Source organism: Ceratotherium simum, chromosome 6 (genome assembly GCF_057802395.1).
Source record: "Ceratotherium simum simum isolate JZ-2026a chromosome 6, ASM5780239v1, whole genome shotgun sequence".
Classification (NCBI taxonomy): domain Eukaryota; kingdom Metazoa; phylum Chordata; class Mammalia; order Perissodactyla; family Rhinocerotidae; genus Ceratotherium; species Ceratotherium simum.
In genome coordinates, this window is record NC_141905.1 from 31,342,935 (window position 1) to 31,484,818 (window position 141,884).

The following is a 141,884-nucleotide window of genomic DNA, read 5'->3' on the forward strand; positions in this document are numbered from 1 at the left end:
AAGGTACTGCCATATATGAAGTTAGCAATAGCACAACATCTATAAAATGGGTCTGTAAGATTTAAACATTTCTGAAATTATCTGAAGGCTGTGAGAAGGGAGAGAAACTCTGTTCCATTATCAAGCTGATCATGGAAATAAAATACTGTGTATCTAAAAATTGTACACCAAATGTACCAAATAACAAGGAGAGAAAACTTAAATGAAAGTATAAAGGTAACAAATACATAAAGTCCCATTGCTCCAACAAACAGGCTGGAAAGATCAGCCTGAGATTGCTGTGGAAGTTTGCAATGTCCAGGTGGGCAAAAAAGAAGTGTTGGGAATAGGGGAATGAGGCATCTCGCCCTTAGTATTGTTTTCCTGGTAAAATGGCATTTTTACTGAATCAGTGAAATAGGATATGAGATTCTATAATCTTTCTTATAAAGGAAGCTCTCAGACTTATGGAGTAATTAAAATTCTTTGGAGCCCTTTTTTAGGTCATTAATGGAAGAGGCCACAGTGCTCGGTGGAATCTGGAGTAACAGACAGGTTGCTGGAGAAAAGCTGTGGTCTGAGACTCAGGGATTTTGCCCAGAAGGGGTCCCTTTGGTCAGCAGTGGGAGGCCAAAGTGGAGGCTAGGGCCTTGGGAGCCCCACAAAGGCCATCATGCTCTTGGATCACCACCATCCAGTGGAATGCCTTTCTGAGGCTGGTAGCAGAAGCCCAAGAGACCTCAGGTCTCCAGACACCCCAGAAAGGCTTCTTCCTCCCATGGCCAGCAGTCTGGTGTGGATGTGCTGAGAGCTGTGCACACTGATGTTCAGAACCACATCAGCTTTGAAGAACCCGATGTGAGTGCCTCAGGACCTGGTGAGGGACGCTCGCACGAGTGGCTATTTTAGAAAAGAAAACTCTAAGGGAAGAAACCAGACTTCCTTCAGGGCCACCTTCCAAGTGAGCACATCTTCACTTTATGATTAGGTTAATGTTTGGACAGGCGGCCTGGAGGCTATGCCCCAACATAGAACCAGCCAGTTCCTCTGAGTTTGGGCGCCAGGTAACAGCGTATTTCTTGGCCAGTTGGTATCGTGGAATGTCGCCCTGTTCTGCCTCTACTCCTGCTGGGCAAAGGCTCATACGACACGTGTTCTTACGGGTCCATGCATAATAGTCTTTTCAGAGACGTCACTCCCTCTTGCGTGAGCCTGCGGTAACCCCTTCCAGGAGCATGTGAAACACAGGTGTAAATTTTCTCTTAAACACAGTAGTATAAACCCTTTGGCCATATGACAGCAGCATTCTTACATTGATCATTCTAGAGCACACACACTGAACTGTAATGGCCATGGTGACAAGAAGCCTGCAGACCCTGCTCATTCATGGGAAATACTGAAGGGCTTTCACTGGGGTCTTGGATGTGGCCGTGGAACTGGCTTGCTTATTTTTGGCTGAGCCATAAACCAAAGGGTTGGTTTTTAAGAAAAAGATGAGCTCTTTTTAAAAACTTAGCTTGATTTTCTGCCATAAAATACCTGACACTGGGTTTCTCCAAGTATCTCATCACTTGTTAGGGACCTCATCCTAGATGCCAACAATCCATGCACCCAAGGAAACCAGCTGGGTTCCCGAAGGACAAGTAAAGAACCAGCCCAGGGAATTTTAGCCCCTCTTGTTCACTGCGACTTCTCATCTAGGTTTGGTGGGGAAGGGGCTTTATCAACTCAGGCCTGAGCCAGAACTCCTCTTTAAATGAGAAAAAATAGATACTATGTGGTTAAAAACAAAAGAAAACAGAGCAAATCCCTGATAGGCATAAGGAAAAGTGCATTTGACCTACTGAAACCAACAAAAAAGTTATTGCATTATCGAATCACAAAATGTGACATCCCGTCTCACCCTTTCATTTTGAAGATGGCGAAATGGAAACTTTGCACTATAGCCTCTGCTCTCCTCTGGAGATATGGCATGTCACAGGTCTGCACAAAGAAGTTTGCTGTGACATATTCAACCTAAAACCCATAGGAAACCCCAGAGACTTCACTTATGACCCTGAAACCAAAAAACAAAGAAAACAAAGCATTTCTTCATCAGTAGGTCCTAATAACAATGTTTTATCAGACTTAGAATAGAAACTAAACTAAACTAAAATAAAAGTGTGTGGGGCTGGCCCTGTGGTGTAGTGGTTAAATCTGGCATGCTCTGCTTCGGCGGTCCGGGTTTGTGGGTTCAGATCCTGGGCGCAGACTTACACCACTCATCAAGCCATGCTGTGGTGGCAACCCGCATACAAAATAGGGGAAGATTGGCAACAGATGTTAGCTCAGAGTGAATCTTCCTCACCAAAAATAAATAAATAAATGAATAAAAATAACAGTGCATATTTCTCTTCTTATGGGGAACATAATAAGATAAATGATACAGCCATTAAAGACTCTATTTAAATGAAAGGCACCAGGAGTGTTTGGTAGGAAAACAAAACTGTCACACAAGTTGACCAGATTGCCAGTCTTTCTTCCCACATGACTTGCTTTGTGGAGGTGAGCTACAGTGATGCTCAGTGTTGCTCAGGGAACTGGGAGGAGTGGTGGAGAGCTCTGGGGGGCAGAGGAGAGGATGGGGACGGAGACAGAAAGAGATGGACGGGGACAGAGGAGGAGGCCAAGTGGTCTGAGGGTGAGAACTGAATGGAGCAAGAATGAAAAATAAAGCAAACAGAACAAGAGCGGATGCAAAACAAGAAGGTGAGAAATCCTCAGGGATGCCAAAGGGAGAGGGGGTGGAGCCGGGAATAGCGGGCCAGAAAGACCATCAGAGCTGACTGGTGTCAGAGATTGCTAAGGGGCTTCGGAACCATTTGGACAAGTGCCAAAGCAGCAAGAAGGCGGAACCCTTCCAGGTGCTCCCCATCTGCTGGGAGGAGAAGCCAGGGCCGGGCACTGTCTGGATGTAAAACGGGGCTCCTGGAGACCAACGACTGCCCTGTAGCCAGGAAAGGTCCTGTGTGTAGAAAAATGACCTCTTTTTGGTAAAAGGCACCAGAGTGTGACAGGGGTTCTGGAGGGGGTCAGGATGGGACAGCCATGTGTGTCGTTGGGGACACCTGGGGTGGGGGTGGGGGGATGCCTCACTCCAGGGGGCTTAGCACCAGGTTGCCTTCACAGGAGGCGCTTTTGACCCAAAGGAGAGCTCAGGGGAAATAACTTTTTAAAAGTCATAGCAAAAATACAACAATTAGTAAAAAGAAGACATCTTGCCTGATCATCAAAACAGAAGTGATAGAAAAACTTAAACCATTAGCAAACTATATGCAGGTAAATGCTTCCTTCTTCCATATAAAAGACCCACTGCCAGCAGTATGGACGGTCCTTACCAAAATAATTACCACAAGAAAAAAAAAGCAATTAGTGTTTTTATCATCTAGAGACTACTCTTGAAAACCGTTTTTTCCTAGTACCTGATCGATACAATCATTCAGATAAACTGTTGATCTCCATTATGCAATTTTGAAAATTAGGTTCTGAGTCACTTAAAAAAAAATACATTAAACCCTCAATTAACCGCACCGAAGTTCCCTGCAAGACATAATGAAATAGAACTTTTCCTACAGAAATACTGAGGTAATGACTGTTAAATTTAAGATGACAGATTAACCACATAGGGAACTTGCCCACGGTGTCCAAGAGGGCACAGGAGTAGAAGGAGGGTGGGAGGCTGCTAGGAAGATAGAAGCAGGCCCAGGAGCCATAAAGCATCTTATGTTGGAGCCAACAAGGGAAAATCTTCATTCAACCAGGAAATAGGTAACTGGAATTTTAAAGAAAGGTTTTGAAAAAATTGTCGATTTTTCTCTTTTAGGGAAAAGAAAAAAAAACCCCTATGAACATTCATGGAATTTAGTTTTAAAAAGCAACTTCCCAGGCGGTAGTCCACACCCATCCTCACGTCCCAAGCCCAGTGGGCCACCATTTCTACTTCTCCATTGCACACCATCCACAGTATTGGTCAACCATGCACCCTGTGCAGACACAAGAGGACCTGCTGTGAACCTAATTTCGCCAGAAATTTTAATGGAACTTTCTCAAGTGACTCCAGTTAATTGAGGTTTGACTACGAAAAGCAAGGTTTTTTCCTGAACAGGGACCACTAACCATCGCACCGTCTAACCTTGATACAGCTCTTCCTCGTGTTCCAAATCCTTTCACAGAGATAGTCTTCCCCTCACCTGTGAGGCGGGCAGAACCGGCCCCGGTTACAGATGAGGGAAGGGAGGCTCAGAGCGTGCGAGGCACCTGCCTAAGGTCACCCAGCTGGCAAGCGGTCGTCAGGACCAGCACGCAGACATCCGTCCTCCCAGGCCAGAGTGCTTTCTCATCGGCTGGGGGAGTTGCAGGCACGTTTATTTTAGCGGACGTTTGCAATAAAGCACTTTGTCTTTGGAATGAGTGGAGTGCAAGAAAAATGTCTCTTAGCAGGCGGTTTCACTGCATTTCTCGCAATGAAGGGAGCCCAGGGACAGGCAGCTTCCTCTCTTAAAAGGTGCCGTAATGGATCTGTCTCCCTCAACTGTTGCTTGTTCAGAGCAGGTGGCTTGCTGGCAGGTGATGAAGACCAGTTGACTATGTACAATGTCCAGGATCCTGTGAATCACCGGAAGTCTTCAAACTCGTTCATTTGTGTGTCATGTCATATAGGGATGCTTTCTATTTCTCCCACACCGGGGGATGGCAGGAGCATTGGGCAGCTGGTTAACTTGGCTGTAAAAACCCAGTGGTACCCACTGAGCCCACATCATGTCTGGATCACCTTCTGGGTCCATTAGCTCTGACTTTTGCCACATCCAATTATGCACATGCACCCTGACCCTGAAGGGTGCTGAGATGGACCCATGCCATTTGTCGCAGCCCTGGACGTGCTACTCCTATCAGGTAAAGAGGCCGCTGTTCCTGCTGAGGATAGACGTCCAAAGAGGGGAAGAGGCGGAGCTGTCAGTGAAGGTGGGGACTGTGATTGACAGCTTTGTGGGCCAGACACCAATGGGAAAAATAATAAACTTGCCTTAATGCATTTTCTTTAACCTACGGGGCTGATGAAAGATGTTGTTATGGATTTAAAGTCAGAACATGTGTCCTGGTGATCCAGCCTCTCCATTTTGGGATCGTCTTGGGGAGGAATTCCTCTGAGTCAGTTTATTCCAGAAGACTTTGCTTTCCTTTGAAGACCAACTGCCCTTTGTCTCTGCCTTCCTCGGGCTGGCCCTCCCTCCCTATGCACGTGTCATTCAGGTCTGACCTTATCTCCCCACCAGGGGTGAGAGGAGGTGAGAACAGGGGGCGTTTACCCTTGCTCCCCAAACAATGCCCACCTGGCCCCGTGGCACCTCAGGCCCTCGGTAAATGGTTGCAACTCTAAGTTAACAGGAGGTGTTGAGTCCTTGCCAGAGCTTGGCCTGGAAGGGCTGGGGACGACCTGTGGGTTGGGTCATGGGCAGTGTGAGCCCACCTCCTGGTTTGCCAGGTTGACATCTGTTGTCAGGGCATAATTATTAACTGTGCTCTCCCTCCCCTGCAAAGGGTCCTGGACTGAACAGAGAACATGGCCACCCTATTCATGGAAGAAGCAGGCAGTGAGGTGGCCTGTGTCTGGTGACCAAGGGAGGAGGCAGGCAGTGGGTGAGTAATTTCCAGGCGCTGTCCCTTCAACTATCCTGCTAAAGGAAGAGCTTATTCCAGATTCTCTTGAAAATACATAGCGGCTGCCTCTCTCTGTTGTCAGCCTGGTACTGGCTGGGGCAGCTCAGGGCACCAGACTGGACGGTGAGGCCCTCGGCTCTGAGGGCCAGCCCAGGCGTCCAACCTCTTCACCCAGTCTTGCTCGTGGGCTTCTCTCCTCTACTAAGTCGTTGTGCCTTCCTCTCCAAGACAAACGCTCTCTGCTTTTCCAGCTCGGTACACTCATCAGCTTATGACATTTGACAGAAGCCAGGCAGTAAAGGGATTAACGGTGGCAGCACCAAAGGAAGTTAAAGGAAATCTGTTGAGAGGGGGCTGGGAAAGGTGACAGGTCTCTGGCCACAGCCTCCTGGGGAGGCTTTCCAAGCCCAGAGCGGGACAATGGTGGAAGCCCCTTCTGCAGAGAGGTTGCTCAAAGAACCTCAATTCTCCATGAGAAAGGGGGCACCCCAGAGCCCTTGCAACTGCAGCAGCAGCAGAGGGCCCGGCTGCAGGTCGCAGCAGAAATCTCCACGGGGAGTCGGAGGAGACAGGTGCGGTGAGCCTTCGCTCTGGCTGCGCTCTGGCCCCTGGAGAGGGCAGACGGCCCACGCTCTCCTGTGGTCACCCTTTGATCACCCCCTCAAGCCAGGCCCCCGGGGAGGGTTCGCCCGCGACCCTCTGTCCAGGGACAGCTCCATCTTCTCCTTCCTCCTGGGCAAGGCGCTTTCCCCAAGGCTCTGGGCTGGCTGGCTTCACTTCTTGGCGACTAACCATGGACTCTGGCCCTTGAGGAGGGATAGAGAAGATGTTTGAGAAGGAGTCTCACTGGAGATTGGCACGTGGGGGCCCTCCAGGTCAGGGGGATTCTACAGACCCGCTGACCTTGGCAGACCCCTTGCGCCCTCCCAGTTTGGACCTGCTCTCTCTACCCCCTTTCTTCTGCCACAATCCCATTTGCCCTCCTCTGATTTGAGAAGTCAGTGTGGCCCAGGATCACGCTCACTGGAAGATTCTAGCAGGGAAAGGAGGGCAAGGCAAGGGAAGGGACTGCCTGCCTGCAGCGGCCAGCTCCTCTCTCTCTGCTTTGTAATCCCTTCCGGGCCTACTCGGTCCTCTCTTCATTCTGGCTAGGTTGGCCACCACAGCGTCCTCCGGCTGCACCCTCATTTAGCACTTTGCACACACGTCCTGGCACTGCTGGGTGTCCCTGTTAGCTCCTGGAGGACAGGCTGGGTCTTCAACAGTCCTCAGTGACCCCTCCCTTCCCATCCCACTGCCCACGCATGGTGGGTGCTTAATGAAGTAGGTTAATAACTCAGCACGTCCTAGACATTTAAGAGCCTTGACCACTGCAGGCAGGCACTGAGCTAGGTCCCTCGGGATCCTGATGAACAAGAAAGTCTCTCCGTCTAAGAGTTCACTGTCTAATATGGAAGACTGACTTTCCTACTCTAATAGACGGTGGAGGAAGAAAAGGACACAGAGTTCCAAGGAGGGAGACTCATCCAACTGAGGAACCCAGAAAAGTCTTCCCTGGGCCGTGGAGTCTGAGCTGGGCCTTGAAAGGAGGGTAGAACTTAGGGAGAAAGAAGGGCATTCCAGGCCAAGGGCCCAGCATGGGCAAGGGTGTGGAGGGGGAAGTGTGCAGAGTGAGTGGACCCTGGGAAGAAGAGGGCCTGTTGGGGAGGCCCCCACGGTGCTGAGGCTTTGTCCCTAGCTCAGCTCTGCTCTATCTACGTCTTCTTTCGACAGACACTTGGCTGTTCCTTGGAGGCAGGATTTTTCCAGGAACCAGAAGGTCACTTTGCAAGTGGAATTCTGCCTTAGCATATAAAATCCAGCTCCCTTCCCTGCGCCCTCCTCCCCCTTCCTCTACCACAGTGAGGAGCATGCTGCTTCAAGGAAACCACCCCCTCGAAAATTCCACTCCTTGGAGAAAGGAGTGGCTCGTTCCTGTTTTGCTCCTGCCTTCCTTCTCTGCCCTCCACCTCCACGTGCATTTCCTCCTCTTTTCTGGTTCGCTCACCCGTGGCCTGCCTTTCTCGTCTTTTCCAGTGGTGTGGGGTCTTAGGTGCTGGGTGTCTCAAGTTGCCTGAAAATGTGTGAAGGTGCAGGCCCATCGGAGCCAGGCTGCGGAGCATGGGGTGGTGCGCGGGGAGGGGCGCAGAGACCCTGAGGTGAAGGAAGGCCAGGGGAGCCTACCACGGCAGCACAATATCCCTGAACGTTGTGGGGCTTTGGTGAGCCCCCTGCACGGTGAGTGGTTAACCTGTAGTGTTTAGTCTCTGATGATTTCAGCAGCGTAGACACCAATGTGAGAAGCAGCCTCTGCAGCCATGCCTGCCCTGGGGCAGCTGACCACACTCACCTCCTCCCGCGCAGGACAGGTCCACTTGGCATCTTGTTATTCAGGGTTAGGAAGCACACACATGCTGCACACAGTTCCGCAATACCAACTCCATGCATGATACTATCACAGCCAAATAACTCTAGGTGGAGGGGCATGGAATCCCCAGCGTCCCAATCCTCCCAGGAGCTGACGGTCGATGGAATCGGAGGGTTTCAGGGTGTCAGATGTCCCCCAAGTCAACTTCCTCATTTGACACTTGGGGAAACTGAGACCCGGAGTTGCCCCATACCGGATAGTTAATAGTGGGGAAGAGACTGGAAGCTGAGCCTCCTGACTCGCTGGCCAGTGCTCTCCCCTTTCACGGGCCAAGTCTAACCCTCCGCGTGTCTGTGGCATTACATTCTGCCAGGTGAAGTCAGGGCCCCAGGAAGGGAGGCCAGCCCTCCACCTGGCAGGGAGGAGGCACGGGGGAGGCTGAACTGGGGTGTGGTGTGTGGGAGGGGCCCTCTCTTCCTTAGCGAGTGGGACTTCTTTTGGTCCACATGACTCCAGAGGCACAAGCCGCCGACCTTGGTGAGAGCCATTATTAGGGCCTAGATCACCTGTTATCCTGTCACCCATGGGGGCACTGGTTCAGTCTGTTGTCAAGCTAGGTGTTTGCAAGTCTCTAGGTAGACAGTGCTGGGTAACAGCGGGTCCCCTGTGTCAGAGCACAGAGCGCTGGACGGGAGAGTGAACCACAGAAGGCTTCAGGCCTCAAGACTCAGCGCCCTACAGTTCACAGAGAACATTCACCAACAGGACCGTAATTTGCCCCACGGGGCAGGGCTGGGTGCACTGCTGGCTCCCTGGGCAGGCAGTTCTCATCAGGAGGGGAGTGAGCATCTTTAGCCTCCCTGAGCCCTCTCTGGCCGCCAGCCCCTCAGCGCAGCCCCTCCCGGGTCCATTCCTTCTGCATACACCTGCACGTCTCCTTCTGCCCCTCCCCCATTATTCCTGTTCTCCTGTCTGCCAGCATGAGTGCTCATCCCAGCTACCCTGCAAACTTCTCGCCCATTTGTTTCCCTACTTCTCATCTCTCTGCGCTGCATGTAACACAGAGTTGAGTTGAGTTAAGGTCCAAGTGGAGAGGCTCAGGGGCCCTGAGGTCAGGATCCCCAGGGTGTGGGGTGTGCAGCTTGCAGCCCTGTGACGGGGGGAGGTCCTGGCCGAGGACACACGAGGTACTGAACTATGCAGGGAGAGAATGTGCGTGCACACACGGGTCAGACCTCGGTGAAAGGGGAGATGTGCAGAGCACCTTCCCCCGCCTGTCTGGGGCTCTCCTGCCACCTCCTCTGTGCTTATTTTTCCTTGACTCTTTTAAACTTTTCTTTACACATATTTCTATTTTATTATCTATATTCTTGCAAGGGACTCGGAATCCTTTGCGGTATTATCTGAGGTGTAATAGGTCAACGAATAACACCAGGACTGGAACAAAGTAAATGAGGTTTCTGTCTGCCCAAAGTTATCCAGGATATTCAGCTAACACAGATCTCAGTTTCTGGAGCTTTCCAGTTAATGTTTGACTGTATTTTGAGATCATCCGTGGGTTCTGATTGCTGCAATGAGAGTCTGAAAGGGAAGGAGGCAGTGGGTCTCGAAGAACCAGGTTACACTCTGATTCCTCAGGACCTCGGACGGGAGTGGGAGGTGAGGAACCAAAAGAAAATGGGTGAGGAGGGTGGTGTTGGAGGTGGCCTTAGTCAGCAGAGCCAGGGTGAGAGCACCTCTCAAGGAGCAGAGATGTGGGCAGGGACACACTATGACTTTCGTGGGCTGTAGGCCCTTTTGACTTTGTGGGCTCCCTCCTACATAAAAAATATAAGAAATTATATTTTATGACTGCTCTGGTAGAAGGACGAATAAAACTCTGCCTGGATTCATGATTAGATATTCTCCTTTTTTTTCTTCCGAATTTAAAAGAAATGAAAATGAAAATATTTTCCTGGCCTCTGAAAGTACCATGGGCGTAGGCTTGTGTCACTGGGCCTGGCAGAGAAGTGAGCCCTGGATGGGGTCCTGGGAAGCTGGCTCTGGATGAGAAGCATCCCTGGGCTCAGGATTATTTGGAAAGTACATCCTGGAACTCTCCCTCGGTAGGAAAAGCAACTTTGCCAGCTGGTGGTTTGGGCCCAGGTCGCTCATGCTTCTGCCACATGGGGAGGGGACAGATGAGCTCTGTTCAATGACCGTAGGGATCGGCTCTAGTCCGACTGCTTCCCTCTCCAAGTGAGGAAGCCAAGAAAGACTCAGAGGAGGAAGCTGTCTGATTTCCAAAGTGTCTGAGTGGACGTTCCGAGTAAGAATTCCCGTGCCGTCCCCTCGGGTCTGGGCAGCACGTGGTTCCAGGAACACAGTGTGGCAGGGGGCTCACGAATGTGGAGCTCCTAATTTAGAGCGTATGTGACTGTGTGTGGGCGGAGTCTGAGTTTAAGTTTGCCATTGTACTGTCTAGGGAGAAAGGATATGTTAAGAAAAATTAAAATGTAAATAAAACCAGGGAGGCATTTACCTGAGCTGTTTGCTATTTTCAAGCCCTTTAGAGGCACCATTTTATGTTGTAAAACATCTTACCATAAACCTGTACGCTGCACCACAGGTAATACTCACCTAGTCTTTAGAGTAGGTCTTCTGAGACCTGTACCAAGCAGTGTACTATGAATAGAACTCTATAACACTCTACTTATTAAAAAATAAAAACAACTTCAGACGGCCAATCTGGCGCAGGTTTGTGAGTCTTTTTTGAATGTTCTTTGTTGGCGTGGAATGGCAATGAGGCAAACTTTTCAACTGCTAGTTGTGAGTGGACCTTGCAAATCCATGTCACATGAACGACCAGCAGTAGCTGTTACTAGTGACTGCAGCTCAAAAGGCAGAAAAACAAAAAACCACCAAAAAAACAAAAGCAGTAGCAAATAGCCCTTTGTAACCCTGGGGGCCCTGGGGGGATTCAGCAAAACTGAACCTTAAATGCTCAAATGGCACGGTAATGAACTTGGGACATGTTACAATAGACATTGCTTCATACAGTCCCCTCCCTCCCTCTGTTGGATGTAACATTACAAAACATTATACTTCTGAGAACCCCTGCTTCTGGAACTTCCTGCTTTCACACGAAAGAATGCATTTAATCTAATGATTAATCAGGATCGTGAATTGCCATGTTTCATTTCTTTTTTAATAATGAAAATCCATAAGAGTTTAAAATATTCTTAGACATACCTAGCTTGGCAAACACCGCGGACTTCCACGTTTCTATGAAATCACACATAAGCTAGCCAGCCCCTCAGTGCTGGTTGGCCCCCTTTGGCACCGGAACAATAATTTATTAAGCTTCAATACCTAATAAGTGTGCACAAATATCATGCAAACATGACCATAGTCATAAACAAAAGTGTATTAGAGTCGTAGACTTATACAAAACGTCTTGTAAACAAAAGGGAAGAGGTTGGTATTTTCTGTACAAAATAGGCAGGTTTTTCCTTTTTAATAATCTGTAAGATGCATCATACTTCTGGCATTTTCAAAAAGTGAAAACTGTATAAAAATAAATATTCTATGTACAAACACACACACAGGCCAATCCCAGGTTAGAGGCATCACTGTAAGACAAAAACAAACATAAAACAACGCAGAGTTAGCGTCAGGGGGTCTGCGGGTGTTTATTTCCCTCGTGGGAAAGGAGGGAGATCCTGTCGTGGTTGGATGAGAGCTCTGGATAGCGGAGTTGGGGGAACCACGGGCTGGGAGACGGAAGACCCCGAGGGTGGGAAACCGCTGCCTCCTCCAGTCACTCCCCTTCCTGGCCACTAGAGGGCACTTGCTCTCCATGCTGCCTTTGGAGGCCAGGCTATTGTTGAATTACTGCATCTTCCCAGACTGAATTTATGGTGTGAACCAACCGACACGGGGCTCTCTAGTCGCTTCTCCAAGACATTGTACCTCTCGATAGTGGCTGTTCTTCCCCTGCTAAGCTTAACCATTTCTATGTCCTAACCATCAGAGCAACCTTGAAGAAGAAAATCTTTTTCTTGGAGGGCATGGGGTCTTATCCGACACAGCTCTTACCTGCGTCTGTGGAGCTTTAACTAGGCCCAGGGGAGCTCACCAAGAGGATGAGGCTTGGCTGGAGGGAGAGATCCTTGGGGAGGCATCTCCCTGAGGGTTGAGCTTTTCCTTCTCTGGTGAGGGGTGCTCTAGGGACCTGGGTGAGTAGGCACTCCACCCCGGGCCAGGGGTCTTGGTGGTTTCACTACTTTTATTCAGTGCCGTGGACTAATGAGCTCTGAGCATTTAGCACAGAGAAGCTACTCATCTCACCATGAGTGTGCCTCTGCTGTCCCTGGGACAGAACTGGATGAGCTAAGCACAAACTCTTGACAGGTTGGGGTCTCCAGCCCCTTTGTGAGGATGAACCAACACCTTGAGATCACCGTGGTGGAGGGCTGGTGAGAAGTCTTCGAGGGGAGGCAAGGTGGGGGAGGCTGTGGCTGGGACAGCATGGCAGCTGCTGCCTTTGCCAGGGACCAAGTTGGGACCATTAGCAAACCGACGGCCCTGGTCAGGCCGGGGAGCCCCGCACCGTGGGGGCTGTGGCTGAGTGGGGTGACTGCATGCCAGGGCACAGCCCTGTGGTGTCAGATGGCTTTAATAGTGGCAATGCCAAGGCAAGTGTGGACAAATGAAAACTCATTGTTGGTAGGAGTTCTGGGAACCTGGAAGAGCTGGGGCTGCGGGTCTCATGTGTGAGGCATGAAGGTCTGACAGCTGACGTTCAAGGGGAAGGGGAGAGTGGTGAGCCGGGCAGTCTCTATGAGGAGGTGTAGAAGCCATGTGAGTTTATAATTTAAGCAACTTAGATTTCCTACATCTGGATAAATGTCATCGTATGACTGAAATGACCTCATATGAACACTATGAGAATAGCTAATGATAACTGATTTTAAAACATGGTCTAGAACTCCTTGGAGGAAAGGTACTGTATATATTAACCACACAAAGCATAAAGATGTCATCTGTGTGGCTACATGGAAATTCCATAAACTGAGGTTTGCTGATGCCTTAAAAAGCATTTTTAAGTGTTCTCCCAGTGCGTGCAGTGCGTGGGATGCGTAACGGGCACCCTGCCTTTGTGATCGTCCCTTTTTGACCCATGTCTTGCTGCCTAATCTGCAGAAAGGCCCAGAATGGAAATTGTGGATGCTTTATCACACTGTGGAGAATGGACCCCCAGTACGCCTGTGCCCCCAAGGCCCTGCAGACCCCCAGGAAGCCTTACCTTGTTCCAGCAGCCCTGGACGGGTAAGCCGTCTTCACCCTGCAGTGAGGAAGGAAGGCAGATGCTCAGACTCTCCGGGATGGCCCACCAAGCAGGCAGAACAGGGGGACAAGGGCCACATACATTGTGGCAGCTGATTAGGATGTGGCCCACCTGTTACTATTTCTTTTCTCTACCCTTGGGCAGAGCCTCGGAAGCAGGTGGGAAGCAAGTCCGCCTGTCTTCCCGTTGGCTAGGATCACATGGAGTCACAGTGCAAGGCCAAGAGGGGCTGTCCTAGCCTGTGGGGTCAGCGAGCAGAGGCAACTGGAATGCCATGGAAAGGAAAACTGGGAGACCCACTGGTCTCTGCTCCACTGTACGAGGTGCTCATGGGCACATCATTTAGCGCTTGGTGGCCTCAGTTTTCCCCTCTGTAAAACCTGGGGAAGGTGTGGCCGTATGAAACTTCTGCTAGGGTCCCCCCTCCGCCAGTTCTCCCATTCTCTTATTTTTCTCTCTTCCTTAGCAGTGGGACGAGGAAATCTAGGCGGTTCTTATCTGATGATCAATAAGGAGGAAGAGGAGGCTCAAAGGGACAGGCACCCTCTTGGGTATTGCAAATGGCCCTGAAGTGCTTTCAGCAAGGAGACAAGGGCTATGGCATAGCCTTAGCCATTGCTGGGAATTTGGGGGAAGATGCAGTGGCAGGATGCGAGTCAATTGTGCGCTGTATGTCCCCTTTGCTGGTGGCACCCATGGAGCCCCCTGTAGCCTCAGGATGTCCCAAGTCTTGTTGGGCCCTGGTTCCTGGTCTCTCTGGCACACCTGCAGGGAATCTAGGATCTTTGAGAGACAGGTGGGGAGAGTGAGGCTGAACTAGGGCAAACATCTGGTTCCCAGGTATGTCTACTAGAATTGCAGCCCAGATTCTAGAATTCCAGACTCTAGAGCAGAGAAGGAGATGGACACAGGGTTTCAGGGGACCAGAGCAAGTGGTCAGCCCCGAGGAGGTTGAGTGGGAGCCCCCTGTGCCCTGGACCAACTTCATCCACCACGACAGGTGCCTAACCCTCTCACCTGGCGTTCAGTGGGCAGCCGGCCGGACCCGGAGGGCCGAAGAAGTGTAGTTATCTTGTACTAAAAGTCATGATCAATAGCTCCCCCGCCCCCATGCCCACAATAACACAGTGCAGGAGACAGGGAAAACAGTAACAATGAGGAACAAGACAGGGAAGATACGTACACTTCCACAGCAAAATTAATAGACAAAGGACACATCGATATGGGATGTTACTGGAAAAAATGCCCCTTTGCATTAAGGGTCAAATAAAGATGACCTTTGTTGTCCCCTCTGGGTCAGGGAGGGTCTGCAGGGGGAGGTGGTGCATTCCAGGGCTTCATGATGACTTTCTGCCCCCTTCCCCAGCCCGCCACAGTGTGACACTTCACACAGACCCTGGAAGGGAGAGGAGCCTCCGCAGGCCATAGTGGCACTCCCATTGGCACATGGATGGTGGCAGAGGGGACAGAGGAGGGTGGGCAGGCAGAGGAGAATGGTGATGTGTGAGAGAGGAGCAGGGTGGCCAGGGCTGCACCTGGCAAAACTCAAGGTGCTCAGATTGTGGAAGGGACGTGGCAGAGAGGATACCTGGCTGATGGTTAATGGAGGCGCTTTGGAGGGACTGGGAAATTCCATGGTTGAGAAAGGAGCCTGCGTGCTGCATGCTTGGGTTCAGGAGGCGGGGCCAGCAGTGGAGTGGAGTGGGGGCGGCGACCGAGGGCTTTAGCAGTGAGGGGCAGGAAGCATGCTATTCTACCTTCTCCTTTTGTTGCATATCCTGGTCCCCAAAGGTCCCTTCAAAGGGCTCTAGGTCACCTCTCAGGATCACACAGCATATTTTCTTATAACTTTTTCTCTTCTGTTCAAAGATAACTCCTGTGTGACCCTAGGTGGGGATGTGGGGGTGGGAATTCTCATCTATTACCAGCAAAAAAATAGCTCCATTAACTCCGAAGCTCCTGGGGAAATTTAGGAGAGCAGGACCCTCCTAAGCCCATTGCCTTGGAATGAAGTGCCATCTTCTGCTTCCCTTGCAGTCAGTTGAAGGCATTGCTGTGACGGCCTAGGACGTTCCTGCCTAGAGAGGGATTGGGTCTGGTGGGATCAGAACTGCTGCCACTCAGGCCGGGACATGCTTAGGAGAGGGGTCATAAATGTCACCCCTCTTTCTCTGCCTCCCCATCTCCTCCCTTCTCTTCCTTAACTACGTTCTTGACCTTTCCATTCTCTTCCAGATTTTTTGGTGGTGAACCATATAAAGACGAAAGAAAGGGAAACCAAGGGAGGGTCTTGTAATGCCTTCTGGGATTTAAGCAAAAAGGATGAACCTTTTAGGATCTAAAATCTTGATCTTGGACCATCCCCTAGTTCTGGTGGTGTCACCAGGGCAGCGACCCCAGACCCATCATGGAAGAACAGTCAGGGTAGCCCCCTCCTCTGCCTCAGTTCTAGAACCCCTCAGTCTACCCCATGTTTATGAGCCTGCCCAACTGTCCTCTGCCAAATCATGGGATGGTGGAGTGGGGAGGGATGTGGGCCCACTCAGGCATCTCATTCAAATGCTTTGCCAGGTGCTCAGCCAATGTTTCCAAACTAACTGCAGTATGCGAAGGCAGAGAAGTCACAGTCCTAAGAACCTGTCCAGAGAATCTACTTTCCTTGTTTTCTTTCTGGTGGCAGATTTGTCTAGAAGCATTTCTGAAAGGAGGATCAGCTGCAGCCAGAGGTGGCTTTGGGGTGGGAGGGACGGCTCACGTTAAGGTGATGTGCTTTTGAAGCAGCTGCAGGAGGAAGCCAAGAAAATGTTCTGGCAAACTCTGCATGCAGGAGGGAGGCATGGCAGGAACCCTCGAGGGCCAGCCGGGGCAGGTGACACTTGGTGTCTATAGAGTGAAGAGGCAGGAAGTGGAGAATGGATGGATGGAGCAGGAGGAATGTGGAGAGGCATGCAGGCAAGAACCACACACGTGGGGAGGCCCAAATCGGCCATGCAGGCAAGGGAGGGTGATGCCATACCAATGGGCACGGGGCATCCAGTCCGTCCAGCCCTGGTAACCCCGGCTCCCCTTTCTCTCCTTTAAAACCTCGGTGTCCCTGTTCACAAAACCAACCACGATGATTATTTAGGTCAAGGCTAGCCAGCTCCAACCGTGGAGTGGAGAGGCCCAGTCCCACCCTGGCCAGGATGCAGGACCCTTGAGGCATCCACAATTAGAGGCCAAATCTCTGTTGATTCCCGTCTACTAAATTCAACCTCTGTGCCCTCTTTGTCTTCTGGGAGAGCTGAGCTTTGAAACCTGTACAACCAGCCCCCTCTCCATTTAAGGACTCACTTGGAGTAAACACAGATTAACTTCAACGTTAGCGCATCATAATTTTCAGAACCTTCAGATGGATTGTGAAGGCACCTGAGGAGCCGGCCAATGTGCCACAAATCAGTCCTTATTGGCTGTTTTGGGAAGGCTTCCTGGGGGTGTCTGTCTACTGTTTTTGGTCCGCAGATCTACAGGTTTTAGCTGGATGGCTGGTGGGCGCTGGGAGGCTGTCTATTACAAACTCCCTTTCTGGCCTCATTCTGCCCAGTTTTGGGTATAGGTGGCCCTCAGGAGACACTAACCCTGGTGTCCTGCATCCTGACAGAGTGAGGATTCTGATAGCTTGAACTGCTGGCCACAGAAGTGGCCACAAAACAAAGAAGGCAAATGCGTGGCTCACAAATGCTACACTGGCTTCCAAAGCCATCGTGGAGCTGAGAGCTGAGGCCTCTCCAAAATCCCTCTCCTCACGGTTTCCCCATTCCCACACACCAATTGTTCTGCATCTTCCCAAGAAAGGAATTTACTCAGAATTACTTGCAGCTGTGGTTTAGGGCAACACCAGCAGCAGGCAGGATTTCACTGGCCAGATGAACAGACAGATTTTGGTAGCATCAGCGTAGGCATTCGGTTCTCAGTGTATTTGCCTTCCTTGTTTCTCAAGGAAAAAGCCAGAACAATGCAGGCGATGAATGGAAACATACCAATGGACAGGGGGCATCTAGTCCAGGCGCTCCTTGGTCTCCCTTATCCCCCTTAGGCCCTCTGGAGCCTTTCTTCCCCCTCTCCCCCTGTAAATAATGGGTTAGTCCAAGAAAAAAAAAACATCAAGTCTTTACGATCACTCATGTGTTAAGGTTAGCGACAGAAAAAGAAAAAATAATTAAAGAGGGAAAAATAGATTCTCTCAATTAGGATATTCTCCCAATAGGATTCGGGGTCATTACCCACCTCACCCCTCTAGGAGCCTGAGAATCCGGCTAAGGCAGGTGGGAAGGGGCAGGGAGCAGTGGAGCTGAGATCTGGAGGTGGGGGGAGATGCAGACAGAAGATACGGATGGCCTGTTTTGCTAATACGGAGCCCAGGGTGGGTCTGTGATGAGCAGAGGGACCCACTTCCTTCTCTTTAAGGGCCCATTTTTGAAAGAATTTGGCCTGATAACTTTTGTCCCAGTTGATTTTCATCCTTTGATATTCTATTAGGAGGCAAGGTGATTTTGTTTAGAGTGCTGGGGCATGTGTGCACATGTGTGTGTGAACATGACATGTGTGAATGTGTGCACATACATGGTTGTGCATGTGCATGTATGGTGTGTATGTGCTCCTGCATGTGTATGTGTGCATACACATGATTGTGTGTGTATACAAGTGTGGGCATGTATGAGTGTGTGCTTTTGCATGCGTGTACAAGTACACAAGTACACGTGTGTCTCCAGGGCTCATGGATGGCCCCAGGTCCTCAGTTGGGTCCTCCCATTCTGTGTGTGTCTCTGGTCCATCCTGGTCTGAAGTCATAGGCAGCTGCTTGTATCTGGATATGTTGGCTCAAGGAATTCATTTGTTTCTGCAAAGCTTCAGTAAATATCACCTTTCTAAATTGAAATCCATTTTGTATGTGTCATGTCTCTCTCCAACTAAAGAAGGGCTGTGGGGAATTCCTTGTGATGAATTTGAGTTTGGATTTTCATATGCTGAGTTTCCTTATAAAGGGGCCACACGTGCCCCTGGGGAGTCTTCCCGGGAGCTCTTCTCCTCCACAGAAGCCCATTGTCTCGCACCTGGGGACTTCCACAGTGTTACTCCAGGTGACAAGACCTTGGAGGCGGCAGCATATTGATCAGAGCAAACACCTGGAGCCAGAGCAGGTTCTGCCTGTGACCAGCAGTGTGACTTTGGGAGTTACTGAACCTCTCGTGCCTCAGTTTCTCCACCTGTAAAATGTGGATAATAACCCTGGCCTTAAACCTTTGTTGTGAGGTCTTTGTGCACATTAAGTGCCTAATACTGGTGTATAGTACGTGCTCAGTACATGATTGCTGCCTCGTAATGAGAATAATAACTATTATCATTTCTTGTTAGCTAGTGTAAGAGCCAAGGCTGCCGCCAGAGTTGTGGTCGTGTCATGTCTGCTGTGTTCCTGTAGTGGGAGGGACCAGGGTTCATTAGAGGGAGGCAAAGGGTAAGAATATTTTTGATGTTTCCCTGGATCTTTGGAAATTATTCAGATTTCTTGATGCCAGAGGTTCTCTGTAGTTGCCAATGCATTGTTCTTAGTGAGTTTCCTAAAATGCACGTTTGCTTAGAAAATGATATGTCTTTAAGAGGAAATGTTTATGCATACTAGGTATAATTGTGTTGGCTCTGAGATACGCCCACCAATGAGAACATCATGGCATGAATAATCTCCAACAGTAGACAAGCAAAACCAGGAGCTGTCGGGATGAGGAAGCCCCATGGTACACCTTCTCAGGAGTGTGGTCCCTCATTCCCCTTGGGCCAGGCCAGTGTGAAAGTGAGCACGGTTTCCTAAGTTCAGGGGGTGGGTCTGTGTGGTCTTGTTACCTGGAGATTTGGTAACAGAGGGTCTGTGTGGTCTTGACTTTTAGAATGGGTAACTTACACTATGGGGGTGTCTTGTTCTAAGGGCACAGGAAATGGCCTTAAATTGGGTGCCCTTTGAAGACATTAGAGTGGTAGCTTTACCTACATCCTCCCTGAGGATCCATCCCCAAAGAGTGCGGTGAAAGAGGCCCTGGACAAAGGGGAGTTCTGGCTGCTACCGGGAAAGGGGCAAATAAAAGTTAAGCAGCAGAGGATTCTTTAAAAAAATAAATAAATGTGTAAAAATTGATTTTAGAGGAAATAAATTGAAGCTGGGGAGTGGAGGGGAAAGGATGAGGGACATGGGATATTATAATGGGGTGAACATATCTAGGGGGGAGGAATATGGAAGGAGTAAAGGAAGGAAGAGGCAGGCCCAGGCCAAAAGAGATGGCGAGGAAGGAGAGGTAAGCAAGCCAGGGGCACCTGGGAAGCAAGACACACACACACACACACACACACACGCACACACATGCATGCACATGCATGTGTGCACACCTACTCACATCCACTCATGCATGCGTGTGCACACACACACACACCGCAGATGCGCATCTTGGAGAGCGACAGCGGCCTCACTGCATGCACTCAGACCTCTCAGTTGGCTGGCTTGCAGGCAGCTCCACGGTAACACCCAATTTTCCTGATGCCCAAATTGCTAAATTCTTGCCACCCTTTATTCTTTGGCCAATTTATTCATCCTAAAAGTGGCTCCTGGACCAAACTCACAGAGCTGCTAAGGGACAAGGGAGAGCCCTTAATGACAAGGGCAGAACATTCTTTCCACTGGCATGTGGGTCCCCTTAGAGAACTGCCTGTTTTGGGCTCTGGGCCTTGCCCACCACTACGGGGAGCTTCGTCCTTCCATGGACAGGAAAAAGGCTCCACGGCCATCCTTCGGTGGGACATGAAGAAGCATCATTTTAAGGTTGTCTCGGCTCACTGTTAAGATAGAACAATATAGGCTTGTGGTGGACCCACTGGAGCCCCTCTGATGGGGGCCCCCAGGCATGAGGTGGGGCAAAGTCTGGGAGTGCTCTTGGCAGCCACCGGGTGTGGGGGGTTTGCACATCTCCAGCTTCACCTTCACAAGCAACAATGAAGCTTCTAACCAGAATGTCGTGTAGGCCCCTCGGCCTTTGACCGTGTCCAGAGTGTCAGTATTCTGAGCTTGCAGCCATCAGAAAAACTGTCCACGGCAAAGTGCTGACACTGCTCGGACGTTCCTTTGTTTTGGAGGCTTTATTACCAAGCCCTCACATCACCCCCTAAAAGTGCTGTTAGGGCTGGTGCTTAAAGAGGTCTGAATGAGGAGGGGAGATGTTGGGGGTACTCTTCCAGGACTTTCTGGCATCCTGAGAGTCAAATCTCTTGCATGATCCAGAAACCTGCTTTTTGGAATAAATCAATATGGTCTTATGGATTCAAAGAAAGTTCATACGACTTGACTGTTTTCTGGACTTGACTTTTACTAAGAGATACATTGCTAATTTATATATGGGATGGGGGAAAGTGTGTAAAACCTGAGAAAGGGGAAGTGGAGAAGAAATATTTCCCACTGATTCCTGAGGTCTTCCTGGCTCGTTCAATGACCTCGGTTCCTTAGACATCAGAGCCTCCAGCTCCCCACCTCCCCTCCATGGGTGACAAGGGCATCGGCCTGCCCTGCCTCCACCTCTAGAGCCACACAGTCACCGTTACTCCAAGGACTGGCTTTGCAGCCTTCAAATGGCTCAGTGCCTCAAGCCAACTGAAAAAGTCTTAAGAAGCAGGTTTAAAAAGTATGAATTGAATATAATAAAGTCAGAACACTTTGGAAATAAGTTAGAAAGGAGGTTAGTATGCCAACTAAGAGGTGGAATGATCAACTTTTTAGTGGCCTAAATTCTTTGATGCCACAGTAAAGAAGGCAGGCTTTCCAGTCTGCCTTAACAGGCTGGCGCAGCTCTGGAAGTAGGTCTGTTTCCCCCGGTGGTTTCTAGACTTGGTCTTCCCATGGACGGTCTGGGAGGGGTGGCTCTGCCTGCTTCTTTTTGTTTACAGAATATATGGGACAAATTGAGTTGCTTTTGACCAGCTTCCAGAAAGGAGAATTTAAGGATAGAGAAGTGCTCAATAAATACATCTTAAATTGAAGAGACTGGAATTGGTGCCAGACATAAGCATACAGATTCTGGCAATTTCTATTCATGGACACGGTCATCAGTATTCTAGAAGCCTGGGTTCCAGAAGCCACCCGCTCTGCCTCTAACACTCTGTGGGAACCCAGAATATCTTATCATCGTTCTGGGCCTTGTTTCTCCATCTGTTCTCCCCACTCCTTCTCTTCTACCTCTAAGACCCTTGGATATCGTGACCCACTAGAAGACACTCCTGGGCCTCTAGGGGGTGTGCGTCACACTCTGAGGACCACTGTGATGAAGCAGCAGATGAGACATTCTAGAAAGGAACCCAACGGTCATATCTTGGTTAGATGTAGTTAAATGATGCCTGCTTGGCCCAAATGTGTCATGTGTCACATACATGGCATGCGTCATATACCATCACATGGTGAGGAGTGCTGTGGACATTCAATAACTGTGTCCTGGTGAAGACGGCAGAAACCAAAGGGAGAGCAAGGAGCCTCAGAAGGCACAATTCGTTTCCTAGTCTTGCCGACTCTTTCCAAGAGAAATAATGGCTACGATTCTTTTTAAAGGATTGGCTGCTTGCAATAGCTGTCTGCTTGTTCTTGGCAATGAAATTTATTTTCTCTCTCACCAGTAGCCTAGAATGCCTGGTGAAACTAATTTCAGAAGGCTAGGACTAGGTAATGATGGATTTAAAAATATCATTTAGGGGCCCATTATCCGGGCAACACAGGGAGAGCTGGGCACGTGACTCCTGTTACTGGATGGCAATGCTAATCTGATGGTCACTGTGGGATTCAGTCTCCCCTTGTCATGAGGAAAAATACATGCTTCAATTTCAGGATAAGGCCCCAGGCTCCCTGCACGCCATGGATTAAGCCCCTCATTATAATGCCTTTTAATTTAGGACGATTTATCAGGAAAAACTGTATTTGCCATGTTGGGTCAGGAATCGCCAATTGATCATTCCACCACATCATGAAGACATTAGTAACCAGAGCCAAAGTGAGGGGTTCAGACTCACCCGGTTTCCTTTGTCCCCGGGTGGTCCATGTAAACCCTGCAGTAAATCAGAGAAATGAAGACATGTTAATGAGAACACACAGGACGGCCATACGGTCCTTCCTTCCAGCCTCATAAAGCTCTTCACTGATGCCTAATTCATCGGAGACAAGTTTAATTATCCCCATTTTACAGAAGGAGGACGAAGGAGAAAGCTGCTCAAGGAACTTGACCTAGAGAGAAATCATGAGTTATGGGCCAAGCCAAGAACACGGTTCTGGTTTTCTCGCTCTGCAGCCAATGCCCTGGCCTGTGGCCGTGTTCTTGTAGATCACTCATGCTGAGGAGTGGTGGGTGCTGAGGACACGGTTTGGGCGTGCAAGCTGCTCTCCATGTCTCCAGCTAGGGGAATGAGCAAAGACTAGCGGAGTTGTCTGCTTAGCCAGAGCAAAGCGGAGCATGGAACTGGTGAACAGAAGTACAACCTTCAAGTGGTGGGAGACAAAAGTGCTGGCTCTCTCAGGCAATCAACTTTTATAACCAAGCAATGGGAAAATCTGCTGCAAATGGAAAGCCAGGCCCTTGGGAAAGCTTCTCCTCTCATAAAGCGTCTCCTTCTTGCATTAGAGTGATCTGGATTTGATTCTGCCCCTCCGTGAGGGCAGGGGCCATGGCACATTCATCTGTGAGACCCCCCGCTGCATGGAACTCAGAGGCTTGTGGTGGAACAGGCTCATGATGTGTTTGCTACATCCCATCAGATGGGCCACACAGCTGAGGACCAGATCCCCCAACAGGGGCATGGTTTCCTCAAGCAGTGCCCAGCAGGGAAGTTGTAGCGTGGTAGACCAGTTGGCTATTGGCAGCTTCTTCTGTCATAGAAATGAGAATTCTCACTTGGCCCTAGATTTTTCGCTCCAGGCTCTGGGTATTCTGTTTTGACAGTGCTTCTGTTGGGGGGCGGGGGTGGGTGAAGAGAAACCTCTGATCCCATGAGACTTACAGGAAGCCCAGCTGCTCCCGTTGGTCCTGTCATTCCAGGGTCACCTTTGCTGCCCTGAAACAGAAGGAAACCCATGAGCCCTCCCTGACGTGGTAACAACTTTCCATCAACCATTTTCTGTTTTTGTATAAAACCCGGGAAACTTCTCCAGTCCCCTTGAAGAGCCCTCCAGGAAGCAAGGGCTGAGCAGAGGGTGGGGTGACCAGTGTGGACTCTGACCTGGGGAGGGGGCTTGGAAGACCCCTTCACTCTCCCTCCAGCACAGCCTATCCCCTAAGACCCTCCGGAAGGCCTGGGCAGTGTCCTGGGGGTACTGGCTGGCTGGACGCAGAAGCAGTGGAAGAGAACAAGGAGCAGGAAATGGGCATGGACAAGGAAGAGAGACAGGGAAGAGAAAGAGAGCTTTGATTTCTTCCTAGAAGCTGCAAGTGTCAGCCCTCAGAGCTGCCACCCTGGTTTCCTAAGTGGCTGGCGATCTCAGGGAAGCCTATGCCCCCCACCCTCCCCACCATCTTCAGAATTCCCCACCCTCCCCACCCTCAGCTGTGTGGTATGAGAGCAAGGGGGATAGAGCCTCCCCTGGGCGAAGTCGGCAAGGTGGGCAGACAGCGAGAGGGGGATTGCTGCTTACACAGGCAGAGAGCTCAACGGATGCCCACTCAGAGGTCCAGCGCCCGAGCCGGCCCTCCAGCCATCCCACGCCCTGAACGTGTGGAAACTGGGGCCTGGCTGGGAAGAGCCGATGTGGAGAGGACACGCAGCTCTCCTGCCTCCTCTGAGCCAAGCCCTCCACCCTTGCCTTGCATGCGCCCACAGCGCGGCTGCGGGAACCGGCCTAACGCCCTGGCCTCCTGACTTCTTGGTGTCCCCAAGATTTTTTAAAACCACCTGGCATTCTCTCCGTGCTGTCTCTAAATCATACACAAAGTTTAGGCATGTCTGGCCCCAACAGCCCCTGGGGCCTTGCCAGATGGAGCCTGTGACTGACGCCAGGTGACAGAGGCTGAGTGGAGGAAGCTCTCCAAGTCTCTGTCCACTCGTGGCTACAAAGTGAGCCCCCCAAGCCTGCCCGGCTCCCCCACTGGCTGCCGTGAGGATCAGCAGTGGAGATGGATGGAGGTGCTTGCTGGTCTAGGAGGAACGGATGAGGGCTGAGGCTGACATGGTGACCCCGTGGGTCACAGGCGCCAGGGCTGAGGACCTGAGGCTGAGGAGGGGTGGCCGGTTCCCTCCCCCGGGTCGCCCAGGCCCCCAGCTCCCTGAGCACTCACCCTCTCGCCCTTTGGTCCCGCTGGGCCTGGAACTCCAATTGGTCCTGGAGTACCCTGGGGAGTGAAAGAAAGCAGAGATGAGGGTCCTGACGCTGAGGGAGCCCTGGGAGCCCCGCCCGACGCCTGGAGATGAGCAAGTCCAGAGGCCCAGTTTTCAGGGTTGGCGAGGCCAGGCTTGTTCAGAGCAGTCATTCGACTGGGCTGCGTTCCTGTTTGGGTTTGGGGTCCTCGGGGAGAGAGAGCCTCCCCCTTCCTCAGAGCCAGATTTGAAGAAGGAAACCCTTCTGCTTCACAACCAAGCTTGCCAAGGCTGAAAACGGTAGGAGAGCAGTTGCTTATCTTGCTCCCAGAAGCGCTTTGGAGGGAGTTGACGCCATCCCAGGGTTGAGGGGCTGGGGGCTGGCACCCTTTTGCTGTCACAGCTCCACATGCAGCGGGAGGGTCTTCATGCCACAGAGACCAATGCAGACGCACACACAGAGGCAGGCGTGGGAGGGTCATAAGCCACCGCCCACCCCATCTACCACCATTGCTGCCTGGCCCCAGCCTTCAGCCTCTGGCTGGGCCTTCTGTCCTCGCTTCCAGGCCCTACGGAACAGGCTGGACTGGAGAGTGAGTTAGTATGCCTTGGAGAGCTGCTGACACTGGCCTGGCAGGGAGGTGTGCCATAAGCACTCCTGACTCAGGGCTGTGGGGGATTGGGGTGGGAGGGGCGTTGGGGCAGCTGGGGTGACAGGAGCTGTGTTGCTTAGAGATGGAGTGGCACAATTACACATCCTCCCCAGGTTCCCAATCTACAGCCCAATGACATGGAGTCTGTATTTCAGAGCTTCCTATTGCTCTGCCTCAGTGTTTCTATTTCCTGCTCAGACGAGGACATGAGGACGCGGGGCTGGGCCCGTGGGCAGTTCCCGGTGGCGCTCCGGGTACAGCTGTGAAAGGCGGGGCAGGAGCAAGTGGGGAAATGCTGATTTCCTTTACGTGAGAAAAAAAAAAGAACAATGAGACGTTCTCGTGCCCCCTTTGCTACCACCAGAGAAAAAGGAAAGCTGTGGGCATCTGGGACACAAGAACGTCAAAAATGAATGAGCCAGATCAGGGTGATGGTTCACAACGGCACTCCAGAGGTGCTGGCCACATTCTAGTCCTGCCTCGAGCGCTATAAACTCTGTGATATGGGAGAAGTTTCTTGGCCTCTCTGAGGGTCAGCTTTCCCACGTGTAAAATGGGGATGAAAATGAATGTCTGCCTCCTAGGCCGCTGTGGGGTTAAAATGGATGAATGCCTGTCACGCATTTGGCATTGGGCCTGACGCCTAGGAAGTGCCCAGTAAATGTTAGTATTGGCAGAGCAGTACTATTCTTCCCATAAACATTTTCCTTTAAGGTTGTGATCTTGCTCTTACGAGAAAAATAAAACCTCAGGTCCAAAGGGGACAGAATATATGAATTTGCACTGCTCCCCTCTGTCCAACATGAATGGAACAAGTAGTTGAGAGGACAGTCTTGTTTCTCTGATTCCAGCTACAGATCATCCTCCAGCCCTGACTAGCCACCTGAGACAGGTGTGCTAGGTGCTAGGAGGAGGGAAAGGGAGGCCCTGTGATGGAGAAGCAAAGCCAAAATAATGCCTGGAAAATGGGTATATTCTCTGTATGTGAGAGTCTATAGTATCAACTCCATAAATGCATGGGGGGAGGGGCTCAGAAAAGATGTCATCTTGGGCAAGCCATGTCACCTCCTCTTCTTTACGAGGGCACAGAACAGGCCCGCAATAGGACGAGCCTCCGAGTGGAGTCACTGTTGGTCTTCCCCCTCTCCAAGCTCTAGGCTTCTGTTGGGGTCAGTTCTGAGGCCCACCTCCAGGCCACAGGAACCCTGCTGCCATTGTGCTTTGACACCTCCCTCTGCCCCATGTGCATGTCCTCCCCTCCACACAGGAACCCCTCTGCAAGCCCTCGTCTTTCCTGTGTCACTCTAGCCAGCTCGTTAGAGCCTCGTCTTCTAAGCAGATCCTGCATCTGTTGGCCTCAGGATTGTCCTGAAAGGGCAGAGCTGGGGCTCACTGGCTGGAAGGGGCTGGGCACATGTTTAGCTCTGGTTACGGCTCCGGAGCAGGGGGGTGCAGCCTCCTGGCCCTTGCTGGTCAGTGATCCCTACACCACGGGAAGGTGACAGGCTTCCATCAGGAACGCCACTGCCCTGCAGGCCCACGCGGTGGTAAGGACTGGAAGGTGGAGGGGGGGCGTTGTTTATGATGCTTTAGTTGTTTCTCACAAGAAGAAGGCCAGGTGCTTCTTAGTCATGAGTAGCCTGTTTTCTGGAATCAGGAAGAATGGATAAAGAGGGGACCCAGCGTCCCTCCTTTGCTTTGTATAAACCCATCTGTTGGGGTGCAGGGCAGCTGTGACACCACAGGAAGTGAAAGGTGTGGTTGTGACATGTCCACAGAACACAGAGCTGGGATTGGCCTGTGTGATCCTAAATGCTACACCTGCCCTCACCTTTCAATCTGTCCCCACCCCCCTACACGCCAGATTGGTGGCTGCACAGGACTAGGAAGCCCTCGTGGGCAGACAGGAAATGAACAGAGCAGGAAGACAACACAGCATGACGGGCACATACAGACACTGTTGTGTTTGCTGGGGATGTGTCATGGATCAAACCTCTAGGGCTGGGCTCCTAGGCTGAACTCAGCATTCCTTTAGGAACAGAGTCTGTGCTGCTGGAGTGGCCTCCTTCCCCATGCCCAGCAGTGTGGAAATTCAGATTTGAGGACCTTGAGTGCATACTATGGACAGGGGAATTCAGATGAAGGCCAGCTGTCTTTGGTCAAGAGGCCTGAATAAGCACTTCTGAACTGAGCACAGTTGGTACCATTCTGGTGTCAGTGGTGGGATAAGGCATGACTCACTGGGAAAACGAGGCCACAGCGGGACAGACGAGAGGGAACACAGGCTGGGGGTGGGGTGGGGTGGGGTGAGAGATAATGGAGAAGTGACACTCACCGGTGGCCCAGGCCTGCCGTCCAAACCTGAAGCTCCCTGGACGAAGGGAACAGTTTGACCAAAAGAAGGGGAAGGGAGGAACGGGAGGGAGAAAAAGGGACCGGGGAGGGAAGAGGTGAGTGAAGCAGTGACTCTGGACAGACATAAATGCTGGTAATCAAACAAAACGGGAGAAATAAGCTTAGGAGGACAGGTGATGGTATTCACATGGAAACCAACAAAAACATGGAGACACTGAATGCAGTGTGGCCAACTGCTGAGCAGGCTAGGTTGAGATCAGTGCAGATGGCCGTTCTGATCCTCTGTGCCCTCCTTTTATCCCTTCTCAGAAGTCCCTCTCCCAAGGGGTTGCAGTGCTCCAGGGAAAGGGATACAGAAAGTGAACTCATGGAGAGGTGTCTGGAACCAGAGCTGGCACACTCTTCCCAGGACTAGTCTCACTGGGGAGGAACAAGCCTATATGGAGGTGGGGCCCTGGTGAGGGTGGTCTTTCTAATCTCTTTTGCACAGCTGTTGAGACTAGGCCACATTGGGGAAACCCAAGAGGATCAGAAGTGAGTTATAGCACCTGGTTTTGAAACCCGGGTAGAAGCTGGCCTACTTCCACTTCAGCTGGGTGGGAAGAGTTGGCCCTTGAATGATAATCCTAATGATGCCTGACATCTGTCTGGCACTTCACAGTTTTCGAAGGTCAACACAAACTCAATCCATTTATATTATCCCAGACAAGGGCTCTGTTATAGGAAAAGGCTTTGGGGGCAGCTGACTGGGACAGAGGTCTCAGGCCTTGTATCCCTTGGAGTAAACTGGCTGGCAGGCAGGATGCTATTAAGACCCACACCATATGCAGCATCCTGTTCTATGCAGTGGGAATGGGAGCTCTTGCTCCAATGCTGGGTTATGAAGCTGCCCCTGTGACTCACCAGGAGAACCAGGGGGAAATTATCTAATGATTCCAATGTGACAAACCAGGGAGAAGGCAGCGGGGGCACTCTGGCCCGGTAAGGACTGAGTTTTTGAAAACTGCTTCCAACTGAGCCGCAGAAATGAGCTTAGGCCTCAGGATTTGAAAGGTGGGGCAATGCCTCCAGGAAAGGGAGGGCAGGGAGCTGCTTCCTCCTGGGGAAAGTGTGTTAGGTAGCAGAATCCTACAGGGCCTCGCTTCTCAGGTGTAGGACCACGTAATTCTGGGACAGTCTTGACTCATAGTCTACAGAGCTGTGGTTCTCAACCCCGGCTGCAATATCAGAATTTTCCAGGGGTGATGTAAAATAATACAGATGCCCGCGCCCACCCCAGCCCAATTTAACCAGAGTCTCCAACAAGGAGGCTGGGGTAATGGCATGTTTGAAAGGCTGCAGGTGACTACCTGTGCAGCCAGTGTTGAGAACCACTTCTGTAGGGCAAATAGGACCTCAGTAGGATATGCCTAGAAAAACAGGTTGCTACTATATGGAATAAAATATTGAGGTGAAGCCTAAAATTAGAACTTTAGCTAAATATCCACAAACTTTGTCTACGTAGCAGTATACTGAGTTATCTGGAGCAGAGGGCATGAACTGGAGGTCTTCAGCCCATATGTGGGCCACTGACATATTTTGTATGGTCTATAGCATTGCAAGTAATTTTGATTTAATGTTAGAAAATGGGAAAGATTTCATGTAAAACACCAGACGTCAAGCTGCTTTTGAAAAATTTGAAATTTTTCAGAAATACTGGACCCTCGTTTCCCCAAGGCGACAGTCAGCTGAACTGAGAAGGGGCTGGTCTCTTAAAGAAGGGACACATGGTCCCCAGTGTACCATAGTCCCCACCACTCCCTATTGTGTCCCTGAAGTCCATGTTAGTTGCCGTTTATGAATATGCTTGCTCTGTTATTTTCTTAAGATAGCAAAAGTATTTCTCTATAGCCATGTCTCTAACAAAAGTTGAAAAATTAAAGATAGACTGGGTACTTTGTCTTTCCTCTGGCACTTTTTCTGTTTATATTACCTGTTTGGTCTCCATGCCATTTCCTTTTCAACCCCTGACTGAATTCTCCGGTGTTCACTAGGGTTGTTGGGGCCATGAAGGTGGACGTGGAGAGAGTTGTGGTTGAGTGGGGGCAGGAAGTCTCTTTAATAGTAAGGAGCACTTAATCATTTCGCACACAGCTTAAGACATGGGAAAATGTCTGCGAAAGTCATCAGTGTTCTGTAGTCTGTCAAGTGAATCAGCTCCGGCAATATTCCTGCATTTGATGCACTAATGAGGCTGTAATCATACCTTTAGCTCTAGCTGTTTGGTTGTTGCGATTATATTAACCAGACCTTCAGGCTCTGCCAAGCTGGGGTAATTGGGCTTCCCATTGTTCCCCTGCTCTTTACGGCTTCCTGGGGTGGGAATTGGCCTTGTGCCCAGGACAGAGGAAGCCCCAGTGGCTGGAAAGAGCCCCTTTTTGAGGCCATGGCCTCAGTGGAGGAGCAGCCTCTGGCCCGGCCCAGCCACCGACTTCATATGGGACCTCAAGTCACTCACTGCCTTCTCTGGGCCAATCAGTAAAATGATTAGATGGATCGCTCAAGTCCCTTCCCGATCTTGAAAAGCAAACCAAAAGGAGTGCCAATCTCACTAGGGGGCGAGGGATGTTGGAGCCCAGGGCTCCAGGATGGGTGTTGGGATTCGATCACCTAGACACAGGTGAGGCAGTGATGAGGCCATCAGCCCACGGGAGCTTGGGGCAAAGGATTTCCCTAGGCCAGGCCCCACATCTGGAAATGCAGATGCCTTCTCAGCAGCTCACCCCCCTGACCTGGGGTCTTTAGCCGAGACTAAGATCAGAGATCTTGGGAAACCAGGATCTGAGTGGCTTTAGCCTGCTGGGACCAGAGAATCTGACTTTTTACAAGCTTTTCTGCTGCAGCCAGTGCTTAAGAGCAGAGAGCAGGGCTCTCTTGGGGTCCCTCAGGGAAAACAGGAGAGAGATGGAGAACACTCCACTGTCCCATCGCTCCCAAGTCCTCCAAGCTTGGCCCCTGTAAGGGCAGATTTTAATCAGCCACAATTAGGGCCTGAGGCTGTTGTCAGGCCACCTCTGACTCTCCAGCTGGGTGCCCCTTGGGGTGGGGGACCCCATCTTTTTCAGCTTCGAATTCCCCCCACACCTAGGCCAGGGCCTGCCCAGAGGAGGACTTCAATGAGAGAATTAGAGCCCACGGTCTTGCCCAGTTGGGAAAGCAAAACCACATGGAGTTCTGGAATGCTCAGAACTTTAGAACCTCGAGTTTTCCAGTGGCCTTCTCCCGGGGGCCTGCCTCATCAGGATCCTCATCAGGATCAGCCCGCTGGGCTCCTCACAACAGTCTTGCTGGGTCCAAGATACTTACGGGTAATCCCAGAGGACCTCGGTCTCCTTTTTCTCCCTGGACACCCTTCTCTCCTTTTGCTCCATCTAGTCCTGCTTCCCCCTGAAGGAAAGGGAGAGGGGGGACATCACAGGAAGGCAGGTCCCAGACCACATGCATTCTTGCATCCTGGGGGCCTGGAGACAGGGGCGGGAGGTGGTGGTGGGGCAGGTAGAGGAGGGGCGGAAGGAGGAGGTGGAGGTGGCTGGCCCAAGGGTGACAGGCTAGGGCCTCCAAGGATGCTTGAATTCTTAGGCTGGCTCTGCCTTGGCTAGGGTCCCCTGCATCCCTGTGGTAACTTTGAAGTTCCCAAAGGGATAAGGGATGAGTAGAGTGGAGACAAACCCACAGGGCAGTTCCAGGTCAGGCTTTGGCACAGGTGACCGTTTGCATGGCAGGAAAATTGGGACCCTGCAGAGACTGGCTGGCAGATGCCTGAAATGCCACCACTGGAGCTCCAAGGCTCCCAAAGTAATCGGGAGAAGATACTGCCCAATAGTCCCCTGAAGAATGTCAGGGCAGGAGGCAAGGGCTGTTGTCATACCAGCAGCCTCCAGCCGCCTTATTCATTTGAAATGCTTTGGGGGGTTGACTGGGAGAGCCCCAGGTCAGAGTCCAGTGGGCTTGGTCCCCGGGAGGGACCAAGCTATGCCACTCTCTGTCTCCCACCGAACTTCAGGGTGAGTGAAGAGTCTGGGGGCAGGTTACGTGGGAAAAGGATTTCATCATTTGCTAAGAATCTAACCTGTGACTCTATAGGGTCGACTGATGGATGGGAAAAGTCTAAACGCAAAGCACGCCAGGTGTCAATGATGGACGTTAAAGGGACCATACGACTTCATTCTGTCCTGATTGTACCCCACTGGCCGGAGTGTCACATGATTCCATTTAGGGAAGGGGTCAGCTGGGCTAGCCGCCCCAGAAGCACCTTCCCTCTTTTCTGCCCTCACGGATGTGGCCCTCTTCCCACCCCTGGCCCGCACCTGTCACATGACCTCTTCTTACCTTTGGTCCAGGAACACCTTGGAGCCCCTGCATTTGGAATCAAAATAAGGCACTTCAGAACTGCATTTCTGGTTAAGTCAACTTGCTTGTCCACAAGTTGGACCATAAAAGAGCAAGGGCTTCAGGCGCAGAGCCTGGCCTGGGGTCCCAGCCCAGGGGAGGTGGAAGGGAACGCTAAGAGGGGCCATGCTTGGGGCTCGCTGGGGTGGGGTCTGAGCCAGGCTTCCCTAGCCAGGCACTGACAGGGAATCTCTCTGTGGCCCCCATGGCTGACCCAGAGTCTCAAGAAGAGAAGATTAGGAGAGACCACAGGAAAAGTTAAAGAAATTAATATGTGCAAAGTGCTTAGAGCAGTGTCCGGCACATAGCAAGTTTCAATAAATGTCGGCTTCTATCATTGTTACTACTTCTACTTCTACTAATGACAATGGGCAACACAGTGCCACGGGGACCGTGACCTCTGCAGAGGGAAGGACCAGCATCTGTTGGTTTGATGCTTGAGGGCCCTCTAGGTGCAGTGCAAAGGGGTCCTTTTAAAGGCCTCATCAACTGTAACCGTGGAAAGGCCAATCCAGAGGGGCTGGTTCTAAATGGATCACTTCCCATTTTAATCCTGGCCGTCATCCTGGCTGGTTAGCAGAAGAAGGAAGGGGAGGAGCAGATGTCTGAGGGTAAAGGGCAGAGCTTAGTGACAGAGTGACTCCTGCAGGACAGGGGTCCAGCCCCTGGGCTGCCAGGCCAGTCGACTGTTTCCAGGAAACTGGGCAATGCCCAGGCTTCTCGGTGTCACCAAGGTGTCTGTTTAACATGGGAGGCAGGAGGAGCAGGGAGGGGTTTGTGGATGAGAAAATCCTACCCTGGGAGGAGAAGATGATCGTGACCTACTGAGGCCAGTGACTGCTGTGGGGAGGGGATGTTAGGGACTAATCCCAGTGGACCAAAATGCTGACAAGCCCTCCAAACTTACCGGAGGTCCGGGAGGCCCCTCTGGCCCTGGTGGCCCAGAAACCTAGAAGCCAAAGGGAGATGGTTAGCCCATCCTCTGTTACACTCTAAGGGGCCCTCCCTTTTCACATGGCCTGGGGTCCAGCTGGGGACTGCAAAACCAGAGGAAGACAGAACTGCCTAGCACACAGTCTCCAAAAGAAGGCTTAGAACAGGTCAGAAATTCATAGCAACTCATTAGCTTGCACAATGTTGAAAAAAAAAAAAACCATTGCCAGGAAATGCCCCCAAAACAGCTATGCTTCCATGTTTTCTTGAAAAACCAGAAAACCCGGCAGCACTAGGTTCTTGTTCACGCATGGCAACAATTGCCTGGAGCTGAAGAAGAGCTTTCCCCTCCACATGGGGCACGAGATCTTCAGTTTACCCCAGTCCCCATCACTCCCTATTGTATTTCACTTGGACCTTTATGTTCATTTGTTGAATGCCTGGCCCTTGTAGGCATTTGAATTCGAGACCTTTGGCTTAGAGGAGCAAAGACTGGTTATCTGGAATGGGGGGAGGCTGAGATGTTTCTGAAGAATACATCTCAAGTCCCCTCAAGTTTGTAACAGAGGCTGCTGGTCTCTGTTTCCCTTGGAGGCAGGTTGAAGTAGAAGAGATTCAGAGTGGCCAGCGAAGATGGAGGAAGCCAGGGCCCTCTTCCTTTCTGCGGAGGGCGGTGTGCACTGCAGATTCTGTCTCTGACAAAGAGGGACATCCATTTATCCACAGTCGGCCACCCAAGAGGCAGGAAGGAGAGCTGCTTGCTCCTGTCTGAGGCTGGCCCTTGGGCCAGCCTTCCCAGGGTTAGAATCCCCTGGAGTGTGGCCAGTGCAGGGACCCGTGTGCCAGCGCACCATAGAGGGAGACCCTGCACCGGGCAAACGGGGCATCTCCAATGTCCCTTGGACCTGTGGCCTTCTAGCTCCGTAATACTGCAGTCTGCTTGTAGGGAACTCAGTCTGTGGACACTCCACTTTCTTATAAAAAATTGTCCTGCTTTTTTTCTTATTATACATAATTCCTTATCCTGATTGTGGCAGTGGTTATACAAATCTATGCACATTCTAAAATTCACAGAACTGTACGCACTCCCCAATGTCAGTTTTACTGTATGATAATTTAGAAAATAAAAAATTTAAAAAGAATACAGCCTTATTAAAATATTTAATAAATTCAAGAGAATTGAAAGAAGGAAAAAATAAATATCTCTGAGTAATGCTAATATTTTGCTTTATTCCCTTCCACTCTTTTTTGATGCATAAAATGTATTTAAATATATGTTTATATTTCTGATGGTATTATATATATCATTTGGTTCTCTGCTCTTTTTCACTTAACTCGAAACCCATTTTTCCATTTTTTTGTATGTTCCCCAAAAGCCTCCTTTTAACGTTGATGGGCTGCTGGTTGAGTGGAATGAACGTGAGTTATGACCTAGCAGGGCTGGGAGCAGAGCTTGGCACAAGCACAGCTCTCCAATATGAGGACTATTACTACCATTAGTATTGTTACCATAAGTTATTGAATCATTTCCTTCTTGTTAGAAATGTAGGCTGTTTCCAATTTTTACTTTAAATACTTCTGGAAGGAACATTTTTGTGTATAATGCCTTTCCTGAATTTCAGAGCATTTCTTTACGAGGCCATCCATCTTCAAATAAGTAACATACATGTTATATAATCAGCTCTGTTTCACTAAATGCAGACAGGGCTTGGCGACACTGAAGGGTGACAGGGGCCAGGGGACCTCTCCAGGGACTGAGAAGACTTGGCATTCTCTCCCTTAGCTCTGCGGTGGTGTCTGGGTGGCCCAGGCCCTCCCACCAAACAGCCTCTCCCTCTCGTATCCTTGACCTCTGCTGCTTTCCTGGCTCTTTCCCCTGAGCCTACAAATATGCCCGCTTCCCTCCCATCTTATGAGAACCTGGCCTCTGTCCTCGATACCTCTTACTCTACTCTTTCCTCCTCTTCCCTTCACCACCACACTGCTTAACAGAATAATGCCTCTGTCTGGAAACCCTGCCTCTGGAGCTTCTAGGCAAACTCCTACAAATTAAAGTCTTCAAGACCCTGCTCAAATGACCCATCTTCTGGGGTGCTTAGCTGACTCCCTGAGCAGCTGCCATCCTAGTGCCCACTACTGGAGATGTTTGCTACACAGGGATGGTTCTGTTTATTTTCTGAAACATGGCGGGTGCTCTGTGAAGGCCGCTGAGGGACTTGCTTAATGGGGAGACTGTGGAGCAGACCTGAGGCTCCACGGCAGACCCACCGTGGTGCTCAGAAATGCTCAGCTTCTCGCCCCCTCCCCCTGTCAGGCAATGGCGAGTGTCATTTTAGAGCACGGAAATGCTGTGCTCACTGGAGAGATCATGGTGTGATGAGGTCCCTGTCAAACAATCCTGTGACACAAAAGGCAGAGCAGGCACAACCTACCTCCACTCCTGGGTCACCCTTCTCCCCGCGTTCTCCTTTCTCTCCCTGTGGGCACAAAACACCGTGGCGTGGATGCCAGCACTCAGGGGACCCGGGGACAGACACAGCCTCAAATCTGTGACAAACCAGACTGAGACTAGACTAGGCCTAGGTGTCAGCAAGGGACACCTCGGAGGCTGTGGAGGTAGTTAGCCTGAAGGACGAAGACCGGGGCGGGGGCCCTGTGATCACTGTCTTCAAGAATCCGAGGTTCCAGCATGTGGGAGGAGGGGCTGATATTCTGTAAGGATCGTGCGGGGCACAGACCCTAGGGTGGACCTGTGACTTGTTTCTAACCAATAGAATATGACATATGACAAACGGATGGGATGTGACTCCTGTGATTGTTACAAATTACAAACATCATATAAATGATACCATGTAACATGTTACAATTATGTTACAATTATGTTACACACACACACACACACACACAGAGCTCTGTCTTGCCAGCACACACTGAGAGACTCCTGCTGGCCTTGGCTTTGAAGAAGCAAGCTGCTATAACGTGATCTGCCTCCTACGGGGGGCCACGTGGCCGGGAACTGTAGGCGGCCTCTGGGAGCTGAGGGACTCAGTCCCACCACAGCAAGGAACGGAATTACGCCAACAGCAGTGAGCTTGGAAGAGGATCCCAGCTCCAGAGGAGAACGCAGCTGGCCCACAGCTCGACTGCAGCCTCACAAGGCCCTGGGCAGAGGAGCCAGGTGAGACGGGCCTGGACTCTTGACCCACAGAAACTGTGAGATAACAAGTGTGTGTTTTCAGCCATTAAATTTGTGTGATTTGTCATCAGCTACAGAAAATAAATATGGCTCTAGAAGCAGAGTGAGGGCCAGTGGGGGAGGTTGATGAGGAAGCTTCCACACCACACCAGGACCACTCCCTCTGGCCGGAGCCGCCCCACAATGGAGGGGCCGTGTCAGGAGGCCACGAGCTCCTGCCCATCCCAGCTGAGCCGGGCAGCCACGGTCAGGGGCTGCCGAGGGAGTCCTGCGCTGGGTCAGAGGTGGGACCGGCTGACTTTTGAGGTTCCTTGCACTTCTAAGAGGAGAATTCTCAGTCCAAGATCCCAGCACCTTTGAACTGGATTGGCGCCTGAAGACAGAGGCCACCGTGCTGTGAGCTGAAGAATCTGGAGGCCCTGTTCACACTCAAATGCCCCTCAGGGAATAGCTTCTCATTGGAGGAACCCCCCCTCTCCTCCAGGCCAGGTGGGCAGCCTGGGGGTTAGTTAGGCCTCACTGTAGCACCAAGGACCCACTGGGCTGGTGACCACAGTGAGGGGCGCCCCGCTCACATGCCCTCAGCTGCAGCTGCCTGCTGACAACCTTGACACCCGGCCTCTTACTGTAAATCCCGGGAGCCCGATGGGGCCAGGCAATCCTGTCGTTCCAGGTCTCCCTTGGCTGCCTGGCTCTCCTTTCTCCCCAGTTGGGCCGTCTAGACCCTACAAATAGACAAAGATCTCTGTTAATCAAGCGCAAGGGCATCACGCTGAGCGTCCGTGACCAGCTGTGGCATGCACGCATGGCTCCCTTCCTCCAAGGGCAGGTGTCTAGGATGGTGCCCATTTCACAGATGGAAAGCACTGAGGCTCAGAGAAGGCTTCCAAGTCAAATCAGCCACCTAACCGGACTGGGCTAAGGTCCCTTTTTTGTCCATGCAACCTCTTCTGGTATAGGGCTTCTGCATGCTTTCCTGAGAGGCAGATTTACACCCACGACCTCATCACCTTCCCAACAACGCAGCAAGGTATCCAGGAAGGCATTATTATCCCCATTTTAGAGATGAGGAAACTGAGGCTCTGCCTGGCTCAGAGACTTTCCCCAGGACCCAGACAGGAGATGACAGAACAGGACCCATGACTCTTGAGGTGGGAAACCGGCCTTCACAGAGCAAGTGGCTTGAGGGGAAACCGGGTGAGTCCTCAGCCCCCAGTTCCAGGCTCTGGGTTTCCAGCCCAGGCTGCAGCTGGCAGGGCGCCGTGTGGCGGTCATGCTGGGGGTGGCATGTGCATCGCTGGGCAGGGGTGTCTGGCAGCCAGCCCTGGCACTCACCGGTGGGCCTGCCTGCCCTGGCTCCCCTTTCTCCCCCTTCTCTCCTGGGCTCCCCGGGTGTCCGTCTTCTCCCTTCATTCCTGCAGGCCCAGCTTTCCCTGGAGGGCCTTGGGGACCAGGGGGGCCTGCGTCTCCTGGTTTGCCTCGAGGTCCCTTTAGAAAACATCAACAACACTTATTAGATACACTAATGGAGAAAAGGGGAGAGAGAACATGCAAGAATGGGAGGTGCACAGGACTCGGCTCTTCGTGCTTGATTGGGGCCAGGCAGAGAGCCCATCCCAGCGAGGCTCTGCTGGCTCCTGCGGGGCAGCAGTGTGGGGCTCGGCTGGGCTTCTGCAGGGTCCGTCCCCGCTCCCCTCCCCTTCTCCCTTCTCAAGGCTCACACCTGGGCCTCTTCCAGAGCCTTCTGCCCCTCACCCCCCAGAGCAAGGACCATCTTCAGAGGTTTGTCTGGGAGTGTCCTTACCTTTTCCCCATCGTGTCCTGGAGGGCCTGGCAGTCCAATCTCCCCCTGTAGCCAGAACAACTAAAGGTCAATGTCAGGCAGAGAAGAATGATCACCGTCACGTACGCAGCGCTTCCTGTGCGCCAGCATCCTCAGCGCTCACCCGGGAGGTCTGCGCTTGCACTGTCTCCCTTTTACAGGTGAGGACCCCAGGGCAGAGCTGTGTGCCCAGGCCTGCAGCTGGTGGACAGTGGAGCCAGACCCGGGTCCGGGCCTTCTGGCTCCACAGTCCACATTTTAGCCACAACCTTGCATGGCTGCCTCTGAGGGCCCTGGGCACTCCCTCCACTGCTCCATGGGTGGGTGTGCTTGCCTTCCTGCCTCCTCAAACCTAGCCCTCCTGTCCTTGCCACCCCACAGGCAGATCCCTTCTTCTTCACATCAACGCAAGCCCCTTCTTTAGTTCAGGGAGGGAGATAAAGGAGGCACGGCCTCTGTCTTTGAGGCCAGGCAAACAGCCAGCCGCATCACCAAGGCAAAATGATGTAGGTGCTATGAGAGTAGCAGAGAGGAAAGGGCAGTGAATACTGCCTGATGGATCAGGGGAGGCTTCAAGGAGGAGGCGGCTTTTGAGTTGGGCTTGAATTATGAGGACTTTGAAAGGTAGCGTAGAGGAGAAGGAACTTCAGGGCAGGGGCCCTCATGAGCAGAGGAGCGAGGGGCAAACATGAACGGCCTTTTGAGAAAAATCACAGGGGTCGGAGGCAGAGTATAAAAGGGAGCAAGGCAGGGAGCGAGGGGGGTGGAGATTGGGGGAGCTCAAGTCCTTGATGGCGAGCTGGGGTCCCTGCTGTGGGTCTGGCGGGGGCAGGGGCTCACCATAGAGGAGAGCATGTGAATTGCAGGAGCCCAGGACAGAGAGCAAGGGAAGGACGGCCAAGTGGAGGGTGGGAGGAGCGGGTGAGTAGGGCCCGCGGGGCTCGGAGCACTGGGAGGAACTGCAGGTCAGAGTGCGGTGGGGACTCTGGGAGGATGAGAGGGTCACAGGACAAGGGGCAGCTCTGGGGTCTTGTGCGCAGGGACACACAACGTGCCTCTGCAGGGTCTGCATCCCTCTTATGAAGACAAGTATTACCTTCTGGCCTGGGATCCCTGGAGCTCCGGGTGGGCCGATTTGCCCGGGAAGACCAGGGGGCCCCTAGGAAAGAAAAGAAAGGTGCGTGGAAGAACTTTCCGACTGAGGAGGGGTGGCCTGTTGCCAGAGGGGTGGCATTTTCAAACATTTTCAACATTTCTTCAGTGGCATGAACACTTTTTTGCAAAGAAAATAACACAGAGACCCAACAGTATAAAGCAGATAAGCACTGAGTGTGTCTGGGTTAAAGTGGGGGGTGGGGATCCTAGAGCCATGCCCAACAGCCTCTCCCTCCTCTTCCCTCTACAGCACCCCTGGGGACTCCTTGGGCTCCAAGAAGACAAATCTGACCTCCCCTAACAGCGATTTAAAAGTGTCTCCAGGAAAACCCAAATGTCCATCAATAGGTGAACAGCTGGTACATCCATTCAATGGAATACTACTTAGCAGTGAAAAAGGAACCAGGCATTGGTACATGCCATGTCATGGAGGAAACCCAGACACATTACGCTAAGCAAAAGAAGCCAGACACAGACGACTACCTTCCGTGTGATTCCAGTCACAGGAAACTCTAGAAAAGATAAATCTAATCTACGATGACAGAAAGCAGATCAGCGGTGGCCTGGGCTGGGGGTGGGTGTGGGATTGACTCCTCAGGCCCGTGAAGCAACTTTCTGGAGTGTGGGGGTGGTGGATACGGGAGTATATACATTTGTCAAAACTAATCAAACTCTACAACTAAAATGGGTACATTTTATTGTATGTAAATTATACCTCAAGGTTGATTAAAAAAAAAGAAGTTTTCAGCAAAGTTTGGCGTTCAATAGCTATTTCAAATAATATATTTTGATGTGCCCATTAAATGAAGCTCATTGATTCCAGAATCATGGGGTTAATACCAATTTCTGGGATTGGGGCATCAGATGATTGGTGTTTGATTCTGGGTTTGTGTCACCCTGAAGTGTGTTCTGTGGCACGTGGCCACTAAAGATATTAAGTGAAATGAAATTCCAGTAGTTTGAGAACTTTGTGATCTCCCGTCTCCTCTCCACCTGAAAGTTGAACCTGGTGGTAGTGGTTTTAACAACAACATTCACTGAGGGCCTGTTACCAGTAGGCATACGTGTGAAAAAAAAGGCCTGGAAGGCACTGGTTTTCTAGGTGCAGATAACGAAATTGATTTCTAGGGAGGGGAAATGTGGGGGTTGCTATTGATTTTTTAGGGTTATGGATTTCATTAGCTGAAGGTTGAGAAAAAGGAGAAATATAACAATACCCTCCCTTATACCGCTGCTTCCTTGACACAGCTGTAAATAGACCCCAGCATTTACACTATGACAAGAGTGCACAGCTGAACAGTGAAGAGCCCCTCCAGCAGACAGCCGTGACCCAGGGCGGGGGCAGCTCCCGAGACCCCCTGCTCCGGCTCAGATCACCCTCTGCCCAGCACCGCAGGGTCCACCCGAGCCCAGAAGGCCGTCGCCTGCTTTCTGGAGGTGAGACTTCAAGTCCTTGCTGGCAGGCTGCCCTCCCCCCAGCCCGGTGCCCGAGGAAAGCAAGGAAGGAGGAAGACTCACCATCAAGGCCAGCGTTCGGATCTCCTACAAGACCAACACCAAGCAGTCAGTTGAAGAGCAAGTCAAGAGCCACCTGTCGGGTGCCCTCGGCCCAGTCATGGAGACGCGGGAGCCGGGCCCTTCCAGGAGCACAGTAGAGGCAGACCCTCTGGGGTGGGCTCTGTGCCTCCCAGCCCCACACCACCCCCACCTCCCCCAGGGGTTTGTGATCACTGGGCAGAGAATACCCCACCTCTCACCAAGTGCTGCTCTGAGGCTGTCCGACAACGGCCTCAGACATGCCCTACAATGGCCCGCAACCTTCCCTCCCTACCAGAGCGGGAGTAAACAAACAGACGCGGTACAGCAAATATGGAACCATTCGAAAATAAATTAGAGGGACAACTGTTGGTGTTAAAAGGAATTTACACCTTGTAAATGGATTCACGCAGGTACAAAGATTCTATAAAGGAGTGGTTCTCAAAATGGGGCAATTTTTCCTCCCGGGGACGCTTGGCCATGTCTGGAGATATGTTTTGGTTGTTATAACTGGGGGTGGGGTGCTACTGGCATCTAGTGGGTACAGACCAGGTTTGCTGCTAACCATCCTACAACACCCAGGACAGCCTTTCTCCACAACAAAGATCATCCAGCCACAAATGTCAACAGTGCCAAGAAATCCTGCTTTAAAGGGTGGGTACCGTATGAACGTGAAATATGACTAAATTGACACAAAATGAGATGTATTTCAGAAAGACAGATTCTACCACACGAAAGAGGAGTGTGTACTGAAGAAACGGGGCCCCAGAACCCGGGATGGGCCAGCACCCCACAGGGTGCCAGATGCTTCAGTGACCGCTCTCAGTTATCCAGAGCCAGGATAATGGGCCAGCTGGATGCCAAATGAGGGGGTCCGTTTGCCTGGAGGCTGCACAGTGAGAGGCCAAAGGAGAAGAAGCAAGGGAGAGACTCTCCTGGAAGCTCTGCCCAGTGGCCTGGCCTCAGGGATGTTAACCGAGGTCCTGCAGCGCTCCCTCATCAGGGCCTCGGGGCAGAGCCCGGAGGCCCAAGCGCACCTCCAGGTCTCTGGTCTCTGGGCTGGCCACGCTCACCTGGAGAGCCTCGTTGATGTTTCCATTGTAATCCACCATCTCTTTCCCCGGTTCTCCCTTGGAGCCCTACGAGACAATGAGATCTCAAGCCAGGCCCTGGCCGGCAGGGACCTGAGGACCACTCTGCCTGCTCTCTATCAGATGGGGCTGGGGCCAACCCTGGCTGCACCTGGTTGCACACAGGTGGATCCACAGCAGCAAGAGGGGGAGCCTGTCAGGGGATTCCAAACACTCTCAGAGGATGCCCAGGGCTTCTAGAGCAAATACAGAAGACTCCAAGTGAGAACTCTGGACTACACAGACCTGCAGAAGACAGACCAATCACGGCTGCAAGGTCAGGCTCCTATCTGGGGCCAGAATGCTCTCCCTCTCCCTCCCCTCAAGACCCCAGGGACAAGCCACTTCACACCATGAGCCCAGGGAGGTGAGATGTCATGTTGTGACTCTGGGTGGGAGATGCACGTACCTTGGGGCCAGCTGGCCCCTGCGCTCCAACTGCTCCAGGCTCCCCCTGTTGCACGACAAAATAGGAGTGAAATGGGGCTAAAGCTGGGTATGAGGGAACGTGGTGTCCCCACAGGGGCCACGTGTTAGGGGCTGTTGAGTGGCCAGGAGGCTTATCTTCCTCAGGCTCCCTGTGTGTGAAAGGACAGCCTCTACCCCTCAGGAAGCATCTCCTGCTGCCCCTCCCTCCAGTCCCCTAAGTCAGCCACCTCCTTGGGAGTAGGGACCAGGCCCTTTGCTTCTCTTCATTTCCATTCTGCTCAGGTAACAAGGGCTCGGTAACTTTTTGCCCATTGCCTGGGCAGTGCGTATCCGCCAGAGAGCCCCTGCGGTTCTCTCAGGGGCCTCTCTGCTAAGAAAGACCCCAACTGCAGGAGGAAACACGGGCCAGTGTAGGGTATTAGGAACGCCCAGCCTCCAAGAGCAGGGCAGGTGTGGGGTGGGGGGGTGGGTTTTTTCCTATGGAAACAGGACAGAACTATGGGGAATACATGGAAAAGTGTAAATTGTGAAAAACAAACCACAGTTCCATTTGTTCTGGGATGATGGTAACATTGAAGACAATTTTTAAAAAACCAAGATTGAAAGTAAAAATAAAGGAAAAACGACCCTTTCTTATAACTCAACTCCTGGTGACCCTGCAGTTGGCCAGCTCACGGAGCCTTGAGCCACTGCCACCTCCAGGTAAACTGCCCCTACCTCCCCGCCCCACAGCATTTCAGTCATCGTGCACCCGTGCCGGACCCAGCGGCACCGACCCGGCCCTTCCACAGGGAGCACCTGGAGAAGTGGGAGCCCCACCTTTACCAGTGGCTTGGAAGCTAACAGAGCAGGGGGGTCTGGATCACTCCCCACCCAAGCATCCCACCCCTGGGCCAGCCTTCGCATGACTGCTGTCTCAGTGGAAGGTTCTCCAAACCCAAGGCAACCAGGAGAGATGGCAGCCAGGAGTCCTGGCCCAGCAGCCTGGGCCCGGGGGGTCCAGCCACAGGGACACGCCAAGACTGCTTCTCTCTCTGAGCTTGGGCTTGAACTGCCAAGCTGACCCTCATCCTGCAGCTCTCAGGTCTGGGGGCCTCTGTACCTTGTCTCCTTGCTGTCCTGGGGCCCCGGTCTGGCCATCGACACCAGCCTCTCCCTGGGGAAGAGGAGGGGGATGGGGTGAGGGCATTCAAGGCAGCTCGGACAGCTGCTTAAGCAGACAAAAGGTGGTCTTGCGCTTGATGTCCTGGGTATTAAGTGTCTTTGGGCCTCCATCTTTTTCCCCGCTGGCTTCTACCAACCCACCCAATTCCACCTATCTGACTCCTACACACCCCTGGGCCCAGCCCGGGCCTCGCCTCCTCCTGGCAGCCCTCCCTGTCTACTCCCTTTGTCCTCTGAGTTCTGCACCACTTGCTGATGTCCAGCCCGCACTGCCAGGCCCTGCTCAGTTCTCGGTGAACACACACATGCCCAGTTCTGCCGCAACCCCCGACTGTGGGGTGGCAGGTAATTTTGGAGCCTGGAACACTTGCCGAGGCACCTCCTCAGGCCCTGCCTGGGAGACAGAGGGGAGAGTGAAGGCAGTGGGCCCGTGGGGAAGGGGGCCCAGGAGGCCTGGGACGGGAGGTGTAGGGAGAGGTAGGAGGAGGCCTGTTCTAAACACTTCACTTCCTAAACGTTTGCCTGGTCCTGGAAGGAGGATGTGAGTTTGGGGACGGTCTTCTAGCCTTCCCTCTCTTTTGTCTCAGGACACAGGGACAATAGTGACCAGGTTTCTCCAATTCCAAATCGAGACCGAAGACGTGCCAGGTGTCCGTGCCCTGCAGGGCCAGCGGGACAGACCCCAGCACGGGGATGACCTGGAGCCCAGGGGGCAGGGCGTCTTTGGCAAAGCTGGTCCTCGTGCCTGGGCAGCTCTGTTCCCGCCACAGGCAGATGGGCGGGAGGTGGAGGGGTGGGGGTGGGGGTTAGCCCAAGGCCCTTCCGGCCACTTCTTCTCGCCTGTCTACACGGTTCCCCATGACTCCCTACACTATATGCCCATGAACTGTGGTTTTGTCTGTCCTGCCAGACTGTGGGCTAGCTGAGGGCAGGCTCTCTGCAGCCCCACTGCCCATAGCAGGCCCTGGATAAATGCCGGTGGAATGAATGCGTCCATTGCCTCAAATCATGTGGAGTAATTAATCCTCTCCTTATAAGCTAAGAAAGAGACCACTCGTTCCCCTGTGCTGCTAAAATAGACCGAGCAGCACGGGAGGCATCTGCTTTGGGAAACACAAATCTCAACACTGCAGTTTCCACCCAGTGCAAAGAAGTGCGGACAGTCCACCACAGCTGTCCGTCTGCTGCTACCCGCCCCCAGGATGCCAGCACCATGGGCCCCAGCTGATCGCTGACCTACAACCTACTCAGAGCCTAGGCGATGGGCCTTTCATCCTGCGGCCTTGCAGCCATCGCTCCCTGACTCAGTTATACCATACCATTTGAACCAAAGGGACCATCCATCCGCCCCAGCAGGGCCATCTCCCCTGGATGGGCAAACAGTCACTGCTTGGAAGCAGGAGCTCAGTCCAAATGACCTTTCTAGGATCCACTGGAAAGACCACACATCCGGAACAGGAGAAGACTAGAGAAGGCAAGGTGTCCAGGACACGGAGTCCCCAAGAATGGGCTGAGGATAAAGGCCACAGGCGAACATCTTCCTTGAGCACTGATCCCAAGGAAAGACTCACCTTTGGCCCTGGGGGCCCAGGGAGCCCTGGGGGGCCGGGCTCCCCTCTGCCTCCTCCAATGGAGTTGCCAGCATCACCTTTCTCTCCCTGGGGGTGGAAGGCACAGTTACCATCACTAAGTCCACCTGGCTCTGGAGGGAGGCTGTTGCCCCCTTCCTTCCACTCCTCTGCCTCTCTCCCCTCACAGGTCAAAGGAGTGGAGGCAGCAGTCTCAGTCCAGGCTGAGTGTCGGGGGGACATTAGCAGTCTGTGGGCTCCGGGATGGCTGCAGACCAGAGGCCTTCAGAAGCCCGGCCTGGTCTGATCTGGCCATGGGATTTGAGGGGAGAAGGGAGCTGGTTACTGAAGGGGAACAGGTGTAGGGCTGAAACAAGAGACACATCAGGACCTGGGTCTAGAGCAGTGTTTCTCAAGTGTCTTCCACAGAATGCTCCTTCAGGGGGGTGGGAATATTCAAAATGTGAAACAGTGGTCTGGTGGCCAAATAAGGTTAGGAGATGCAGAGGGAAATGAAGCCTGCAGGCTCATTCCCTGCAGGGTGCCCCGAGCTGACAGGCTAACGTGCCCGTGACTCTCCAAGGGGGCCTGGCTTACACAGCCCTCCCCAAACTTATTTGACCTCAAGGCTTATTTTTAAATAGAATATCTTTTTAAAAAATAGAATATCTCATGTACCATGAAGCACTTTTTCAAAGCTGGTGACTAGGTCATAGCTACTGAGTTCTTTGAATTTGGGCACTGGGAACAATCAGGGCCTCCCATGGAGGATCCCTTGCCCCCCTCCCCTGAAACAGAATCTGGCTGTGTTCCAGCTGCTTTTCTCTGTCTGGGAGGGACACCTCCAATGCTGGAGCCCGTGCGAATGTGCGGGGCTGGGAATGTGGGTGGGGATGGACACAGAACCCACTGTCCAGAGCTCATTGATATGCACCTTCTGCCCCAGGAGGCCGAGGAGCCCAGGGGGGCCTGCAGCCCCCTTCTCGCCCTGTGGAGGAAATGCAGACAGTGGGGGGTTAGGAACCGCTTCTCAGGGTGTCCAGGAAGGCGCCAGCCCACCAGCATAGGGCCTTGGCTTCTCCCTCCTGCCTCCCTGCCCCATGTGGGCTGCTTTCTGAGGGACTCCACTTCCTGCCGAACCCACAGCTCGCATCATTGTCCTCCTGTCCCCACGTGGGCTGGGCCCTCATCACTCACGCAGGGGAGGAGTGACACTGTCACAGATCGTAACCAAGGCCAAGAGCATCTAGTCCCGTCTGGGGGTCTCCTGGGGTGAGGAAAGCAGTGCAAAATGGCAGTAAAATCTCTTCCTTTTAACCACTATGCTCTTATCCATGTTCGTGATGTCTAGTAACTGGAGGCCCCCGGCCTCTAGGGAGAGCTTTCTGCCCACCTCCTCCCTGGGTCCAGGGAAGACAAAAGCCATCCATCCAGACCTTCTCCCTTGGAGGGATATTCTGAGAAGTTTGCCTCCTGTTCTGGGTTGAATTGCGTCCCCCCTGCAAACTCATATGTCAAAGTCCTAACTCCCAGTGTCTCAGAATGTGACCTTATTTGGAAATAGTGTCATTGGAGATGTAATTAGCTATGTTATGAGGTCATGCTGGACTAGGGTGGGCCCCTAACCCAATATGACTGGTGTCCTTATTATAAAGAGGGGAAATCTGGACATAGACATGCATACGGGGAGAACTCCACGTGAAGATGAAGGCAGAGATTGGGGTGATGCTTCTACAAGCCAAGAACACCAAGGATGCCAGCAAACTACCAGAAACTAGGAGAGAGGCGTGGAACAGATTATCCTTCACCGCCCGCAGAAGGAACCACCCCTGCTGGCACCTTGATCTCGGACTCCTGGCCTCTAGACTGTGGGACAGCAAGTTTCCATTGTGTGAGCCACATGGTTTGTGGTCCTTTGTTAGGACTGCCGCAGCAGACTAACACTCCTCCCTGAGCAGCCTCTTCCGCTACTGAAGCACCCTTTGTCTCCCCCACGACCTGAATCACAGAGTCCCTTAGAGATCCTTGAGCCCGGTTCTCACTGTACAGATGAAGGGCGACCCCTCACTGCGACAGTGGCAGAGCCAGGTCTAGCACTCGGGTCTCCTGATGCTCTGCCTTCTATGATGTGAAGATGTCACTATGTATTCACAGAGTGTCCCACGTCAGGAGAGCCCCCAAGAGCACGCCGCCAGGTCACCATGAGAAGCTCTACTCTCCCTAGCCTGATGCTCGGTGGTTCTTGAATGTAATAATATAAATCGAGGGCCCTGGGGTCGTAATTTGCTCAGATGTCCCAATGAACTTTCCAGCTGAAGCCACAAAAGATGCCACACCAAATTTTGGGGTGTCATCCCCTTGTCACCTGCCCTTTGGGTAGAAGCAGGATGACAAAATGGCCTGAAACTGGCCAAGGGAGGGGAGGAGGCTGGGTAACGGCCCAGGTGACGGGAGGGAAGTCAGTCCTGGGGCCCCGGCAGGCCCTGCTTTGCCTGGGCTGTAGCTGGGGTGTGTCTTGGCTGGGATGTGCCCTGAAACAGGCCAGGTCTAAAGGGAAAGGACCCGGTGCTGCCCTACAGAGGGCCTTCCTTCCTTCTGCTGGGCTTTCCACTGGGGTAACCAGTGGCTTTCAGGGAGGGAGGGTGTGCTCTTGAGTATGAATATCCGAAGCTTTGCCAGGCCATCCTGGCACTCCTGCCTTCCTGGCGACACATGCACCCACAGCACACTGCAGGCAGCACACCAGCCATGGGGATGGGGTGGCAGGGGGCAGGGAGTGGGGGACCAGCGGAGGCCAGGATGAAGGGGGCACACACTCAAAGACACAATATCCTACCCTCTGCCCCCTCTTTCCAGGCAAACCTGGGGGCCCCGGCTTCCCTCCTGCTCCTGGGTCTCCCTTTGGGGTAAGAAGAGAAAGTCACTGATAAGAGGATGGGGGGCAGAGAGGGGCCAATGGACAGTGATTATAGACCAGTGTTTCCAAAATATTAGTCCCATAAGATGCTCCTCTTAAAAAAAGGATGACCTGGTCAAAAAAGTTTGAAAATGCTGCACAGGATATTACCCTTTTTGGAGTTTCCCAGTGCACATTTGGTATAATAAAGGCTCTCAGAAGGCCTGCAGTAAAGAAATTGGTGTAATATTTTCAACCCCATAGTTCTCAAACACAGTTGACCACGGAAACTTTTTTCATGTTGCATCTCTTATTGTCTTAGAGGAGAGAGATAGAGCCCTGCAGGTAAGGGGACAATGGTTACTGGCCACTGGAGCTGATGTGCAGGCCGACTGGACAGCCGCCCAGGCCAAATCCAGGGAGAGGGAAGCATTTGCAGTGCGTTCCTGACAAGCAGGTCCCTTCCAGGTGGGCGGGCCCTCCTCTGCTGGGTCAGTTGCCCAGCCCCGGGCCAGCCTCAGGGCAACCAAGAGCAAAACAACAGCAGCCACTCCCACCTCCACCCCACACCTGATTCTCCATGCAGCCCAGAACATTCCCTTTGTCTCAGTACCTTGGCTCCTGGGGTCCCTGGCTCACCCTGTGTGGAAAAAAGAAGACTCAGGTAAAGAAATGGGAGAGCGAGAGAGTGAGAGCGAGCGCAGGAGCAAAGGTACTCTGGGGGTAGGTGAAGCATTTGGCCAGCCCAGGGCTTTCTTCCTTGTGCCTCTGGGGTGTCCCCACCCATCTGTCTGCCAATCAAATGGGCGATTAGGGTGGGGTTCAGGAGAAGGACTCCTGCTCCCCCCTCTGAAGCTTGCAGGCATGTAGCTGTGAATTCTGGAGTGTAAAGGAAAGCGCTGGGTTCTCTCGCTCATTGGCAGGCTGGTGAGACCTTTAGTTGAGGCTGGTAAACCCTTGCTCCTTATTTGCAAGGCTTAGTTCAACACCTGTTGTTCAAGTTGTGCATCTGGCATAAATGTTGCTTTAAGAGAAATGTTTCTGAATCCTGTCTGTCCCTCCTTGGTCCAGTGGCCACCCCACTGAGCCCCTGAAGCCCCAACTCTGTCCTCCTCTCTCCATCTCTCTCATCTTGCCCCTCATTTGTTGAGTTACGACGTTCCACTGACCTTCGTCCCAGCCACGGCGATTCCAGGAGCCCCCTGGCAGAGAGAAGAAAAGGCATGGAGACTTGCTGCAGTCAGGGGGCAGCCTGGAGGAAGTGGCCAGCCCCCCTTGGGGGGATGCGAAGGTGGACTGCTCGCTTCTGCCAGCTGCCCAGACCCACGGGAAAGGTGGGTTGCTGAGCTCAGCACAGGGAGAGTGGGCCCCCAGGAAGAGGCTTTAAGCAGTACATATACCCACCCGCTCAGCTCCCAGGCCCTCCTGGGGGACACAGTGGGCACCTTGGCAGGGAGCCACAGGGCAGGCTAGATGGGGGCATCCCTGGAGGCAGGCGGGAGGGCTTCCCTGGGGTAGGAAAGAAGGGGAGGAGGAGGGAGGGGCGGTGGGGTGGAGGGAGAGCAGTGGGGAGGTGGAGGAGAGAAGGTGGCTGATTTCATCAGGTACAGTCAACCCCTGAGTGTGTGAGTGGGATTCTCCTCGCAAGGAACTCCCTGGACCTATGCCCTTGTGGACTGGGGAGTGGCTGGGAGTGAGCCCCATTTCCACATCAGCCAAGACCACCTACTTTGAGGTATAGGTTGCCAAATGCACCACTTAGTAAATCCCAAGTGAAGGCAATTTTTGGGGGGTCCCTACTACTCCCCACATAGGTCTCAGGACTGCAGCTAGAGCTGGGGTTACCTGAGAAGGTTTTTATGACTCAGAGATGCCCAGGAGGTGGCCCGGCCACGTCAGGAGGGCACTGGTGAGGGACAGCTCATGGGCCAAGCAGGAACACACCTGCCCGGAAGGACAGGAAGGTGCAGCGACGAGAGGGCCGGGGAGGAAATGTGCGAGCTGTCTTCACAGCAGGACATGGGAAGGAGGAGGAGCCTGGGAGAGAGGGCTGGGGGAGGCCACCTGGGATGTGAGGGGCAGGTACCTTCGCTCCTTGTTTGCCCGGCATCCCTGGCATGCCCCGTTCTCCCTGAGGGAAGAAGCAAGAGAAGCAATGAGAGGAGGACCCGACTCAGTACCCCCAGGCCTGGGCCCTTGAAGCGTGGCCTGCAAGGACGCTGGTGAGAAGGCTGGTCTGGAAGCTTGGGACCGCCGTCCAGCTCATGGTGAGCTCTGAGGACCCTGCCATCGCTGGCAGCCACCATGGGCCACCATTCTCAGCCCTGTGAACTCACAGAAGGGCCCAAGTCACAGATTACAGAGCTGGAAAGGCCCCCAGAGAGGGAAGCCCACCAGTGGAGCCTGAGACCTGGTGGCGGAGGTGGGCAGGGGACTTGTTCAAGATCTACTGCCAGCCAGGATCCCAGCTGGCCTGGAACTCAGTGCTGCGGGGTGGGCACATGGGCGGAAGCTGCCCACTTGGCTGCTTACCTACTGCACACCCTCCCTCCCATCCCATCTGGTACTTCCTGGCCCATTTTCACTCCAGCAGGTTTGCTGGGGTGGTGCTGCTGGCTGAGCCAGACACGGCTCCTGTCTCTCCTCTTCACCTGGGCTTCCTCTTCCTCCCAGGTCCCTTGGGTCTAACTCTTCCCGAGGGCATGTGGGCCTTGGCCCCACGGGGCAGAGGGTCAGCCTGTGCTTTGGGTGGTGAGGGACTGCGGATGGAGGCAGGGCGCTGCCTGGAGCCCCGGAGTCCCCTCATTTCTTTGCACCACATCCCTGACCCTGCCCGTCCAGAGACACCAGGCAAGCTGTTGCCTCTCCGGGATATCATGGGATTTGCTCTACCCTCCGGCCAGTGTCCCGTCTTTTTCTTCAACCTCTTTACCTCCTCATGAAAACGCCAGATCTATGGGGGTGGGGATGAGCTCAGGAAGAAGGACAGGGAATACATACTCTTCCCTCCTTGGAAGGATACACCAGGAGGAGATAGGGCTGGAGATGACAGCCAGTGACAAACGGGGCCCAAGAGTAGGTGAGTCAAGATGAATGTGTCAGAGAGGGAGGCGCTCAGGGGAGGAAGGAGGCAGCTCTCGTCTCCGTGAGTTGAACTCCAAATGAAGCCCCAGGATGAAGCCCCAGCCAGGGCCCAGGATGCTGTGTAGCACAGCCGGCAGCTGCCAGCCTGCATCTGAAGGCCTGTGCCGTGGATAGCCATACGGAGCCCTGACAGACCTGTGGCCTGCAGGCCATATTCAAGTCCCACAGGCTTCGAGGCAGAGGAGGGACCTGGTCTCACCTGGCCTCCATCTTTTTAGCTATCCTCGGCCCTTCTCTGCCATCTCACAGAAAGTCCTGGTCCCCTCTTCTCCTTGCCAAGCCCAGAGCTGCTTCCAGCCTCTCCCCTCCATGATCGGGCCTCCACGCTGGCATCCAGGTAAGCTCCCAGCACATGGGCTGGACAATAACAGTCCCCTACTTCAGAACAGCCACTACCCGGCGTTGGCTGTAGAATGTAGGGGCCAGGCTCCTGAGCACGGCATTCTGCCCCCACTTCCTTCCTGGCCTCATACCTGACTTCTGGACATCTATTCTCTGTTTCTTTGAAAACACCACTCATTTTCACGATTCTATGCCTTTCTGCTTTTTCTTCAGCTCAAAACCCTATTCCTCATTGGGGACCCTGGTCAAACACCATTTCCTCTACGAAGCCCTTGCTGTGCCCCACAACCCCGTGCTGGTTCCTCAGTGCAGCAGGGCCCACCGTGCGTTTGTAACCTGCGTGCACGATTTCATGTCTGCCTGGCATGGCTTCACCTCCATCTTCTCTGGGCCAAGTCTCTGAATTCTACAAAAGGCCCAGAAACTAGCTCCAAACACAGGAGTCCTGCCTCACCCCCACCCCACCAGGACCCCTGAGCCACAGGCGCGGATGGGGGAACTGGACTCAGGAAGCGACCGCAGCACACAAGCCAGTGCCCAGGTCTGCCTCAGCTGCTAAATTCTGGGAAATCCCTCTTGTGGGAAAGAGCAGAGAAAGGCACGGCCATCTACTGTGTCCGTCACGTGTCTGATGCTGGGCGAAGGGCTTTACCTTCTTCCTCTATTCAGTCTCCAAGAATCCCCTCCAGCTTGAGAGTGGAGGCTATTCCTATTTCATAGGTGAGCAAACTGTGGCTCAGAGAGGCCAGGTACAGTTGCCAAGGTCATGCAGAGTAGGGATTTGAACACAGGTCTTTTGTCTGCCAAAGTCCAGGTACCCATTCCTCTCTGCCAACACTAAGCATCAGATGGGCTGGTGTTCCATCTGCTTCCATTAAACACCCTTTGCAGGCTGAAAGCAGGGCAAAGCCCTCTCTGCTGGAGAGCCCTCAGGCTGTGCCCCGTGGGCATGAAGGAGTCAGTGTGTGCGGGCGGCTCAGCCCAGGGCTAGGTCTTTAACCAGAGGCACCAGAGAAAAGAGCTGGGCGGGCCTTGCCTGCCAGCACACGTCTGCTCTGTGGCCAGCAGAGGGCGCCAGAAGACCTCATCAGAAGTCTGGCAACTGTGACCATACCAGTCTCAAAGCCCCCTCCTCAGGAGCACCAGCCCAGGGCCTCTGTCACTCTCTCCTTCCGAGGACCAGGTCCCCTGCTAACATTCAAAACAACCCACTGGGTTGACTCAGCTCCGAGGACACCAGACAGAGTCCCCTGGGGTGGGCGGTACGGGTGGGAGGTCAGCTTGGGGGTCCCTGACTGTTCAGGGACCTCCCGTTTGTCCGGCTCCTCCTTTTCCCCTGTCTTGCCCTCCTCGGTCTGCCTCCATTCTGGGGAGCTGGGCTGGGAGTCAGGAAAGACTGTGATCCTGGGTAAGCCACTTTCCCTCTCTGGGTCCAGGATCCTTGTCTGCGCAGTGAGATCAGACTAGATACCTCCTACCTACCCTGCTCCTCCATCTTTCTCCATCAGCTCCCAGCCTTGCTACCCAAGGCCCTCAGGAGGGAGAAGCCAGAGCTGGGGAGGTGACACTGGGTATGTTGGCAGCTTCAGAACAAGGCTCCGTGGGGGGCGGGGGGGGGAATTTAGCTCTGGGTGAAAATGCAGCTCTAGGAGGGGTCTCAGAAGGTCTCTACTTTCCCCTCCTCCTACCCCCGTGCTTCAGCAGGGAAGGAGGGTGGGGTCTGCTCACGCGCCACCTCTGGGCTCCTGCCTCCAGTCTCTGCAGGAGCTGTGCAGAGTGGAACCCTGGGATTGAGGGTTTCTGGCTCATTGGTGCTGTCTTCAGCCCACGTTAGTTAGAGTATGTAGACACAACCACACACTCAAGGGAAATCTGGGCCCCTCGGAGCCTCCTGAGGAGGCAGCCCTCCTCGTTAGGGTGGCTGACCTTTGCCCCTTCCTTCCCCTCTGGGTCAAGTCTCTTAATTCTGCAAATGACCTGGGCTTCCTTGATCCCCACCCCAGGGCCTCCCTCACTGCAGCCCTTTGCTGGGCAGGAAGCAGGGCTGCCCCCAGCTGACCCCCCTGCAGGCCCCTTCCCCTCTCATCAGTCTCTTTCTCCAGAGCTTGTCTCGATGGGCCTGCCCTGGCCTGACCTCTGAATGGGGGCTGGGCTCGTCTACACCAGAAAACATTAACTCCTGGACATGGGTGAGGGGAGAGGGGCGAGACTCACTGTCAAGGATTCCAGGGTGGCTGTGGGCAAGGGTGCTTCTTCGCAGGGAGCGAGGCTGGGGTTTTTCTGGCAGCTGTTGATAAGGGAGGATGAGGACACACTTCTGCTCACAGAGCTCTTCCTCGTGGCGTGTCTGGAGAGCACATCTAGAGCCTCCTTCTTTCCCCTTTCCCTTCTTAAAGGTTTTCTTGTTTCAAAGGTTTAAGTTGGGAATTGTGCTGAATTTGGATCCACTAACTCACTAATGTCTTCGCCTTAAGAGTGGAGGGAGCTCTCACCGTCTGTCAAAGCCAGAGGGCCCCAATGTATCTCCTCTACCTTTGCCTTCCCTTGTCCTCCCAGCTGGGACCCCGGAGGCCCCTCCAGTGGGCTCTCAGCCACTGATCTGGGCTATCCCGCTGGTGCCGGTGCCCCGAGCAGTACAAAGAGTCTTTGCCCAGGTGCACAGAGGGTGGACGGCAGTGGCTGCCATGGAACCAGGCCTGTGACCCCCAGGCCAAGGCCTGGCCTACCATCTGGGAGGCTGGCTCTTTAACCTTGGTGCCAAGAACCAACACCTGATTGGTGGCCCAGAAGGTGTGGGTCCCAGTCATTGTGGCTAAGAAAGCTCTGGGTAAGCACGGATGGGTAGACAGGGGGCTGCCCTGAATGACCTTGAGAGCCTCTCCCAGCCCCGACTTTTACCATGCCACTGCCCCTCCAGCTGGGCCATTGCATGTGAGCTCATTACAGCATCAATAGGTTCTCTATTCTGGTCCCCACTTCCAGGTGAGAGGACCCTCCTTTACTGAGATGACAGAATGGAAGCAAGCTCCTTGGAGCACAAACCAGTAGTGCTCCCGTCCTGTGGGAGTGGCCTCTTAATTAGTGATTTACTGGTGGCTGAACAAGCGGGGCAGGGACTTGGCAAGAAGACATAGTCTGGAAGGAGGTGGGGGGCTTCAAGGTCAGCTCCCCAGCCAAGTAAAGGTCAGGCGGAGGAGCATGGGGAGATGCAGGGACCTGCCTGAAGTGAGGCCCCCGCTGCAGCCGGCTCTGGGTGGGGAGGGCCCCCTGGCTGAAGCAGCTCCACTCCACACACAGACTCTTTGTTCTCTGCAGGGGAGGAGGAAGGCCTGTGTGAGTGGGGAGTGGAGGGCTGGGGGGAGGCCAGCGGCAGGCCTCAGGCCTGGACCTGGGCCCTTTCCTGGGCTGGAAAAGTCGGGGGAGGAAGGCTAACGTCTTTCTCTCTCCTAAAGAGTTCTCAGGACACCCTTCCGGGAAAAAGGCAGCTCAGTTCCTTTTTCTCTGCCCTAGCCAGCTCCAGACCGGAGAGGGCTGGAACCAAGGAAATCCAGGCCCTCCGGTAATTGGGGCCGGCAGGAAGTGATCTGGGGAATTACAGGGGTCAGGCGCTCCTTGGAAGCCCCGGGCTTTGGAAAGGCGGCTAGCTTGTAATCTCAATTTGAGATCGGTTTATTTAGTAGTTAGTTCCAAAAAGAAAAGTCAGCTTTAATTAATCTGTGGACTTGGGAATTCAGGAGAAACAGGGCCCAGAGAGCACACGCTGGGGGGCTGGAGTCCCTTCAGCCCCCAAGGGGCCTCAGACCTGGGGCCCATGTCTCAGCTCCCTGATCTGCTTTAATTTAAACGGTCTGGATGTCCCCACTGGGATTTCATGCTCTGAAGGAAAGCGCAGTCCCCATTTCCCTGTGCGTGGAGTGCTCGGCTGCCTGTGAGAGCTGAAAAGCCGGGGGCTGCGCGGGTCCCCCGGGAGCCAGAGGGGCGCAGGAATGTTTCGGGAATAGCTGTGGAGGAGGGCTGAGACAAGCCGCCTCCTCCTGGTTCTACTGGAGTCCCAGGACCATCCCAACTCCCTGGGGGAATCATTCGGGCTGAATCTGTGGCAATGGGCAAAGCACCCCACTTCCTTGGTTCTTTGACTAAAACGCACCAAGTGCCCCCTGTTCTGCTCACAGAGAGCCTGGGGGGCTCAGAGAAAGGCCTGAATCCAGCTACAACCTTCTCCTCACAGGAAGGAAAACAGCTCAACTGCTACCTCCTTTCCTGCTAGTGGAGGACAAGGGGGGAAGGCATGTCCGGGGTCCCCCAGGGCTCAGAAGACACAGGTAGTCAAGTCACTCAGAGCAAGGCTTTGGGGTCAGCCAGACCTGGCTTCCCCAATTCCCAGCTGTGGACCTTCAGGGATTCGCCTCTGTCAGCCTCAGTTTGCTCATCTGTAAATTGGGGATAAGAATAAACCCTGCCTCCCAGGAATTGTTACAAGGACCCAGCAGGATGATGCAGGGAAAGTGCTTGTACACAGCCTGGTGTGTGGACGAGGCCCAGTAAGGTAGATATAACGATAGTAGCTGTCATTCTGCAGAAGTGTGGCCACCCACACGGCCCCTTGCTCTGACTGGCAGAGCAGAATGATCACACACTTTTGTAGAAGGATTGAGGAGGAGTGAGGAGGGCCAGCACGGCCAGAGAAGGAGGGCCGAGATGGGCCGGGGCGGGTGAGCTTCTGCTCCTCATGCCCTCACCCTAGTGCCCTAGCCATCCGTCACAGGGCCCACGGGATCTCCTCCCTTGGGAGTCCCTGTTTCTGGGGACCCCCTCAGCCTCTGGGAGGAGTAACTGCAGTCCCAAGCTGCTCTAGCTTGAGGCTCTCACCTCCCGCCTCCTCTGTCTGAAAATGCACAGCCCACCGTCTGTGGGAGGGGAATGTGTGCTCAGCCATGGTCCTTCGTGCAAACCTGAGGCTTAACACCCAGGCTGCCACATGCGTCAAACGCACCCCCTGCTGCAGAGACAGACAGGCCAGCTCCGATGCGCTCAGAGATAAGCTCTCACCAGGTTCTGTGATCCACATAAAGTCTGACAATACTCGTCAATCCTCCTGAAAGAGCGCCAAGGTTGTAATGTTTTAAACACACTTTGCGTCTTGCAACATATTTAAAGTAGATCGCTGTCATAAATTCGGATCAAATAGGTACCACATGGGTGCACAACAATACATGCAGTGTCTAGGCAGCAGGGCTGGCCCCGAGTGGGGCTGGGGCCAGCACAGGGCCCGCTGGCCACACTGGGCTTTGATCCCAAGGAGCTGACGGCGAAGCCTGCTCTGCTGGCCTCGCTGGCCTTTGAGAGGAGGCCAGGCCGGGTCCAGCTGCCCAGGAGGAGGGAGAGGCGGGTGGTAGTGGTGGTGGAAGGACCTAATCATTAGCAAACTTCACAGGCCGAGAAACGTCTTTGCTGAGAGGTAAATTCCACCCCACGCTGAAAGACAGGCCCACTGCCTGTGTGTCAAGTTGCCGGACAGAGCAATTGAAGCCGATGTGGAGGGTCCATCGGTCACCCTACAGGTGCCCCTCACTCCCTGCACACAAGGGGCAGTCCCACGGCCTCCGTCCGTCTCAGCTCAGTGTTCCCACCCGCTTCTGCCCGCTCCTCCCCAGGGTGGCGGGATGGGAGCAAAGTCATCTTCCCAGCATCTGTAATCAAGCCGCCCTTCATGTTAGTGACCCACTCCAAACAGAGAGCAGAGAGGGGAGGAGCGAGAGAGAGAACTGATGGACAGAAGAAGGGAGCCTGAGGGATAATGCTCCACATCCCAGAGAGACCACAGCGGAGAGTGGTCTGCAAGCAGTTAGCTCAGCCGGGGCGAGACCCCCGGAGCAGACATATACTTCTGCACCAGGGCAAGTGCACTGGCCTTTGGGCTTGGACTCACGGGACTTAGCTTCCAATTCTAGCATGACTGTTCACCAGCTTTCCAACTTTGGGCAGAGTATTAGCCTCTCTGAGCTTCTCATCTGTACAGTGGGGATAACGAGCTCTAAGTACTGGGCCTGGGAAGGACCGAAGGAGATGGGGAGTGAACGAACTGGCTAAACCAGAGATGTGAAGTATTGCTACACTTGTCTGTGGGCACCAGCCTCTCCATCTCTGAGTTCTGATGGGAAGCAAACTTCTGCCTGGGCATGGTGATCACAGGGGTCAAGACGCTCACTGCCTCAATGGGGCTAGGGTGGGGAGATGGGTACTTGTAGCCTCCTGAGAGTCACTTGACCTTGAGGAATGACCCCAAGTGGTGGGGTGGACCCTCTACTGCTGGCCATCAGTCCCCAGAGCACGCCCCCTGGCCTCTGTTGGACTAGGAGGCTGTGGCTGAGGTGATGACAGGACAATGGTCCCAGCAGCGTGAGGGCCAGCACAGAGACAAGGGTGCTGAGACCACCCCAGGCCGGTTGGTTTTTGGGGCTGGTGGCTCCAGGAGCACCCACTGAAAAGACTTGAGGACAGGCTGGGAGAATGGAGGCAGGAGGAGCCTTCCAGAACCCCAGAGAGGCAGTGAGGGGGAGCGAGCAGCCTCACAGCCCCTCCGGATTCCATGAGAAGAGGCCTCTGTGGAAGGGCAGAGGGGGTGGTCTGGCAGAGAAAGAAAGGATGGGGATGACCTCGACAAAGATTCAAGGAGACAGACTCCCCACAAAGCCAGGGGTCTGTTCTTCTCCAGAGGGTATGGAGCCAACGCTGTCCTCTGGAAGCTGTAGCTTCCCTGAGCTGGAAGGGATTTTAGTCTGGTCTCATTTGATATAGAAGCTTTTCTTAATACATGCCAGACCCCTAGTTATCCAGCCTCTACTTGAATACCTCTGGCGATGGGGAGCTTCCTCCCTCCCAAGGTACCCATCAGGACTTGCTCTACTCCAGTCATGCAAAAGAAGTACGTTTCCCCTTCCATGCTAGAGCCTTCTCTCCCCAGAGCAGGCTTCCTAGGGGTCAGGAGCTGCCCCTCTGTCAGCAGGACCATGCTGGTGTTCTTTGCAAATTCAATGCAGCTGTGGTTGAATGATTCTTCCCACAATCTGAGCCCAGGATTGCCACACTCACGGGACCAGGCCCCCTATCATCATGATATCTAGCCCTACGCTGAGGCCTCCCCACCCTCAGGACAACAGGCCCCCAACCTCCTACCTGGAAGAACCAGACTTCCAGTTGACAGGAGAAAGCAGATGCCCGCCATGGTACGGATGCCAGCTGTGGGCATCGCCATGACCCCACAGAAACCTCTCCTGGCCCCACGGTTTCTTCACAGCTTGAAAGAGCTGGTCTGGTTGCTAATGGGAAAAGCGATCCTGTGCTGCTCCAGGAGGCAGTAAATTTTGTGAGTCTGCATGAGTGGATGGAGGCAACAGCGGGGGCTATAATTTCCACTTCCTGACACAATACAAACTTCTCACTTTATGCAGAACTAATTAAAGATCTCTCAGGTCTCTGCATTCACCCACCAAGCACCCATAAAACAATGCGGTGATGGCAGCCGCCTGATTACAGAGCGTGCGGAATGTGCTTCTCTGGAGTGATTCTTCCCTTTCCAAATCCGCCCCCCCCCCCACCATCCTCCCTTTCCTTCCTGACTATTTTCTTCTCCTGGAAGGCTCCAGAGGCCTCCCAGCTGGGGTCTGGAGGGGAGGGTGGGCTCCTTGCAGCAGGTGGTGCCATGGGAAGGACCCAGATCTGGACTTGAATTCCTGCTCTGCCACTTATGAGCCAGGAGACTTTGGGTGTGCCTCAGTTTCCTCATTTGTTAAGTAGGAGAACAGTCCCAGCCTCACAGGGTAGTCTTAGGATTAGAAATCATGCAGGTCATGTGGAAGGACAGTCTGGCACATAGTCAGCATTCAGTAAGCGGTGACTTCTATTAAAATTATTTTTATGTTATTATAATTATTGTAACGACCGCCTCTGGGTCTTGGCTCAAATTGTTTCCCTGTCTAAAATGCCATTTCCCTTGAAATTTGCTGGTTGAAGGACCACAGTGGTGGATCAAAAATGGCCACAAATGCTTTGCTACTGCTCTCACAAGAAGTAGAGGCTGAGTCCCCCGCCCCACTGACTCGCACGTCTTGGCCACGTGACTTGCTTTGACCAATAGGACATCAGAAAATGTGATGGAGGGGAATGCTTTGGAAAGGCATTTGTGCAGTGGACTTGCCCACTTTGAACGCTGCCCTGCTCCCCCACACTGTAAGGACATGTGTTTAGCCTCCCGGGGGCTGAGAGGCCACGTGGGGACAACAGGGGCACCCAGCCCACAGCCAGTGCCAATCACCAGACATGTGGATGAGGCTGTCTTGGCCCCTCCGGCCTTTCCATCCATCATCCAGTGGGACTGCATGACTGAGCCCAAGGGGGACCAGCAGAACTCCCAGACGGCCAATCCACAGAATCATGAGAAATAAATCATCATTTTAAGCCAGTAAGTTTGGGATGGTTTGATACATGGCAATAGATAACGGATACTCTGTTCACCAAGACTGAGCTCACAGGCTGTCTTCTCCCGGAAGACTTCCCCAATTCCTCCCAACCGGGCGGAATTAGTCTCTCCGCCCCCTGTATTCACACAGTACTCTGTGATGGTAGCAATTAGCACAGTTGGCCTTCACCAACTGTGGCCTTCACCAGGGTTATCTGTGCAGAAATCCTGTCTCTCTGGCCTGTGAGCTACCGGACAGCAGGGCTGGGACCCTACCCCCACGTACCCACCATGCTCAGCACGGAGCTCAGGCTGGCTCCCACTTACCAGGCGCTCAGGGGGCCAGTGAGAACCTGGCCCCCCTTGGTACAGACACAGCCACTCAGGTTGGCAAGGGAGACCCTCCTGGGTCTGAGGTCCAGCTGGGCCACCGACTTGCTCAAGGCCCTGCCCCTGCTGAGCCTCCTTCTCCCCCACGTGGAGACATGAACCCCTGTCCAGCCAACCCCACAAGCGTTGCGAGAGTGTGTGTGCAAAAGCGTGTGAGCACGACCAAGTCCGGACCCTGTGTGCACCATGGTGAAGCCCCACTTGGGTTTCCACTAGGGGGTGAGGTCCTCCCCTTCCTTCTCCTTCTCCTTCTTACCTTCCGGCCATGGTAGCCCTGGATCCCTGGGTCTCCCTGGGGGAACAAAGAGAAGACCGTTACAGGGGTTCCCAATGCCAAACCCTGGCTCAAGCTGTTCCCCTCACATCACCACCCTCTTCCTCCAAATGACTCCAAATCCTCTGACCTCCACCTCCAGCCATCCCTGGAACAACAGAGACCGTCCTACCCTTCAGAACAAGTCCCTGCCTGGCAGAGGCAGAGGGATGGTGGGAAGCGTCAACCAGGCAGGGGCTCAGAAGACTCAGTCTCAGTTCTGGTTCCACCACTGACTCTGTGAAACCTGGACAAGTCTCTGTTCCATGGCTCTCAGCTTCCACATTTGTAAAACGGTTGGGCTTTGCAACTTCTCGGGGGACCCCCAGAGCCCCAGGGTCCCCAGCTTCAAAGGGAGAGTCTGCTTGACATCGTGGCTTCCAGATAAGGTTTCACAAGAGACTGGATGACCCCGAAGGTCTCTTCCAGTTCTGACCCCTGAGGAAACACTATTTTATTGGGATGTTGTGACAGTGTCCTGGGCGTCAACCTTGAGTTGCCAACAAGACTATAAGCTCCTTGGAGGGTGGGACTGCACCTTCAATACCAGCCATAGCACTTGCTCAGCCTGAGCATACAAAAGTGCAATCTTTGTGGGACCCCACAATTCCCAAAAGAAGGGTGGCATTTTGGAAGTGAGCCACGCATGATCCATCTCTCAGTGAGATCCCTTGCAGCTCCTTACTCGGTAACCTTCAGTGCTGCCCCTCTCCCTCCCTCCTGCAGGGAACTCTCCCACCCCCTCAGTGCATCACCAGAAGGGCCCTCACCTTCGGTCCAGGAGGCCCAGGTAAGCCCTGTGGAAGCAAGGAAAAAGATGAGTGGAGATGGATTCCACTGGCAAATGGTTGGGGCTGGTCATGTTTCCAGTGGAGGCTGGAAGGCAGAGTAGCCCTCCAGTAGCTGTAATGGGTTCTGAACGTGCTAGAGAACAGAGCTAGAGGACCCTGGACGGGTATCTGGAACCCGCTGAGGGCACGTGGGGACAACAAACTCACATCCCTCTTTGGAGCCACGTGGATGCCATGGGCATTTCTGCTCTGCTTGCCCACTGGAAAATAGGTCAGTGGCATCATGTAAAATTAACTGTGGTTTGGTCCATATCCCCACCCCACCCACCTCCTAATTGGGACCCATCCTTGGAAAGCCGACCTTGCCTAGCAGAGCCTGGCCAGCCTGCGAGGGAGCCCTCTGTCTCCTTCCGCCCGGGGCGCTGTGACCATGGCAGCCAGCCGAGAGGAGGTGGTGTTGGCCCAGCACCTGCAGGAGCCGAGGGAAAGGCGAGGCAAGGCTGGCTCCACTGCGGTCTCAGGCAAACATGGGCTGGCGCAAACCATGACGCCCGGGTCTGGTCTGTGTCAATTGGTTTAAAAACACACTTTCTGTGTTTTTTTTCTTTTTAAACAGCCTGACAAAGAAAACCACCTGGCTTGGGTTCAGTGAGTGGGAGCCCCATGTGTTTGGGGGAGGGCGTCAGCAAAGAAGTGGATTTTGAGCACATTTTTGGTTTTCTTGGCTTGGTTTGGTTTAATTCCCTAAATTTCACTTCCTTTCAGGTTTTCCGTTTTCCCGTCTAGAAACCATGGAAGTGAGACTAATCTTCCTCCCTTGGGTCCTGGGGCAAAATCACAGAAATATTTAAAATCTGCTGACGGGGTCAAGCGGGCAAGAGAGCTGGCAAGTTAGGTTTTCACACTGCTGTGCCTCCTTCTGGCCAAGCTCTGCACCCTGGTCAGCTGGAGCTGTCGCCCAGCCTAGAGGACGCCATAGTGAGCTTCAGCATTGGCAGCTGGAGCAGCTGAGGGGCTCAGATGAGAAGCCGAGCGACCTGGAAGGTAGCCGTCCTCATCGAGGGCTATTTGGCAAGGACAGCTAGCAATTCCACCTCTGGGAATCGATTGCTGCGAAAGAATCAGAGATGTGCACAAACATTGATGTTCAAGGATAAAGATTACAGAGGGACTTGTTAGCTACCTTGTAAATGGGCCCAGCAGCCCTAAAATCCACATCCCAGGACACTCCCGACATAGGAAAGGGCAGGGTTGATGAGGTTAAGTGAAAAATGTAACAGGACACGCACTAATTTGTTTTTCAGGACATTGCCAACCTGGAAAATGTTTATGTGCAGATAGGTCTAAGGAGAAAACGGAAGGACTCTCCAAAACGGTAATGATGGTGAACTCTGAATGTGGGAAAATAGACAACTTAAAACTTTTCTTTGTCTATGTTCCAAATTTTTCACAATGAACGTATGATGCTTTTGTCATAAGAGAGAAAAACAGTTTTTTGTTTTTGTCTTGTTTTTAGCCACCTGGAAAAAACGATTACTAAACAGACTTTGTCCTTATCCCCTGGCCCTCCAGTAACGTGTGGCGTTAGTCTTAGCTCTGGTGGAGAAGCCATTTTCTCCAAAGAAGTCCAGGCGTCTGCTGAGTTATTCTGCCCGGATGCTTTCTTGCACTAAATTGGGCTGAGAAAGAGTCAAGTCTTGGCCAGAGCTTGGAAACGGGTGACTTGGTGGACCCTGGGCTTGACCTGTTACTTGAGTGTGGTCTTGCCTGCAGGGAGGTGCCTGTTGGCCTCCCTGGGCCCCTCCCAGCAGTGGTCCAAGCTCCTCTCTGCTGAAGCTGGGAAAGGCGCAGCCTCTTAGTGATTCCTTCCCTGGAAGCCAATGAGTGGAGTGGGGACGTGGCCCCAGGAGGTGTGTTTTCAGAACCAGAGCGCAGCAGGTGAGTGTGACCTTGCATAGGCCACCCACATCCAATGGCCTTGCCAAGTTGTTTCTGCTGTTTGGTAGGGACCCAGGTTGCCATTGGTTATGCAAAGTTTGGAGGCTTCCAGAGAATTATTGGGACAAATCTTGGAGGAGAGGAGGTGGTGAAAAGAGGAGGGGGTACTTACGGGCGGCCCCATGGGCCCTGGCAGTCCTGGGTGCCCCAGAGGTCCACTCGGTCCAGGAGGTCCTGGTGGCCCTGGTGGGCCTTGGATGCCGGCCTGACCCTGTTCACCCTGAGGTACATGGAAACAAGTGTTAGAGAGAATCCCAGGCTGTGGAGAGGTTCCCGCCCCAGTGCCATGCACCCGGTGAAGGCTCGCTGTGGGCTCTGTGGGGAGGCAGTGGTGGCGTGACGGTGATGAGGCTGTGGTCGTGACTACATGCAGGGATTGGTGGCAGCGAGGAGATGGCCAAGACATTAGGCCCCCAGGAGGAGGGGCTTCCAGAGAGGACCTGCTGGATGAGCAGCTGGTCCTGAGGGTGAGGGTCCTGCTGTGGGGGGCAGCGGCAGAGGAGCGGGTGGGATGACCCCTGGCCTGACCAAAGGGCTGCTCCCAGCCTCGTTGGATGGCCAGAGTCCAGCCCAGGTGGTCTGTGGCCTGGGCCTGCCTTGGTCCCCTCCTTCTGTGTGGTGGGTCACATCATCTCTATGCCCTGGCCTCTTGGCCATCGAAGGAGAACAGCTGTGCATGTTTCCTCTCACAGCCTTTGCCATCTTTGATTCTGGCCCACAGGATCGAATGAGATCCTTAGGTCAGAGGCCACAGAATTTTGTTTGGCTCACTAAACAATTGGGCAAGAGTTTCTATGTAAAAAATTTGGATTAGTGGCTTCTGATGACAACCTGGGAGCCCCGGCAAGCTAGGCCCACATTCCTGGGGGCAATCATTGGCTGGGCCTGGGGAGTGGCACCCCCTTCCGGCTGGGCATGAGTTCTCCAGTTGCCTCAGTCCCCACTCCCTATCCTTCAGATGCGCAGCCTGCTTCTGTCACTTCCGTGAATGTGCCTGACCTCAGAGGACAGTTGAGTTTGCAAACCTTAGCTTGGTTGAGTTTTGAAACTGTCAAGTGCTTTCTGCCTGTGTGGGAGCATTATTATTACTCTTGTGCCCTGGCCCCACTTCTCAGTCCGCTGCTCTGAGCCCAGCCTTCGTCACCCACCGTGCCTGTGCCCAGGATGGACCGAGGGCTCAGGGAGGTAGGGGTGGCATCGTGTTCCCTCAGGAGGAGGAGAGAGCCTGGTCCATGTGACCCAGGTCTTGGGGCTGGGGGTCAGAGTCATCCTAGATCTAGACTCATGCCATTATGTTATTTTCTAAGTGACCTCTCCAGGGACATCTAGGCTCAGCTCTTGTGAGAAGGGGCCAGACCCTGCAGACAGACTACAGCAGAGCAGCCTGGCAGATGTGGGAGCTCCAGGCTGGGATGCAGGGGGACACAGGCGGCCGGAGTTCTGGGCCGGCCCACTCTCCTCAGTGTGATCTCAGCAAGCCTCTGTGCCACTCCTGCTTCCCTGTATGAAAAAGGAGCTGATGCTGCTTGCTGCAAACTCTACAGAGGAAAGTGATGATGATAAATGGGAGTGCACAACCTCAGAAGGAGGACTGTAAGATTTCAGTAATGACTGCTGGAACCATCTCTTAGCTGGGCATCCTGGGGCAGATGGCACCCAGTGGTGTCACCTGGGGCCTGGGCTTCATCCTGGCACACCCTCCGAGAAGCGACTTGAGGGGTCAGTGTATCCATGGCAGAGGAGGCAGATACAGAAACGTGTCACAAGTTCCCTTCTACAGAAGAGAAAATCGAGGCTCAGAGAAGTTGAGGCCCCTGACCGAGGTCACATGGAGAATTCAGGGGGAGCCAGCACCCACACTCAGAACTCCAGACTACTCCTATTCCTTCCAAATAAGCCCCCAGCAAAAACTGCTCACCATCCAACTTTCTGCACTCTGGAAATGACCTCCAACACCATCTGCTAAGCACATCACATCTCATGTAAAGTTTCCTCTTTCAACTAATGTTAGACCCGAAGCTTAAGCATCTTACAGAGCGTGTAAAATCAACATTGGTTTATCGATAGGAAATGGACAAGTTTTTTTATGTCCCATGATGGCTGACAGCATAACAACCTTCTTCTCCAGGCAGAACCTGCAGCGGGCAGAACAGGGGCCCCTATTCTTCTCTCTTTACTTTGGAAACCAGGTCAGGGCAGCACAGAAAGTTCTGGCTCACCCACCCCTTGCTCTTGAAAAGGAAGGCAGGAACACGCCTGGGCCCCTCTCCATTTCTTCCTCTGTAGGGTGGGATGATGATGATGGCCCCTCCACTGCTGGGTGGCTGGTGTGGGTTACAGGAGACAATCCATGCACAGTTCTTACAACAATGCCGGGACCCGGCGAGGGCTCAACAAACAGCAGTGAACCAACTGAGGCCAGGGGGTGGCTGTTGGGGGTTGAGGCGAATGGCTGCTCTGAGAGCAAGGACTCGGCTCTCCTGGAATGGGGTCTGACACGGGTAGGGGTGGGTGACAGTGGGGCGGGCCCCCTGCATAGCCACGCTCAGGGTAAGCGCTCGGAGTGCATGGGAGCTCTCGAGGATTTGGCGGTGTAACGGGATACACAGGCTCGGGTGGCACACGCATCACGTGTCCCTCTGTATTTTTAGCTGCTAATTGGAGTGATTTTTCAGCCTTGTTCAATCAGCTGCCTGAACACGCAGGCCCCTGGGCCCCTGACTCCTGAGTTAGGCCAGATGGTAGTAGCTCCAGGCCCTGCTGTCAGGCTCTCAGAGAGCCTCTCGGAGCCACTTCCAGCAACTCTGTGGCCATGGGGGAGACCCCTGCACAGTGGAAGGAAGGCGAGGGGCACGGGTGGTGGCCATGGGCTGCCTGGCCTGGAATCAAGCTGCAACACCTGGATCCCTGGGTTTGTGGTCTCTTGTCCTTTGTCATCTGGTCCTATCTCAGCTTCCTTGGGTTAGTAAGGAAGGAAGAAGGCAGCAATTGCTCACAATGGTTACACCTGTTGGTTATGGGCTACATTTTCTTCTGCAAATTCCTTCACTCCTCAAACTCAGGTTACAAGTGATCAGATGCTAGGCAATCTGCATTTCTAAATATAAAGGGTGTAGGTCCAGCTGAGAGAGCCTGGATGTGGGGTCTGAAGACCTGGCTGCCAGCTCCCATTCTGCCTCTCGCTGTTTGTAAGACCTTGGGCACAAATTCACTTCTCTGATCCTCAATTTAATTACAGCACTTAAACTGTGCCAGGAACTACTCCAAGTGCTTTGTATACATAACAACCCTACGCAGTAGGAACTGTTATCATCCTCCTTCCACAAATGAGAAAGCTGAGGCACAGAGAGGTTAAGTAACTTGCCCCAAATCACACAGCTAGTAAGAGGTGGAGAACCTGAGTGCTCTGCCATTTATTGGTTGTGTGACCTTGGGCAACTTACTCAACGTCTCTGAGCCTTGATTTCCTCATCTGTGAAATAAGGATGATCATGCCTAATTCATAAAACTGTTGAGAGAATTAAATGAAATCAGGCCTGTAAAATGCATAGCACAGTGGCTGGTACACGGTGACGCCTGTTGTTGGTGGCTGTTGTGAGTAGTAATTGTGTGGTAGTGGTTGTGGATCTCCTGGGCTTGGGTGTTGTGTATTTCCACGTCTATAGCATTCATGGGTCTATTTCTGTCTAGTTTAACTGAAGTAGAGTGAGGTTCTGGCTTCATCTACAGCCCCAGCTGGGCTGCCAGGGCCCAGAGACTTGCTGAGCCCCTTGGGGAAGCCCCTTGGGGAAGCCACATGGGGTCTGGGCAAAGGGAAGGTGTCTACCTGGAAGGTCCGCCTTTTTATGACTGGGGGTGGAGCCAGTCGCACTGAATTGAGGAGAGGCAGCAGCTGAGGAGAAAGATGAGTTGGAAGGCCAGGGGGCAAAGGCCAAAGATCACGCGTGTTCAGAAGGATGCCGAAAGTCGCCAGGAAGCCAGGGCGGCCAAGAGGGAGGGGAGGAGAGGAAGAGAGAAGAGAGATTAGCCAGCACAAGGCACAGGGAGGGAGCGCGTGGACGGGGCACTCTCTCGGCTTGTGGGGCACAGCGCTGAGCCTGCCTTGGGATGCCACACCGTCCCCAGAAGGAGAAGTGGCCCTCAGGGTATCGGCCAGCAGCACCCCTTGACTGGGAGAGTGGCCCTCCTTGGCCGGGCCTGCCCTCTGTGGCTGCAGAAGCTGCCTGACACGCGGCCCAACATTGCAGTGGGGGCCCCACCCGTCCCTGGTCATGGACAGAGGGAAGCCAACTCAGAGGCTCTGGCTAGGGAGGCACAGGACCAACTAAATTGGTACTTGACGCCAGGCTGGTGTGCAGCGACCTCCGGGTTCTTTTTTTGGTTGAACGAGAAAGGCTGGTGTCAGCGAATCTGGGGAGAACGGTCAAGGGCAGTGCCAAGCTGGCCTCCTAGGGGCTGAGCCGGCTGAGGTGTGGCCAATGTGGGCACAAGCTAAGTGCTACTGAGGTCTCACCCCCGGCTGGTGGGCTTGGAAAATAGAGGCTGGCCAAAGATGTCTCCAGCATGTTCAACCACTTTTTGCGGAGAAGCAACTTGCAATCACATCATCTAATGTGATTTTCATTTCTGGAAATTCTTGCTGCTTCCGGTACCTCTACCCATTGAAGCTGGGCACCCCGTGGCTTTAGAAAGCAGTCAGAACCCATGTGAAAACAAAGATGGTGTATCGTCAACCTCCTGTTTTTGAAAGTATTTTAACTCACATGAGCCCTCTAGGATGAGCGTTTAGCATCAGGGCTGCCCGGGCTGAGACTGCACCCAGCCGGGGAAGCCCAATCATGGCCTTTCCAGGTCGTCGCTGCCTCCACGGATAGCTGCTGCACCGAGAGCCCCACCCCTCCCCCGGGGGAACGAGGGGTCGTGCAATGTTGGGCCCTGCGGCCAGGGAGCTTCTCAGCAGAGAGGGGCCCAGGGACCTTCCAGAACCTACAAACCTTCAGGGTAATTATCTGGTTGGAGCGCAGAGCTGCAAGAGTGCTGCTTAGGTGCTCCTGGTGTCGGGGGGGAGTGGAGGTGGCAGAGACGGGGCAACAGGGGAGAGTGAGTGCTGGAGCCCACAGATACCAGTCCCCCTGCTCCCCGTCCCAGGGCACCCCATCCCCCTCACTCCCACCCCTCCTCTCCCTCCCTCCCTGGGGACGCTGCAGGCTGGAACAGAGGCAGGCACCAGCCTGGATCTCCTGGTATCTTGCAGGCCTGGAGGCCTGCCACCCCCACCATGCCCTCGGAAAGCAGACAGACCTAGAAACTCCTTGCTTTCCTACTCACTTGCAAACAAACAGAGGGTGCCCACTGCCTTGCCCTGCCCATCAGCTGGCTCCCCAAATCCACTCTCACCCTTGCCTGACTTGTTCCCCACACTGCCATAGTCATAACGCTGTGCTTCGCTGCACACTGTGGCCAAGGTTCTTCTGGAGCCTTCTATCCCCACCCTCTCCCTCTTCCTGTGTTGGGCTGAGGGAAGAGAACCCTCTCCTCTGTCCGCCCCACACATCTGCTGGGGACTGATGACACACTGCCAGAGTGCCTGCAGTTGTGTTGTCTCTTGTGCTGGGGATGCTGTCTTTCTTTCGGGTGACATAACAATCCTGTGAGCCCATCGTTGCAAATAAACACAGCTGACCTTCTATTATTGTATTGGGATCAGGCGGCTGGAACACCAGGGCCCCTGCATCCCTGGAGCACATGCCACTGACAGGCGGGCTCTGTCTGCGCTCCTGCCAGCCTGCACCCCCCACCAAGGCCCAGCCCAGCCTTGGCCTCAGCCCCACCCAGCCGCTCACGGTCTAGGCCCCCGTGGCCTCTCCTTGGCCTGGGAACCCAGGGGTCAGAGTCTCAGAGGCTGGATCCTGCTAGTAAGGTCCTCCCTGTGGCCTTCGGAGCCAGGTGGACTCTGAACCTGGCTTGTGCTTGTCTCCACTCCTTCAGTCCCTCTGCCTGGCAGGGGTCAGCAGCCAGGGGAGCCACCCTGTGGGCTTGGGCGTGTGTCTGGGCAAAACGAGACCCCCGACAGGGGATGCTACCCTACTGCCTGGGTGTGAGAGCAGCAAGGTTGATCCACAAAACGAGGGGTATCTTTCTGGTTGCAGCCCACTGGTGCTGCCGCTGGAGGAAGCAGTGCACACCTTGGCCCTCCCTGTCCCAGGAACGGCCCCCTGCTGTCGGTGCAAGTGTGTGAAGGTTTCTAATAGGGCTACAGCGGCTTTGGGCTCTGTATCCCAGCATGGAGTAAGGAAAAGGAAGGAGCTGGGTAGGGGTTGCGGGGGAGAGTGGGGGACTATCCCAGCCATGAAATCCCCTACCTTGTGTGGAGAGGGCTTCCTCTATTCTTAAAGAGGCAGAGCAGAGACTTTATCCTTGAATCGATACAGTCAGCCCCCAATTATCTCCCACCCTCAAGGTCTGGGTCATCTGAAACAATGACTAACTCAAAAGTCCCTCTGATTTGGCCAGGGCAGGCAGCCAGACACGCACACACAGTCACACACATGCTGGGTAGGGAGTCAGACCCAGACTTGCACAAGCCGCACGGCCTTACAGAGAAGGCGATGTGCAGAGGAGGCGCACAGCTGGGCACGCGAGTTCCAGACACACACGCAGGCCCAGCCAGCGCAGGGGCAGAGACACACACACGCGCACAGGTGGGCAAACACGAGTGCTGGAGACGGCTCCGCACAGACGCACCTCCTGACCACCAGGCACACTCCCGGGGGCCGGCCGAACATACTACCACCCCCACGGCCACTGCTCTGGCTACTGAGCACAGAGGGGGCTGTATGCTCCTGTTCCCCAAACTCTGTAGGTGCTGGGGGCCCAGGGAGATGAGGCTGAGCTAGGGGCTGTGCCCCAGGGAGGGATCAGTTTTAGGGGTTCACTTACCCGGTGTGGGTACTCTCCACACTGACCCTGGGGAAGGGAGGGAGGGAGAGGAGGGTGTTAGGCACTTGTTGTGAGGGCTGTCCCCCAGGGGTACCCTCAGGACTTGTGGACACACACTCCTCAGCTGCCAGACCTGCTCTGGTCCTGGACTGAGCTCTCTGAGGCAAGAGAGCTAATCCCCTCCCTCGTCCCTGGGTGGCAGCAGGGAAGAAACCCCCAGGGCCTGCCTGATGTAGCCCCATGGAGCCTAGGACAGGACTCCGCTGCCATACACCACTTGCCATGACGGCAGGGTCAGGAGTTATGCTCCATCCTTAGCTGGAGGTATCTACTGGAAAGGTCGACCCTCTGGGTGGGTCCACCGGATGGCCCTGAACAGGCTGTGGGCAATGGGGCCCTGGGAGATGCCTTCTCTGTGCCGGAGGTGCCAGGTTCCTCCACCACCCACCTGGGGGCAAGCCCAGCACAGTCTCTGTCAGAAATTCAAGGAGACAGAGATATAGGAGGTCAGGAAGGGTGCCAGGCCAGTGGTTTAAAAACCGACACCTCAAAATCCTAGAGGCTCATGGAGGTGGGTCAGGAAACAGCGTGGGGGTGGCAGGTGGGAGGGGCTCAGAAAGAGGCTGAGAAGGGCCAGGCTCTGGGCCGCCCCTTCCCCCAAGAGAAGAGGATCATCAGGAGCAGCTCCTCTTTTCTCTCTCGTATACCACGGGGCCACAGAGGAGTCCCGGGTGCAGCTGATGAAAACTAAAGTTTGAAAAGAATCACTCTGGACTCTTTTCTGCCTGTTGGGAGGCTGTTCCCTGAGATGAAAATTCTAGAAAACCTCCATCGCGCTTACCTTTTCTCCTTTTTGTCCTTGAGGTCCCTAAGAAGAGATGGAAATGAGAGAGTTAGAGACTGAAGCTGGGGACACAGCGGCCCGAAGCCCCTCTGCTGGGGAACATTAAGGTGAGATACCAACCGGCTGTCCTGGGGGACCCCTCGGGCCCTGTGGGAGGAAACACACACGGGTCAGTGGGTGCACGGGAAGTCGGGCAGAACCAGAGACGTGGGTCTGGGTGGGGATTGTGCTAGAAACCAGGGCTTCCAGCTGCTTTTCAGAATGCCCAGAGTCCCAGAGGCTGGGCTCCGCCACCCATTCCCCGGTCTTCCTGTGCTGGAGACGTTCCAGGGGTGTGGACCGTATTCCACGTCTCAGCTTCTTCATTGGTCAATGGATGTGAGACTAGGTGTGCCCTGCCCCCCGCACGCGGCCGAGATGAAGAACAAATGCCATCCTTCATTCATTCCTCCAGCTGCCCTCGTCTCATGGGCCTGCCATGCAGGAAGGAGGCTGCATCTACGTGTCAGGTGGTGCTCTGCTCCCATGGGATGCCGGGCCTCATCCATGCCCATCTCCACGTGGAGCCAAGAAGTAGGAGGCCAAAAGCCTCCAGAAGACACTAGCACATTCTAACTTCTACTCTCCGCGGCCTCAGCATGAAACCCACTGAGCCAGAAGGGCTTCTGGGGACATGGGGGGCTGGGGCAGCACTGCAGACATTGGGGGCTTTGGAGAAACCTTTGGCGAGAGAGAGGAAGCAGGAAGTTGGTGACTTAGGTCATGTTCTAGCCCCCTCGGAGGAACATTAGGGGCCTTGGGGTTTCCAGGGTGTCTTGTCAAGTTCACAGGGCTGAGAAAGGAGCCTGGGTTCAGAGTGGATTCGTGTTCTCTGAGGAGGACACAGCGTCCAGCTGGCTCTCTCAGGAGCCTGACCTGAGGCCAGTGTCGAGGAGGCCTCCCGGCTGGTTGGAGGGACAAGGGGAAGGACAAGCACACCGTGTTTTGAGGACCCACTCTGAGGCAGGCTGTTAGTATATGCTCGGCTCACACCCACTCTGGCCCGTGAGGAAGGTGCTCATGTCAGCTCCATCTCCCAGACGAGGTGATGGAGACAAGACCCTGCGGCTCAGCGAGTGGTGGCGCTGGGACACGAGCCCAGGCTTGTCTGACCTTGAAGATCCAGCTGTTCCCACTCTGCCACGCTCTCTGAACTGGGCTGGACCCTGGAGGCGGGGCTTCTAGACTTGGCTAGAGCCACAGGCAGTGCCCAAGCCCCTGGAGCCCTGTGGTCCTTTCCAGCCAACATCCTGAGGGCCTGTGAGGCTCCCCTGCTGGACCAGTCCCTTTGGGGCTTGAAAAACTCAGGATCCCAGTGGACAGATCCATCTGGGTGGGAGAAGAGCCTTCTCTGGCCCCTGATTTGCCAACTAGACCAACTACCAAACTGGTAAATTCCCAGGAGGTTCAGGGGAAGGGACAAGTGGCCTTTGGGACAATCCATGTGGTACCCCAGCCCATGTGGCTGACCAAGTATTTAGTATCAAGCTCAGCAGAATATGATGCATGTGGCAGGAAACCAGACTGAAGGTGACCAGGCCACACTCTCTCAGGACAGAGAGAGGGTATGATGAGAGGCAGGAGGGCCAGGGGCCGAGAAAAATGACACAAAGGTTCGGGACTGCAGAAACATGGAGGATTGAGTCCAGATGTCCCAAATGGTGGCCAATGGGACAATCGTGGTCCCCAGAGGTATTTTGTGGATCCCAAGCAGTTTTATTTCAATTACTTGCCAACATTTATGAGCAAGGGGAGTACAACAAAAATCTGGATTTCAAGTTTCTCTTAAATATATCAAGGTCCAACAACACATGGCACCAATTAGTTCCAGCTGCATAGCGGCTGCCCCTGTAAGACAGGGCATGGGTGACATGCTAACTAAGCTGCTTGTCGTGTCCTATGCACCAGGCACTAAGTTCTAAGCACTTGGTGTGAATTAGCTCCTCTCACCCATAGGACAACCATGAGAATGGTGGGCTAAGATGTGAATTCAGAGTCTCGGCTCTCCTTTACAGCACTTGTGGGACCCCTGATCCTGTCTACACCTTACATCAGGTTCTCGGGGCTACCGTGATGGGGTGGGGCAGAGGTGACCCCCTTTTGACAGGTGAGGACACAGGTTAAGCTCGTGAGGGTGAGCCCCAGCCCCCCATGTCGGACGCCCAGCAGAGAGGCCACCATCTGGGGAGGGAGGTGGGTGGGAGACGGACAGACGATAAGCAGGCCAAGGCAATTATGCTAGACAGCATGCTGAATTAATAGCTCAGGGTCCTCGTGCCAAGCCAAATAGGAGCCTAATGGCTCTGCGGCCTGTCAGATGTGGATGGATGACTAGGAGGCAGACAGGGGATCTATCATGCTGACGTGGGCTCATGGGAGATGGGACGGCCCCACCCTTTCCCCCCAAGTTAGTTCTGACCCCCCAACAGACAGGGAAGACTCATGGGTGGTTAAGTGGGGTGGGGCAGAGGGACGGCAGGAAGAGGAGCCCCACAGAAGGGTTCCTTCCTTCAGAACAAAGGGTCCGGGCAGCAGAAAGGAGGCGTGGGGGAGGGGCAAGATGCCACCACGTGGGTCTCAATCCCAGCTCTGTTATTTGGGAGCTGTGGGGCCTCGGGCAACACACTCAATCACTCTGTGCCGCCATCTCTGCTTTGTAGAGTGGGGCTGATGAGCTGTTATGAGGAAGACAGAACAGTGCCTAGCTGATGACCGTCATTATCGCTTCTGGGGTGCCACGGACTACGTTATGGTAGCGTCAGGCCACCAGGAAAGGGAAGAAGGTGGTGGGAAGGGGGCTGAGGGGACAAGCACTCCAACTCTGGCATCCAAACTCCTTATGCCTCTATAACAACAGCAGCATGGAAGTTTATTCCTGCCTCGGTCTCCATGACCTCATGCATGTGCACAGACAGCATGCTTAGGAACAGGGTAGGGGCTACAAGAAAGGCATTTGCCGTGGAGGTGGCTACGATGGGAGGAAAGCTGGCTGGGGAACCTGGATTCCAATGCTAGCTCTTCCACCCACGGCCTCCAGTGCCTCTCTGCCCTTCTTCCAGTTCTGTGGCTATTTTAAGGACTTTCTTGCCTCGGGGCCTTTGCACATGCTGTTCTCGCATGTCCAGAATGCTCCTTCCCAATCCCTTTTCTCTTAGGCCCCTCATCCCTCAAGCCCCAGTTCAAGTCTTTTTCTCAGGGAAGCCTCTCTGACCCTCGGCCTGTGTGAGGTGCTGTTATCTCGAGGTTTCTCAGGGTAACGGGACTGCCTTTTGATTGCACTGATTGCACAGGCAATTTGTTAATTACATGAGTGATTATTTAAATATATGTCTCCCCCACTACACTGTGAGCTACAGGATGGCAAGGATGGTGTTTTTCTTGCTCCTGTCTGTATCCCGAGCACCTGGCAAAGGCCCCAGCATGTTGTAGATACGCAATAACAGTGTGTTAAAGGAAGGAAGGAGGCAGAGAGACAGGGAAGAAGAGAGGGAAATAAGGAGGGAGAATGGCAATAAAGTGTGGAGGGAAGGAATTTGAGAATTGGGTTTGGATGGTCCCTAGCTGTGTGACTTCAGGCAAGTTACTTAGGCTCTCTGAGCTTTGGATTCCACAGCTGTCAAAGGGGATACTAACAGGACCTGGAGCACAGGGTTATGCTGCGGGTTAAGGGAGATAACACATGTGCCCACCACATAGAAAACCCTCATAAACGCTAGTTGAGTCTGAGTCAAGCTAACGCCCAGGTCTCTCAGCCGACACTCCCCGTCTCCTTTCCATCCACAGGTTATCCACGTCCCTCAGGGGGCAGGGGTCTGGCCTCCGCACGGCGGCAGTGCCCAGTTGTGGGTGGAGAGTGCTCACACACCTGCACTTGGAGCAAGACACGGGCTGGAGCCCAGCCGGACAGGGAGACGGGAGCCCCCACTGCCCTCCCCACCTGGCACAAGCTCCAGGCCCGCCCACAGGAGATGGTCCTCACAACCCACTGGCAGGAAAGCATCCAGCCCCGGGCAGTCCCTGAGAACTGGCCCCTCCCCAGAGTGGATGGCCCCTGACAAGGGGGCCTTTCCCTTCTGGAAGGAGTGCCCTGGGGGAGACTGTAGAGCGGAAATTCCTTCACAAGGCTGTGCAGAAGGTGGAGGGGCCAGGAGGAAGGTGGGGGCCGCGGCCTGCTTCTCCACGTCTGCTCTGGGCCCAGCTGGGGCAGAGCGCCTGGAGTCCCGGGGCAGCCCCGAGAGGGAGGGTCGGCACCCCAAAGTCAGGCCAAGACCCAGTGCTGCGTGGGCTCCCCACGCCCCCAGAGCGAGTGCTGAATGGAAGCTCGTCACCGAGGCGAGTGGCAGCTTGGGAGCACTAGCCTCTAACTCCTGGTGACAGTGGCCAAGCGTGGACTCTCTCTGGACCTCTTTTTCCAGGTGGAGAAGCCGCCTGCCTGCCTCTCCTGCCTGCGTGGTGTGAGGGCCTAGGGGCATGCGTTGTACACAGCCAGCAAGTGACTGTGGGGGTAGCCACTTCCCCATCCCTGTTGGCCCCCTTTGCTGGGTGGTGCTTGGCTGTGGCCCATGAGGGCCAGGCTGACCCCCCACCACTCGAGGGAAGGCAGGAAAGCTGGGGTCTTACCATCTCCCCTTTGGGTCCGGGGTGGCCCTAGAAGGAGAAGAGCATGAGTGCCAGGTGCCTTGTGTGCGACCCAGAAGCCCCCTGCCCTACCCCCCGTGACTCCCCCCTCCATCGCCAATTGCTCATTTTACACATTTCTTTCTTTTCTCACACGTTCATTCGCTCACTCGCTCATCCACACAGTTGTTGACCCACTGACCAGGCATGGTCATTTGCCTGTGGCCCTTTGCTGGGTCTTATTTAGCAGCTGCTGGCCCTTCGAGAAGAGAGGCAGAAGGACGGTTTCTCTGGACCCCAATCCCTGCCCCCTCTACATGCTTGGGCAGCTTCGAGGGACGCTAGGTCCTGTGAGATGAATGGACATGATCACCACAGCCCCCTGGCTGTGCCTAGCTCTGGTCTGCAGTGGGGCAGTGACCAGGCGGGCTGCCGGGCCCTCCTCTGAGAGGATGCTGGCTGCTCAGGGGAGAGGTGAGTGGCTGGGGCAGGCTTGGCACCCACTGCCTTCACTTGTGGGGGGCATCCCTGAGGGCATTGGAGGGGTCGAGCTCTCCCCCAGCTCACTCCTTCCTAGGAGTGGGGAGAGGTCTCTTTTCCCCCAGAAACATTTGTGTCTGGGGCAAGTCAAAAGGATTGAAATGAACAAAGAGAGGAGCTACAGATGAGGAAGCAACTCCAAGTGGCCTTGGGTGTGTGTGGGGTCTCCACCAGGATGGAGACCCCAGCAGAAGTGGAGACAGAGGGGGCAGCCTGGTGGGGCTGGGAGCCAGGGTGTGAAGGAGCATCCAGGCTCCTGTAGAATTAATGGGCTGATCTCCACCTCTCCTCTCTCTCTGTTGCCTCCTTGCCTCATCCCTGCCCCAGGCCCCTCCAGGAGTGCCCCAGGATCACCAAATTCTAGGGACGCCTCTTGCTCCAGATGCTGGGAGCTCAGCTTGGCGGCCAGGGACTTGTGCCCAGGGGAGGCCCACTGGGGTCAGGGGCAACTCATGCTAAGGGCCCCTCTCCTTCCCACTGGCCACAACTTTCCACCCCAGGAACATTCATTCCATCTGAAGCTTCTTCCAAGGAGTCAGGGTCTTGCAGAAGGACTGAGAGACCCCGGCTTAGTGACCTGGACCAAGTGAGGGAGAGGACCCCACAGCCCGAGAGGGTCCACTTACCGGTTTGCCGTCTAGCCCAATGGGACCCTGAAAGCAGAAAGAGGCCAGATGTAAAGACTGAGCGTCACAGGTCTCCTGCCAAAGAGGCAGCCTAGGGCAGTGGTTAGGACTCCAACAGGTTAGGGTTCAGGTCTGTTGGACCACTGCTGGTTATGTGACCATGGGTAAGCCTAAGCCTCAGTTTTCCATCCTAGAATGGAGAGGAGAATAATAGAACCTTCTGCACAGGGTCCTTGTGAGGAGTGAGTGGAATGCTGTCTGCCAGGTGCCTGGCAAGAGGGAGAACCTGATGGGGCAGTCACCACTGCTATCCCAGACCCTCTCTTTCCCTGAGTGGACAGTGGACAGTGTGCTCCTAGAAAGCCAGGGCCTGGCCAGCACCAAGCCCTGTGGAAAAGGGGAACTAGCTGCTCCTCTGCCCTCCCTCTTAGAACCTGTCTTGGTGTCCTTAGGCAGGGGTCAAAGGATGTCCAGACGGCCACCTCACTGCCCCCTCCTTGGCGGATCTGCTCTCAAAGCCAGGTGGCAGGTTGCTTCCCTGTGGTCATCATCTGTTCCACATTCCAGTGTCCTGCTGGGTTCACCAGCCTGTGGCTTCCCTCGCCTGTTCCTGCCCCACCGCCCCTTTATTTCCATATTTATTCCCCTATCCTCTCTTGCACTATGAGCCAAGCGCCCAGCTACTCTCCTTGGTTGTTCTCCATGGAAGGCTGCGGGAGAGGGTCCTTAATGATGGGGGCTTGGAAGGGCACGAGCAGCTTGAGGGCTTGCCCCGCATGAAGTTTCACCTAGCCAGGCCCAGGAGTCACTGGGGACCCAGTGAACTTCAACCTCCCCACTTACCGGAAATCCAGGAAAACCTCGAGTGCCTGGCTGACCCTGAAAAGAATGGAGAGGAGTGAGGCTGGGTGAGGAGAGGATGAAGCTAATCCTTAGGCCCCTGGTTCACCTTTGCTCCCAGAGGGCCCGTAAGTTCCCTCCCTTCTTCTGTGATCATCAGAGAGAGACACTCACCACGGTGAGCTGGCTGGGAAGGAGGATGGAGAAAGATGGAAGCAGAACATAGGAAATCTCCTCCAAGGACTGGCAGTGGGGAAGGGACAAGCAGGCGGCCAGACTCCTTTGGGTCTTCCTGGGACATGGCCCCTGAGAGCTCCTCACTGCCTGGATGACCTGAGCCTCGGCATGTACACGGGCAGATGGAGAGTGAGGACGGTGGGGACTTGGCCCACAGCACACTGAACGCAGGAACTGCGGTCCTCTAAGGCCCTTTTATTTACACAGGAATTGCTCACAGCCACTTATCTAAGGATGGTTTGGATATCAGAACTTGACCTTCAGAATGTGTGTTTTCAGGCCAGAATAGGTCAACTTGCTCACTTGCCTCTACCCTGGCCAGCAGGCCTCTCCTATAGCCTTTGGATCTCCCAAGCTTTGTGGGATGCAGGTCAATTCATGCCCATTTTCCTGGAGGTGCAGGGTGCAACATGGATACGTATTCACACTGGAGACTAGAAGCAGGTTCATCGGTCATAGCCCAGTGGTTTACGGTCAAGATTCAGGACAAAAGAGATGTGGCGAGGTTACCAGAAGCATGAGGCTGTGCAGATCCAGGGCTGGGGAGGGCTAAGCAGTAAGGCAAGGATAATGGAGAGCTAAGAAACCTGAGTCCTGTCACTTCCTTTCTCAAGAAACAGCCAGGGTTCTCTTCTACTCACACATCATTCAAGGTCATCCTGAACCTCATCCCGATCCACCGTTTTAGCTCCTTTCCTGCCCCACCTTCCCAGCTACTCTGCTCAGCACACTGGCTCACTTGCTTTTCCCTGGACCACCACATCTCTCACACGTTTCCCTCTCAGCTTGGAGTCTTCCCTTGACTGAGATGGCCACAGTCTCTTCCCAAGCTTGCGCTTTTGAGTCTGGCTGCCTCCACCAATGACAACTGTGCGACTCTGAACAAGTTGTCTAGCCTCTCTGTGCCTCAGTTTCCTCATCTATAGGATGGAGATAACAGTATAACCTCATATCATAGAGCCATTAAATTACATTCAATTATAGAGATCTTCCTCAGCTTATGATGGGGTTACATCTCTATACACCCATCGTAAATTGAAAATATCCTAAGTCGAAAATGCATTTAATACACCTAAACTACTAGACGTTTAGCCTGGCCTAGCCTACAGTAAATGTGCTCAGACACTTCTATTATCCTACAGTTGTGCAAAATCTCTAACACAAACCTTATTTTATAATAAAGTGTCAAATATCTCACGTAATTTATTGCATACTGTACTGAAAGGAAAACAGGATGGTTGTAAGTGTATCCATTGTTTACTCTCATGATGTGTGGCTGACTGGGAGCTGTGGCTCGCTGCCACTCCCCAGCATCACGGAGCGGATCGTACTGCATATCGCTAGCCCTGGAAAAGACCAAAATTCAAAATTCAAAGTACGGTTTCTAGTGAAAGCATATCACTTTTGCACCACCGTAAAGTCAAAAAATCATAAGTCAAACCATTGTAAGTCTGGGACGATCTGTATATGTAAAGACTTCTGAAATAGTATCTGCCATCATCGGATGTTTGTTGGATTAAACGGAACCTAGGAGTGCCAGAATAAAGCAAGGTTGCTTTTGAGCCCAATACATCTTAGGATCAGTGGAGGTTTGTCCTTGCCAAGCAGTAGTTTCAGAATCAGATCCTATCAAGAGGAAGATTTCTCTGGATCCATCTGCTGTGAACCTTAAACATTTCCAGCCTGCTTGGGTCCTCCTTGAAGCTATGGACATGAGTGCCCAGAGGCCTCTGCTCGGGAGACATGGTTAGGGGACAAGGCTGGGTGCGATGGGGATACTGCCATCAGGGTGGGTGCACCGGTCAGGCGGGGAGCGAGCTGGAGTATCTGCAGGCTCAGGATGGGCTTGAGGCAGCCGTCCAAAATGCCTGAGGGAGGAGATGCCACTCACATATCAGAAGAGCCCCGGGCTTCTCCCCTCTCAAGGATAAGTGATGCTAAGAATAGCACTAAGGAGAAAACCCGGAAACTGTGCAGTGTAATCTCTGAAACCTCCCAGTGTAAACTTTCAACTACTCTGAATGCCGAGAGGCTTGAGGAAAAGGTCAGGAGGAGAGGATTCCAAGGAACATCTTCAAGTCCCACTCCGGATGATGTTTACACGGTAGGGATAATCACATGTTTGCTAATTACAGAGCCTGCTCTGGAAGCAGGATGCATCTCTCCAACTCAGAGCCAAATCCAGGGCGAACCAAGGCTTTTTCAGGGATCTTGGGAGGAATGTTGTCATTGACCAAATGGAAACTGGAACTCTACTTCCTGGGGAGGTTGGGCCTGGGTAAGGCACTCGGAGAGGCTGGGAACTGGCTTTTAATTTCCAGCTCTTCAATTACACGCTGCAGTTGGACACCTCTTCCAGTGTGTACTGGCAGGTCCTACTTACTTGTGAACTGCCCGTTCGTATTCATTACCAATAACTTCTACTAGGTTATTTGTCTTTGTCCTGTTGATTTGAGTAAAGCTCTTTGTCAAGAACAGTAATTCTCTGACAGTCGTGTGTGTTGCAAATATTCTTTCCAATTTGACATTTGTCTTTTTTATGGTATATTTTCTGCCATGTGGAAGTTTCATATTTATGTCGACAAACTTATCAATCTTTTCCTATGGCTTCTGGGTTTTATGTCATGTTTCAAAGGGCCTTCGCCAATTCAGAATTATAAATGTTTGTTGATGCTTTGTCCTTGTATTTTATAGTTTCGTGTTTTCAATCTGAGTATTTTATTCTTTTGAAATTTATTCTGATATAATAAGTGGGGTAGAGATTCAGCTTTTTTATTAAAGCTTTTTTTTGGTTTATCTTTTTCTAAATGGCTTGTCGGTTGTCCCAGCCTCGTTTCCTGAATTGATTTTTCTCTTCGTACTGTGAAATGAAGCCTTTATCATGGACCAAATTCCCAGATGCATTTGGCTTTATTTCTGGTCTCCCCACTCTGTTCTATTTGTTGTTTTAATTGCTCTGTTTTTATCATACACTTTGATATCTAGGAGAACAATTAGTTCCCTCCTCCATCCCCCTTACTCTATTTTTCAGAATTTTCCTGACATTCTCACAAGCTTAGTTTTTTCCAAATGAAATTGAATATTGTTTTGTTGGAGTCTCAATCCCATAAAAACTCACTGCAATTAGAATCATATTAATATTACGGATTATAGATTTATTTGTAGATTAATTTATGGATCAATATTATGTCCTTCTATACAAGAACAAGGGAAATAAGTTTTGCATCACTTCTGAACTCTCCTCCCTAATTCAAGGCCAGGCAGGAGAGAGAGCCAAGTGGATCCCCGCTGTTTTGAAGTGTACTCCTAACTCTATCCTCCTTACCTTCCTCCTACCTGCAACCTGTATGGGGTATAGCAACAGACAGAAAGAAGCTTCTGGTTGGAAAGAGCGCACCAGGAAGTCTCCTTCCCTCCTATCTGACCCCTGAAAGAGTAGGTTAGTCGTGTGTCTGCCCAGAGCCTCTCTCGTTTTACCTCCTCCACTCCAAGCCAGCGCTGCCCATCTTTCAAACAAGACTCTGTGCTGGCAGGTGTTTAACCACTGGCTGGGGTGAGGGAGAGCGGCAGAGGAGAGTCCTGCTCTGTACAGAATTTGCCAGTTTCCGTGGCGTAAATACTCCCACCACGGCTGATTGCAAGCTGCCAACGTGACGTCACTGAACAGAGTTGGGAGTGGCGTCTACGACCTGCTCTTGTGAGCCAGCGTGAGCCAGCTCCAGCACACCACACGAAGTGACCTCCAGCAGCAAATGGAGGGCCAAACGCCTCCCCCTGCATGTCACCGGGACATCTCAAATTCATCACGTTCAGACTAAACTCATCTGCCATGGCAAAATCTGCTTCTCCCTCTGGGGAAGGCACCACCACGCGCTTCGTTACTCAAGTCAGAAATGTGGGGTCAACTTGCCCTCCTCCTGCTCCCTTAATCCCCATTTTTATCATCACTAACTCCTGCCAATTCCACCTCCAAAATAGCTCAAAGGTGCAGCCCTCCCCCCAGCCCCACTGACTGTGCTCCACTCCAGGCCCCGATCACTGCAGCTGTCTCCCAGCCAGCCCCCACCTGCAGCCTCCTCTAAACATGCTCTACGCCAAGCAGGGAGATCAGGAGATCTTCCATTTAAACTGTGAATCTGATCATGTTCCTTCCCAGCTGAACACAGCCCCAGGGCTCCCCACTGCCCTCAGGATGAAGTCCAGACCCCTGAATGTCGTATCCAGGTCCTTCGTGATCTGGTCCTTGTTCACCTTGCCAGCTTCACCTCTCACCGTCTTTGCCCCTGCTTTGCTCTGGAAAGAAGTTTCCCCATGTCTCCAATAGTATATAGGAACCTTTCCTGCCTCGGAGTCGCAGTGCTCGTCCCCAGCCTCGTTACCTGGGTAACCTCTGCTCTGCCTTGATCATAGTTTAGTTCTCTCTTCCTCCGGAAGCCTTCCCTGCCTGCCCCCACCCCAAGTCAAGTGCCTCCTCTGTCTCCTCACAGCTCCCTAACTGTCCCTGGCTGAGCACGGCCTGTCTGTCTGTATTGTAATCACTATGGGATTGCTGGTCTCTCTGCAAAGGGGCAAGCAGACTGTGGTAAGCTTTCCATTGTCTACCCATCATCTAGCATGCAGTGGGTGCCTAACAAATATTAATGAGCTGAATAAACAAAGAAACACTCAACAGGTGTGTAGACCTGGTGTGGGGTGTCTCCTTGTGAACGACGGCTGGAAGTTCAGATAGCTCCTCCGGGCCCCTAAAGGGAAGCTGGGGGGCTCAGGGAGGGAATGAGCTCCTTCTCAGATGGGGGCATTTCCTAGCTTGGCAGATGACCTTCTCAGTGCCTGCTGTTCCAGCCAGGTCTCGAGGTCCCAGCCTACCATCTGTTTAACGGGGCACCCACTCCAGCACCTTCTTGCGTCAGAATGTGAACCATCCTTCCCCACAGTGCCTGGGTGATTCTCCCTTTGCTCAAACCATTTATGAAGCTCCAAGAGAGGAGGCAGGTGGCCCCTGAGAGCGGCAAGGCTGGTTCTCATTAGCGGCATTTATTCTGGACCCTTCCTGGCTGAGTGGAAAGCCACATGTTCTCCATCATCCCCGGCCACAGAGGGCTTGCCCACTTGACTTCTACCCCTTAATGACAAACAGCCCCTTTGTCTTCCTCCATGCCCTGCTCTCCAGCTCGGGTGGCTTCTCGGAAGGAGCTGAGGCAGTTTCCCTGGTGTCTGGTGAGGACTCAGCAGGGATGGCCCCTGTCATCTGGGTGACAGTCACCCACACAGGCCAAAGTCAGAGGACACTGGGCTTAGTCAAGCCTCCTGGTGCCATAAAACCTCTCATAGCACCAACATGGCACCCAGAGAGAGAGTTTTTTTTCTCCTTAAGGTAAATGTCCTTTTTAAACAGTAGATCTTAAAACATGGAAGGGGGTATTGGGGAAAGAATGCTGGCTTTGGAATGGGGCTGACCTGGCCCAGCCTCAGCTCCAGCACCGACAAGCTGGGTGAGCACAGGCGAGTTATGACACACTCAGTGTCCTTCTCTGTGCAATGGGCTGGCGGGGCCGCCTCACAGCTTTGTCGGGAGAACTGAAGGAGACCGGCGCATACATGGGCTTTCAGCACAGGACATAGGATGTGACAGCTCTCTAGGAGACGGAAGTTATCACTGCTACCTGGACAGAAGGTACTTTTCACCACTGGCATCGGATCCAGTGCGGGAGGTCTGTTCTCGATTAGACTTATGCACACTGGGCGGAAGCCAGGGGGAGCTGAGGCCGACTCTGCCTGGAGCACGTTCTCCCCAAGCGGAGCCTTCTCAACAACTTTCAGGCAGTCCGTTGACACGCTGCTGCTGAAAGATGCTGCTAAAAGGGTGCTAGAGGACCAGCGTGACTGATACAATCGAACCTCTGGGGTCAGACGGGAAGGCAGGCAGAGATGGTGGCCCGAGGGTAGGACCTGTATTCCGTGTTACTCCCCTGTCCTCCTAACAGGGCCACCCCAGGCTCAGGCCTTGCCCTTAGAACCTGTGGACTGTCTTTCTCTGTGACCTTCCCATCTCCGAGTCACCCCCTGGCCGGGCGCCATCGTCATCAGGAATAACTGGGCTCAGGGCATCCATGCTGTGGATCCCTGAACAGACAAGGAGGCTTACAGCCCATCGGGGCAGTGGCCACGTGAGCCCAGAAGCACAAGAGTAACCCCGTGGCCTGGCAGTCCGCTCCAGCAGCAGGGGTTTAGAGTGCAGACTGAGCCCCATGGCCCGGGCTGTGTGATCAAATCCCAGCATGGCCACACTCTACTGTATGACCTTGGGCAAGTCACTCAACCTCTCTCTGCCTCACTTTTCTCATCCATAGAATGGAGGTGCTAATAGTACCTCCCTGTGGGGTTCCTGTGAGGATTAAGTGAGTTACCACGTATGCTCCCCCTCTGACCTTCCGCAGTCTCCCAGCAGCTCCGACTGTCTCCACCTCTCAGCTCCCAGCTCTCACCACAGCCCCTCCTGGCTGCCTGGATCAGCGGGACCCCTCCCTCGGATATAACTTAGCCATTAGCTCTCTGACCCTCTCCCTAGACTGTGGGTAGGAGAGACCCCTGCTTCCCGCTGGCTCTCTCCGATGAAGGCAGGGGAATGGGCAGGCTGGACTTCATCCATCCACTGGGCTAGCCTCAGACTCCCAGAGACTAGCCCTCCACTCCCCTCACCGGCTCACCGTGCATGGCAGGTCAGGAAAAGCATATAGCAGAGCGTGGAGACAGCAGCCTGTTGCTGTGATGGAAGCTCTGGGTGCCAGGGGTCCTGGGTGCTAATTGTGCCCCAGCCTCTATGTGGCATGGCCTGCAAACCCCTTCCCCTCTCTGGGCCTCAGTTTCCCCTTCCAAGAGGGCTGTGCTAGACCATCGCTGAGGTCCTTTCCACTTTGACTTTTTGGTGATTTTGTTGAAGCTTCGTGGTTCGGGCATTCTGAGAAAAACAGCTGGTCTTCCTTCCCATAATCACAATATCTTCCCGAATCATCGCCCACGTCCCCCTTTTGGTCCCTAAGGGAGCATATTGGAGGGGAAGCCTCTCTGATTTTCCCAAGCCCCTGCCACTGAGGGGAGGGTACCGAGACACAGGGCTCGGCTGAGCACGAAGAGGAGCGTTTGAGGTTGAGCAGTGGGTAGGGCCTCTGCCGAGACCAGGAGGGGGTGCCTGGGTCAGGGAATCTGGACTCCAGGTATCTGCTCCACGGGCTCCGGAAACAAGGCTCATCCCCTGGAAAGCTGGAGCAGCCCCTCTGGAGAGGAGCGAGCATTTTCTCCCCTCTGCCTGTAAGCAGCAGGGCCGCCTCACAGCTGCTGTACTTTGGTGGCAAGAGGGTAGCCCTGTGGACGCTCCTGAGAGGCTGTAATTTAGGTGTATTTAGTCAGGCACCCCCCCTTTTTCTTTTTCAGGAAGATTAGCCCTGAGCTAACATCTGTTGCCAATCCTCCTCTTTTTTGCTGAGGAAGATTGGTCCTGGGCTAACATCTGTGCCCATCCTCCTCTACTTTATATGGGATGCCACCACTGCATGGCTTCGTAAGCGGTACCTAAGTCCGTGCCCGGGATCCGAACCCATGAACCCCGGGCTGCTGCAGCGGAGTGTGCGAACTTAACCGCTATGCCACGAGGCCGTCCCCTACGCCACTTTTTTAACATCAGCAGCAGCTGAGGCCGGCTGGCCCATCACATCACATGCAGTGGCCGCCACCCTCAAGGCACAGCCAGGACTAGTGCTCCCTCCACCCCCACGCCCTTTGCATTAACTTACTCATACCCCCACCCTGAAGAAGAGCAAAAACCACTTACAGGGGGGCCGCGGGGACCGATGATGGACATGCCGGCATCTCCTGGGGCCCCCTGTGGGAGAGAAAGAGAGAGGAGAGGGCAAGGGAGCGAGGGGCAGGGGCAGGAGGGGCGGGGGAGAGTAAAAGGAGGAGCTGGCAGGTGGGGAAGGAGGAGCAGGCGAGGGCAGGGGGCCCAGCCAGAGGCCCGGAGGACAAAGGGGGGCCAGAAGATGCGGAGGAAGATGAGGGTATCAGAGGAGAGGAGACACGAAGGGGATGAATGGAGCATTTGGGAAGGAGTGAGAAGGGCGGCAGGGAAGAAGGAGGAATGAAGAGAGGAGATGTGAGTGAGAGCGTAAGGTGTGGGGACCAGGGAAAGAAGGTGGTGGGACCCCAGGCCGGGGAGCGGGGAGAAAAGGATTCAGGGCAGTGATGGGCAAGAGGGCGGCACAGGGAGGGTGGGAGGGAGGGAGGCAGGGGACACTCAGCTCAGCCACGGCTGCTCAGCCCCAGAGGCCTCCCCCGTGGCCCTGCTCAGGATGCTCCCCAAACTGCCCCAGCCCCACCCAAGTTTCTAAACCCCTGAGGTCTTCTCCAACCTCCAGCCCCAAGTACCCATGTGGCTGCACACCCTACAATGGGTGAAGAGGGCTGCCCCGTGGGTGGAGTCGCTGAAAACAGAGGATGGGGACAAGGCACACACTGGCTGTGTGGGCCCAGCAGCCCTGAGCCTGAAGGCTGGAGCTGCCTCGAACTTCCTAGTCGAGAGGGACTTCCTAGGTTCGAGAGGGACACCGAGGGGTTAAGTCTGAGGCAGAATTTTCAGCCTTGAGAGGATGGTGGATGCTGCTGGGCTGGGAGCTCAAAGTGCTGTCCAAGGGTGGCCGAGCTGCCTAGATAATCCGTGTGTGTGTGTGTGTGTGTGTGTGTGTTGGGGGCTGGGGAGGGGGGACAGAAGGAGGAGGAGGGGTGTATGGAACACAGATGAGGGTAAGAGGTGATGCTCTGGCAGAAGGACCGAGACTGTGCCCTGCTGGGAGGAGGACAGGATGCTACTTCCCGTTGGGAATCCACCCTCTGGGCAGAGGAAACTCCAAGGGCCTCACTTCCAGGTCTTTCTCTGCCAGGCAAGGCAGGGAACCTCTCTGAGCCCACATACCTCCTCTGTGAACAGGGATGCAGAGAGCTGCTCTGCTGCCCTTACATTTGTAAAATGTCGTGCTCACACACAGGTGACGAGTGATTTCCGATTCGTAACTGTTGATGCCATTGCAATTACACAGTAATTTTTGTACAAGGCAGTGTTGTGTGGTGGCTAAGAGCCAGAATGCTTAGGTTTGAAGCCCAGCTCTGCTCCCTCCCAGCTGTGTGACCTTGGGCTACTTAACTTCCCTCTGCCTCAGTTTCTTTATTTGTCATGCAGGAATAGTAGCAGCTGTTCATAGGGTGGATGTGAAAAGTTCATGAGATGAGGTGCTCAAATGCTTAGCAGAAAGCCTGGTGTATGAAGTGGCTGGCAAGTGTTGGTGATTGTCTGTATACAGTGATGTGTCCTGCCTTGCCCCCCGGGCCATTCAGCCCCCTGTGAGGGGGGACCGACAGTCTTTGCTCCATTTGGAGGACAGCAGACATGGCGGATAGGGGCCCCAGCCTTGGAGTCAGACACACCAGGGATCGTCTCCAGCTCTGTGACTCTCTGCTGTGTGACTTTGGGTATGTGACCTTGCCTCTCTGTGCTTCAGTTCCTGCTCATGTAGATGGGACTATTAAAGGCTCCCTGGAAGGGCTGTGTTGGTGTTAATTGGGAGAACAGAGGCAAAACAATTAAACTGCACCTGACACAGTTTGTGCTTAATACGTGGTAGCTGCTATTATTATTGTTGTCATTGTTACTATTTTGGAGTCAGGGAGACTCTATTGCAGAAATACACACTGCAACGTACAGGAAGGGAAGCACAGAGCTGGGCATCAGGAGGTCTGGCTTCTAGTCCCTACTCATCACTATTGCTGTGGGACCTTGGGCAAGCCCCACCCCCTCTCTGGGCCTCAGTTTCCTTATCTGTAAAGTGAGCTGGTTAGATATGTTGCTCTGTGTAATCTCTAGGAACCCACCAGGGCTGATGTTCAGGGGCTCCATCTACAACCCTGGAGTCTCTCTGGGCATTTCCCTGGGGGACTGTCTCTGGGGCAGCATAAAGAGAGTCTCTAAGTCTGAGGGCTGAGGAGGGGCTAGAACCAGCTACACAAAACAGCGATGGGTGCTCTCCTTGCCCTGGGAAGGGTGACTGCCTAAGGCTAGGAATCAGTGACGAGGCCATGTGCAGCCTCAGCAGGCAGGGGAGACCCACTCAGCCAGGGACGCTGGGACCTCAGCCCAGGAATCCAAGACTCCTGCCCGATGGTGTGGAAGCTGTTAGGAAACTGGCTGTGAGAGGCTGCAGGAGCAGAGCAGGCCCGGCTGGCACGCGGTACTGGGGCCTGCGTGCCGGGGGAGGGCTGAGATGGGGACCTCTGAAAGGACCTCCAGGAATCTGTGGGCTGGGAGCGAGGCTGGGGCAGAAGGGCAGAGGGGAAAGCGAGGACTCACCTTCTCGCCTGGTTGGCCCTTTACGCCCTGGGACAGCCACATGCAACACGGGGTGCAGGGAAGAGAGAGAGAGGGAGAAAAAAGAGAGAGAGGATGAGGGAGGCACACACACAAGAATCCATGTTCATGGCACAACGACCAAACCAAAGAAATCACCGTGAAATGAGAAACCGAACAAAACACAGATGCTGGCACGTGACAGCTCCATGTCCAACAGGCACAGCACGTGGACGGCTATTGTCTCACCCTGTGGTCCGGCCCCAGCTGGCCCTTCCAGATAACTGACAGAGAAACAGCGTCAGGGGCCTTAAGAGGCCCTCTCGAAGTGTGTGTGTGTGTGTGTGTGTGTGTGTGAGTGAGTGAAAGAGAGAGAGAGACAGACAGACAGACAGACAGACAGAGAAGGAGAACCCACCCAGGTCAGAAAATCTGCCTGAGGAGCCATGGCCTCAGCTGGTGGGGTCATTTGAGGTGCGGGTGGGCATGGAGGAGACTTTCCCAAGGACTGTGTTGTGGGGTGGGATCTAGTTGGTTTGAAGGGCCAGCTGAGCACCAAGCACAAAGCTTTGCCAAGCTAGACATGCCAGGAGTCATGAGGGCTGGCCAGGCAAGATGGTGGGAAGGGCATGGAAGAATATGGGAGGACAGATGGTAGGACCCACACATCTGGGAGGATGGAGGATGGGTCCCTGTAACCATAGGGTGGAGAGCCCCAATCCACCCTAATCCATAGAAGCCAGTGGCGCCACCTTTGGTGAACCATGGGAACAAGTCAGGCATTTCACATCCACTGGCCACCCCAGTCCTTATCAGGTGGCTCATGCCAGGACTCCTACTGGGCAGCCAAATGGGTCCACTGTCACATTTAAAATAGCACAAGCAGCATGGAAGCCCCAAAGTGGCTTGAAAAATAGCCTGGGTAGAGGAAATGGGGAGACCTCCTGTCGCACTCCCTCCTGCCCCCACCACTGTGGGTCAGAACTAGGCTCAGATGGACACTTCCTGGGGGGACATGTCCACAGGACCCAAGAAGGAAGGCAGGAGGGGGAGGCCTGGAGGGGCTGCTTTGCCTTTTGCAGCCTTCCCTGCAGGCTGGCAGCTGCGCTCAGGGTAGAGACTCCTGAAGCTTTCTGTTAGGAGCAAGGACTTTGGGGTCTGACAGTCAGCTTGGGTACAAAACCCAACTCCACCCCAATCCTGGGCAAACTGAGTCTCAACATGCTCATCAATAAAATGAGGTCTTGGAAGGCCATGGTGGAGAACGTGCCTGGCTCAGGCCCACCCACTGCGAGCCCCTGAGAAAGGCTGTGAAGTCGATTCCCTGCTCCATACGGGAAGCACCCAGTGACAGCCTGGGGGACTCAGGGTTTGGAGCTAGAGAAGTGAAGCAGAGAGACAGAGTCAGGCAGGAATCCCACAGCGCTTCGGTCTGGGAAGTGGTGAGAGAGCCTCCCGTGGGGTGGGCCAGGGCTCCCAGCCTCCATGTCTTGACAGACAGCTCTTGGGTGGGTCCTGGGGAGCTCAAAGCTCTGTGACATGGAACACTTGTCCTGAACCTCTGAAATGTCCCAGGTCCTAGGCCTAGGCACTGTGGCTTCACCCTAAGGACCAGACCCTCCTTAGAGCTGATGCCAATGGAGGAGACAGAGAGTAGCACTGTCAGGGTCAAGAGCACAGGTCTGGAGTCAGGCTGCCTGGATTCAAGTCCCTGATCAGCCACTTCCTTGCCATGTGACCTTGGGAAAGACACTTAACATCCAAGCCTCAGTTTTCTCATCTGAGAAATGGGGGTGGAAGTTGTGCCAACCGCATGCAGTTCTTGTGAGGACCGAATGAGCTACTGTGTGCAAGGTCTTAGCACAGAGCCCAGCACGCGGTTAGCGCTCTCGAGTGTTAGCTCTGATTTGATGCCTTTTCTCTGAGCACCACACCAGGCAAGCAAACTCACACAAGGACGCCACATCCAGGCCGAAGGCCAACCCAGCCAGAAGGTGAGGTTATGAGGCAAAGCACGTGAGTGACATGGAAGGATGGCATGGCGGTAGTCAGGGGGCACCGGGGAGCCAGGGTGGAGGTAGAGGCTGACGGCTGGTGCGGAGTTAGGAGTCAGACGGGGAAAGTAGCTCAGGCCTCGTCCTAGACTAGGCTGGGGAGTAAGGCTGGCCTGTGGCCACCATGGCCTCAGGCTGCCACCAGGTGCCTGTGCTGCCCTTTCTAGCCCCTCAGAGGCCACCAGCCACCAGGAAGGACCCTGGCCTGGGACCTCAAGGCCTAGGGCCGGCCTTCCCATTTCTGAGGTACCCTCTCGCTGTCACACCTTCTCGTTTGCCTTTCGCCATCTTAATTTTTCAGCGGGAAATGTTCAATATTTCAACTCCCAGCCCCCTGGTGAGGATTTAGAGGCACTGCCTGGAAGCACGCCCATCTAAGCTGGCTCCACCGCAGTTTCCGTGGAGCATTTTGAGGTTGCGTTTCTCACCATCTTTCACTGCCCTTGCTGGGGGATAGCGGCAGGAGCAGCTATAAATCTGAGGGTGAGCTGCTGGCCTGGCGGGGGCGTGGAGTGGGTGGGAGTCCTCTCGATGTCGCAAGGGGCTCGGGCCTCACCCTGTCACCCAGTAGGTGATCAGCAAAGGGCTTTATTCATGCAACTTCTTGGATTTTTCCTTTGCCTAGCAGCTCTCTGGAGAGTAAAGCCATATTGCTGGATCTGAAGGACTGGAATAAACTTCCTCCCTTCTCCTCGCCTGTCCCTCTCTGAAGCAGACTTGGGTGAGGGTAGGGAGAGGTCTGACCCCCTCCTCGGGGCTGGAGTCGGCAACACCTTGCCATGGTTTGGAGGATAGGTCAGCATGGAGAAGCAAGCAATGGCCACCTGAGCAGCTACAAATGCACCAACTCACCACACGTCCAGGCATCCCGATGGCACCTTTGTCCCCCTGATGAAGGAGGCAGAAACAATTAGATGTGGCTGAGCCAGGCCAGCATGTGAAGGGCCTCATGTGCTAGCTGGGCACCTGAGGCTTGGTTTGCACAGGCAGTTGGAACAATGCCTAGTTGTCGTGTGGGTGGACTTGCCCATTCAGCTATCCCTATTGCTATCCACACTCAGCAATGGAGCTGTGGAAAGAGCACTACCATAGGGGCCTTGTCCCCAGCCTGGGCCTCAGTTTCCCTAGGTGTTTCATAAGGGGTCCAAGGCCCTTCCTCCCTTAGACTGCTGTTGTCACAATCCATTCCAGCTATGGAGGATGTGCCGAATCCTCGTCACGCTCAACTTCAAGGCACAGCAGGGTGAGTGGCAGCTCCCATGTGACAGACAGATGGGTGAATCACTTACCTAGGTCTGCCTTGCCAGAGTGGGGAGCAGGGCCCACACTCCCCGGCTCCTCCCCGGGCCCTGTGTCTGAGAGGGCTATGGACAGAGTCCTTCTCCACGCTCCCTCCTCGCGTCCACCCCCAGCACCCACAGGAAGGACCATGAGCCATGTGGATTCAGCCGCAGCACGAGTTTCAGCTGCTCAGGGGGAACTGCTTTGTTTTGTAGCCAGGGGTTACATCTTCTCACTCTGGAAATCTGCTTATTAAGTTTTGTTCCTCCTCCTTCTGGTAGAAAATATTTTTTTGCAATCATATGTGTGCAGACAGCATAAAATCTGGGGTGGGGCCTGGGGTTTGCTAGGAACCTGGGTGGACAGAAAGCAATGGGGGCTGAAAATCAGATGGTGTTTGTCCTGGCCTGCTGGGCAGGAGAGAGCTGGGTTTGTGGTCTCCCCTGAAGGGTATGGGCATTTCTGGGGTGATTCCATATCTGTTGGCCCCGCTGAAGCAAAATGCCTTGAGGGACAATTAGCATCCCAAGATGTATGTGGACGTGCCGGAGAACAGCAATCAGCTCTGGAATTAGGCTCTTGTTACATGTACATTGTCAAGACCCGACGGTGTCTGTAGCAACACCTTTGTGAAAGAGTGGCAGGGTAACAGCATTGGCTATAAGCATCGATCTGTGTCCTTAACCTCCCTGAGCATCCGCATCTCTCTCACGGAGCTGCTGGGAGGATGCCACGAGACGATGCTTCTGGAAAGCTTACTCCCAGCACCTGGCACCTGGTGAGTGCTGTGTACATGGCGTCTATGGGTAGTAAGCCCAGCACGGCCACGAGCAAGTGAATTTTATAAGCATGTTGGTACTTTACACTCTTTGCATTTTATAATAAGGGGCCAGTATCAGCAAATCATTTTGTGGGTCACTCCCAGGTGCCTGCACACGGAAGCATGAGCAGGACCATGAGCCATGGATCAGTGGTCTACCCTTCCTGCTGAGGACACTAGGCCTGCTGGACATCGGCTGTGACATCCCCATGGGCCACTCACTCTTGGGCTTTTGAATGATATTGCAGGTTGGGTGTTTTGGTTTCTTTTCGTTTCTTTTTTAAAACTAATGTTCTTTGCAGTCCTGGCCATAAAACGCTCGGGTTAGGGACGGGCATGGAATGGCCAGGGACTGGAAACTATGTGCAGCAGTCCCTGCTCTGTGAACTGCCCCCAAATGCTTTTTAAAGGTGGACGTTATCAGAAAAAAACAAAGTCTGCCCACATTCCCCCATCATCTTATTTTTCACCTCCTTGGATTTCAGGGGACCTATCCACCCGTCCTCCTTCACTCTGGGGCTCGCACTTATTGGGAGTTTCCATTTTCAAGGCTAAACATTCTCCCACATGCATTTCAATAAGAAAGTCATTGTTGGACGTGAATTCCAGAAGCTGTTGGATTAGTCAAGAGGTTATAGTATAATTCATGTCCTAAAGAGGAGTAATTAGGATAAGAGGGATGCTCAGAAGGGTCTAGAATCCAATGGATGTGGCCTTTGGTGCAGGGAGAGAGGGTAGCCTGGTGCCAGCCCCACCTCGACCCCCTGGCTGGCTTCAGCATCTTGCCTGAGTCCTTACCCATCCGAGGGCCAATGGGATCCAGTACTCAATGCATCTCTGCCCCAGGCCACACTCCACAGAGCAATGTCTTTGAAGACTTTAAAGATGGTTCTCAAACGTTAAGCATGGACCACAGGAAACAGCAGTATGGAATGGTGTGTGATAACATGGGCCTCCAACAGGTCTACACTGAAGCTTGGACAATCTGGCTAGGTATTTTACCTCTCCAAGTCTGAGTTTCCTCATCTATAAAATGTGCATAATAATATCCACTTCACTGAGTTGTTGAACAAACCGGACGTATGAAGAGTGATTAGCACAGTGCTTGGCATGCATTAAGGTCTCAATAAGAGATGGCTATTGGTATTATTTCTACGTTTGTCCCAAAGTCCCCATGGTTACTTGGCATAGCCTCTCTAGCATTCAGAAATGCTAACTGGGGGGAAAACAAAGTTTTTGAGTCTACTCTTACTAGAGGGCATAGGACGAAGTGGGGACAGTGGTCTTAATCTAGGCTGGTGTGCAGAAGGATAGCTAGTAAGCCAGTGGCCTGCTTCCCCTTCCTGCCCAGACTGATCACAGGGCCATCAGTCTGGAAGTCGGGTCCAGCATTGGAGGGGCCTGCCTGGGGCCCCGGGAGGAGTACCAAGGAGCTGCACCCTCAGCTATAGTCAGTGATGCTGGAGAGAGGCCTCTCACCCAGATACACCTGCAGGAAAGCAGCCACCCAACCTGGCCAGGCCTTGGGTTGGGAAAGAGCTCGTGAGAGAGATGCGAAGGAAGGAAGAAACGAAAGCTACGTACCGGGAGGCCAGGTCTTCCAGCGGGCCCCTGAAATAAAGGGGGAAAGAGTAAAGTTTACGAAGGCCAGGGTATCGTAATATCTGACGCATCCACACTCCCAAGCAGCTGTGTGACCTTAGAGTCACGTGTGCTCTACGAGCCTCTGTTGTTTTATGAACAAAATGAAGGGAGGGCCTTGATCACTAGGCTTCCTTTCAGTTCTAGCTTCATTCATTCACTCATTCACTCATTCAGAAAATCAGTGAGTGGGGGGTCCCCTCCATGCCAGGCCCAGGGTAGGTGCAGGGAACAGAAAGATGGGAATGTCCCCTCCCGTGTCTCTGTCCTTCATGACTGAAGGATCATTAGGGCTGTGGCCTCAGCAGCATGTCCCCTCTCTCTGAGCCTTTCTGCCTCACTCCGTGCAATATTCTGTTCACCACTTGTGTGCTGGCCCTGACCTGGGAAAGGGCCTGAGGGGGTCAGGGCCTGGTCTTCCCTGTCCTGCCACACAGGAGAAGCCAGATGCCTGCTCTGATGAAGGAGGTCTGCCACGGGATGCTTCTGCTGGACCTGCCACATCTGAGCTGTTGGAACATGACCTTGAAGCAGGGGGTGGTAGAAGGTGGGGGCACCCCCGGGCATCTTCCCGTCTGTTGGGATGGTGAGGGGGCAGTAGGACTTCCTTCCTTTGATGCTTCCAACCAGCTTCAGATCATCCTCTCCATGATGAGTGAGTGCTGGGCATGAGGCAGGAGGCTGGACCACATCCTATGTGGGGCCCTGTGCGGCTCCAGGAACCTGTCCTCACCGACCACAGTGATGTCTTTCTCAAACCCTTCATTCATAACCCTAGTACCCCCGGCTAGCACATAGACTAAAGACTCCATATAACGGATCTGAAATCCCACTGAAAAGAGGAAAACATTCAACAAAATGTACTATTAGTACTAATAATTATCATCATTGCAACATAGATAAGGCTCAGGAAACAAGCAAATTCTGAGAATTTTAGCTTTGCCTTTTTAGCTCTGACCCCCAACTTCCAAATGGATCTGATACAAGAGGATGGCTGAGAAACTGCTCTGAGAGCTGCCTCCTGGGGCGCCATGGAGCACCTGCAGAGGGGGAGGAAACACCTGGAGGGAGCTTCCAGAGCCGAGTCCCAACCCCGGCCTGGCTGGGGCATGGGGTCCAGGAGGGAGGGGGGTCTTGGTGAGGGAGACAGGAGGATTTGGTTAAGAGCACGGGCTCTGGAGTCAGCCCGCCTGGGCTCAAATCTCGGCTCTGCCACTTACTAGTTGGTGACTTGAAGCAAGTTGCTTGGCCTCTCTGTATCTCAGTTTCCTCATCTTGTAAATGAGAGAACAATCATATCTATCTCTTAGGATTAAATGAGATAATGTATGTACAGCACTTAGCACAGGGGCTGGCATACAGCAAGTGCTAAATAAATGCTAGCTATTATGATTATTAGAAGAGACGAGGACTGGCAGGGCAGGTGCGTGGAGCTGGCCTCGGTCTCTCCCTCCAGACTCTGCTCTCGGGTGTGGTTTCTCTCCTTCCAGACACCCTGCTCTCCCCATAACCCTGGGCAGAGCCAGGGTGGGGCTCAGGGTGTTCACAGGGAGACAGGCCAGCCTCGGCAGGGCTGCTGAGGCAAACGCAGGCAGCCCCAGGAATAAGTCACCCCTCTGTCCCTGGTTCCTGAGGCCGCCCCTGAGGTGGTAGTCCAGCAATTCCCGCCCAGAGAACCAAGCTCAGGCCCAGTCAGGGGGTCCTTGGGGAACGCTGGGTAACAGCCCTCATGGCACAGGGCCTGTCCCCATCCCGTGACTCTGCTCGATTTTGCCCCCACAGCACTACAATGTGAGCTCCCGTTGTGTTCATGGATGCGTCCCCAGTGCCCTGAGGAGCGCTGAGCTCTTAGTATGTCCTCAGTGCCCACTTGTGAATGAATGACCCTGAGGGCGGATACCAGGACCTGGGAACTCGGCCTCCCTCTTTCCCAGGCCCCGCAAAGACAGCTAGGCACCGAGTATCCCCCTTAAACCAGAGTGTTAGCGCTGAGCCAACACCCTCTTCCTGTCACTTCTACACTGCCTGGCCTTGATGCCACAGGAAGAGGACCAAGAAGTGGGGCAGCCGCCTCCCTCCCGTCCCAGGGGAGGGGCAGGCCTGCCCAGGGTTTTCAACCTCACACAGTGGGTCTACCCCGAATAGGGCCAGAGGGGACAGTTTACCTCCTGCTCCTGTGTACTGGCCCCTACACCATCCGCACAGGGTGGAACTTCCCTCCAGCCTCAGTACCAGGAAAAGCTGCACTTCTCCCAAACGCCAGGGGCATGCCTACCTTCCTGGGGCCTTACTCTTGCAACATCTCTGCTTTCCTCTTTGCTCTGACCACCAGGAAGCTCGAAGCCAGGTCCGTGGCTCATCTGCACAGGATGTTGTGGTGTTGTCAGTTCTGGATTCCCCTTGTTTTCCTACCTCTGCTCTCCACCCCCTCCATTGTTCCCTTAGCTAGTTTGTAAATCACCCCACAATGTTTTTTTGGAATAAGGTGGGGTAGAAATAAATGAAATAATAAATTAATTAGTGAAAATTATTCACCGAATAATAATTTCCTCCTTAAAATTAAAGGCTTGTCAGAATCTTGGGGATCATCTAGGGAAGTCTTCTGTTTTCGGGATTTAAATGAGTTAACATATTCTAAATAGAAAAAAATATACACATACACATATATATGTATGTATACATATATAACATAATTATATATATACTCCTCACAACACCTGGGTGAGGCAGATACTATTATTATCCCCATTTTACAGATGAGGAAACTGAGGCACAGACCTAGAAAGTCACACAGCTAGAAGTGGCAGAACCAGGATTCGGACCCATGTGGTCTGGCTCCAGAGCCCATGCTTGTAATCACTATATTACACTGCCTCCATAAAAACCCAGCGGTACCTAACCCCTAAGTGTTAGCTAGCATTTCAGCAAGGATCATATCCAACCTGGCCTCTGGACATCATAATTTCCCTGTATTCCACCAGACAAAGAGACATCCCTCCTTCCCTTGGTCATCTGTTTCAGTCTCACAGTTCCCATAATTAAGAAACTCTCTCTTAAATCTCATGCAGGGATGGCTAATAGCTTGAGAGTGGACTCCAATGTATTGGTAGAGACTGAGTAAAGCATTACGTTAAGAAGCCTCCTAATTGATTGGCAATGTCTGCCATGGGCATGAGGGGTAGGGCAGTGGCGGCCACAAATCTTATACCATTTAAATGATTCCTGCTGCTTCTTAAATCCACCTTCCCTGGTCATGTTCTCTAGGCACTGGCCGTCCTTGTGCCCATAGGAACCTGGGTCTTCCAAGTGGAGTGCAGAGCCGCCCCAGATGGGGCCCTGGAGATGCACCCAGAGGGCAGCAGACAAGCATTGCAACCAGCTGCCATCTCCCTATCCCTCGCCTCTGGCCAAGGGCTTTCTTCCTCTGCAGGAAGCAGAGAGAACAGGGCCAGGAAGTGATTCCCACCCTGGCCAGCTTTCCATTTCCTCCTCATCATGCCGTGATTTCAGCCAGAGTTGGATGAAGATTCAGGGCTCTTCTGTGTCAGGCTTAGAATGTGGGAAAGCTCCCTGGCTCCTCCCCTCACTCCACCGTTTGGATGGTGGGCCTGCAGGGAGACTCATACCCATCCCCTCTCATTTGCTCCTGCACTGTAGAGCCCCCAGCACCCTCTCTGGCTGGGAGCAGTCCTGTGGGGAGGCAGGCAGAAGCTCTGAGAACACCACTTTCCTGGGGAGGGCAGGCACTCAAGTCAGGCAGGAACCCGGAGCAGACGCTGCCGGATTAGCCCAGCAGCCTGGCTGTAGGTTTGAGGTGTATGGGGGGGGGGTCTCAGCAGGGGAGGTGACGACTCCTTTTGGCTTTGTCAAAAAAGAAGGAGGAAAGTAGCCCATTTCCAGCAGGTGGTCTGTCAAAGTTTCCCGTGGCGGAGTTTATTTTGGAAGATTGATGACAGGAATTGAGATCTGACATCCGAAACATGCCATGATAAATCATCCGTCCTCCTCTCAGGCAATGACATGATTTTCCTCTCTCTGTAACTTAGCAGTCAGGGAGCGGGGCAGGACTCGTCGGCATGGGTTCAATGGACCTTTCAGGACACAGATGGAATAGTCAAGAATGGTCTTATTGCAAATTGGGCCGGCGGCTCTCGGCTCTCGCAGGTACAGATCAAGAGGAAAGCGACTATGGAAAGGACTTCTCTGAGGGAGGGATGACGATAGGGCTGCTTTCAGTAACCTTGAGAAAGATCTGATGTGGAGGGCTCAGCCCTTTCAACTCCAATCCCCGGCTCCCCTGGCGACCTCTGGGTCTTTTGTTGAGATATCAAATGCTGTCCTCAAAGAAGACACGCTCCTGTTCCCTGGATCCATTACTTCGGAGGGACAGTCTCCTTGGGCTCTTCTCAGGTTCTCTGGAAATGACTCAGCTCCGCCGCCCCACCCCAGACGGTAGGGCGATGCCAGGGAAGGAGGCTTTCATGCTGCCTGTAATTTGTGTTGTCTCCCAGTTTAACCTGCTCACATTTCTCTCTCACAAAAACACCACCACCGCCAAGAACCACCTGCCCAAAGTGAATCAGCCAGAATGGAGTTGCCCACACAGCAGCGTGGACATCACGTCCTCAGGAGCAGTCCACACTGGGAGCCGCTCACTGACCTGTTCACTGAATGGCAGGAGACCTCTCAAAGACCAGAACTGACTAGACATTATCTCTTTCCTCTTTCTAATACCTGGTGCTTCTTTGACTCCAGTTGCTTCTTTGGGAGACAAAGGAGCTGGGCTAACAATGGGGCAAGCCAGCCTTTCAGATTGAAATTGGGACCTGCTTTGCCCTGGGAGTAGCCATTGTCTGGCCCTGGAGGGTTGCAGAGGTGGGTGGAAAGCAAAATGGCAGCCTCCTTCTTCATGTCAACATTCTGGAGACACCCCACGGACTTCTGCGGAGGATGTAGGGGCTCCCCTGGAAGACAGCGGGGCCAGCTGTCAGTCCCCCCACCCGGGGCCCAGTTACCAGCAGGGAGCAAGGCCTTTCAGAAGTGGGAGACCAGGCTGCGGCTGGAGTTACTTACAGGAGGTCCTGAAAGAGAGAGAGAAAATGCCAGGGTCAGTAAGGACGAGGGGGGCTGCCTTAGAAGCAGCATCCAAGAATTCTTCGGCTGAGGGGTTTCCATCTGTCTTCGAGGTTTGTATTTTCCTGGCCCACTTTCACCAATATAATCTCTTCCCCATTTATTTCATCTCCATATTTTCATTGTTGGATGAGAAATCCAGAGGTCTGGGCCCCAGGCGCAGCCCGGCTGCGGCCCTAACTTCCCTGACAGTCCCTTCCACGCCTCAGCGTCCTGCCCCACAAAATGGGCTCCTCGGGACGTGCCCAGCTCGTGTACACGGTTGCTTTGCAGAACGGGGGGCGGTGGGCCCCGAGGCACGTGGTGAAAGGTGGAAAGTGGAAGAGAACCTAGAGAGATTGTGATGATGAGCGCGCTCGCCATCCTCTCCACGCTTCCACGCGACGCAGCGGAAAACAGGCAGGAAGCAGCGGGGCCGGAACGAGGTTTCTCGCTGGGTTCCCGGCCCGAGGGCTGTGGGCCTGTCCTGGCTTCTGCTAAGCTGTGAGTCAGGCCTTTCTGCCCTCCTGGTCTGCTGCCCACTACCTCTTCTCTTGGCCACCTCTGGGTTCCGGCCCCACCCTCCCTCCACGCCTCTCTCTCTTTTCTTTCCTCCTGGTGTGTCCCTTCTCTCTCCTCCCCCCAGAGGCCTCAGCCACAGCCACAGCCCCATCTCATTACTGACAACAGCCAAGAATTACAAATTCAAATGTTCCGAAAAAGGGGGCAGGAGGATGGGTGGGGAGGGAAGGTAGAGCAGGATAGTGAACTAAACGGGGGTTCTGCAGAATGTGAGTCATGGGTCTCCGGGCCCGTGGGGTTCCCAGCTGGGCCTGGTGCATCTGCCCAGCCCCTGGTGACCCGGCAACGCTAACACAGCTGTTCCTCCTCTTGCTTCTTTTATGCTCGGCCAGTAAGGACTCCTTCTGTTTCCCCTCGCTCCTCACGTTCCCAAAGCCGGCTTCCTTCTCTCCGCCTTCATCTGCCTGCTTCTCCGTCCTGGTCCCCATCCAGGAGGAAACAGCCTCTTTCATGCTGGCCTCTGTCAAGCCATCATGTTAAGGGGGAACAAAATGTTTTAAATTAAAAAAAAATAAGTCAAGAGGTGTAGTGGCTGGGCGAGGAGGCCCCAGGCAGGCCGCAGAACAACGAGAGGGAGGGAGGTTGAGGCAAGAGGGGAGCATCTGGGACCTATTAGGCTGAGGGGCAGGGGAATGTCACCCAGAATCTGAAAATATCCCCCGAGTGCAGCTTGCCAGAAAGGCCAGCCCAGCTGGAAAATCTGTGCCTCTGGCTGGGGAAGTGTCCTCGTGAGAAGAAGGCTGGTGACAAAATTCAGCCCGTGGCAATTTTTGGATGGCTTAGCCACATGGAGGGCAGATGTCCCACACCCACCAGCCTGACAGGGCCCTGGGTCCCAGTGCCGCAGGCTCTGGGGGAGCCCCTGCGATGGGGCAGAGCTCCGGTGATGGCCCTGCCTGCTGTTAGCTGTCTCGGTTGCATGGGTATCACCAGATGTAGCCGAGCAGCTGACACAGGACTCGGTGCTCAGCCAGGTCCCCGGAGAGCCGTTTGCTGGGTCCACCCCTAAGTGATGTAAATTCCACTGGAGATTTCAGGGGCTTTTATATCAGCACCACCCCCATCATCACTGCACACACCTCCGTGGTCCTTACTATGTGCCAGGCACAATTCTAAGTGTTTTCCATTACAGAGAATGTTCTATTATCCCCAATTTGCAGATGAAGAAATGGAGGCACAGAAAGGCTGAACTACTCCCTCAAGGCCCTTCACTATAGCGCCTCTCTTCCTGCTTCTCACTCAAAAAGCAACTCACCCCACCTCGAAATTGCCCGCAGACCTGTTGCCTCTGCAACACCTCTCTCTCTCCCGGATACCCGTGTTTTCAGCCTCTGGCTCCTCTCTCTAGACACAACCCTCCCACCTCTTTTTTACGGGCTCCTCTCTCTTAGGCAAGGGAACTTGGCTCTGTCAAGCTCTTCCGGGCTAGCATCCCCCACCTGTCAGTTACACAGACTTCAGCAACGGGAAAAGTCCCTATTTGTGAGTTGATTCTGTGCCTTAGGAAGGGGAAGAGAGGTAGGGGAGTTAGATAAAAAAGACTTTTTCTATCACAAACATTTTCCTCCTGGCAATGATGATCCCCAGGAGTCCCCTTGGAAAATCTTTAGGCCCCTTGGAAGCTCTAACTGCTGCCCTGCCCTCCCCGCTCTCAGCAGACCTCTGGATGTCAGAGCAGATGCTTCACCTAACACTGTGTTCAATGCCCAGCAGATTTCAGGCAGCTGGAGAGCCGATGGCTTTGGGAAACCCAGCAGAGCCTTGATGTCATTGGTTGGTCTCCTGTGTGGGCCACTTGGCCACACTCAGGAACATGGCTGTTGACTGACCTGTCGCCCTGGCTAGGCACCAAAGGACAGAGTCACCCCAAGGCATCACCAAGCCCCCATTGTACAGATGGGGAAACAGAGGCCCAGGGAGGGTAGCGACCATGTGGGTCACCGTGTGGTGGGTGATGGGGATGGGGCCAGAACCCGGGTCTCCTGACTCCCCAGCCATGGGTCTTTTTAACAAACCCCTCTGTCTCCTATGGCCTGTGTGGTTGACCCTGCAGAGGAGCAGCCCACACCGCCACATCTGGAGGGTGCAGGAAAACACTGGACCCTGTCCTCGTGCTGCTGCGGCAGGGAGCACCATGGAGCTTGGCCCTGTCCCCTGGGGCAAGCAGAGCAGCCTACAACGGGCTCCCAGGGAAGGGTCTGCAGTAGCTGCCCAGGCTGCAGAGGTTCTGCCTGAGAACTTCCTCCCTCTGCCTGACGTCTGTCACCCACCGCCTCAGCGAGGATGCTTCTGTCCTCCCAGGGTTTGGTACCTCCTTCAAGTAAGCAGCCGTGTTCCTCCTAAAGGGACATCTAGGCATGGACTCCTAGGAAGAATCCTGGGGTAGCATTCTGGGTCAGCCTTTCTTCAACCATTTTTTGGATGTTCATTCATTCATTCCTTCCTTCATTCATTCAACAAACATTTAACGACCACCTGCTGTGTGCCAGTTGCTGTGCTGGGCTATGGCTATATAGAGACGAATAAGGCACAGTCATTGCCCTTTCAGGAAGGAAAACTTCATTTTTTAAAGCACTTAATATCTACCAGGCCCCCGCTCAGTTCTAGTGATACAGAGATGAATAACTCATTTCCTCCCGTCGAGAAGTCAACAGTTTCCTATGTTAGAAAGCTGGAGAAATTCCAGAGAAGAGAACTAAGACGAACAAAAGGATGTAAGGGAGAAAAGTTTGCTGCAGGAGGATCCATTCACTCAATCAACCAACAATGTTGATGGAGTGCCGACAATGTGGCAGAGAAATGCTAAGAGCCGTCACTGTAACAGCGCGTTTAATCCTTACAACACCACGTGAGGTTGGCATTACCCTCCTTGTGTCACAGACGAGGAGCCTGAGCTCAGAGGGGAAGCAGCCCGCCTCAGGTGGTCTCCCTGTCTTAAGTGGTGACCTCTGGGGTTTTTTTTTTAGGTTTAACTTCCATATAGCAGAGCCCGGATTTGAACCGGGGCTCTCTTACCCGAAGCCCGTGCTCTCCAGCTAGAGGTCATGAAGGTCATCAGTGAGGGGCAGTGGTCTGGCCCTCAGCCCCACACCCTTCTAATGTGGGCAGGGAAGCCCCGTCCCCCTTCCCCGGAGGGCTCGGCCTTGTTCAGACCCTGGATCCAGTCCTGCTCCTGGACAGGAAAGTAAAGAGCCACAGGGTGCGACGGGCTCATCGTCATATGAGCCGTGATCTGACCCTGCTTGACCGCTGGGTTCCCAGCAGCTGGGGTCCTAGCCCCGACCCACGCCTCCTGTTGCCTGCTGCCAGGCTGCCTGCAGCTGACCATCTGTCGCTTGGCTCTGCCACGTGCCGACCCACCCATTCTGTCAGGACAGATGCTCTGCATCCCGGGCTCTCCTCACAGCTGGGGTGACTAACAGTGACGGTCACAATGTGCCTGCCGTGGCAGGGTTTCTTAACCGAGGGCCATTCTGCCCTACCGAGGGATAGCTGGCAATACCCAGAGACGTTTTTGATCGTTACGTCTGGGAGGCTGCTTCTGGTGTCTTGTGGGTAGAGGCCAGGGAGGCTGCTAAACATCCTGCGATGCACAGGCAGCTTCCTACCACAAAGAATCATCTGATTCCAAATGTCAGTCGTGCTGAGGATGAGAAGCCTGCACTGCACTAATGGGACCAGTCCTGCCTCTGGGCTCCCCGTGTGCCTCCAGGCCTGCCCGCGCCCCTAGGTCAAGGCCCCAGCCCTCACTTGACCCTGTGGTTTGGCAGCTTTTGAGATCCCATTCTTCTACAGGTTGGCCTGTTCTAGCTTCACTCAAGACCTGGTTAGGACAAACAACAATGCATTTATCAAGATTTATTTTGTGCCTGACACTATGCAAAGAACTTTATGTACCTTATTTCCCTCATGCCACCCGACAACCCAGTGAAGGAGGCCATTCTACAGATGAAAATGCTGAGACCCAGAGAGTTTAAGGCATGTGTTTACTGTCACAGAGCTCATGGCTGCCTGAGCCAGGACTTGAACCCAGATCTGCCTGACACCACTGTGGCATGAACAAAGCTCGGCACAGCCTTCCAGGACCACGGGGTCCCCGGAGCTTGAAGGAGGCACATGTAGGAGAAATACAAGGAGCACCCTCTGCCTTGAGGAGTGGTGAAGGAGGGAAACAAGAGTAGCTTCCACAACCATTGAGAGGAATTTCTCAGTGACAGGTACGATGGCCCGTCCAGGGAAACTGAACGAGCACCCTCTGTCCTCTGTCCTCTGAGGTTGACCTCGGAGAACAAGCCCTTCTCCCTCATAGCCCCGTGGCAGGAACTCTGACTTTAAAAGGAGAGCCAAGGCGGATTTCTGGGGCAGACCTCCTGGATTTGGCAACCAGGAGCATGTCTGGCCAATCACGCTTTGTGGCTGGCAGAGTGCTTCCCCACTGGGCTCAAGAGTGCATTGAGCTTCACCACAACCCAACTCCCATTTTACAGACAGGGAAACTGAGGCTCAGAAGGGACGTAACTTGCCTATGGTTCATAGCTGGCAAGTGATCCTGAATCCTAGTCCAGTGCATTTCCCAGAATAGTCCACCCACTGGGCAGAGTTTTGAGGGGAGGCAGGTGGCTTTACATGTCTTAGAAAAAATATACAACTGCTCAGACGGTGGTGTGCTGGAGCCAGCTCGTCCTACAGTCTTGCGAGAGCCGATTATATGCGTGTCTTCCCAACTCTGTGTTCAATGATTTCACATTGGCAGCTGGAAATCGGCCGTGGTGGGAGTATTCACACCACAGAAACTGGCAAAAGCTACAAAGCAGTCCCACTCCAACCCAAGAGCCAACTGTTAATCATTTCCCAGGACACTGCAGCTCAGATCTGTCCCATGATGATGTCTCTCAGCCACAAAACATCCCCAGACCTCTCCAGTTCAGGCTGATGGAGAGTAACAGGTCTTGAGAAGAGTGGGCGGCAGTTGAAACCATACAACCACACTCTCTAGTCCTGTACTCATGGCAGACATTGCTAATCAATCACAGCTAGTCCTCCCCCAGTGAGCCCTGACAAGGCTTCACAATTCTTTCCAACACAGCCACTATCAATCAGCAGGAACTGGCACATGAGATGGAATCTATTAGTCATCTTGGAACTACAGCCATCTGGGGGTGAGATGCAGGCAAACAAGTAGGTGAAGCATGAGGGTCCTTTTCCGACTTAGGGAGGGCTGGCTCTAGCCTTGAGGGGCAGCAGAGATGGAGGCGGAGAGGCTGGGTACCCAGGACTCCCCAGACACATCTCACACCAGGGGTAGGGACTAGCATTAATTGCAGCCCTCTCCTCCATCCCCATCCAACTGTCAAGACTGGCAGCGGGACTGGGAGGTGTGAGCAGGGAAAGGTGTGAGCCAGAGAGATCCCCTCCAGTTTAGTTCATGCCCTGGCCCCAGGAGGTCCCCAGATGACCTACATTCTTCCAAGGTCATGGCAGGGCTGCTGCCACATCTGGAGCCACTGGAGGGCAACTTGAGTGGCTACCTTCCTGCAGACACCATGGAAGTAGCCTTCTCGCCTGGCAGGGCCCTGAGCTGGTTCCAGGGCTCCTGGACCACTCTGGCCTTGGCAAACCCTTCCCATCAATCTGGAGGTTGCCCCCTTCACGTCCTTGCTCCCCATCTTATTTGGCGACTGCCTGGGGACAGGCTGGGGTGGGGGGATGGGAGGAGGCTCAGATGCCTCGCCCGGCACTTCTGGACATGAGAGTGTGCCTGGGTGGCACACTCTCTCGGTTGCCTCCCCAGCACCTGTTCTCCCCTCCTCCTTCCTATCAGAGCCCTGATTTTATTCCAGTCTCCACCCATTCTCCACACAGCCCTGTGTCTCCAGGGAAGGTGATCCCAGGCCTAGCTGAGAATGGGGAGGGTAAGTGTCTGGGGCCGGGAGCCCTTGTGAAGATGGCTCTGGTGGGGTGGGTTTGAGCAGGTGAAGGGGGAAACCCACAGCTGAGGACACTGAGGGATGGGAGACCCCATTCCAATGACTGCAGCTCCCACAGCCCCAGACCCCCACACACCCTGTAACTGGGAGAGCAGCCTTGAGGCTCCGGGAAGTGGCCATGAGGGCGCGGGCTGCTGCCCACAGGAGGCCACAGGCAGGAAGGAGGAGAACGGCGTGGGGACCTGGCCACCGGGGCCCTGCCCAGGGCATCCCCTAGCAGGATGGACAACAGCTCACAACAGAGATGGCCACAGCCACACCTGTGTCCCCTCTCCAACCCTGACAGCTGTAACCCTGGGAGAACGAGAGAGAAGGCGATGGACGCTGAACTGACCGAGAGTGAGCCCGAAGAGCTAAGTATTCAACAGGAAGCGGCTGAGTTACTCTGAGTTATTTGTCTTACCCTTCAGCAGAGGCAGGAGCTTGAGAGCAGGGAGCACAGTTTTACGAGGGTGAAGAACTTGTCTCGGCACACTTGAGCTGTGGCCCCTTCAGGCTCACTTCACAAGTGTTTGTTATCATAAACATCCGCTCAGCACCGGCCGCGTGTGGGCTGTGGGGCTGGATGCTGTGGAAGTCGGACGCTGTCCCCGTTCTCGAGGCTGCTTCTCCAGCTCAGGAGATGCCTCCCCACTCCAGTGACCCCTGACACTCTGTCCCTAGGCCTGAGCTTCCGGCCAGCGCCTTCTTCAAGCTGGTCGCCCCTCCTACTGCCTCCTGCAGACCTCCAGACTGAGGCCAGGAACCCTAGAATCAGACAGTGGCCCCCAAGCTGCCCCCCAGGCTCAGGCCCCCTGACCCTGTCCCTGACTGTGGTCCAGATTAGAGCTGGTTTGCTGCGGGTCTTAGAGTGACGCTGTCCTCTGTCCCTCAGGGCTTCCATCCACCTGGGTCCCCAACTCCCCAGCAAGCTCCTGTCAGGGGTGCTACGGGGCTGGGTGGGCCCGTCCCATTGACACTCAGCCCTCTGCCTTTTATTTTTGGTAAGGAAGATTGGCCCTGAGCTAACATCTATTGCCAATCTTCCCTTTTTGCTTGAGGAAAATTGTCCCTGAGATAACGTCTGTGTCAATCTTCCTCTATTTTGTACGTGGGACGCCGCCACAGCATGGCTTGATAAGTGGTCCATAGGTCCGCACCCAGGATCCGAACCCAGGAACCCCAGGCTGCCAAACTGGGGCATGTGAACTTAACCACTATGCCACTGGGGTAGCCCTCTGCCTTCTTGAGGTTCTTGTTTTACCTTTCCTCACCTGATCCACAAAACAACTCGGAAGGTTACAGCAGGTATCAGCACCCCATTCGACAGGTGAGGGACCGAGGCACAGGCAGGGGAAGTGCTGCCCAGAACCCACTGGGGACCCCAGCACATGTGGGTTTCCTCCTCTGGCTCCAGCCCTCTGGGCAGCTGCCCTGCCTGTAGACCTGGGCCCAATGACCAGTGACTGCACTGTAAGGGCAAGTGGTCTTCAAGACCCTTGACTGCCACCCCCAGCCCTCGAGCCCCAAGCCAGGGTTGGCTTTCTTCCTTCGGGTGTCACATGGGTCCCAACAGGAGGATAAGCCTCTGAGGCACCACACCTCTGACCCCAGACCTTCTTCCTGACATCAGATCCTGCCACGGTATCCGATGTTCCTGTGGAAGGCCCTGCCTGGGGCAGTTCAAATGTCACAGCTCTGCGGGCAGGGCCCCACCAGGCAACTGCTGGGAGGAGAGGCGGATGGGCCACCAGGGGTGCGGCCCGGTGAGACCCGCTCAGGACACTACCCCTCAGAGGCCTGGGAGAGGCCGCAGGCCTCGTAGGCCTTGTGTTTACAACCAGGCCTGTACCTCCCAAGGATGGGCTTTTTTATTTTAAAGTCACATTTAGGGCCGGCCCCGTGGCTTAGTGGTTAAGTGTGCGCACTCCGCTGCTGGCGGCCTGGGTTCGGATCCCGGGCGCGCACCGATGCACCGCTTCTCCGGCCATGCTGAGGCCGCGTCCCACATACAGCAACTAGAAGGATGTGCAGCTGCGACATACAACTATTTACTGGGGCTTTGGGGGAAAAAAATAAATAAAATCTAAAAAAAAAAAAAGTCACATTTATTGACAACCCATAATGGGGTGGCATCCTGAGCCTTATCTCCTCATTGTTATAAACACTAAGATTTATTGAGTGCTCACAACCTCCAACAAGGGCCGAGCACCTTATGCATCATCTCATTTACTCTTCACAGCGGTCCTGTAAGGTAACACCACTACTATCCACACCTAACACGCATGGAAACTGAGGCACAGAGGTCAAGTCGCTGGCCCACGGTCACACGGCTGGAACCCAGGCATGCCCTTAGCCACAAAGCTATGCATCACCTCTCTGAATAGCCACAACCCCGCCAGGCAGGTTCAGTACTCCTATTGCTGCATTCTACAGATGGGGCTCTTGAGGCACAGAGAAGTGGAATAATTTGTCCAAAGTCACACGGCTGGTGAGTGGCAGAGCTGGCATTTGGAATCAGCTCCACCCTAGAACTTTCCCTTTTAACCCTGACATATATTGCTTCAGCTGTGAAAGCAAAGTAAGCGTCAACAAGACTTAGGTGGCAGGGCGAGCGGGCGAGACTGTTGAGAAAGAAAATCTGCAATAAGTCCTTTCTAGTCCCTTTGAGGACCATGGAGCCTCATCCGTGGGCTAACTCCAGACCACTCCCATTGCTTTCTTAAAGCCGGCTCCCTGAGCTCCTGTCTGAGCAGGAACTACAACCAGCCACACGCACACACGGTCTCATGGTTTCATCGTTCTTCCCTTTACTTAGAAGTAATGGAATAGAAATACGACTTGACAACTTTGACCTTCTGCTTATCAAACTAGGCGCCTGCCCAGAATCATGGGTAAGAGCACGGGCTTTGGAAACAAACAGCCACAGGTTCACATCCCAACTTTGCTACTTACTAGCTGTGTGACCTTGGGCAAGTTGCTTAACCTCCCTGAGTTCCAGTGTCCTTTTCTGTAAAATGGGGGTAACAATAGTATCTGCCTCATTGGATTTTGAGGAGTAAAGGAGAGAATACAGGTAAAGTGTTTAGCACCGTTCCTGGCTTAGAGTAAGCAATCAATAAATGATAGCTGTGACAGTCATGGTTATAAAGTTGGAAATAATGACGTCCTATCCCAGAAAGGTATGATACCTTCCTTGTGTTCTAACCAGAAGAACGGCTAACCTTAGAGAGCTCTTTCTGTGTGCTGGGCACCTTCTTGATGTTTTATGGATGTTACCATACATAACCCTTACACGTCTTATAAGATGGACTCCTTTGTTACCCTCATTTTACAGATGAGAAAACAGAGGCACAGAGAGGTGGTGTCTTCTGCTTGGGGTCACCAGCTGGGGCAGGCTGACTCCAGGGTCCAGGCTGCCGGCCTCCCTGCTGGACTACCTCTCAGACCAGCCCCTGAAACCCTGGGAACCACGAAGAGCCAACAGGCAGGGGTCAGGGTGCGCAGAGATAAGCAGAGCAGGATGGATGGGCTGGGCGACCCCGGGGATAAAATAGCACAGACTGAAGTCACCGGCTTTGATCTGGTGGGACAAATTACGTATTTTTGTGCTTCCGCGGGCCCCTGACACTTCCAGGCTGGGGTCAGAATCAGAAGTCCTGAGTGAGGAAATCTCAGGGTAGGTCTTGCTGGAGGAGATGACAGGCCCAGTTCTGCAGATTCGGGCCAAGGACAGGCATTGTTCTCTGGCCGCCAGCTTCCTGCACGGCCTCCGGCACAGGGCAGAGAGGCTGGGCTGCTGGAGCACAGATGGGGCCGTGGGCCCAGGGAATGGGCAGAGGGTCTCTCTCAGGTCGACCCCTGTGTGGTCAAGGTGGAAATCAATCAGGGCTGGGGCGCCCATCAGACTCTTCCCATAAGGATCTGGAGTGTCACTTGAATTTGTCACCCTCGAGTGAGTCTCTAAGAAGCAGTGAGATCCTCCCACATGACCTGGAGATAGCCCCCAAGGAGAGTTACTTCCTGCTCCCCCCCCCCCGCCCCTCACCTCGGGCGGTCGGTCGTTTCCAGGAAGTTAGCAGTTGAGCAAGTGGTGTTCTCTTGCCATGTCCAAAAGGCACAAACAGTTCTCCAGCAAAGGTCACAGCATGAATGCTGCAGCACCACACCACCTCCTCCGGGCAGTTGTCTTTGATTTACCATGACCCCACGATACCATGCTCAGTTCTCTCCCAAGCCCTCAAAATACTCAGTTAGTTATCATTCTCCTTTCTATGTAAAAATGCCAATTCCATGTTTTTCTACCTTGTTTTTTCTGTTAGTCTATAAGATTTTTAATGGGTGCAGTCAGTTATTCTTTAGTCACTGCTCCAAGAGGAGTTGAGGGAGATTAGATGCTGTAAACTCCAGTGCCTTCAAGGAGCCAGGCAAGTAACATAAACAAATGAAGCAGGCCAGGTGTAGGGCAATAGGGAATGGTAGAGACTGTGGCACAGTGCTAAGGGCTTGCTTGTGTGCCTAAAATGGAGTTACCACCCATTAGCTCCAACCAAGTACTGCCAGGTGGGGATGCAGACACACGGTTGTCAGATCCTGTAGGTATTCAAGAAAAGCCCCAAATTGGATATTTTATGTAAAATCTTCTGATTTCTAAATGTTGATATTAATTTAAAAAAATTTAAAAAGTACTCTGCAAGCCAAAAAAAGCTGCATTTGGTCCTCAAGTTGCTAAACCACACTATACAATCTCTGGGGACCTTCCAGGCCTGATCTGTTCTAGCCCAGTACTCCTGGCCCAGAACGTGTGCTCAGTATATCCTTGCTGAATACACGAATGAGTGTATGGGTGGGTCCACTGGCCGTCACCTGAACCAAGGATCTGTGAAGAAACAATATCATAACAGTGTTTGGAAACTGAACTAGCATTTGCTAGTTAGCTTTAACCCAGTGTGGAATAGTGTGGTTATGCCACCTTCAAGTGCACTTACATCCTTCCCCTTTGCCTCCCTCCTTCCACTGGGCTTGGTGGTCCAGAGCTGAAAACTAGCCCTGAACAAGTCCCGAGCCTCAGGACGTCAGGGGACTTAGAAAGCTGAGTTTCACTCAGGCCTGAAGGTAAAACAGGGTTATGTTGAGCAGTGATTGGGATTAATTAATAATTAGTGAGGTACTTAATTGCCCCCAGATATCTATTTTTCTTAAGTCTTACTTTAAATTATACAGAATTAAGAATATATACCGTGGGGCCGGCCCCGTGGCTTAGCGGTTAAGTGCGCGCGCTCTGCTGCTGGCGGCCCGGGTTCGGATCCCGGGCGCGCACCGACGCACCACTTCTCCAGCCATGCTGAGGCCGTGTCCCACATACAGCAACTAGAAGGATGTGCAACTATGACATACAACTATCTACTGGGGCTTTGGGGGAAATAAATAAATAAAAATTATAAAAAAAAAAAAAAAAAAAAGAATATATACCGTGATGAGTAATTAACAAATGTTAATGCTAGATCATAATACAGAGTGTTTTAACTTACAATAGCATAATCAGGTGAAAAATCTGTTTGCCTTTGTCACTCAGTTGATCGTGTCTCAGGCAGCTGTGTTATTTGTCCACAAGGCCATGGTTAAGGCATGCACATGTAACTGTGGGCCAGGGAGCCATACAGAAATACGCAGCCTCACGGGCAGCAGCCTGGTGACTCCACAGGGGCCTTCCTCCCACCACCTGCCTGAACGGCGCCACCAAACCCTCTGAACCTCATGGTGGCCAGGACAACAGCTACTCTGTGCCACGTGGCAGACTGGGCACTTCCTGTTCGCTGTATCTGATCTTTATAGCACAACTCATCTGCAAGTATTCTGATTTACAGATGAAAACACCAAGGTTGAGTTAGGTTAAATGGGTTGTCCGAGGTGATATAGCTAATAAACGATGGAGCCGGGATTCTGACCGGGGTCCATCAACGGCCAGTCCATCCTCTTTCCACACCAGCACACTGCCTGGAGAACTGGGCACATCCACTCTTCGTTGCACAGACGAAGTTGTACAGTACCCAAGATTCTCCAGGGAAGCACTGGTGGGTGGGATAAAAGCCCAGATGTCAGAGCCCTACTTTTAGTATCAGACTACCCCGGGAGGGCAAAAACCTGGGGGACACGTACCACTACTGCTCTATCCAGGGCCCATGGCAGACATAACTAATCTAATTCAGTGCTGCTTCTTGTGCTTTTGGCAGCCACAACCAATCAATCAGAATGGCACCTGCCATCTGATATGCCCTCCTTGGCCAGGGTCTTCGGACAACTGCCTGGGAAAGAACTTTCGTAACAGAGGATGTAGAAACTCTGACCAGAGTCTGGTGGCAAGCACAGATACATGGAAAACACTTTATGAACTGAAAATGCCTTAAACACGTGGCAGGAGAAGGCGCAGAAGGAAAAGGAAAGGATGAAGTGAGGCTCATAGTCTTACGTACCAGCCCAGACAGGCTGGGGTTGGGGCCCCCGTTTGCAAAGCTAGAGTGTGACCTCATGTGTACGTGTTGGGGCCGTGGGGTGCTGGGGTGAACGAGGAGCCGAGGAACTGGAGACATCCAAGCTGAGAATAGTGAAAACACGTTGGATCTTACATTTGGCTTTGCTTTCTAAAAAAAGTTTGGTTTGTTTTTCTGACATTTATTTATTGTTAAAACCGCTCTTTAAGAACATTAAAGGATGTTTTGTGAAAGAAAAGCATCATCCCTAATCCCCCAGTCCCCTGCTCTCACACAACTGTTTCCATTTTCTCTTCTGCCCTCTGATCCTCGTCCACATGCATGCCTACGTTTGCAGAGCTGAAATTAGCGTGCACGTAATATGGTACCTGCTTCTTTCACTTAACACGACAAGGTAAACACATTCCCACATTTGTGCCGCCTTCCAAATGACAGGTTTTAAATGGCTGCATAGTATACTATGATTTACCTAGATTTGTTGGTTACCAGATCTGGAAGTTTCTATGTTTTTTATATTTTATGCTACAATGCACATCTTTGTGCATTTGGCACTTCTCTTTTGATAAATTATTTTCTTAGGCTAAGGAAGCAGGACATTGGGTCCACATGAAAACTTTGTATGAACACAGTTATGACTTTTTGCACTTGACCTCACATGTAGAAACTCTTGAGAGTTTTCAGAGCACTGTACTTCAGCTCGGAGATTAAGAAGCTTACTCCAGGTCACCCAGCAGAAAAGAGGCCTCCTTGGAACTAGCACTTGGGTTTCAGGCTCCTCGTCCAAAGCTCCTTCACCCCTATAAACCCTGGGTGCAGGGGCGGGGTGGGGGGGAGGTTCTGTGTACCGGGATGGGGTGGGATGCGGAGCCCACAGGAAATGGGGATGGCAGCATCGAGAGGAGGGTGAAGCCTCTCTGCTGGCCACCATTGTCCCTTCCCAACAGGAGGCCCTGCCTGACTTTTTAATTAAGAGAAGATGCTGTTTAGAGGGGGCGGGGCACCCCGGAGACCAGGCTGTGTTATCAGGTGCTGATTCGCATGAAGGAGCTCACAGCAGAGAAGCCTCCCCCCACTGCAGCTCTGCACAGAGCCCCTCCATGCCCACCCCCGCTGCAGCTGGACAGCCCGAGGCGAGGGCTTTGGTGGGGAGGACAGGCTGCTGTGAGAACTCTCTGCAGAGGCAAAGGCTGGGTGGTCTCCAGAGCTCTGGTCCCTTTCTGCCCGAGGCATGGGGAAAGAACAACAAACACAGGTTGAGCAGCCCCTGCCCCTGCCTCTGCCATCTCCCGGCCCCTGCCCCTGCCCCTGCACAGCCCCAGCCCCAGCCCCAGTCCCTGCCCCTGCCCCTGCCCCTGCCCCTACCTCAGCCCCTGCCCCAGGCCCTGCCCCAGCACCTGCCTCTACTCCAGCCCCAGCCTCTATCCCAGGCCCTGGCCCTGCCCCTGCCCCAGCCCCTGCCCCTGCCCCTGCCCCTACCTCAGCTCCTGCCCCTGCCCCAGGCCCTGCCCCAGCCCCTGCCCCTACCTCAGCCCCTGTCCCAGGCCCTGCCCTAGCTCCTGCCCCTGCCCCAGCCCCTGCCCCTGCCCCAGCTCCTGCCCTGCCCCAGCCCCTGCCCCAGCCCCAGCCCCTGCCCTAGCTCCTGCCCCTGCCCCCGCCCCACCCCCCGCCCCTGCCCCTGCCCCTGCCCCTGCCCCTGCCCCAGCCCCTGCCCCTGCCCCTGCCCCAGCCACTGAGAGTCCACCTTGGCTGGGATCATCACTTCATTGCCCAGGAGAAAGGTTTGTCAGTTTAGCCCAGCCAGGCCCACTCTTCTCCCCACCCAGCCCACTGGGGTCTTCCAGGATGGGGTGGGTGTGAGTGTACCACCCCCAGCCCCCCCACCCCGAGCCACCATTCCAGCCTGGGGTTCCAGAGAGCTGCAGGGCCGGTGCCCACACCCAGGGCTGGAGGCCTTCGTGGGCCCGCACCAGCCCAGCCTCTGCACCCAGCAGAACCCCAGCCAGCCCACAGTTAGCGGTCACCTATGAAGCCCTTGCTTCATGTGTCTGGCACTGTTCTACGTCAGTGTTGAGGCTATAGAAGTGAAACAGACAGAGTGAGTCCGGGTGTGTGACCATGGGCAAGTCAACCTCTGAGCGTCAGTGTGCTCATCTGTAAAATGAGGATAAAGCAATACTTACCTCACAGGGTGGTTGTGAGAATTAAATAGGATAGTATATGTGATGTGCTTAAACCAGTACCTGACGCACAGTAAGTGCCATGTAAATATCAGATTTTACATTGCTATTATTCTTTCTAGCTGTAGGCAATAGACAATAAACAGAAATAAATGAGAAAAATTCAGACAATGATAACTGCTATGAAGAAGTTAAAATATGATGATGTAATGGAGGAGGGCTGGAATTTGAGAAAATGCTTTAGCCTAGGTGGGAGAGGACGGCCTTTCTGAGGAGGTGATGTTGGAGTCAGAACTTAAAAAATGAGAAGGAGCCCAGGTGGGAGGATCCAAAGGATGATCATTCCACACGAACTATAGCAAGTGCAAATGTCCTGAGGTAGGTGCAAGCTTGGGTGTTAAGGAAACAGAAAAAAGGCCTATGTGGCTGGAGCTGTGGTGTCTAATATAGTAGCCACTAGCTACCTATGGCCATTTAAATTTAAATTTAAATAAAATAAAAAATTCAGTTCCTCAGTTTCACTAACCACATTTCAAATGTTCAAGAGCCACATGTGGCTGGTGGCTACTGAGTGTATTAGACAACAGAGGTATAAAATATTTTCATCATTGTAGGAAGTTCTATTAAGTAGCTCTGCCCTAGAGCTTTGGGGGAAAAGAAGAGATTGACATGAGATGAGGCAGGAAAGGCAGGCAGGGGCCGGAACTCAGAGGGTCTTGAAGGGTCTTAAAGCAGGGAGCTTCGCGTTTGTCCTAAGTGCGCGGGAAATCTTTGGGGTGCCCAGACTTTGGCTTAGGGGAGGAGAAGGAGCTCCCTCTTTGATTCACCGACTTCTCTGAGCCTGAAGAGTCCTCAAAAGTCAGAGCTGAAGGGGAACAGTTGTGTTCACTGAGTCTGACATAACTACAAGTTCCAAAGAGTACACAGGATGCCACAGAAACATCCAGGGACTTGCATTTTCCTGAGGGATGTGTGGCTCCCCTTAGTGAAGGCAGAGATGGAGCTCCTGGCCCTGAAGCCATTGGCCCATGTTCTGACACCTGAAGGAAGGCCCCAGTGGGGAATGCTGTGCCGTGCCCCCCAGAATCCCCTCTGGAGATGAAGGACGTAATCCCCCAGGACACAGCCCTCATTGTCAGTTCTCTTCAGGAATTGCCTTGGCTGAAGAGAACTACCTTGTCCAAGGGCCCCCTTAGTGGCCTGGCCCCCATGCCCAGTGTGGGACAGCTCTGAAGGGCCATCCCTGCCCCAGAGCTCCCTGGGGTCGGCTGAGGCCTTCCTTGAGACTGCATCACAGCTCAACCTCTCCCTCTGCCCAGTCCTGCTTCCTTCCCTTCCCACGTTTCAAAGCCAGCTTCCCAGGGCAGCCAGTCTGCCTCGGCCCCTCAGCATCACAGGAGAACAGCCTGTCCTTTTGCCCACTGGTGGGAGATAGTCGAGGAGTCGGGGATAAAGTAGTCACCATGACCACAGCACTAAGCCAAGCACGGCCCTGACCAGAAGGCAGCTTCCTCCAAGTGGTGGTGGCCACTGGAAGGCCCCCAAAAGGGCCCCACATTGAATATGCCCCTTGGGGTAAGAAATTGTATTTACCAAGTATCCCCTGTGCCAGGCCGTTTACACGTGTGGTCCCAGGCCCTCTCACCAGGGCTTTAAGAGCTGGGTTATGATCCTCATCCTGCTAGAAGCAGAGCCTGGGTTTTGAGAGTTCGTTCACGCCGAGCTCAATTTCCCACAGCTCCCAGATGCCAAAACCGAGATTTGAACCCAGATCTTGTTGATTCCAGAATCCACTCTTTTTGCCCTGTATCATGCTGTGATGCACAGCCTAAACTCACAGTTCCAAATTCAAGGATTTCATGAGCTAACGCACAAATTCATCTTAAGGAACGTGGACATTTGGATCTCATCTTGCCTTTGCTGTGGTCAAGAGCTGAAGCGACGTTCTCCTCCCTCCCCCCCTCACCCAGTGGGCTTCACCACGGAGCTATAGCTGCTGTCTGATGTTGTCAATGTCACTACTGTGCCAGGCTCTGCAAATACTGCTTTGATGTGCTAACAGCCCCTAATGAAGGCAGTGGCTAACAAATCATTCACTGGAGCCCAGGACAGTCAACTAAGCTGCTCTCCTGACCTTGACTTCACTCGGAAGCTGGCTGTGGACCGCTCCATATTCCAGGCCCTGGGCAAAACAATTCAGGGAAGCTGAAATCCCCCAGCAGCTCACAGAGGGCAAGGCCTGGAAAGAAGCCAGGAACACTGTGACTTTAGCCGATGGGAAAACACCCACGAAAGAGTCACTTAGGGTGACCTGCCCTGGGGACAGGTGGAGGCAGCCTGGGAAGATGGCAGGAGACACCATTCTTGTCGGCAGCCCCTGAAAATGACACAAGAGGACACGGTTGGCTTCTGAAGAAATAGTCCCCTAGGCTACTACGGTCAGAAAGTCCACAGAATTGGGGCTGGGGGGAAGGGCTGGGGCCAGGATCAAAAGGAGATGTGAAAAAGAGAGAAACAACATCTTCTCCTCTTATTAAAAATAAATAAGACTAGAAACCTGCCATTGTGAGGGAACAACCTTTCCCAAAGACAGGGCAGGAGGGCTGCGAGCCGGGTCCGACTGTGGGCCTCCGTGGTGGGGCGGAGGGAAAAGACGACGGTGGCGTTGCTGCTGCTGCGCGAGGCCCCACGCGCACCTGGCTAGACGACCAGGGCATCTCCACGTCTCCACTCGCCCCCGTGGCCCTCCTGGAGGGAGGGGGAAAGGCATTCAGGGAGAGGGAAGTCCCATCTTGTCTCTGGTGGGACCAGAGATTGCGGCTGAGGCCTGGAAGTCACCTTCTGTCAGTTTAGGGTCAGAAACCTGTTCCTTGTAAGCTCTGAGATTTAAGAACCTTTTAAAATTCTAAGACATTTAGAACAATGGTTTTAATATTTCTCTTTGTTTTTGGTCAAATTAAGACAATTCCAGTCCATCTGAGCTGGAGGAGAATATAGAGATGAATTGCCTGCATGGCTCAGGCAGAGAAGGGGGTCAAGGAAGCTTGGGTGGCTAGAGACAGTGGCAACAGCAGGGAATCCCATGGGGACAGTGTCACAGGAGCAAATGCCGGCAGGATGCGGCAGCCCTTGGCTGTACCAATGTCTACCCTGCCTGTGACATGTAAGGAGAAGGTGGGCTGTTGGAGGGAATATCGGGGTGACGGTGGCTTGTCCTCAAGCTCCCCCCTAGTGCCGGCTGCTTATTCCATGGGGGATGCTCCATTCTGTTTTCATTAGGGGAGGAGGATCCCTTTCTGGTCCAATGAAACATCCTTGTCTGTCTGTCTCCAGAAAGATAACATAAGTCTGGGGTGGGGAAGACGGGGGGGATCAGATGTCGTGCAGGAGAGACAGTCAGTCCACGCCTGTTGGGCTGTTTTCTCCTGAGTGGGGTTTGTTTACACTCCCGGCATTCCTTGTAACAGCGAATGAGAAGTTTTCTCAGAGGTACCATTGTGCGTGAGCTTTAGAGCCAGACAGACCTGGGTTCAAACCCCAGCGACTCTCAGCAGCTATGGAGCCCCCAGCAAGTTTCTTTTCATTTCTCTGAGCCTTAGTCTCCTTCTTTATAAAATGGAACTAATAGGACCAGCTTGCGAGATTGTTCTGAGGGCGGGACAGATGGATGTAAAGGTCTGGCACTTAATAAGCGCTCAGTAAATGGCAGCTTTGCTTCTCATTACCGAGCCGTCACGTGGGTTCAGGATGTTTGTGACAGGGTGATTTTAGTTCATTTCAGCCCATGGTTCGCTCACACTTTGGCAGCAACCTCAGCTGTATGGCCTCATGACACTCATGCGGCCATCTGATCCATCTTCTTGGCAACCTCTGCGTTTGTCCTGCCCCCCACTCCAGACTCCCACATCTCAGCTGGTCCCAGCGGCTTCCCCATGTCCGCAACTTGGAGGACTTGAGCAAAGGACCCCAGAATCCACTGGGCCCAAACAACCCCACTCCAGGATCCCAGTCAAGCCGGGAAGGGGAAGGTGGGTGGAGCCGGGGGCAAGAGGACGCAGGTCTCAAAGGTGCTCTGGCTCCTTTGGGTCAGGATCCAGCCCTCCACAGGGAGGACACCGCCCCCCCGGCCTCCCAGTTGGCCAGTCCCACCCCTCCTGAGGACCTTGATGGGAAGAACCTATCAAACTTTAAGTTTCTTGGCTGATTTTTGTGGGGCCTGCCTGATGGCTTTTATGGGTCACAGATGGGAGGGTAAAGGGACAGTGATTAGGAGCCCCTCCCCCCCTTGGCCAGAGGCCCCTGTCCTTCCCTCCCTCCCAGGGCTCCTAATCCCTCCGCTGAAAACGCCTGTCCTCCAGGCTGAGATGCTGCAGAGCCAGAGGTTTATACACAGACCTGTTATTTATAGGGAGGCTTAAGGCCAAGATGAAGTTGCGGCCACATTCTCTTCTGTCCTGGCTCTTCTCACCTGGGTTATAGGCAGGGAGGGAAGGAGAAAGGGGAGGGAGAGAGACAAGGAGTTGGGATGGAGGAAGGGCCACACATGCGTTGAGGGCCTACTACGTGCCTGGTCTGGTGCGAGGTGTTTATGGGGGCCACTTCATTGAACAGTTGCAGTGGGTCACTTGTACTTAAGGTGCGTGCATGTGTGAGCAGTGTGTACGTGTGTGGTTGGAGATAGGACGGTACAGCGGTCAACAGCACGTCTGTTGGGTCGGGCCTGGGTCCAAACTCCAGTCCTGACTCTTATGGGATGACCTCATACACACAGACACATTCTTTCACTTCTCTGAGCCTTCGTTTTCTCATCTGTAACATGGGGGCAAGAATTTCTACTTCCTAGAGTTCTAGAGGAGCTGGAGTCAAGCCCCAAGCATGGTGCCTGGCACTCGGTAATGCATGCAATAGACGGTGCTATCATGAGCAGGAGGACAAGGGCGAGGCCAGGAAAGACAGGGGCGACAGAGAAGATGAGAAAACAGGAGAGGGTAAGAGGAGTGTCTGAGCAAGAGAACTCCTCTTCTTGTCTCCCCCTGGGATTTGGCCAGCTTCAGTTTCCTAGCAGCACTCTGAGGCTGAGCCCCTAATGAGGACTGCAGCTCCCACTGGGAAGCCCAGTTAGGAATGATGGAGGGGGCTGGGGCCAGTGCAGTGGAGCAGTGGTTAAGTTCACGTGCTCCACTTTGGCAGCCCAGGGTTCACAGGTTCGGATCCCGGGCGTGGACGTACACACTGCTCATCAAGCCATGCCGTGGCAGCGTCCCGTACAAAATAGAGGAAGATGGGCACAGGTGTTAGCTCAGTGCCAATCTTCCTTAAGCAAAAGGAGGAAGATTGGCAACAGATGTTAGCTCAGGGCCAATCTGCCTCACCAAAAAAAAAAAAAAAAAAAAAAGAAGGATGGAAGGGGAACCAGAGGGTTCTAAGCAGCAGAGCTGCAGCCGCTGCCCCACCTCAATGCCTGCCCACCCACTTTCACCAGCAGCCACTGCACAGAGGAGGGACCACTAGAGGGTGGGCATTTGGTCCCTCCTGGAGCTCCTTGCTGAGAATCAAAAAAGTGTCCTGTGTCTTTAAGGAGGCGCCTGTAGGGGGCACAGGAGGGAGGAAGGTTAAGATGATTAGCTGGTGCTAACAAATTTAGGATGTGGAAGAAGTCTTTTCTTGGCTGTCCATCAAAGGAAGGATTGAATGTCCCCGAGCTTGGAGAGAACAGGAGGGGAGGAAAGGGCTGGGGGAGGGGAGCAGGAGGGTGTTACGTGCTTACCAGCTGAGCCTTCTCCCTGCACAGGCCTTACCCGGCACTGGGAGTGTGTGGGTGTGAGGGCCAGGCGGCTGTCTGTCCAGATGCTGGCCTCCCTGTCAGCCTGTCTGTCTGTCGTCGCCCCTCCCCCACCACCCCAACCACAGCTCAGGTTATGTCCAAGCAGCTGAGCTGAAAAATGATCCTGGAGGAAGAAGGCCCTTCCTGTTGATTAGGAACCAGGACACTCTCCCCCAACCCCCTCCAGCCTGACCAGACCCCCTCCTCATCTAGGCTCCCTGTCCTGGGGCCACCTCCATTCCCTTGTCACCAAGGGCTGGGCCGCTCTTCATCTAGGTTCCCCTGTATTCGAGGGAGACATGCACGGCCTCCCACAGAGATCACAAACCACTTGCAAAAGACTTCATAAAAGGTTATTTCCGGCACAGGCTGGAAGGAGGGGCACGGGAACCATGCCATGTCCAGGAATGGTTCATTCAGAACTGCCTGGGCACCGGCTCTACGCCAGACCCTGTGCTGGGCGCCGGGAAAACAGAGAGCAAGGCACTGTTCCTGTCCCTGCCCCAGCACCTGCCATGTCCAGTGGGGCAGAGAGATGAGACCAAAAAGATGTGCTAAAATGAAACATACATGTAGTGGTGGCTTTCAGAACTCAATGGGAAAAGGATGACCTGGCAGGCTTATTATCTAAAGACAGCTTTCTAGGCCACGCCCTTGGAGATTCTGATGCTGTGGATCTGGTGTGGGGCCGGGGCACCCGCATTTTTAAGCAGAGCCAGTGATTCGGATGCAGGTGGATGTCGGAGTTGACTTGGAGAAAGACTGAGATGGAGGGAGCAGGGTGGTGCCAAGAAGGGGTGTAAGACTGGGTGCAAGAGGCAGGAGAAGCTTTCCAGAGGAGGTGAACTGAAGCTGATTCCTGCCGGGGGAGGGTGGATGGGCTCAGGGAGAGGAAGGGGTGAAGCGGGTTGGTGTGGCTGGAACATGGAAAAAGACCAGGCTGAGCGAGGAGTGAGGTCTTGGAAGCATCTGGGGGAGTTTAATGTCTCCAGAAGGGATGTCTTGACTGGGTTTGTAGTTTTGAGAGACTGTTCTAGCTGCAAAGTGGAAGGGACTGGAATAGAGGAGGGGGCAGTTTTTAGAAGGCTGCAGCAAGACTCTCCATGAGGGCTGATGGTGGGTGGGAGTAAGATGGTGGCAGGAGGTGGGGAGGAGGGGACAGACATGGAGAATACCAAGGAGACTGAGTCTGCAGGACATGGTGCCCAGTAAACTGAGGGGGAGGGAGAGGGAGGAGGCAGTGATGATTCTCAAGTTTCTAGTCTCGGTAGTGAGTGGAGAGTGCTGCTACTCCCGGAGCTGGGGATGCTGGGGATACAGGAGAAAGGAGCTGGGTCAAGAGGAGACAGGGCATTTACTTTTGGACCCATAACTTAGAGCTCCCTGGGGACCATCCTAGTAGAGATGGGCAGTGGGCAACTGGACATATAGATCCAGAGCGCAGGGAAGAAAAATGGGCTGACGACTGTAGATGTGGGAGATGGCAGGACCCAAGTGTGTGGCTTCCAAATTTTTGACTGACCTAGCACAGGAAATCACAATCTGGAACACACCCACAGAAGCAAAAAGCTTGGTGAAACAATGGTGCCCTTACTATGTGCAATGCACTTGATATTTTCTACTTTATTTTTTTGTATTTGATAGCCTTTAATTAAAAAAAAATGCTGGTCACAGCCCACTAAATTGATTTCACAATGTGATGGGTTGTGTCCTGCAATTTGCAAACCACTGATCTCCATGGAAACAGAAGTGATTGGAGGGAATGAGATCACTAGGGAGAGGGCTTAGGTGCAACATGGAAAGGACTGGTGGGAGATGAGGAGGCAGCAAAGACGGCTGCGAAGGGAGGCATGGGAAAACCTAGGAGAGATGATCTCTCCGAAGAGAGGAGAACATTTCAAGAAGAAAGGTTAGCAGAGAGATGTCACATAGCATGAGGCTTGAAGGGTACACAGGACCACCCAGAGCCCCAGCCCTGGACCAGACTCAGGGAAGGTCAGCACAAGAAGAGGCCTCAGAGGTCTCGGTAGGGACATACGGGTAGGGAAACCGAGTCCCATAGCGGCGTGGGGACTTGCCCAAGGAGACCTGGGGCTCTCTCCTTCCATCTTAGCTCCCTCAACCCCTGGCCTGTGAGGGGCTGCCAGCCCACTCCTCTGTTAGCCCGTCTCCATAGAGCACATGTGGCCTCTCGGGGTCTTAGGAGAGATGTGTGTCTTCATCCTTGCTCATGCTCAAGGCCCACTTGGAGCTAAGTAGAGCATGTGTGCTGAGCACTGTATGGGTCTGGAGCGCAGAAATCAGGGGTGATGTCTTGGGCTCCGAACACTGGGAAGGTGTGGGCAGCTGGAGACTGAAGGTGCTCAGTGGCTCAGATGATGCCAGAGCTCCAAAGATCTGGGCAATGGCCCCTTCTGCAGAGACCATATCCCTCCCAACTCAGGCCCAGATTGCCCCTTCTGTGGGTTCTCCATCTTCCCCGGATGCCCACACACCACTGGATACAGAAGTTATGGGAGGCTGGAGAGAGCCTGTGGTCTGCTACAGGCTGTCATCTTCCAGGAGAAGACCTCCAGAGAAGTCCTCAGCCTTTCATGGAACAAACCAGAAGACGCTACTCGGAAAGGATCTTAGGCACCATCCAACCAATTGTCCCATTTTGCAAATAAGGAAGCTGAGGGACAGAGAATGAAATAGCTGGTTTGGCATAAGACCTTAACATAACATGGTTCTCTTGCAGGCTCTCCAGTAAACTCCTGCTCATCTCTCAAGACCCATATGAAGTCGCCTCCCTTGGGATTCCCAAAATGGAGCCCAGGCCCTCCAGAACAAACCCGCTGTAGACAGTAGATCAACTCAGGAGCTGAGGCTCAGTCCCATTTGCACCCCCGGCACAGCTGTAATTGACAGTCTGGGGTGCCCCACGCTCCAGTTTGCATTCACCCGGCATATGTACTTCATGGTTACAACATCCTTTAAGGTAGGCGAGGCACGGCTGGCCATGATTTTAGGAACCTTGAAGTCATACTCGAATGATCCAACAGGTTACCCAGCGCTTCCCTTCTCAAGACAAAAACAACGATATCTGTTGTCATCACATCAACACTGAGAGCTGGCCCTTCTAGAGTGTTCACTTCGTGCTCGCTACTGTTCTACGCACGTCACACATACTAACTTGCTTAATCCTCATGACAACCCAATGAAGTGGCTGCTATCATTTTCCTATTTAACAGAGGGGCCTGAGGCACAGCGAGACCCCCATATGTTTGTGATGGGACGATCTGGACGGCAGGATGTTCTCATCTCACCTCACTGGGTATCGTCACAGGTTTCCTGGGGTTTGAGGTAGAGAAGGGGGTATAATTGGAGCAGATGTGAGGCACAGGGAGGTAGGACACAGTTACGAGCTTCACTCAGGTCACTAACCCCACAAATACTAGTGTCTGGCATTTGCTGAGCATGGGGCCTGTGCCCCTTGCCCTCTGCACCAGCCACGCTGTGTTGTCCGCCATTTCCACAGTGCAGAGAGCCTTTCATGCCTCACGTGTCGGCACATGCTCTTTCCTTGTCCGGGATACCCTTTTGCTCCCCCAACTCAAACCCTACTCCTCCTTCAACACCTTGATCAGGGGCTGGCCCAGTGGCATAGCGGTTAAGTGAGTGCGCTCCACTGTGGTGGCCCGGGGTTCGGATCCCGGGAGTGTACCAATGCACTGCTTGTCAAGCCATGCTGCGGCGGCGTCCCATATAAAGCAGAGGAAGATGGCCATGGATGTTGGCCCAGGGCCAGTCTTCCTCAGCAAAAAGAGGAGGATTGGTGACAGATGTTAGCTCAGGGCTAATCTTCCTCACAAAAAGAAAAAAAAAAGACCTGGATCAAATGACACCTCCTCTGGGAAGCCCTCGGTGTTTGCTGTTCCTTTCCTTTTGCTTCTGACTCTCCTTGGGTGCTTTTTACATTCTACACTTTATTTGTAGTCCTCTCTCCTGGAGGATGAGGACCATGTCTTGTTCAAACTTCCAACCTGTCACAAACCTGTCACAGCGCCTGGCCCAGAGCAGATGATCAGCATCTTTTTATTGATAAGGTTTATTGATGCCCAGCTCCAGCACCTTTTTATTGGAATGGCAGCACCTCTCCTGATGGATGCAGCAGGACACTGAGAATGTACACAGAAGTGAATGGACGGTCACCAACCCCGTCACCACCTTCACCATCACAGGAAACATTAGTTGACACTTACTATACGCTGGGTGCTTTGCAGGTTGCTTTACATCCATCATCTCATTTAATCCTCATCACAACCCACAGAGTAAGCCTTCTCATGATCCTCATTTTATAGATCAAAGCTGTCTGATAGGACATTTTGCAATAATGGAATGTTCTACATCTGTGCTATCCAGTACAATCACCACTAGCCACAGGAGTACTTGAAATACGGCTGGTGTGACCCGGGAACTGAATTTTAATTCGTTTCATTTTAGTTGATTTAAACATAGGGTCACATGTGGCAGTGTGGATGAAGAAGGACCCAAGTTAACTAACTTGCCCGGGAGCCCGCAGCTGGCCAGAGATACAGGTTAGACTCGCAAGGCTTGTCTGGCCTGAAACCCAGACTTTGAACCACATGCTTTAACTCCATCCCCTTTTCTCACCCCCAGGTTGTGGGTGCAGTGGGGAGGAGTTTAGCCTCATCACACCAGCTCCAGTGCAGGTATGACCTCTGCGGCCACCAGTTGAGTCCTCTGACATTTTGTGCAGGCTAATTGACCTGCGTGAGGCTCTGCACCTCCCTGGGCCCCCTCGCCAGCTCTGACAGCGGGCGCTGCAGGAGACGGTCCCACGTCCTCCAGCACGGACATCCCACGAGCCAGGATTTCTGTGCAGGAGGCCTCTGGCCACGGGCTCTGCAGCCGGAGAACGTAAACAGTTTACTCTTACTGCATTTCTGCAGCCCAGGCAACGGGAGATATTTAACCTCGCTGAGTCCCGGCACCAACTTCCCCATGTGCGGACTGGAGGCGTGTGAGAGCCACTGCTCTGGTGTCAGTGCTGCTGCCCAACCACTGCTGGGCCCCTGTCTGAAACCCTTGTGCAGCAGGGCCCAGCGGGCTTGGCAGGGAGCTGGGCTTCCTGCTTCCCAAAGGAGCAAACCCTGAATGCAGCAGTCCTCGCCCAGCGGGTGTGCTGATACTGCCCCTGCAGCACACTGGGGTCAGCATCTGGACCCCCACAGCCTGTCCTGGCTGCTGGAGACAAGGGTTAGAGAAGACTGAGGCATCATGGAGAGCCAGCGTTCAGGGTGGGGATAATGTTAGTGCCCGAGTGAGGATGGGCAGATGAATGCTTGAGGCAGGGGAGGACTGGGGAGGGGGAAGGCGGTCCTTAGAGAGATGCAGGGACCTGGCATGGGGGGGAGGGCGACAGAATATAGACATCACATGGGGGTTGGGTGTGAGGACACCTGGATTCTGGTCCCTGCTCTGTACAGAAGCCAGTGAGCTTTTCATGACACCAGTCTGATTAGGTCACGGCTCTGCTCAGTACTCACTACTCTCAAGACAAAGCCCAAAACTACTCTCAAGACAAAGCCCAAAACCTTAACGTGGTCCACAGAGCCCCGCGTGTCCCAGCACCTGCTGACCTCCAGACCTCGTGTTGTACCACTCCCTCCCCCAAGCCCCCCGCTCCGGCCACACTGTCCTTCCTTCCGGTCCTCATTCTTGCACACTCCTTCCCATCTCAGGGTCCTTGCACACGCTGTTCCCTTTGCCTGGAACATTCTCCCTCCCTCTTTGCCTGGTCAATTTCTAATCCTCAAGGATCACCTCCTCAGGGGAGCCTTCTTGGACCTCTCTGACCCTGAGGACTTTTTCTAGTTTTTCACGAAACCTCGTATTTCCCTTTGGCAGGGCTGGTCACCATTGCAATTTTACATTTGCTGGTGCAATCGATGGAGGTTGCCTCCCTCCCTAAACCATAAATTCTGTGAGAGCAGTGGTCATGGTTTACTCACCCTTGGGTCCCTAGTACCTAGCAAAGGCCTGGCATAGAATAGGTGCTCAATAATACAGTTGAATGCATGCACAAATGAACGAATGAAAGGGTGCTGTTCTGACTTTGTGCAAGGCAATTCCCTTCTCTAGGCCTGATATCTTAAATGATGATTTGTAGAGTATCTACTCCATACCAGCTGCTGGGGAGGACACAGAGCTGACTGTCTAGAGAGGAGGCAGATGTGTAAATAGGCCTTGATGACACAGTGGGATGAGGTTATGCTCAGAGAGGCCAGCTATCGGGAAGCTTTTAGCAGAGGCATTTGGTGGGGGCAGGGCTGGGAACTGTGGAGAAATCCCTGAGATTACAACTAAGGTCCAGTCTGAAGGGTGAGAGTTAATAGGGGAAGAGAGGGTGTTCTCAGCAGAGGTAAGTGCAGGGGCCTGGCAGGGAGAGAGCCTGGGAAGGCCGAGCTGCAGCCAGACACTGGGTTGAAGTTTATCTCGAAGGCGCTGGCATCACTGCGGGGTTTCAGGCAGAGGGGCGACAGAGGAGTGTCCTCCGGGTTAAAGGGGAGGACGAAGCGCGGCCGAGTCTGGGGCCCCTCCAGCTCTGGCGCCCGGGGTATGAGATCCACGGGGTGGGAACGCTGTGCTAGGTTAGGAAGGCTCCCGACTCCACTGCCAGAGAAGCCTCAGGGGACCGGTTTGCTCCCTGACGTCAACTTAAAGGTCACACACATCCCAGGTTTCCTCTCAGGAGCCGTTTAGGGCTCCACGTTTTGTCTTCTTACTCCGATCCCTTTGGGATCCCGTGACATTCCAAAAAGGGATCCCGTGACATTCTCAGCTTGGACCACCTCGCAGAGTAAGCAGTCCCCTGAGCCCCGCAGTTGCTGTGAGAAGCAGGACTTCCTTTAATTTGTCCTAAACTTACCTCGCTCAAGTTTCAAAGGAGGGTCGAGCATCCTAGCATTTCAGGAGTCACTGGAGCAGGAAATGCACCCTGAGCCGCCGCAGTGGGAAGGGGAGCTCAGGACATCGTTGACTCCGGGGGCCCTTTGCATCCCGTCAGCCCACAGGCTGTCTTCCCACAACGGCCTAGAGATAGGCCGCCGTCTCGCCGCCCAAACCCAGGCTCCTCTCCGCACCTGTCTAAGCCGGCCACGAGCTGATGAACTGCAAGTTAAACGAGGCCATGCACTGACTTCTCACTCCAGCAAACGGAAGCCACGGCTGCGGGGCGTGCAAATTGCAGGACCCCTAAGTAACCAGGCTCCTCCAGTGACGGTCCCTCCAGCCTCTTCTTCCAGTCCTGTCCCCGTCACTCCAGGAAACCTGCCCCCACCCAGCACCGTGGGCTGAAGCCATTCTCCAGCTCCGGCCCCTTCCTAGCCCACCCTGGGCCACAGCTCCAGGCAAAAACTCTTAGTCCTGCTAGGCTTCTCTTGGTCTCCCACCCCCACAGGCAGCCCAACAGCAAGGCCTGCCAATGTCACCTCCAAAACCCGTCCCAGGTCTGTCTGCTTTCTCCACCTCCTCTGTCACCACTGCCTCTCACCTGGACACCCACAACAGACTCTTCCCTCCCTGTCTCTCCACCCCACCTCTGTAATCCATTCTCTACCAGCGCCAAGAGGAACACAAAACGTAACCCTGAGCATGTGGCTCCCCCTCGTAAAACCCTCCAGTGGCTTCCTGGTTCACTGAGGGTGAAATTTCCCAACCCCACAGGCCAGAGTCACGCGAGGCACCACAGGGCTGGCCCCACGACCTCTCCGAGCTCTCTCTCTCCTCTCTCCTTTTCCCTCATTCCATCTGGCCACTCTGACCTTCTTTCTCTTCTTCAGACACACCAAACTCATTTCCACCTCGCGGCCTTTGCATGCACTGTTCCTGCTGGCTGAAATGCTCACTCCCCATTCTATGATTTAATTATTTAACTTATTTAACAGACACTTTTACTGTGCTCTATTCTATGCCAGGCTTAGTCTAAGCACTTTTCAAGTTCTGCATTGCTTGTTAATTCTTCGTATGGCTGTTTCCCTCTCGTCAGTTCAATTGTTCCCTTCTCATGGGGGCCTTCCCTGACCACCACCAAACACACATACCACTGCCCCCACCCACCAGACCCTGTAGAAAATATGCCCTTGATTCACTGTTGTCATAACCGTCGATGGATATTTTCTTCTTTATTTCTTTATGTGCTTATTAGCTATCTCTTCCACGAGACTGGGAGCTCCAGGAGGGCAAGACCTGTCTGTCAGGTTGATCCTTGTATCCCAGGAGCCGAGCACCATGCCTGCCCATGAGAATGCGTGAGTGAAGGGGTCGCCTACCCCAGAGAGGCTTCTAAGACCACCAACTCCACCGCTGGATAAATTGCAGGATATAAGTGGTGAAATGTTTCCTGGGGACACTGCTCCGAGACTCAGTTGGGGATGGGCTTCTAGAAGGAGTGGGTCAGGTTGTCTATCTTCGTGTAAATACGAAAATAACAACTGGCTTGTTCGTAGAAAATGGCAATCCTTTTTAGAGCTTTTGAAGGAACTTCATATACATGAACTCACTAACCGCTCCCAGCTACTCAGTGAGGCTGCCATAGCCCCATTTTACAGATGCAGAAGCTGAGGCCCCGAGAGTCAGGGACACACAGTGCACATGAGAGCCAGGGCTACCCCCATCTCCCAGTGCAGATCTGAAGCCTTTACTAAGGCCTGTCTCCACCTGAGCGCCCTGGGGTCTGTATATAGCAGGGCTCAGTGGAGATCTCTGCATTTGCTGCAGCCAACAGGCAGCTTAGAGGTGCTCCTGTTCAAATTCCTCTGGAAGGGCTGGTCCTCAGGGCAGTGGTGTTTCAGAGGCCTGGGAGGAGCGGCAATGTGGGCAGTCAAAAGAGTACTGGCCTGGACAACAATAACTTAGAAGGGGAAGAGGGAAGGGATCAAATCAACTCAGTCTAAGGGAAAAAGAGGCCATCAAAAAATGGACTACCACATCGACAAGATTTTTTATACAAACCTCATGGTAACCACTGACCAAATAATCAGAACAGAATCACATATGATAAAGAGAGAGAAAACTAAGAAAACCCCCATACAGAACTACCAAACTGAATTGGTAGTCCAAAACACATGGGATGAGAAACAAAAGAAATGCAAAAGAACCAGAAAAAGAGCGATAAAATGACAACAACAAGCCCTCATATATCAATAATTACCCTAAATCTAAATGGACTGAACTCTCCAATCAAAAGACACAGAGGGGTGGGACGGATTAAAAAACAAGACCCAACATTATGCTGCCTCCAGGAAACACATCTCAGCTCTAAAGACAAACACAGGCTCAGAGTGAAAGAATGGAAGAAAACACTCCAAGCTAATGACAAACAAAAGAAAGCAGGTGTTGCCATACTTATATCAGACAAAGTTGACTTCAAGATAAAACAGGTAATGAGAGACAAAGAGGGGCAATATATAATGATAAAAGGGACACTCCACTAAGAAGACATATCACTTTTAAATACATATGCACCCAATACAGGAGCACCAAGGTACATAAAGCAACTATTAACAAACCGAAAAGGAGATATTAACAACAACACAATAGTAGTAGGGGATCTTAACACCCCACTCTCATCAATGGACAGATCACCCAGACAGAAAATAAATAAGGAAATAATGGACCTAAACGAAAAACTAGATGAGATGGACTTAATAGACATATACAGAGCACTCCACCCAAACACAGCAGATTACACATTCTTCTCAAGCATGCATGGAACATTCTCAAGAATAGACCATATGTTGGGAAACAAGGCATGCTTATATAAATTTAAGAAGATTGAAATCATAACAAGCGTCTTTTCAGACCATAATGCCATGAAGTTAGAAATCAACTACAAGGAAAAAACCAGGAAAGTGACAAAGCTGTGGAGACTCAACAACATGCTACTAAACCACCAATGGATCATTGATGAAATTAAAGAAGAAATCAAAGCATGTCGGGAGACAAATGAAAATGCAAATACACCGTACCAACTCATATGGGATGCAGCAAAAGTGGTCCTGAGAGGGAAACTCATTAGCAATACAGGCCCACCTTAACAAACAAGAAAAAGCCCAAATAAGCAACCTCAAACTATGCCTAACAGAACTAGAAAAAGAAGAACAAACAAAGCCTAAATTCAGCAGAAGGAGGGAAATAATAAAAATCAGAACAGAAATAAATGAAATTGAAATTAAAAAGGCAGTAGAAAGGGTCAATGAAACAAAGAGCTGGTTCTTTGAGAAGATAAACAAAATTGACAAAGTCTTAGCCAGACTCACCAAGAAAAAAAGAGAGAAGGCTCAAATAAATAAAATTAGAAATGAAAAAGGAGAAATTACAACATATACTACAGAAATACAAAAGATTATAAGAGAATACTATGAAAAACTATATGCCAACAAATTGGACAATCTAGAAGAAATGGATAAATTCCTAGACTCATACAACCTCCCAAAACTGAATCAAAAAGAATAGAGAACCTGAATAGACCAATCACAAGTAAAGAGATTGAAACAGTAATCAAAAACCTCCCCAGGGCCGGCCCCGTGGCTTAGCGGTTAAGTGCGCGCGCTCCACTACTGGTGGCCCGGGTTCGGATCCGGGTGCGCACCGCCGCACCGCTCGTCCGGCCATGCTGAGGCCGCGTCCCACATACAGCAACTAGAAGGATGTGCAACTATGACATACAACTATCTACTGGGGCTTTGGGGGAAAAAAAGGAGGAGGATTGGCAATAGATGTTAGCTCAGAGCCGATCTTCCTCAGCAAAAAGAGGAGGATTAGCATGGATGTTAGCTCAGGGCTGATCTTCCTCACAAAAAAAAAAAACAAAAAACTCCCCAAAAATAAAAGTCCAGGACCAGATGGCTTCTCTGGAGAATTTTACCAAACATTCAAAGAAGACTTAATACCTATCCTTCTCAAACTATTCCAAAAAATAGAGGAAGATGGAATACTTCCCAACACATTCTACGAGGCCAACATCACCCTGATACCAAAGCCAGACAAAGACAATACTAAGAAGGAAAACTATAGACCAATATCCCTGATGAACATAGATGTAAAAATCCTCAACAAAATATTGGCAAACCGAATACAGCAGTACATTAAAAAGATCATATGCCATGATCAAGTGGGATTTATACCAGGGACACAGGGATGGTTCAACATCCACAAATCAATCGATGTGATACACCACATTAACAAAATGAGGAATAAAAACCATATGATCATCTCAATAGATGCAGAGAAGGCTTTTGCCAAGATCCAACATCCATTTATGATAAAAACTCTCAACAAAATAGGTATAGAAGGAAAGTACCTTAACATAATAAAGGCCATATATGACATACCCACAGCCAACATCATACTCAACGGGGAAAAACTGAAAGCCATCCCTCTGAAAACAGGGACAAGACAAGGGTGCCCACTCTCACTACTCTTATTCAACACAGTACCGGAGGTTCTGGGCACAGCAATTAGGCAAGAAAAAGGAATAAAAGGAATCCAAATAGGCAACAAAGAAGTGAAACTCTTGCTGTTTGCAGATGACATGACCTTATATATAGAAAACCCTAAAGAATCCATTGGAAAACTATTAGAAATAATCAACAACTACAGCCAAGTGGCAGGGTACAAAATCAACTTACAGAAATCAGTTGCATTTCTATATACCAACAATGAACTAACAGAAAGAGAACTCAAGAAGACAATCTCATTTACAATTGCAACAAAAAGAATAAAATATCTAGGAGTAAATTTAACCAAGGAAGTGAAAGACCTATACAATGAAAACTATAAGACATTATTGAGTGAAATCAATGATGACATAAAGACATGGAAAAATATTCCATGCACTTGGATTGGAAGAATAAACATATTTAAAATGTCCATACTACCTAAAGCAATCTACAGATTCAATGCAATTCCAATCAGAATCCCAAGGATGTTCTTCACAGAAATAGAACAAAGAATACTAGCATTCATATGGGGCAACAAAAGACCCCATATAGCTACAGCAATCCTGAAAAAGAAGAACAATCCCGGAGGCATCACAATCCCTGACTTCAAAACATACTACAAAGCAATAGTAATTAAAATAGCATGATACTGGTACAAAAACAGACACACAGATCAATGGAACAGGATTGAAAGGCCAGAAATAAAACTTCATATCTACGGGCAGCTAATCTTTGACAAAGGAGCTAAGGACATACAGTGGAGAAAGGAAAGTCTCCTCAATAAATTGTGCTGGGAAAACTGGACAGCCACTTGCAAAAGAATGAAAGTAGACCACCTTCTTTCGCCATACACAAAAATTAACTCAAAATGGATCAAAGACCTGAAGGTGAGACCTGAAACTATAAAACTCCTGGAGGAAAATATAGGTAGTACACTACTCGCCATCAGCCATAAAGGGATCTTTTTGATTTCCATGTCTACTCAGGCAAGGGAATCAAAAGAAAAAATAAACAAGTGGGACTTCATCAGATTAAAGAGCTTCTACAAAGCAAATGAAAACAGGATCAAAATGAATAGGGAACCCACCAGCTGGGAAAAAATATTTGCAAACCATATATCTGACAAAGGATTAATCTCCATAATATATAGAGAACTCACACAACTGAACAACAAAAAAACAAACAACCCAATCAAAAAATGGGCAGAGGAAATGAACAGACACTTCTCCAAAGAAAATATACAGATGGCCAATAGGCACATGAAAAGATGCTCAACATCACTAGTCATCAGGGAAACGCAAATCAAAACCACACTAAGATATCGCCTTACACCCGTTAGAATGGCTATAATCCCCAAGACAAAAAGCAACAAATGCTGGAGAGGCTGTGGAGAAATGGGAACCCTAATCCACTGCTGGTGGGACTGCAAACTGGTGCAGCCTCTATGGAAAACAGTATGCAGATTCCCCAAAAAATTAGAAATAGAAATACCTTATGATCCAGCTATCCCACTACTGGGTATCTACCCAACGAACCTGAAATCAACAATCCAGAGAGGCTTATGCACCCCTATGTTCATTGCAGCATTATTCACTATAGCCAAGATACGGAAGCAACCCAAGTGTCCCTTGATTGATGATTGGATAAAGAAGATGTGGTATATATATACCATGGAATACTACTTAGCCATTAAAAAAGACAAAATCATCCCATTTGCAACAACGTGGATGGACCTGGAGAATATTACGTTAAGTGAAATAAGCCAGAAAGAGAAAGACAAATAGTGCATGATTTCACTCATATGTGGAAGATAAACCAACACAAGGACAGATAGAACTGTTTGGTGGTTACCAGGGTCTAGGGGGGTGGGGAGCAGGGTGAAAGAGTGTCTTGCCTTCTCTGGGTCTTAGGCTCTGTCTGTAAAGCCTGGGTTCATACTAGACCCTGTCTAGGCCTGTGTGACTCTGAGACGAGTGGGGGAGGGATGAGAGCAGGATGTATGGCCACTATTGTCTCCTATGGCCCCTTGCAACCTGTGGAAGGGGCTGCCTGGACACCCTGGAGCAGGGGCTGTGGAATGGAGTGTCCAGGGGTAACCAATCCACAGGGCCCCGGCCTCCTGTGCTGGCTGGATGACAAAGCCCAGGGTCCCATGGGAACGGAGAAGGGCTGGGAGATCTTGGAGTTTCCCAAGGCCAAGAAAGTGACTCATCATATCCACAGGGGGATTTTAAGGTGGGCAAATGCTATGACTAACATCCAGCCCCACTACAGAGCTGCTAAAATGAACATCAGGGATGGGCTTCCAGCCTGAGCTTCCTCTGGATAATAAAAGCTGGTCCCTTCTCTATATGTCTCTTTCTTTCTTTCTTTCTTCTTCTTCTTTTTTTTAGCAGAATCTTTGGGTCTGTTGTTCTACAGAAACATGATCCTACTGCCTTAAGTGTCTACCTCACGAGGGGGATGGGCACGGAGGATGGAGGAGAAGGGAGAGTCAAGGCCGATTTCTAACTCTCAAGGGAATCCACTACCCTCCACAGAAGCCGGGAGAAGGGTGAGGGAGAGACTGCCCCGGGGGAGAGCAGAGAAGATTGGCTCTGACTCCATCCCTAGAAATAGCCGTGTGGTGGGTGGTGTCTTCAGGGCCCATCAGTTTTAGGGACGTGGCAGCATCTTTTGTTGCATCAGGAAGGACGGGCTGTCTAATGGACAGATGAACCCGGAACCAGATACCCAGCTTGGCTGGAGCTCTTGGCCGCAGGAGGCACCAGGGGCCCGTGGTGTTGCCGACACTGGCCACCGGGCTGTTTTATATCCCTCTGCTTTACCTCAGTTTCCATAAAACTCCTGCCTCTCTGTGTCCCCAGTAGTGGCTCTGGGGACCCATATGGGGGGACAAGACATGGTGGAAAGAGCCTGACCAGAATAGAGAATCCATTCCCCATCTGGCTATGCAGGTTGGGGCAAGTCCCTTTTCTCCTCTTAGGGCCTCATTTTCCCCAACAGCAAAATGAATGGATTAGACGACACCAGTGGATTTTACATGCTGCTCCCAGAGCTTTGAGGTGCCTGGAGGGGGTCACCAGTGGGACACACCCTGGGCACCCCAGTCCCCCTTGTAAGAATGTCCATTCACATGTACGTGTACGTACACATGTACACATGTGCAGACGTTACGGACAAGAATGTAGGATTCCCTTCAAAGAAAGGGTTTGCTGCTGCCCTGCCCTGCCCAAGGTGACCTCTGCCGTCCCTTTGGTGGTGTGGTCTGGGCTGGGCAGCTGTAAGGAGGGGGCATGTGCTCCACTCGGTCCCTGTGGGACTGGGACGGCGGAAACTCCCTCCTCCGTGCCCAGTCATGGGGTTGTTTGAGTCCAGAATTAGGCCAATATTGCCCCACAGCTTAAAGCTCCTCATGATCCCTCTCTTAGTGCACAGCCTACTGCTCCTGCTCCTTCCTCAGCTAAGTTGGGGAGCACTTGGCAGATGCCAGTGTTATAATTGTTAGGGTTGGGAGCTTGATTCTTCTAGAGTTGAACAGACTTTCCAAAGTCAAGTTCTCCCTCATGGTTGGTGGAGAAGGAACAAAGGGCTGAGGTGGGGATGGGAACTGAATGATCTGTATCAACAAAAAATTAGGCACAGTGGGCATCACAGACATGTACAACCTCGATTAACCAGAAAGGAGCCTCGGTTATCCAGAACACTGCACTTTTAGTAGAAAGGGGCACGGGACTTCAAAATAATAACATAATAGAGATTTTAAAAATCTCCATGGACCTCCAGTGTTGTCCATCAAAGTCAGCACACATTCAGTCCAATGAATCATCTACCCCTTTCTCATCCCCACTCCCTGAGGAACAACAGAACATCACGCACTGGTCATGCCTCTGAGTGCCAATCAGCAAAGAATGACGCAGCCAGGGGTGGTGTTGTCAAGTATATGGAACTGGAACGACGCGGGACCCACCAATCAGAACCAACACCAGCCGAGATTAACGGGTAAGGCCGCCACGGAAGGGCGATGCGGCCATAATGTCCAGACCCACGAGCACCAGGAGGGAAAGGAAATTCTTCATTTGAGAAGGACTGGCACCAGGTTCCAAGCCTAAAAGGCAATGAAGGGACATTCAGGCTGCCGAAGCCGTTGGGCCCCGGGCATCCGGGAGCCTGGAGGTGCGGCCGGGAGAGCCCTCCATGCCAGCCCACAGGCAGGTCTGGAGCACACAGGCACTCTGCCCTGAGCACCTTGCCCCCAGGAGGTCTGGGACCTGCCCGCCCTCCCTGCTGGCCTCTCATGGTGTGCCAGGCCACTCTGTGACAGCTCACATAACTATGTGGCGAGCTGGTGTCCACTTATATACCTGCTGCAGCTCCACGCCAGGCCGGCTCATCGCATTTCCTCCCCACTTGGGCGGGTTGAAGTGGCCGGCACTGTCAGAGCCCTCTGCCCAGGCTCGACCCTCATTCCAGCCTCCGGGGGCCTCCCCGGGGGTCTCCACTTGGTGGAGGAGTTGGCTTGCCAAAGGATGTAGCTCCATGTGGGCCAGAACAGCCATCTCCCGCTCCTTTAGTGGTTCTCCCCTCCCCCACCGCCACCCCATTGGAGACATCCTATACCTGCCACACACAGATAGATGGCAAAGGCTGGAGGGGGTGGGAAGAAGCATCAGGCGGAAAACGAGTTTGTGAAGTGAGCTTGAAATAACGACAGGCAGGCCCCGAGCCAGCCCCGCTGCCACTCAGCTACTGGAGGGTCTCACCCTTTTGCAATCCTCTCCTCCCTCCCCGCCTGCCCTGCCCCCACCAACCTCTGCCACACCCCACGCAGCCCACATGCAGAACTGGCTCCCCTCTGTGCTGGGGGCCTCTCCTGCTTCTCACCAAGGAGCCCAGTGCAGCTGGGCTATGGGGTCCCTTCTGACGCCCGGGGCTGGTGCTTTAGGTACAAACGCCAGCTGTGCAGGCCACTGTCAATAGCGTGGTTTTCAACTGGTGTCCTTGCCTTGGTCCCACCTTCCTTGTGGCCCACCTCATAGGGGCTGGGATCCCAGGGGCTGGGGCCCTGGGACTACAGCCAGACTGTCCCATGCAGGACACCCACCTGTCCCGGCCCGAGCCCTTGACCTCTGCAGCAGCCACTGCTTTACCTGTGCATCCCTTTACTGGGACCATGAACTCCTTTGAGTCTCCTGAGGACAGGGCATGCAAAGAGCCAGTGTTCAAGAACTGTTTGTCTAGTGAGTGAGTGAAAAACACAGAGACAGACAGACAGACGGAGAGAGAGCTAGTCTGCATTCTGACACTGTTCTGCTTTGCTCTGAGTCAAACTAATTGGGTTTAAAGAATTCTGGCTCCAGTACACACACCAGCTCTGTGACCATGGCCACATTACATAACCTCTTGGGCCTCAGTCTTCTCTTATGTAAAATGGAGATAATAATAGAACCTGCTACATAAAATAATTATGAGGATTAAATGAGATAATGCAATAAAGTGCTTATAAAGTGAGAGCAAGTCCTCAATACATGTGTTGTTGCTATCACTATTAATTAATGTCCTCCAGCCGTATCTGACACCACCTCCCTGGACAAGCATCATGGCCATTGCCAAGTCCTCAGTTTCCCTGACGCATTCTGGGGTAGCACCTTGGTCACTGTAGGATGTACCTGAGAAGGACATATCTTCTGATGTTTCGGAGTTGGTTTTCAGTCCCAACCCTGCCACTTCCTAACCCTGTATCCTTGAGCGAAGTACTCCGAGCTTCAGAGTCCTCATCTGGAAAAAGGGGTAATGCGAGTCTTAACCCCGGAGAGACGTGGGGAGGGTGCAGTGAGGTGCGCAAGGTGCAAAGTGGGCACTCATGCTAGCTGCTGTCAGAGGCCATCCACACCCCCTCGACGGTGGAACAGGATCTGCCAGGGAGTAACTGAGGTGAGCTGCTGGCCGGGCCCTCTGCCCTTCCACAGGGACATCCTGCATCCCCACCTGGCCCACCCCAGCTTGTCCAGAACCGCATTTTGCATCTTTCCTCCCCACCCACCTCCCCTTCTGCTCTGTCCTGTCTCCCAGCCATGTAGACCTTGGGCGATCCCTGAACTTCTCTGAGCCTCAGTTTCCTCATCTTCGGATTACCATAGCCCTACATTACAGAGTGCTTGATGGGAATATAAGCAATACTGTATTTAAAGCATGAGGTATGACGCCATCTTTTAATATAAACATGTGCCATGACCATTATCAGTTACCTGGGCTCACAGGCTCACCCTTGCCCTGACCCCTCCGCTGCCCACACCAAACAGGTGGCCAACACTTGCCAATTCCCCCTCTGCGATTTTCCCACTCCCCCGGCCCCTTCCACATGCTACTGCGTGTCTTCTCTCAGCGGGACCGCTGCAGCCTCTCCCTGCTCCTCTCTGTGACTCCAATTCGTCCTCTACACCAAGGCTGCACACAGCTGGATCACGTCACACCCTTTCTGAGAAACCTTCCACGGCATAGTCAGGGTGACGTCTGGCTCCCTCCACGTTTACTTCCCCTACCTCAACTGTTCTGTCCAGCCTTATCTCTTACTCCATCCCTCCACGTTCCTTAGGTCTCTACACTGTGATTACACTCTTCCCTTCACTGACAACCAACGTCCTTGTATATGTTTTCATTTATTGACATCTCACTTGTCTTTCAAGGCTTGCTTCAAATGCCACTTCTTCCACGAAGCATTTCTTTAAAATGTAAATCATTTTAAAAGTAATCATTCCTTCTCTTGCATTTTCCAGATGTGATGATTATGCTTCTGTGTAGCATTTACCTAATGCTGGATAGGAGGGACCGTGTCTGATTTACCTTGTATCCCCAGGGCACTGAGCATGGCTCATAGTGGGCCAAGGTCACCTGCTGATGTAGCCCATGAGTAGCCTGGATCCTGAAAGAGCACACAGCCAGCCCAGCAGTCTGGCTACTGGCCCCTGGCCTGCCTCTGCTGGGTTGGGGTAAGGGGGTGGGAAGTGGGGGTTCACTTAACTCCTCTGGCCACAGTTCCCCCCCTCACAGGGCAGGTTCTAAGGGAAAGGCTCTGACAGGTGAGTGTGTGATATAAACACGTGGAATCATCACAGGAGTGGATGATCCTCCTGGGACCTGGGGCAGAATGGTCTCTTCTTTCTCCTGTCTCCTCTACTGGCCTCTCTGAGGCAGGGGGCTGGACAGACAGGGAGGAATGAACACACAGCAGGGGCTGCCGTTAACCTGCGAGCCCACCCAGCCAGACAGCTGTCCCTTGTTCTTTGGAGTTCCTGCAAAATTCCAGGGTCACCCTCACCCCAGTCAACAGCTGCTACAAAGGTGGCCTGTTCCCTCTCAAGACGCAGAGTGAGGCCTTTGCCTGGCTTCGTATGGATAAGAGGCATGAACACAGCCTTCCAGAAAAGCCCCACTGCCCTGCAGCTCCTGCACCAGGCCATGGCTGGAGACAGTGGAGTGCATGGAGGCTGAGTCTTCATAAACCAGGGCTCCAATGTCCTCTGACCCTAGGTATCACCAGGATCTCCAACCAAGAAGCCAACCATCACCCCACTTGTAATTAACCTTCCCTCTGCCACAGCCCATGGCCCTTTGCTTACCACCCACAGCACTCAACACAGCCTACCTTCCGCTAAATTAACTGGATTGTGGACAAGTCTACTTCCATTCTCTGTAATGTCTTTCATTTGTATAGTACTCCACAGTTGACCAAGAACTTTTGCAATAATGCTGTAAGATCATTATTTATACAGAAGAGATGAGCTAACAGAAACTCAGAGAGCTTCAGTGGCTTTTCCAATGCTGAAGAGCTAGGCATAGAGAGCTGGGATTCAAACTGAAGGCTTGCACCCCACCATAAATGCTACCGCCACATCTTTGAGGGCAGACATGCGTCTCACCCATCTTGCAGCGCATTGCATAGACTCCTCTAAATAGAGGCACCCAGGATTTTTCACGGTGTCAGAATGACTTGGCCTCCAGCAGGGCGGAGAGGGAAGCAGGAGTGAGCTGACATCTTCTGCAGCCTAAGCCACATTTCTCATCGTATTCAGTGGCATGACGTGGCATGTAATCAGTGGCAAGGCCCTTCTCTTCCAGGGCCTCACACAGCTGGATGCAACTGGATGAAGACCCCACCTTCTCCTCATGACCCAGTCTCACCAGAACTCTTTTCTCTCAACATAATCATCACCATAATGGCAACTAACAACCGTTTACAGGCAAGTATGTGTCAGGCCACATGTCGAGCCCAACAGAGTGGGTGCTATAATCATCCCCATTTTACATGAGGTCGAGAGGGTAACTCATCCACAGTCCCATGACTAATCATGAATAGAATGAGATTACTAGGATTTGAACCCAGGGTTGGTGGAAGTAACCACCAAGTTCGCCTGCCTCTCCCTGGGCAGGTCAACTAGGGACCACTGCTAGAGAAGCCAGGCAATTGCTCCTCCCTACAGACAGCACAGCCCTGCCTAGGACCAGCCTCCTGTAATGAGGGGAGTCAGAGCCATAAAAGCAGATCTTGAACAAGATAAGACTATGGATAATAACACATAACTTATTTCATTGAACATTCACCTCTGGTCTATCAGGCGGGTACCAGCACCTTCAGTTTATGGTGGCAGGGGCAGAGACTCAGAGAAGTTAAAGACCTGGCAGGGCTGTCAGCCCTCAAGGCTTGGCTGCTGCTCCCTCACCATCTGGCCAAACAGCTGTCAGAGCACAACTCTGGGGGAGCTCAGAAGAAGGAGCCACCGGCCCTAAGAGTCACGGGCGACGTCTCAGAGGTGCTGATGCCGGGAGGGGCAGAGGAGGCGAGCACAGGATCAGGAGGGACTGGGAGTTAGAGTCCAGTTGAGCAGGGCTTGGCCCCCTGGACATGGATCCTGGTAGGGCTGGCACTACTGCTGCCAGACCACAGATGTCTGAAGGCCCCACATACAGGATCTAAGGTCCAAGCAATGAATGACACATCCTATTGGTGGAGAATGCCAATGAGTTATGGAGTCAGGCCCGAAGGGTTGTTGAAGGCTTCCTTCAACATCCTCTAATCCACAACATCCTCTATTCAGCCTTGTGATTAAAAAATGTTGTATCTTGAAATATTTCAGAGCTTCAAAGAGGTATAAACATAATATAATGTATTATTTGGCAATAAAAAGGAACAAAGTACTGACACGTTACAACATGGAGGAACCTTGAAAATATTACACTAAATTCGTAGAAACAGAAAGTAGACTAGTGGCTGCCTGGGGCTGGGGGGTATTGGGGGGACATGGGGTATGACTGCTAAAGGGCACAGTGTTTCTTTTTGGGGTGATGAAAATGTTCTAAACTTGATTGTGGTGATGGTTGCACAACTCTGTGAATATACTAGAAACCATCGAATTGTACATTTTAAATGGATCAATTATATATGTGAATTATATCTCAATAAAGTTGCTACAAAAAATACAATGAACCAGGTATACTCACCATCCAGCTTAATAGTTATCAGTATAGCCAAACTCCCAGGGACCCCAATCTCTACCTCGTCCCTCCTCCCCCCTGAATTTGCGTTCATCACTCCCATGCATTTCTTTATATACTTATTACTCGGGCATGTATTCCCTGAATAATGTATCGTGCTGTTTCATATGTTTTTAACTTTAAATAAATGAAACGTAGTGTAAATATTCTCTTGTAATTTGCTTTTACCCCTCAATAGGATGAGCTTCATCCATGGTATTGCTTGGTCTGGAGGTCAAGTTCATCTCTGCTTACTGTGTAAGGTATTTCTTTGGTGAAAGTTCCACAATTTAGTACCCCACAGCGTGCCTCCACTCTGCTAACTGACACGTATTTAGGTTTTCTTTTCCTTTTCTCAGCAGTGCACACAGCG

At 53.0% G+C, this 141,884-nt stretch overlaps 1 protein-coding gene across 1 annotated transcript; it reads right to left on the reverse strand.

Moving 5' to 3' along the window:
• Positions 1 to 11,184: 11,184 nt before the first annotated feature.
• COL13A1 (collagen type XIII alpha 1 chain) lies at positions 11,185 to 94,300 on the reverse strand. The gene is made up of 35 exons (XM_087432097.1): positions 94,265 to 94,300; positions 91,432 to 91,467; positions 88,529 to 88,555; positions 85,964 to 86,014; positions 77,902 to 77,937; positions 77,059 to 77,085; positions 75,896 to 75,922; positions 71,357 to 71,383; positions 71,234 to 71,260; positions 70,393 to 70,419; positions 63,566 to 63,673; positions 61,435 to 61,461; positions 60,608 to 60,643; positions 50,104 to 50,148; positions 49,187 to 49,219; positions 48,631 to 48,657; positions 45,125 to 45,211; positions 43,492 to 43,545; positions 42,370 to 42,414; positions 41,904 to 41,969; positions 40,813 to 40,836; positions 39,236 to 39,298; positions 38,122 to 38,166; positions 37,653 to 37,805; positions 36,944 to 37,042; positions 35,554 to 35,598; positions 33,096 to 33,137; positions 32,129 to 32,155; positions 31,106 to 31,186; positions 24,734 to 24,787; positions 23,463 to 23,516; positions 22,482 to 22,517; positions 17,432 to 17,518; positions 13,371 to 13,409; positions 11,185 to 11,694 (listed from the first exon to the last, which is right to left on the reverse strand). Exons 2-35 carry the CDS (start codon positions 91,444 to 91,446, stop codon positions 11,692 to 11,694), a joined length of 1,644 nt encoding a protein of 547 aa, XP_087288223.1. The 5' UTR covers positions 91,447 to 91,467; positions 94,265 to 94,300; the 3' UTR covers positions 11,185 to 11,691.
• Between the last annotated feature and the right edge of the window lie 47,584 nt (positions 94,301 to 141,884).

What these genes read in the sequence shown, in the direction of transcription:
- COL13A1 (XM_087432097.1), bottom strand. An exon ending in CAGGGCAGGCAGGCCCACCG is followed by an intron (nt 37,043 to 37,652) that starts GTGAGTGCCAGG and finishes GTCTATTTGTAG; the next exon opens with GGTCTAGACGGCCCAACTGG. An exon ending in AGGGTGACCCAGGAGTGGAG is followed by an intron (nt 33,138 to 35,553) that starts GTAGGTTGTGCC and finishes TTTGGCTTCTAG; the next exon opens with GTTTCTGGGCCACCAGGGCC.